The 121,896-nt window shown below is 41.7% G+C and overlaps 1 protein-coding gene across 1 annotated transcript; it reads left to right on the top strand.

The window, feature by feature from the left end:
- The first annotated feature begins 63,816 nt into the window (after nt 1-63,816).
- LOC150039000 (N-lysine methyltransferase SMYD2) lies at nt 63,817-118,368 on the top strand. Its single transcript, XM_090328111.1, has 12 exons — nt 63,817-64,171; nt 89,700-89,763; nt 99,165-99,275; nt 101,722-101,782; nt 102,518-102,642; nt 107,669-107,736; nt 111,227-111,329; nt 112,950-113,060; nt 113,529-113,649; nt 114,125-114,299; nt 116,120-116,228; nt 117,969-118,368. The coding sequence occupies exons 1-12, from the start codon at nt 63,999-64,001 to the stop codon at nt 118,047-118,049; spliced, it is 1,302 nt and encodes a 433-aa protein (XP_090184237.1). The 5' UTR covers nt 63,817-63,998; the 3' UTR covers nt 118,050-118,368.
- The last annotated feature ends 3,528 nt before the right edge of the window (nt 118,369-121,896 follow it).

Below are 121,896 nucleotides of genomic sequence, written 5' to 3' on the forward strand. Positions count from 1 at the left end.
GATTTTATTCAAACCTCTGTCATTTTGTTGTCCAATGATTTGAGATTAGGAAAACTTTATTCCAATCCGCTCCCTAAAAAAAAAACTGACAATAATTAGATCTACTGTTCATGATACATCACAGACTAGGTACCTAAAACATAAATCATACCAGTGGGTGAAAGACACAAGTAGACATTTCTTAGAAGACATACAAATGGGCCCACGGGTCTGTAAACAATGTTTCATATCATTAACCATTAGGGAAATGCAAAGAAAACTGAGATGAGGTGTCACCTTAAAACTATTACTACAGCTATGATCTAAAAGATGAAAGAAAAGAGAACATTGTACATTGTTGATGCTAATATAAATTAACATTGTGGAAACTGTATAGAAATTCATAAAAGAATTAAATATGTAATTTAAAAAGGCAAAATGCCTACATACATCGATCATATAAAATAGTCTTTATCAAAATGAACTCCAGGAAACAGAAACAAGAGGTTCCTTCTTTGTTGCTATTTTTGTTTTCTTTTCTTTTTGTCTTGTTTGTTTATTTATCTGTCTTGGGAAGGTAAGGGAGGGGCGCTGAAATGGAGAGACAAAGAGTGAACAAATGCAGCACTGATGCTCACTAGATGCTATGTTGCAAATGAACTACACAACTTGTGTGTGGTGATGGGAGGGAAAAACTGGGAGAGAAAGAGAATGAGGTGACATTGTTCAAAAAGAATGAACTCTTTTTCTGAATTATATAACTGTAAGCCCTCTGTACATCATCTTTTAATAGCAATAAAAAGGCATGAAAAAATAAATGAATTAATAAAGCTGTTCAAAAAATTACCACTTAATCTGACAATAGCTTGAAATCAGCATGTCAAAGAGACTTTTCACTCCCATGCTTCTTGTAACACTAATCACATCAGCCAATTTATGGGATCAATCCTAGTAGCTGATCAATGAGCCAATAAGAAAAATGTGGTATTTATACACAATGGAATCCTATTCAGCCTTTAAAAAGAAGTTCTGTTGCTTGCCAATAATGTGGATGGAATTGGAGAACATTATGTTAAGTGAAATAAGCCAAGCACAAGAGACAAATGCTATTTGTCCTCATTTATGTGGAAAGTAAAACAGTGGAGCTCCCAGAAATAGAGAGGAAGATGGTAGTTACCAGAAACTAGAGGGAGAAAATGGAGAGATGACATCAAGTAGTGTAAAGATTTGGGCAAAACTAGTCGAGTAAGAAACTAGAATGCCCTAGGAGTCACAGTAGAGAAGAGATACTTAAGCTCAGGCTATGCAACAGTACTCAACCACTGAAGGCCCGCCACATCCATCTTCCCTCACATCCATGCCTGTGTCAGGCTCTAAGTCTTAGGGACAATTTCAGGAAGTTCAAGGAGATTCTTCATGGAGGGAGATTCAGGGTTTTTCACATGGCGTATAGGTTCATTATGAATGAATGAAGTCGCATGCTCCATTCCCTTCAAAACCATGGACAGAGATTTGCACCCTCAGCATTACCTTTGTACAGTTATGAATCCCAGAATCACTCGCCAGGTTCACTTGCACTTTATGATCTACCCTTCCTTAATACTCCTCTGCTCCTCCCTGCATATAAGTTTCTTCTACTTAGAAAGTCCCCCAAAGTTTTCTCCTTGATACCTGGCCTGACTTTCCCAGGGGAATAATTATTATTCCTCCTCTCACTCGCTCAGTTCCCTGCCAGGACACGCCATGTTCTTTGAGGGACTGCCAATGAAACTGGTGTGAATGGCTGGGAAGAGGTGCAGGAGTGTATGAAGAAGTGTGCACATAAATGTAAATTTGTATGCTGGCCATCCCATAGCATATCTTACAGTGGATAGGACCTTATCTATCTCTTCTACTAAACTGTGAGCTCTATGAAGGCCAAAATCATTTACACTCATCTCCCACATAGCTAGCCAGGAACGGTGGCTCATGCCTGTAATCCTAGCTACTCAGGAGGCTGAGATCTGAGGATCAAGGTTCAAAGCCAGCCTGGGCACTAAAGACCTTATCTCTTATCTCCAATTAACCACTAGAAAATCAGAAGTGGCGCTGTGGCTCCAGGGGCAGGGTGGTAGCCTTGAGCTGAAGAGCTCAGGGACAGTACCCAAGCCCAGAGTTCAAGTCCCATGATTGACAAAAAAAAAAAAGGAAAGGAAAAATCTCCAGTGCCAACTAGAAAAAAATCACTCCTTAACTCCATAAAATTATTATACAAGAGATCATACTTCCCTCTGGCACTCTTCCTTATAATCAGACCCACTTTATAGATAACATCTACTTTAATGATGGAATAACTAGAAAACCAAAACACAAAAATATCATGTCCATCAAGCTTCTTCACAAGAAGGCATTTCTATGCCTCTATGTGATGCTATTGTAATCAGTCAATCAGTAGAAAATCAATTAGGCAACTTACTCCAGCCATAGAATTCCATAGTTGCAAATCCCTAATGTATACCCAAATAATAAATATCTTTGCTTCATAAAATAGCCATATAGGAATGGCCATGTGCTCCCAAATTTCTGTTAGCTCCCTGAGACATTTAATGTGAGTGCTATTTCTCATATTCTAATGTCAAAAACTTAGGCAAAATTATTAATAGGCCTCTTACATGTAAAAGTAAACTATCTGCAAAACAGATAAAAATAAAAAGAGGACATTCAACTAGGTTCAGGCAAGAAGTGCTTTATTTGGGAAATCTAAAGAGGAGTGAAAACAGGATACACACAGGAGCTAGAAGATTCATTCGTTTTAACTACAAAATAACTATTGACTCATTCAACTTCTAAGCCATCGTATCTTTGCAATATTTCTCATTGCTATGTACTCACTGAAACAGAGACACAATGGTAAGCTCTAAGTCTCACTTACCAATGTACCTTGCCCATCCCCAGACAGTCCCAAACTGTATCCTTTCCTTCAGGATGAAGATTTTATCTTTCTGATTCATTCTGGTCATTCCACTGGCCTGGGAAGTGTCAGTTCCAATGAGCAGAAGAAGAAGGACTGAGATTCTTCAATGGGCATGGAAGAAAGGGGGGACGCCAGTTAAATGCCATTCACACTCTAAATAGCCATTCGATTAGTGACCGTGGTTCCTAAGGACAGATCCCACACTGATGTGTGTGCAGACCCCTTTCGAGGTCAGTGAGCCATGCAACTTGAGTAGTGATGAGATCTGACCCCTACTGCCAAAATCTGCACCTGTTAGGCTAGGAACAATGGGTTATTCTGCAGTCAATCACTGCAACTTGCTCTTTTCCAGAGCAGTGAAAAGAATATTCCTCTTGGAACTTGTTGACCACCATGCCAAACATTTTAAGGCTATTTTTGAAGCAGCATGCACACCACAGAAAAATAATGCTATTACAAATGTCCTAGCCTAGACCTGTGAGTGCCTTACATTTGGAAAATAGTATGCATTAATCATGTCTTCCTTCCATTTCAGCAGACTGCATAAAAGGCTCCCATGAATGTCTGTGAAGAGGAGCATAAGTGAGCATGCACATACTGGAGCGGTGCCTAGGGAGTAGATACATGTACATGAGGAGTATGTTGGCTCATAATTTGAAAGGCTGGATTCCAGACTTCCTTCTTTCTCTAGCAGGGTGGCTTAGAGTTGCCCAAGTCGTGGTCTTCAATCTCAAAACATTATGGGAGCTCAGCAAGTGTATCTTCTCTGTGCTTTGCTTCTAGTTTTATCCTTCATTAGAACACTGGATTAAATAATCTCTAAAATGTCTTCTAAGTCTAAAATTTAGTCATGCTACTTCTTTTTTTGATTAAAGTATTCTCTGATTTAGTATAATCTTAAAAGATCACTCCAGGATCATCTAGTAACCATGACCAGCATATTATATCGTGGAGAAAAAAAAATGTCTATCCAATAATCACCTTTATCTCTATTTTCTCATTTTCCTAAAATTAGAATCGATTATCTACACCATTTTAATTGGCCCAAGAAAAAAATCATCGCCAATTTGTTTTCCAATGGCAACTAATCAGAATAATCCTGCAATGCTAAGTTAAAGAATGAAGATTCCACAGGATCCCTTCTTACTGTTGTTGTAGTCACATTCAGTTGTTGACAGTTCAATCAACAGTGAGACTACATTTCCCAGCCTCCTTTGCATTTGAGTTCAGTCACATGACTTGACCAATAGAATGAAGCTGACTTGTGCTCTGCCCAGTCCACATGTAATCCTTCTTCTCACATATAATACTGCCCATGTTTCCACTTAGAAAAACTTTCTTTTTTTTTTTTTTTTGCCAGTCTCGGGGCTTGAACTCTGGGCCTGGGCTCTATCCCTGAGCCTATCTGTGCTCAAGGTTAGCACTCTACCACTTGAGCCACAGAATCACTCCCTGCTTTTTCTGTTTATGTGGTACTGAGGAATCGAACCAGGGGCTTCATGCATACTAGGCAAGCACTCTACCACTAAGCCACATTCCTAGCTCCATAGTAGAACAATTTTTAAGAATTAAAGGAGGCTTGGAGTTTGGCCTACTGGTAGAGTGCTTGCCTAGCATGCATGAAGACCGGGGTTCGATTCCTCGGTACCACATACATAGAAAAAAGCCAGAAGTGGTGCTGAGGCTCAAGTGGTAGAGCTCTAGCCTTGAGAAAGTCCAAGGACAGTGCTCAGGCCCTGAGCTCAAGCCCAGGACTGGAAAAAAAAAACACAAAAAAAACACTAAGAATTAAAGGAGACACAGCCACAACATGGAAAGTTCTCATGCCTGAGCTAAAACTTTGAAAAAAGTTACATAGGAAAGCTGCCTGGAAAGGAATGTTTATGCTGAGTTGACGGTGAGCATAAAACAACGTATTATAGCTGTCCCATAGAGGCCTTGTGACACCAGAGCTAAACAGCCCTGATTAATGTCATGTGGGCAATTGCTTCAAAGCAAAGGCACCAAGTGTCCCATCAGGCACACTGCCTCAGAGTCACAGGACAGAAAGGTACACTGAGCAAGTGACTCCAATCGCATGTGTTATTGAACAAACTTAAAGACAATAAGAAGAAGAAAAGAGAGAGGGAAAGTTAGCACTCTGAAAGCCCTTACTATGAAAGTCCTGTGTTACACCAAGAGCCATGCCCTGCTCTTCTGACTCAGAAAGTTTCTCTCTTGGTGACATCGTTAAGAGCGCCAGAGTTAAGCTCAACATAGGGCCTCACCCTTTCTGTGCCCTCTCCTGACATACAGACTCATTTAAGGTTCTTCTTTGCTTCCTGCTCTTTGGGAACTACTCTGTTCTCCGAAGTCAACCCCAGAAAACATCTAGACCCAAACCTTGCTACCACAGAGGTAACGGATAAAAGGAGCAAAGAAATGCAGAAGCCTCTAAGTCATTTCCAACTCTCCTATCACAATTCTCGAATCCAGAGGACATGGCTTGCATTTCTCTTGTCAATAATTAATGTTCCACCAAATAGATGAGAGGCAGTTCTATCAGCCAAGCAACACAAGATATTTATTTTCCCCCTTGTTATTTAGTAGTGTGGAGCCCTCCAGAAACCCTTCAATCATATGCAACTATTTTCGTGAAGACAAATCAACATAAAATAAATGTTTTGCATACTGAGAAAAAAATCTTCTCCTAAATTATTCTAAGTTAGCCTAATTTGTATTCCCTTAGTAAGACCAAGATTGGTCATTGATAATAACTGACTCACCAATGCTCTAAGATCTTACCTACCAGCCTAAAGCTTACTCAAAGTGAGGTGAAATTTTCTTAAAGAAAAACTATATTTTAAAAAAATCTTGCTTCTCAAACAGAAAGACCTGGAAAAAAATCATATTAAGTGATGTAAGCCAGACCCAAAGAAACATAGGCTCCATGGTTTCCTCACTTTGTAATAATTAGTACACATCTAAGATTCACCTAGCAGAGGATCACAATAGCTCAAAAACTATGTGCATATGTCTATATAGGATAAGACTAAGAGAAATGAACTCTAGAATATGGAAACAAGAGTTTTTCTTTGTGATTGTTGCTCTCAGTGTACTATGTGAAGTTATTTCTTGTCTCTTTTTTCCCTTTATGGTTTATCACATGTGGTTGCTGTATCTGACTTTGGTACCTAGTATGCTGTATATACGTTTATTTGTTTATTTGAAATAGGGAAGCAAAGGGGAAAAACAAGATTGAGAGGGGTGGGGTGAAGGAAGGAAAACATCAGAAGGGGTATCAATGTTCAAGAAGTAATGTACCTGATGATGTAACTGTTCAAGAAGTAATGTACCTGATGGTGTAACTGTAACCCCTCATATGCTGCCCCAACAATAAAATACAATAAAAAACAAAAAAAATCTTGCTTCTGTACATTAAAAAAATACGGACCCCTGTGAACACTGCTAGGACTGTGAAAATTAAAAGCCAAGGAACTTAAACAAAATTCATTTGCGATTGACCCATCTGTAACTGAACAGGTTTTCTTTTGATCCAGTTAGGTTTGGCTTGACTTACCTTGGTTTGGTTTGTTTAAAGACTGGATTTTGCTATATAATCAGTTATGCTGACCTTAAACTTCTAATACTCCTGCCTCAGTTTTCTGAGCACTGAAATTACAAGTATGTAACACCCACTCGGCTAAAACCATCCTCGAATTGTAGGTTTATTCTAGTAGTATTTGGAATCTATGTCTACAAAGGAAAATCGTACATCAGAATGACATGATGACACAATACTTAAAAACAGAACTTCCAAATTTCCAAGCAATAAAATTACAATTACAAGCAGATGTTTTAATAACATGCTATTCACAGATAACTTAGATTCCTTCAGAAATAATCACATAACTAGATGACAGAAATGCCTTCAGGAAAAACTCATCCAGAGAGGGTGACAACTAATCTCCCACTAATTACCAGAAGTAGTCTTTGTGTTGAATTCCCTGACATTATATGAGGGTCAAATACACACACACACACACACACACACACACACACACACCTGTTATATTAAGTTAATGAGAAGAAAACACAAGGTGTGCAAGGTCCCCACATTTTCTTGCATCACTCCTTTCCAAGCACTTCTTCAAGCACAGGCAGGCCTACCCTGATGGGAAGAAAGTGTTAGGGAAAGAGGCCTGGCTTGAGTGACCAGTGCTTTGTCCTCAACTTTTCATTTTTGGCATTCCCAGTGGGTCAACTCAACTGGAACAGGATGAGCTCATATGTGGACAAAGAGCCAACAACCCCCCCGGGCCTAATACTCACTGCCCACTTCACCCAGATAAGAATAGCAGGAAACTGGGAATGAACCTGAGGCAAAGGAACTTTCATGTCTTCATCTTTTGGCTTAAATCATTTTACATCTAAATACAAACAGGACAGAAGAACCCACACTCTCCAGAACCATCAAACCCTGGGCTTGACCCAGTCAAGCAGTTGCTGGGTCATGCTGTGGGTGAACATCTGTACAAATGTGGAAACATCTGGAGAGCTGACTGACCCTACTCAGCTTCTACTTAGACGTTAGGCACCATGTCCATATGACCTCTCTCATCATCCATCATGTCCATAGCTAATTGTTTACCCCAGATCTTTTCAGTGACGCTGTCAGAGAGCCTGACACTATCCTGGTCCACATTCGGCGTGCTGTGAGGAAGGGGGGCAAGGCACAAGGGTGGCTTCACGGTTCTGATACTGGGGCTGTGCTGCGTGGCTGTCTTTTATGTACTGAAGAGCAAACTAAATACAATGAATGGTGTTTCACTTTCCTGGCACAGCCTCAATTCTACATGGAAAGGACTTACCATCGGGATAACAATGCAGCTTCAAAGGCTGCAGGGTACCTGTACCTGAATGCAGACTCAGCACCCTGTGAACTACAGGTCACACCGGGTGGCTTAGCAACTCCAAGGCCGCTCTGCCCTGGCTAAGGAAAGTTAAGTTCTTGCCCTAGAGACAATAACCTCCTCATCCATTTTTAAACAACCTCTTTCCTTGCAAATCTCTGCTAATATGCACAGCTTATCTTTATTTACCAGGCTGCACCTTTCCCTATTGAGATACCAGAAGGCCCAGGGAAGAGAAGTGGGGGGAGGAGGAGAGGGATTGCAGTGAATACTTTTCTATCTAAAAAACACAGATGTCCTTCTCCTTAATGAAGACAAACTGGTTACAGATCATTCGGTGCCAGCTTGAAAAACTCCTTAGAAGTCCATGCAGCCTTAGTGGTGAGGATCCCACTTCACTTCCCCTTGGTCTGTTTGTCCTTCCAGTCACTGAGCTAAGCATGACAGTGCAGAAGAAACTTGAAAGTGAACTAGTCTAACCCCTACCTCTGAGCTGAGTTACATGCAAGCATTCCAGATTCTGAGGTTAGACTTTAATAAGCCCTTGAAAAGTTCTTGATTCTCCATTCCCATACACAAAGAGCAAATGCTCTCCTTCCAAGCTCAGACAGGAGACTGATGACTTTCAGTGATGGGACATCAGAAATGAGGTGATGAAAACACAATCCTGTGGAATGTGGATAAAACATGAAGGTCCAGCTGTGGCAAGGAGCCTTCCTTGTTGTCCCACCGAAATTAATTTCCATCGTGTATGAGCGCAGGATGAGCTCCGTCCTCGGCTTTGATCATTTGTTTCTAGGTTTGTTTATTTCCACTCATAGCAAGCCACAAAATCCCCAGCCTTGAGGCTAAGTCTCAGTTCTTCCATCCCATTTCGTCCAAGGCAGGTTACTCAAGCTCTCACCTACAAAGGGGCACAATTAATATCTGAAATATCTGATTCAGGATCCAGAAGGGTCAAATAAGATCACTTACTCATTCATTCTCATTCATTCTTTCCTTGATAAGTTACTAAATAACATTTGATGAGACATAATGATGAACTGGACTATTTCTGATCTTTAAGAATAAAGGCAATGTGCAAAACAAGAGAGCTATCTATTCCCAGGGGGAAGCTGTTAGAAAATTCCAGATAACTGACTTTGCAGGTCACAGGAAATACGAGTTATTCTAGCAGGAAGTAAAAAGGAAGGCTCAGAACAGAGGCTGTTGCTTTTGAGCTGACTCTCCAACATTACAATAGAAGTAGCCTGCAAATAAGACAGATACAAATGGCAAGCAAATGTTATAATTAATAACTATCTATGGACTGTTCTATGTCCATATTCTCATGGCTATCTAAATTCTTGAGTAGGTTTCAAACAAATAATAGATAACATTAACCTGCTGTTTGCAGGGGGGTGGGGAAGAAGAAACCTTATCATCTTGTGTCACAAATGAAGAAATAGAGGCACATGTCTTTTACCCAAAAGGGGTATTTCTTACCCAAGACCAAGTTGGAACTAGTAGAATCAAGGTTTAAACACAGCTGACCGGAGTTCAACACTGCCTCTCAGAAAAAGAGGGGAAAATAATCAAGTGGTAATTCTGTCTCCTCAACATTTGTGGGGGAACAAATTTTGATGGTGGTGAATTTATCTGGGAAATTACAATTCATTATGAACCCTTCTGCCTAAGTGTGACACTGAACAAATTCTAAAGCATTTCCTATGGTGGCCGGTAGATGGCAGAAAGTGACAAGGAAAGGAACGCCTGTGGGGCCACCCCACCACCAGCAGCAGCAGCTAACCTAGGTCCCAACTGGCAGGACAAAATATGCTTTGCCTGCACTAGGGTTTATTTAAAATCACAAAGCTTCCTTGAAAGGCAGCCCCTGAGTAGAAATGATGGTCTTTGCTTGACATTCTTGTCACAAAGTCCCAGGAACTGAAGGAAAGATAACCTGACACCTCCTCAATGGGTTTCTCCTCTAAAGCTGTAGTTAGTCCAGCTCTGACCACAGCTACCCCCTACCCCAAGCTCACCACCAGCCTCTCTGTCTAATTATTAAAGCTTAGCGCTGCAAGGGTCTTTTCTGAAACAGAGGAACAAGTTGACCCCTGTTGAGTTAAGACAAAAGCCAGCCCCAGCATACCTCCAGGAAGCTAGGTTAAGAGAATCTGTGTGCAGGCTTTCAGTTCCTAGAGCTTCCTCTTGATTCTGGAACAGCGAAGGCTGAATGAGCCTTAGTTAAAGAGCTTAGTTTTGGATTCTTTCCCATACATGAATGTTAGTGAAAGAAACCAAAGCCATACTGGGAACTTCAAAAGAATTATAGGAAAACCTGAAAGTCCTATGATCATCTTAGATTATAAAAGATCTCACTAAGCATAAAGAAAATGCCAGGAGAAGAACATAGGATTAAACTCTATTGCATCATATCTCTAGCTTCTGAACTGCAAGAAGCATTTTAAAAATCGAGAGAGAAATTAAAACCTACAAATGTTAATACAGCATTTACTTGCAGGCTACTAGTGCATTAAACTTCCTCATCATCCTTCACATTTCTTTCTTTCTTTGAGCCTACTAGTTATATTTCTCTCTTTGAGTTGATGTACTGCAATGTTATCTCATGTGCTTCAAATCTTTCATAGGCTAAGCCTTCCCTGATCACCTGACCTGAAATAACAACGCCCCCCACCACCACCACCAATACCAGGGATTGAACCCAAGGCTTCATGGATGTAGGTAATTCTGTATCACCAAGCTACATCCCCAGTCCCTGAAATGGCAACTTATCACTCTTCATATACTTGTCTACTCTACTGTTCTCAGTATGTTGCTCCCTGCTGCCCTGATACCTCCTTACCTATTATCTATGCGTTCACTAGTGTAGAACCATTAAGGCAGAGTCCATACCTATGTTAAACACAGTATTAGTACCTAGAGCATTGCTTGGCACATAGCATGCTCTCTAAAATAGATATGGAATGAATGAATCTAGGACTTTAGTATGTGTGTGAGCGCGCATGTGTGTGTGTGTGTCAAATGATTGTTTATATTGTTAAACTAAACTATAATAAATACATGAGTATTTTGATTGGTTAAATAAATTCTGATTTTAAAAGGTCTCCATTTTCACATGTAAAAAATAGGGTGTAAATAATACTGGTTTTGTGTGCAAAAATCCTGACATTTAATACACAGGCACACTCAAATGTTTGTTGCTAGCTGCTAGTCACTAATTTGAAACCATTTTTAATGGATTAGGTCAGGAATTGTGACATATACCTCTAATCTCAGGACTCTAGGGATAGAGGCAGAAGAATCATGAGTCTGAAATGAGGCTGGACTACAATAGTAAAGCCCTGTCTCAGATTTTAAACGGGGGGGGGGGGGGGGCTTGGAATGTGGCTTGGTGACAGAATTCTTACCTCACATGCAAAAGGACCCTGGTTTAATTCCCTACACAGCAAAGAAATAAAATGAGTAAAAAGTTAGGCCAAATATGTTAAATGGAAGAGATCTACAATACATTGTTAGATTTTAGAAATCAATTTTGCAATGCAACATGAATAATATGATCTTAAAAAGAGGCACAGAGTTTGGGGAGACAGGACATGTGAAGGATGTGGTAGCTGCCTACAGAAAAGTTCACAAAGAAAGGCCTGAGGAAAAGAGAAGGACATTGCTTCTTGTTTACTTAATGTACTTCTGTACCATTTGAATGTTTTACCAAACGTATTTCTTACTGTGTTGGTCAGTTTTGTATTACTTGTGACAAATACCTGAGATAATCCACATAGGGGTTAACATTTATTTGGGCTCATAGATTTGGAGATTGGCCCAGTAGCTCTGGGCAAGGAGAGGGCGTGATAAAGGACGCTCTTCACCCCATGGAGGCCAGGAAGCAAGAAAGAGAGAAAGAAACTAAGATTCATGAGCGTTTTAGAACCATGACGAAGTTTCCACCTCTTAACGTTTCCACTACCTCTCAATAATGCCAAGCCAGAAGCCAGTTCTTTAACACATAGACCATTGTATTTTGCAGTGTGTGTGTGTGTGTGTGTGTGTGTGTAATATATGAAATGATGGAAACAAAATGAGTAACTGTTAAGTTTGGAAATATAAATGTCTTTTTAATATATGAGTATTCCCTACAGAAGTTTCATTGTACCCTTCAGGTACCAGGATGGAGACATAAAAAGCTCTAGGAACAAAATTCTGCACTTGGGTACCCAATACATAAATAAAATGAGCAATCAAGTCACTGACTACATAGAAGAGTCAAGGCTTCCCGGCCCTTTCTCAAACATTATCTACTTAAAGAGAGACCCACATTCCTCTTCAGTAACAGCTACAGGAGGACTCACAAATAAGGAAGATTGACTGAGATACAATTTCAACACAACCTTTTTAAGCAGCTTGTCAGCTCCAAGCTTAGAGGACTCTCCCTACCAAAACTTTATCCATAGCAGAAATTGGACCCATTTTTGACATCAGCTTAAATAACTTGTTATGTTAGCCTTGTCTAGTCATTTATTTCTCAGGAATTTCTTTGAAGTTTGCCATTCACTTCCCTTCTTTCTCTCCTGAGGCAAAATCCTGTGCCTTCTTTAGAGTTGATGTCCCAATCCATACATGGTGAGGGCAAAATGAGTACATAGACTATAAAGAATTTACTTAAGACCCTTAAACTGAAAGAAACTTTGTTAAGAGTTCCACCCTGTATTCCTCTGCTTTGCCTAGTGCTTAAGTGAGGTGGGGAGTGTGGAAACAAGACTAGCTGTGTCATTAAAGTTGTGCAAGGGAAATGGTGTGAAACCAAACACATGGCACTGAGATCTGGAACCAGCAGGCAGGCAGGATAAAAGTTTGGTCTGGGTTGCCCATTTTTATACCCTTTCAGAGCATCAAATATAATCATAGCAGTAACTCCCTGTAGGTTAGTCTTATTATCTTTGGTTTTAAGGAAACTATATCCTATAGAAAAATTGATTTGGGCTTAAATCCCCCCCACACACACACTTTGGGCTGAGAACATGTCATTTAGTGGTAGAGTAAGCTTGACTTGCATGTATTCCTCAGTACCACATAAACAGAAAAAGGCAGACAGAGGTGGCTCTGTGGCTCAAGTGGTAGAATGCTGGCTTGAGCAAAAGGAAATCCAAGGACAGTTACCAGGGCCCTGAGTTCAAGCCCAGGACTGGCAGAAAAGGAAGAAAGAAAAAGAAAAGAAAGAAGAAAGAAAGAAAGAAAGAAAGAAAGAAAGAAAGAAAGAAAGAAAGAAAGAAAAAAAGAAAGAAAAAAAGAATAGAAAAGAAAGACACATAGATCTCCCCACCTTCTTTTTGGGGCTCAAGGAATGAGCCAAGTCTCTGTCACCTCACTCCCCAAACATTAGGCATTTTGTGGCTAGCAAAGGTAACAAAGTGAGTAATGGGAGATCAGTCCTTGGTGGTATCCATTAGAGAATACTTTTTCAAAACAGAACCTGCTGCTCATTTTCAGAAAAGCATGACCAGCTCCCCAAATCCTTCAGAAACACTTCCACTCAGCTCCATGCAGATGTCTTACATGTAACTAATTCTAAAATTAAGTTAAAAGTTTCAGGTATGAGGGATGTTATTTCTGTTAATTTGATTGAAGATGATATTTGACTGTTTCCCCTCATTATAACCATAAAGCTTTCAAACTTCAACCTTGAGTTGAAGAGATAAACTTATCTCTAAAAAGCATTCCAAAGGTTTGCACTCAAATCTAGCAATTCTTGCACTTGACCTTCAATCCTTTGGATTTTCCCTGCAGGTTTGCACATCCTTTCCAGCCCTCTCTTCAGCCCCCATCTCTCCCAGACATCAAAATAAGCCTTAGCAGGCAGTTCTGTATAAGGGCAGGTCAAGCAGGAAAAGCTCCCATCTGCCCAGCAGGAAACCACTACCTTCCTCACAATGGAAAATCCAGCAAAGCTATGGGAGGAGATCCTGGTGATTTTATTGTGGAGGAATCCTTGGGGAGTGTTATATTAACAGAAGACAAAGTCACTCAACACACTGATCATCCATCTTGTGCCTTTGCTGAGAAATGTAAATGGTAGGATCATAAATTTAGATCCTATGGTGTAAATATCTCGAAAAGTTTGTCTCAATTCTGTCGAGTTTAATGATAATCATTGAGTACTATTTGGGCTCAGTGGTACTGCTAAAATGATCTGAAGATAAATTTGAAAGCATTTATTTGCCTTACAGGAATTAAAGGGTCTTTGACCACTGTTTCCAAGAAACATTCTTTTTCAGAACTAATCAAGGAACCCATGTATTTTTTTTTTAATTTCCCATATTGGAGGACTTGAATTTTCCATCAGAAGGACCATAAAGTGTTCAGGCTAGCAGAAGAAAAGAAAACAACACAAAGCATATCCTTTCAGAAAAAGAAGTCAGAATACCTGAGCACTCAGAGAAGACCTCAAATCTTCTACGGGTGGTGGAAAAACAAAACAAACAACAACAACAAAAACCAGAGCAGGTGCTTTTCTAAAAAGGATCAGCAATCCGTCTAACAATGCTTCAAGATGTCGATGAAAAAACCTTCCAACACAGAATTCTTGAAATTCTCCTTCTATTCACCTTTTCTCAGAAAGGTTCTATGCCAAGGCAAAGGGAGCCAATAAATCAAAATGATTTTTCTTTTTGCCAGTCGTGGATTTGAACTCAGAGCCTTGGGCACTGTCCCTTCCTCAGTCCAGTGCTCTTCCACTTGACCCACAGTGACACTTAAAAAAAGAAATAGCATGTTTTGCATTCCCTAACATTTCAATTTCAAGTTTTAGGCTAACATCTGGCTGCCCAAATAGTTATTTTTTCCTGCTAGAACTATTCTTCAACTGTTCAAAAGTCCTCTAATGCTGCTTCTTCCCTATCTGTTGTTTTGGTTTGCATTCCCTGGTCCCACAAAAATGCGCTTATCACCCCATGGAGTAAACCCTGTTTTGACATGCCACCACTGGCTTTAAGCGGGATGGGTTCAACATATTGGAAAGGACAAAAACTCCAGAGAGAAGCAGACATCTGACTGGTGCCATTTAGGATATTTTGTTTTTCTTGTATACTTTAGATTGGACTTTTCCACCTGAATCCCTCAGTTGGGGGACTTCTTGACAGAAATGTTGACACTTAAGCCAGCAAATGTAAGATGAATGCCCTTCAGAAGTGTCAGTGTAAGTGGCCTGCACCCAATGTAAAATTAAATCATCTGTTCCCTTGGTTCTTTAAGTCTAGCTATCCGTTGAATCATCTCTGTTCTTGAAATCTAGTCTAAATAGATTCATAATAGAAAGTTTGAATAATTTCACTTTCTCACTTTTCAAAATTTTGGGCCATCTCAGCTACCTACCAATTGCTCTAGTCTCTCTCCCTCCCTCCCTCCCTCCTTCCCTCCCTCCCTCCCTCTCTTCCTCCTCCTCCTCCTTCTTCTTCTTCCTCTCTCTCTCTTCTCTCTCTCTCCTCTCTCTCTCTTCTGTCTCTCTCTCTCTGTCTCTCTCTCTGTGTCTCTGTCTCCTCTCTCTCTGTCTCTCTCTCTCTCTGTCTCTCTCTCTCTCTGTCTCTCTCTCTCTCTCTCTCTCTGTCTCTCCCTCCCTCCCTCCCTCCCCCTTGTCTCTTCTCTCTCTTCTTCTGTCCTTGAACTCATGGTCTGGTCTCTTCTTGAGATTTCTTTCTTCTTCTCAAAGATAGCGTTCTACCACTTCAGCCACAGCTCCACTTCTAGCTTTTTGGTACTTAGTTGAAAATAGGAACCTTACAGACTTTCCTGCCTGGTCTGGCTTCAAATCACGAAATTCAGAACTTAGCTTCCTGAGTAGCTAGAATTGCGGGTATGAGCTTACCAGTACCCAGCTTGTCATATGATTTTTATCCCTTATTTTATTGATTGACTTGGGTAGCTTGACACATTACTGAAATGACACCAGTCCAATTACAGGATATCACCTCTTTAATGTGTTGCTGAATTTAATTTTTCAGTGTTTCATTGAGGATTGTCTTAATCTAAGTGAAGGAAATGCAATTATTATAAATTACATTATTAAATTAAGTAAATATAATCTGAAAAGATATAAAAATTATTTTGGTTTTATATTAGGACCTAAAATACTATGGTCTAAAATGTGTTCTATTTTGTAGAAAAATCCCATAGGTTGCTGAGAGGAATGTGTTTTCTGCAACTGTTGGATGGACTATTATTTACATGCTTCTTAAGTCAATTTCGTTACACTGTGTTTTAATTTTTAAGTTCCTTTGGGGTTTTGTGGTTGTTGTTTTATGGGTTTGTTTGGGATATTTTTGGTCTAGATGGTCTATTTATTGATAAAATTTGTACACTGTATCTGGGCCTATCTTTTTTTGATCACTGGTATATGCAGTATGAAACTGAGTACACTAATATTTAGTACATATATATATATAAGCCATCATTATAACATTGATAGAATCTTTATTGACTTTAGTAATATGTAACCCTTTTATTTTTCCAGATAGCTGTAGGATTCTGTTTGCTTAGAATATCACTTTCTATCCTTTCAGTCTTTGTATGTCTTTGCATCTGAGTTGTGCTTGCAGACAGCAAATAGTTGGATTCTGTTGGTGGGTTTTTTTCTATTTTATTGACCTTTAAACTGGAAAGTTAAGATTGTTTAAATTTAGAGTTCTTTTTTTTTTCCAGTTCTGGGTTTGAACTCAGGGCCTGAGCATTCTCCTTGGATTTTCTCAAGGCTAGAGCTCTACCACTTGAGCCACAGCACCACTTCTGGCTTTTTATTATGTATATGGTACCAAGGAATGGAACCTGGGTCTTTGTGCATGCTAAGCAAGCACTCTACCACTAGGCCAAATTCCCAGCCTAAATTTAGAGTTTTTGTTGGAGCATATGTACTTCATTTTACAGGTTGGTTAATAATATTTGAGTCTTTCCTAATTCCCATTTATTTATTCTTTCCTGTGTTGTCATGAAGGTGTACATTTTTCTTCCTTTCTGAATTGAGTCCTTTATTTTATTTATCTGTTTATTTAAGTCATGTTTGAGGTCACAGATTATTTTTAGAGTTAGAATTTTTAGGATTTTCAAAATTTTTAACCATTTCAATACTTTCAAATTAGCTATTGAAGTATTAGAAGCTTTTTCAGAAGTTACATTGCCCTTCTATTTCATATATTTTGTGTCTCTAGATTGTGATTTGTGCATTTCTGGGAAAATTATGGGTTTAATATTGCTCTAGAAGTTCATTGGCTATAAAGTAAACCAAGGTAATGAACCAAGTGCAATCAGCTATCCATATAAAAAAGTTTTGCATTAACAGATTCAGCTAACCATGGAATGAAAATATTCACACACATACACAAAAACAACACAATTGTGCCCATATTAAAATTGCATGCTTTTCACTTGCCATTCCATGAATGAAACAACATGACAAATGCTTACTTTCCATTTACATTGTGCTAAGTACTGTGAGTAGTCCAGAGATTAACCTATATAGAGGAATGGGGTATAGAATATACTCAAACACTTTTCAATTTTTATAAAAAAATTTTAAAGGACTTGAGCATCTATGTTTTTAGGTATGCATGAGTATCTTAGAAATAGATACAGAGTAACAACTATTGGATTTTTTTTTCTTTTTTGTTGGTTTTGAGGCTTGAACTCAGCGCCTGGGCACTGTCCTTGAGTTCTTTTGCTGAAGGCTGGCACTCTATCACTTTGGGCTACATCTCCAATTCCAATGTTCTGGTTGTTAATTGGCGATATTAATTAGCCAAGAAATTTTGTGGAGCACAGAAGAGGAACTTATAGTACCCAGATAAGCAATGACCCTGTTCTTCTACTAGTTTATGGGGATTCAGTTCAGCTTTGTTTCTTCCCTAGATTATTTCAAGATGACTAGCCCTCTCTTTCTACCTTCAGATTGTCTTGAAAATAAGGCAACTGAAAAATTATCATCAACCAACCCTCAGTTAGACATGGACCCAATATCACATCAACAACTGGCATTCCACAACTATCCACCAAGCACCCTCTTTGGGCCTTGATACCAAATCATCAGAGCTAGCAGGAGACCGTGCTGTGGGCCGTAGCAGGCAGCGTGACCTAATCCTTCAGGATTCCCCCACTTTAGTTCTTCCTGGCTTCTCACAACGAGCCAGAGGAAATGTAATCTGGAGAAAAATCCCTCTCTCTTGTTCTTCCCCTCAGTTTAAGTCTAGCCTGGATAGCACAGTATCTGCTCAGATCCTCTACTTTCTTCTCCTTCCTTCTTGACTCTCTTCCCACCCACCTCCTGGCCTTCTAAGCCTTTCTCACCTTCACCTTCATATCTCTTTCCTTCTTACCGTCCTTATTGCTTAGGAGTTTTGACAGCTGGCTCTGGGGAAGCCCTGGTGACTATAGGTTTTGGCTTATTACCCTCTGTATCTATAATCAGGATCTATGACTGTTGTTTTTATTGTGTGGCCAGCTTTTTCTTTGATGCCTAGATTAATGCTAATGTAAGGCTCTCTCTGTGATTTGCTTCCCCTTCTTGCTGCTCCATGTCTCCCACTGCAGTCTTACTCCATCCTGGCTGAGGAATTGTCTGTCAATTCATCTGTCAGCTCTAAGTCTACTTTAAAAGAAGCATGGAAGTCAGGTGCCAGTGGCTCATGACTGTAATTCTAGCAACTCAGGAGTTCTGAGATCTGAGGATGATGGTTCCAAGCCAGCCAAACAGAATTCCCCATGGGACTCTAATCTTCAATTAACTACTCAGAAACTGGAAATGGAGCTGTGGCTCAAAGTGGTAGTGTGCTATCCTTGAATGAGAGAGGTCAGGGACGATGCCTAGACTATGCTTTCAAGTCCCACAACCATGTACATGCAAACATACACATATACATATATACATACATACATACATACAGCATAGATATCTTACACAAGGGGTGCCATTCTAGTGTTGAGCCATGCAGAAGGATGTGGGAAAAGAGATGGTAGCTGACCTACTATCTAGACCCTGGAGGCTGTCTGCTTAGAATTACAGAAACTTGGTGCTACCTATTTGTCACTTGAGCTGACCATCACATTTGATATAATATTTCTCATTCAGTGGTTCTTCTAGAGTGGAATTCCTGTTATGAGAGACCTTCTTGAATACAAATTCTTTCTGGTTTTTTGTTTGTTTTTTTTAATTTGAACTAAAAAAGGAACACAGCCAATGCTATGACTAGTACCTCTTTGGAGAAGAAGCGGAGGGAGCTCCCTGTAGCCCAGGCTGGTCTCAAACAGTGACACTTATTTTGACAGTAGCAGAGGGCGACGTGGAAAAAGAAACTTCATGGTGCAAAGGCAGGGATACACCAGAACTATCTGCCCCTTCATAGATTTTTCTAGAGACAGCTGTGATGTTAAGAGGAAAAAAATACCAACCACCTGGTTTGTTCCTTTCTTCCTTTTTGAGAAGAGACTTTATCATAGGGCACAGGCTAATTTCAACTAAGAACTCGACTGCTCATCCTATCTCAGCCTCTTAAGTAGCTGTTACTGTAGTCATGTATTGCCACTATGCTTGGCTCTCTTAGACATTTTTTCTCTCTCTCTAAACAGCATTATACAATGAATGTTTACTAGGACCCTGAAGTTCTGGCCTCAGTGCAAAGAGAAACAAGTAGAAGAGGAAAATGAAGCAAATTAGTTACCAATGTTAGATAACCTCTAGGTGTTTTTTGTTGCTGTTGATGTTGTTGTTTGTCAGACATAGGGCTTGAATTCAGGGCCAGGCCACTGTCCCTGAAGGCCTTGGCTCTACCACTTTGAGCCATAGCTCTAATTCCATTCCTCTGAGGGTTAGCTGGAGATAAGAGTATCACAGACTTTCCTGCCCAGGGTAATCTGGCTGGGAGCTGAGATCCTTAGATCTCAGCCTCCTGAGTAGCTAGAATTACAGACATGAGCCACCAATGCCTGGCTTAACTTTTAGGTTTAGAATTCCAGCCATCATGAAAACCTACAAATAACTCAAACAGGCCTTGCCTTTGAAAACACATAGTGTCAGTTATAAAGAAATGCATACATCTGGGAGTAGTATTATATGTACAATGTATATATTTATGTAAGTATAGTTATATTTACATATAAGTAAATATGTACATATCTACTTATAAAATTTTTCTTGCTCATATTTATATGTTTACATGAGTAAGATAAATTTTATAAGTCCATTAATGTACCACTCATATATTAGACTATAAATTTATAAATACACAGTGGTCAGTTGATAGAAATACATATGAGTTAATAATAGCTCCATCATTGGTCTGACCCCAGTGGTCTAAAATCACTGTTTATCTCTCTTGATCCCTTCCTATTGGGCCTCATTAGCTTCAACTCAAGATAATGTTCTACTCTGCTTATTGCTTCTCCATCTCTTCCATTTCATATTTCTTCTATTCCTCATAGTCACATGTTAGCCAGGCAGTATTTATTCTTAAACTCTCCTTTCTTTTCTCCAATTATTTTCTTCACTTTGTTGTTTGATTGGCTCACTTTGTTTTATTTTCGCCATACATTTTTTTTTCTTCTACTTGGTCTTGCAAATGCTGAAACATTTCTAATTGAAACATCTCTTTCCTGCTATCTTTTTCAAGTTCAACAAAAAGTTCCTGGGCTGCTTGACTTGAATCATACTGTTCTGTCCAGTCATCAGCTCCTTTCTTGAATGCTGTCCTGTATGTGTCATTGCTATTCTTTTCCTGCTCTAGGGCCTCACCCAGTTGTTGGAATTCCCATAGCCCAACAGTCTTTAATTGCTCTAAGCAACCTGCCAGCCCTTGCAGCTGCTTGACTTAGGACTGCCTTCAAGATTTAGAGTAAGGAATGAGGGAAAATGAGATCATGCTATACTTGTTATATGCCCTTAGAAAATTCTGGGGGGTGAGCAAGCAAATCACCATTGCTGTGTTTCCAAGGATCACAAATGCAGACACATGGCTCTGTATTTGGCAGTCGTGTTTCAGTCACGATCTGAGCGATTTTGCTCACATGGTTTAAAATATTGGGTTCTTTACTAAGCATCTATTACTAGGCATATAAATTCCCTACATGCTGTGAAGAACAAATAAAACAATAACACAGGTGCAAATATAATGCTTTACTATGATGGCTGTTCTCCCTAATGCTATTTCCTTTTTATCTTTCACTAAAAGGATGAAAATGGAAGAGATTGGCATTTGGAAAAATTATGAATATGTCGAGTATGTATAGATGATGGAGTCTTCCAGAGAAATGGCTACAAACAAAACAATCCTACTATATATACTGGAAAATTGTGAATTTATCCATTTAGCACAAACTATAGACAACACGAAAAGTGGACACCTGTAAATACACATTGATGCTGATAAAGAAGGGAAACATAGAAATCTGGAGATCAGAAAGATACAAGCTGCATGTTATTACTCAAAAAAGACAAGCATTCCACAAACACATTCAACGATTTATTTGCACAAATAACTGTGTGAAGATTCAGCAACCAAGTGACCAGAAAAAAATTTAAAGAACTTTTAGAATAAGAATCCTTATAGACAGGAAAAGAAAATGGAAATAAGGGACAGGAGGTGAATACGTTGTTTCAAATTACTTTCCATGTGCCGGTCAGTATACAATTCAGTTTCCATCTTTCAAATTCTTGGCGAACTCATAGAGCGTTCAAATGAGGGACTCCATTTTGGTATCTTCTATTGAGATCCAGTTCAGGAGCTCAGCTCAAATCAATGGCTCCCCACAAGTTTTATTGACACTGGGCAAGGTATTTTATTTACCTCACTGAAGTTATGCTCTCATCTGTAAAATGGAAAAGTAATATAACTTTGCTGTAGAATTGGGGGGAGGGCGGACATCACCTACAAAATTCTGGATGCATAGTACATTTTAACAAATGAAAGGAAAGTCTCTCTATATTCTCTTTTTTTGGACTATTTGCACTGCATTTCTTTGACTTTACAGATGCATACACCTTTATTTCCAATTTTCTAATTTATTTCAAAATTAAAGGGTAGAAGAATCTCTTTCCTAAGTTATAAAATGCCAGCCCTCTGTGATTATCTTCCATGATGAGGGTTTTCCCCCTACTTTGCCAGGAATAAAAATAAAGTGAAATTAAAATTCTCATCAGTTGAGCACAAGCTCCAGCAAGACTGACAACTGTCACTAATGTCATTGTGGGGACACATTGACTATAGCAAGGACAGAGTGCCTGGTGTAACAGTGTAGGTCTAATTATAGAATTTTTAATTCACTGGCCTAGTTTGGCAGGGAAGGCCCCTAGCAAGGATCCACGAGGACAAATAAAGCTTCTACATATTAGCACTTAGCTTGACAGCCAACTAGCGCTTACTGAACACCTGCCCAGTGCTAAGTACCAAGCATTAGAAGGAATCAAAAGAAATTAAAGAGGTGGTCCCTGTCCTTGGAGAGCTTACGGTCCACAAGATCAAGTTACTTCTGCATTCTTGCTTTAAAATAGATAGATGCATATCCCGTTTGATTTTTCCGATCCAAATTTTAATTCTGGTCCCCCTAAAAAGCCTTAAATATTGGGTTATTCAGCTCCCTTTGTTTCATAGTTAGCTGTAAATTTAAATGTTAAAATTATATTATTTAAAGGAAATAAAGTGTACATGCTACTTTGAGTACAGACTAAGGATTTCCTTGTAATCACATTAACTTTCTTTGAAAGCATTTAGAAAATGGAATCAGATGTGGTCCAAGTCACACAGCTTCAAGTTCACTCACCACAAAGGAAGAGTATAGTTGCTCTTACTTTTTCCCTAGTTTTCAAGAACTTTGCCCCCAGGTCTCTATCACTTCTCTTGGAAGAAGGGACACAATCATTCTTTAATCCTTCTGTTTCCATACATCCAATTGCAAATAACTATCTGCTCTCAACAACATGTAACTACTGATTTTCTTCCCTTCTTCCTCCACCAATGTCAGAACTTTACAGACACATTTTTCTTTCTGCATAAAGTTGCCATCATAGATGGTTTCATAAACTAAATCCCCCGCACTTTATTTATACAATTTACACAAAGTAAATATGGAGACAGGGCCATGAGGCAAGTAATTGAGGCTAAGTTAGGTCCTAAGGATGGGACCTTGAATCAAAAGGATTCATTTCCATAGGGAAGAGAAAAAAAAGTTCATGTGAAGACACACAAAAGAAACAAAAATCTGCAAGCCAAGCCAGGAGTGTGGCCTAGCAGTAGAGTGCTTGCCTAGCATGCACAACACACTGCATTCGATTCCTCAGTACCATATACATAGAAAAGCCAGAAGTGGTGCTATGGTTCAAGTGGTAGAGCACTAGCCTTGAGCAAAATAAGCTTAGGGACTGTGCCCAGGCCTGGTTAGAAAGAAGGAAGGAAGGGAGGAAAAGAAGGAGGGAAGGAGTAAGAGAGGAAGGGAAGAAAGGAGGAAGGAAAGAAAGGAGGAAGGAAGGAAGGAAGGAAGGAAGGAAGGAAGGAAGGAAGGAAGGAAGGAAGGAATCTACAAGCCTAAAACCAACCTTGCTGGCACTTTAATTTTTGGACTTTCAGGCTTCAGGACTGGAGAAAATAACAGTCTGTTATATTTTGTTATGGCTGCCTTAACAGACAGCTACTGAGACCTCCAGAGAGCTAAACTCCCACTGATATTGAGGATAAAAACATTAATATGCATGCTGTTGGAAGCCATGAAACTATGCATTTTCAGCAAAGTAGACTGTGAGTAAAATCATATGCATTAGCAAAAAAGAGCAGGGCCTTGAAATTTTGTGAAGAAAGAAAGAAATACTACCGGATTTATCTATCATCTACTCTTGAAATTATTCATGTGACAAGCAAGAAAGCCCATCTTGTACTCCATGATTAAAAATTATATCAGCTCCTTTTTATTTTATTTTATTGTTGGGATAATGTACAGAGGGGTTACAGTTACATTCGTCAGCTACTTCTCACACATTGATATCCCTTCTCATGATTTTGTCCCCGTTTCCCCCCCACACTCTTCTTTTTTGTTGTTGTTGTTCAAACTTCCTGTTGTGGTTTTAGTCAGAATGTAAAATCTTGGGAATAATAAATTTTGTTTTTCCAAGTGTTCATTTCATCTGAGGTCAATTAGTCAGAGTCACAAAGTTATAAATCCATCATCATGGAAGCTTTTGGTCTCAGAACACTACCATGCTGAACCCTGAGATAAAATCCTTGTGCCAGAAATCCTATTATTTAGAAGTGTAATAAAAATAACAATTGACAATGACATCAGAACTGTGAGAACCTTATGCTCCTTTGACTAGGAGAAGATGTTAACTTCCGCTCATCACTGGCTGAAATGGCAATTCCTGAGTCTGTAAAATATCTGGTTGGCTCCAAAGTAAATAATCATTGGTTCTCTGGGGAAAGTTCTTCCTTTCTTCCTTTCTTTCTTTTGCCCTTCCTTTCTTTTCTTTCTTTCTTTCTTTCTTTCTTTCTTCCTTCCTTCCTTCCTTCCTTCCTTCCTTCCATTTTCTTTCCTTCTTTCTTTTCTTTCTTTCTTTCTTTCTTTCTTTCTTTCTTTCTTTCTTCCTTCCTTCCTTCCTTCCTTCCTTTCTTTCTTTCTTTCTTTCTTTCTTTCTTTCTTTCTTTCTTTCTTTCTTTCTTTCTTTTACTCCATCTCTTCAGAAAGGTCATTGGCCTGGACACACTAACCCCATTTGGAGGTAGTGTGGAAATATTCAGTGAGTCGCACAGAGACAGGATGTGTTTTTCACACTTGTGGGTGAGTGGATGCTACTTGGAGTCTGGTGATTCCTTTCGTCGACACATTTTTTTCTAACCCTTGGCCTTTGGCTCACTGCAAAGCACTAAAGAGAGTCCTGGCAGGAGGGGTGGTGCGGTTAAGTAAAAGAAGTTGGCAGGAGAACAGCACAGATAAAACTGAAGAGATGAGGCTAGAGGAAACATCTGGAGCAAGGTCAGCGCTAGGCTCCTTGTCTGCAGTACTCCATTATGCCTCCTCTTTATTGTCCATCTAGCACCTGCTTTTTCCTGCTTTTGCAGATTTCTCAAAAAACAAGTAGGATTAGGATACATATTGCCATTTTGCTCTTAAGATGTCACAAGATGTCAAGTCTCTCCTAGACGTAGAGCTCACTTGGGTAAAAGTTTTTCTTAGATCTTCTAAATATCCCTAAACTTGAAGAGCAAATGGTATGAAAATGGTTAATCTCTTCCTGAGTTACTCATAACTAATCACAGTTCTACATGAAAACTCTGTTGTTTTGTTCTTTGGCTTTGATCAGGCAGGTTGCTCTTTATTTTTAAGCAACAGTACATTTATCTGGAATGGTTAGAGAAAGGAATGGTCATGTTGATTTTATTTCAGTAAAGTCCCTTTGCATGGTATCTAGCCTATCAACACAATTCCCCTGTGTACTACATATGTACAGTGTTGTACCGTGGACTCGAGGACTAATTCATCTTGCTTCACTCAAGTAACATCTTATATCTTCCTCCACTTAGACACTGGCAGTTCCTCAGAATCAATTCAGTTCTTTCAGATACTCCTATAGTTGAAGCATACAGTGTTTAACCATCTGTGACTGCCTTGAGTCCATCTATATTACTTAGAACAAGGAGCATTGGAATCTATTGGATCCTGCAACGTTTTATAATACTGAAGACAGCTCTGTTCACATTTGTCTGGGGGCATTCCTGTGTCATACAGCACAGCAGGGCTCTGAGGGAAAGTGGAACAGTTCTGTAGTAGAAAGTCTACTTGATACCCCAGAGATATTACTTTTGGAAAACAAGTTTCAATTGTCTTTTGCCTTGTCCTGTTTTACTTTCTCAGAATGAAGTCATTTATGGCTTTTACTTCACCCCTTCAAAGTCAGTTATAGATCTCTGTGGATATTTCAATCTTACCATGTGCAAATGTTAGTAAACAAACCCTGATAACTTCTAAAATAAAAAGCAGAAATGCAGAGGTGTTTTTTTTTTTCTTTTTGCTGGTCCTGGGACTTGAACTCAGGACCTGGGCACTGTCCCTGAGCCTCGTTTTGCTCAAGATAAGAGATGGGTCTCATCTACTTTCCTGCTTTGGATGGCTTTGAACTTTCATACTCAGATCTCATCTTCCTGAGTAGCTAGAATTACAGACATAAGCTACCAATGCTCAGTAGGTTTTTTATTTCAAGCATCTCATATGTAATTACATGTATAGACAAAATAAAATTTATACCTGTCTCCTTTACCAATATTTTCAGAATACTTTCTTACAGAGTATACCCTACTCCACAACAACTTTGCTATTCATAAACTACTGAATCAAGTTAGGCTCCAGAGAATTCTCAGCTCCCCAATTTCATAACAATAACAGTATACAAAAGAGACCTAAAGCTAACATGCCATCAACTTACATTTAAAAATTTGGTTTGGGTATCAGAAACACGAATATCAGATTTGTTGTAGTAACATTTGATTGGTATTTTCCCTTCTGAGAAATGCTGTTTTTATAGAGTACAACACTGTAAAAGTAAATTTTTAATTGAAAATTAAAGCATGTCAATAAAATATTAATATTACTCAATAATCGACCAAAATACTTACATATTATAAAATTATTATATAACTTGCTATTTTTTCCTTTCTTTGTCAATTTCTTCATTTAAGAAACTGACATCTCGAGGGCCGGGAGTTTGGCCTAGTGGTTAAAGTGCTTGCCTAGCATGCACGAAGACCCGGGTTCGATTCCTCGGTACCACATATATAGAAAAAAGCTGGAAGTGGTGCTGAGGCTCAAGTGGCAGAGCTCTAGCCTTGAGAAAGTCCAAGGACAGTGCTCAGGCCCTGAGCTCAAGCCCAGGACTGGCAAAAAAAAAAAAAAAGAAAGAAACTGACATCTCAAAAAAGAAAACAGTTTACTTAGAAAGGGGAGACTTGTGGAGACAGAACGAACTAGAAAGGCAGATGACATGGCACCCTCTGGACACAGGTAATTTTTGTTTTTCCACCTAATTATGTCAGTGGTCAGTGAACAAGCAGTTCTCATTTGGTTCTCATTTGGGCATACAACCCATATTAAGAACAGCAGCTACCAGGCCAAGAGGGAGTTCCATGGAAAAGAGTTTGCTTAGTATGTTCAAGGTTGTAGGTCCACTAACACTGAAAAACAGAAAGAACCACTACCTTTTGAACCGTCATCTGTAAAGGATGGAGATGCCAGCAAACATCTAGACCTAGAAGCCGATAACAGATTAAAGCCTGTCTGTGCTTGGAGCTACGGGCATAATCAAGAGCACATGGAATCGCCCTCTGCAAAGGGAAGGGCTGCACTGCAAGGTTTATGAAGATCCTTGCAGTTACATTCCTGTATCCTCAAATGTAAGCATTCATTTCTCCCTGCAGAAGTAACAGAATACCCAAGGTATTCATCACATTTATTTCCACAAAATTGAGTATGTTTTATGAACTTGAGCTACAAGTAACATCAACTACCAGAAGCAAATTATTGGTCTTTATATTTCCTAAGTAAGATGTAGGTTTTAATATGTGCCAGATAATTTATCCATTTTCTTGAGTATTTCTGATTTATTATGGGAACATAATCTCATCCTAGATTGATTTCTCTAAGGGATTAGTCAACATTCATTTTAATACCTTTTAAATCTTTGGGTTCATAAAATCTTACATCTCTCAATTTAAATCAAATCTTGATTTCCTGGAAATCCTCATTAATGTCAATCCCTGGAATCCTTAAAGAGTAGCTGGCAACTTGTGGAACTATTTGAAGCAGATTAATTCCTGCAGATGACAGCTTTTCTACACAAAGAGCAAAGTATTTTTAGTTTTGTTTACTCACAGATTTTAATGAAAAAAACATTCAGACCCAAGCCAAGCATTTAAGTTAGGCATCTGCCAAATATTTATTGAGGCTTTCTGCTTTATGATATTATAATATTAGGAGGCTAATTTATTCTTTTCAGTGAATCTCTTGAATCTAAATGGGGTTAATCATTGTTTTTGTTCTCCCTACATTATTATTTAGAGATTACCTTTCTACTAATTCATAAATGCTCTATTCACTCCAGCTATCCAAAAATGTAAGGATGAATAAAATATTAAAATGTATGTATACTATATACGATATGTTGACTTTTCAATCAGTTGTATTATTAGCTTAAAAATAGCAACAACAGGCAGAGAGCTTGGCCTAGCGGTAAGAGTGCTTGCCTAGCATGTATGAAGACTTGGGTTTGATTCCTCGGTACCATATACGTTTTTAAAAAAGCTGGAAATGGTGTTATGGCTTAAGTGGTAGAGCTCTAGCCTTGAGAAAGTCCAAGAACAGTGGTCAGACCCTGAGTTCAAGCCCCAGGACTGGCAAAAAAATAAAAGTTAAAAAATAACAACAACAACAACATTGTTTTGCATTTATTATGTTTCTCTCACTCTCCTTCTATCCTCTGCATGTTGATAAAATTATAATTGAATCTTTTCTGTTATTCTGAATAACAGAGTATCAGAGTTCAAGATTTTTGGATAGATGGGGAACCTCACTCCATTATAACTCTTGATTAAAGCTCACCATGAGAAAGGAGGTGTGGTACTTTCCAAGTGCAGAAAAGAAGACTTTCCAAATGCTATCTCCTAAGCCTAGGAAATGTCTAGAGTATACAGGTCATCAATCAGTATTTGTTGAATTAATTAGTTCCCTAATACATTGCTCTATTAACATAAAATATGTGTTTTCCTTTGTTGGAGCACAACAAAAGAAAGTCTGAAAAACTTGCCTAATCTTTGTATAGTTATAGATGGTTTCATATTCCTATCATTGAGTATATCATGAATTACAACTCATATTGTTTCATGGTTCTGAGTTTCTTCTCCAAAAATACTCTTTATACACAGAGACCTGCAGTTTCTCTCACCCATCATGGTGCCTCTCCCTATTTCATTACCCAATGTTGTTCCCAAAAGCTCTGTCTACTTGCCTGCAGTCTGCAGTCCTCACGTGACTTCTCAGTTCATCAAAGGCTCTGGAGCATGACAGAGAATTTGGTTTCATTACTGTCCAACGGCCTGAGATTTTTCTTGCATAAATTAGGCTAAAATTTTTTCAGCCCTCCTTTCTTCTTTAAAGATGACTTGAATGAAGACAAATGGATTGCACTAAGTACTAATAGTTCATGCCTATAATCTCAGCTACTTAGGATTCTTGGATTTGAGGGTCACAGTTCAAGGCTAGCCTGAGCAGGAAAGTCCATGAGCTCTTACTTCCAATTAGCCACTAAAAAGCCAGAAGTGAAGCTATGGCTCAAGTGTTAGAGCACCAGTCCCGAGAAAAAAGGGTAAAGAACAGCGCCCAGACTCTGCATCCAAACCCCAGGACTGGAAAACACAAACAAAAAACAACTAATTGGGTCATCTCTTTCAGCAAACCTCTGTACATTTCCAGGTTCCTTTGCAACACACACACACACACACACACACACACACACACACACACACACACACACACACCATGATTGCTTAAGGAAAAGTCTAATCAAAGACTTCTGACAATATCCTTCAAATCCTTATCTTTCTCTGGGTAACACGGTTGCCTGACTTTGTTATAGGAATGTAAAAACTTTTAAATTCAAAGTATTTCTTACTATATTCCTTAAGAAGAGAAAAACTCACAGAGAAATGTTATTGTAGATTTTTTTTTTTGCCAGTCCTGGGCTTGGGCTCAGGGCCTGAGCACTGTCCTTGGACTTTCTCAAGGTTAGAGCTCTACCTCTTGAGCCTCAGCAACACTTCTGGCTTTTGTCTATGTATGTGGTACCGAGGAATTGAACCTGGGTCTTCATGCATGCTAGGCAAGCACTCTACCACTAGGCCAAACCTCCAGCCCCATGTAGCTCTTTTAAAGTCCTTACTAATAGGTATTTCTATCCCAATTGGATCTAATGGGTCTTATTTTTAATCTTGCCTTAAATATGCCACAAATGCCCAGAAACTATCCTAACATGACTGTAGATTTGCTTCTTTTAAAAGCATTGGAAGTCACTTTTGCCAGGACAAGAAAGTATCTGTATAAACTCATACCAGTAGGATGGAGTTAGAGCTAAATTCTAAACTGTCATCAGCTATTTGAATAACTAAGCATAAATCCTGTGACAATGCTCGCTACATGCTCAGCTACACTCTACAGTTTCTCTGCAGTATTTTTTTTCTTCTACCTTTTTTGTCTAGTTATGTGCTAAAAACTTTTAATTTTTAAAAAGTTTTATTATTTTGTCATTAAGTGGTTGGACAATGGGGTTGCAATTCAACATGCCTGTTTGAGTACAATGCATCTTAATCCACTATCACGCTTTTCACCATTCTACCCCATCTGAACCAACCCCAGTTCTTTGTACTTCAACTTTGACCCTCTCTTTTCTGACCTATCCGTGTGAGTCTCACAAGAAACATGAAATGAGGAGCATATTATTTTGGGGGAAAAAACATGGAAGATAGTGAGATGAGTGGTTCACACACACTGTCTAAGTAGGAGCTGTTACAATCATTATAGCTTTTGATTCCAGACAGTGCATTAAAATTGTATTGTAAGCACAAGCAACATTTTCTCTCTTTTTCCTTGCTTATTTTCTGACCATCTCAGAGATGTATTATCTTTACTTCTGGTAGACAAAGACCTGCAAAACTCTCTCTGCATTTAGCTATCTGCAAGGAGTTAAACATAAACATATAAAAATGTTTAATGCCTAATAGTGGAAAGGACTTCAGAGCTCATCTAATTCATGGTTCTGTCAGAATCACAACTAGAAATTCTGACTACATAGGGTCCAGAAGAACCAGGTCTGTGTCTCCTTAAAGACCCTAGATTTGTTCTGCTATGCAGCCATCATGGGCAAATCTAGTCCAAACATCTTAATTTTGTACATGAGACACTGGATAGCACAGAGACTAAGTAAATTATTAAAGGCTCACTTAAATCTCTTCTGGAAAAAAATACATACTTTAAATTATTAAACAAACTCAAATCATGCGTCTGTTGTGGACACTGCTAACTATTAGGCAATAACAATGTGAAGAAAGCTACGACATAGCCCTCGCCCTTCACCTTACCCAGTCAAGACAAATAACTATCTAATTACTCAATGACAGCACTTCCAAGCTATAAATGGTCGTGCAGATATTGTGTACGAGTATCACTTCTCTACATGGAAGCCTCTAATTCTGTGTAAAGATCAAATGCTTCTGTACTGGCTTTTCTTTTCAGGAAATAGCAGTGAATCTTTTCCTATAGTAGAAGACACTAGTGATCCCACATTGCCAATTTGGGAAGTCAAATGAGTAATCCCTTCTATGAATCAGTGGAGCTAACCAACCCGAAACCACCCTGCTCTCATCTCCTTGGCCTAAATATATATTCTTGCCAACATCAATGTGAGAGAAGACAGATTAAGAGATGGTAGACTTCAACTTTTCTAGATTGTTCTACTGTCCCTGTGCAGATGTAAGATTGACAATAAATATTTTGTATATATTAAACTTTAGAATATTCATTTTATTTCCAGCACGTCAAAGATTTGTGTTCAATGCCGCCCTCTCCTAGACCCCTTTCTACCAAGCCCTGCTGCTGGTGACTTAGAGCTCTCTTCAGGCCATGTAGTGGAAAACTATGCCTCTTTGGATGTTGTGCTGGACAGGGTCTGAATTCCTTTTCCATCCTTACAGCTGGTGCTGGTGCGTTGATTTCGTGATAGAGTGTTCTAGAAGATTAGCAAGACCATTCATTTTCCATTAACTGCATACAAACACTATGCTGGGGCTTTCTGATACCTCAGGCAATTCTATTTTCTTAATTTGCTTTTCACTCTTCTCTTTTCATGTGCCATTTGGCACAGTGTCTCTGTTCCATAAGAAGATAAGCTTGAGTGGGTTTTTTTCCCCTTCATTTGTATCCAAATTCTCTTTATTCCCATCTGGGGCAGAATTTTACTAATAAATGCTTAAACAGCAACTCCACTGTTATAAGTGGCTTTTCACTGCCAGAACAAACACCAGTTACATAAGCAGGGCCTTTATTGGCTTGGAAAAAAAAAGTCATTTTATTGTTAAGAATGAATAATAGAAGAGAAATTCCTTGCAGACAAAGCTATAATGCTCAGCAAAATAAAGCTAAGGATATTCTATTTTAGGGTGCATCACTAAGATTTTGAGAAAGGCATAATAATCATTCTTTTCCACAAATTATTCACTCCTATTTTCTGGCGAGATGGAAGCTATGGATGGGTTATTCATCTCAGCAAGAATGACCTCTGATGTACTTATTTTTATGAAGGAACACAAATATACATATCAGCTTGTATCCCCAACAGAGAATTACTTATAGACTTAACAATGTTCAGCTATCCTACAATTAGTCTTACATCTTTATTTTTGCCTGTAAGTAGCCCGAATCAAAGGTGAGTGAATTCCCCCCAAAGCTAGAAGGTGGCAGAAACTCTGATCTCATGACAAGGCACCCTTTCATGGCAAATGAATCATGCATTTCCTCTTGGAGGCTACTCTGAAGGGAGATGAGTCTTCTCAGGGACAATACCACCACTTTCTCAGAGCCAAAGTCTTATCTCAGATTCCCCTTCAAACGCTATGTACCATGCATCTGTGGACATCTTTCAAGTTCTTTTCCTGTTTATTGCCTTACTGTGGGGAAATGGTTCGATGAACAAAGGCCAAGCAATGTGCACTACACTAATAAACTGTCAAGCCAATGTCTTTCAAATGTTATTGTGAATCATCTTTTCCTCCTTCCTTCCCATGGTTCAGTCATCTTGCTGGCTCCAAACGTTCACCTTTTGTCTCCAGCCTCAGCTGCCTTTAGTTTACTGCCCAGGCCTGCAGTTGTCTTTGTTACTTTATCCGCTTCACGGTGTCTCCTTTTCCTAAAGTATCTGGCACCCACTTTTTCCACAACATGGTTCCTTTGTTCCAGGGGAGGAAAAATAATAATAATTTTGAGAGACAGCAGTGACACAGTTCCAAAAGCCACGAGGTGACATCCTCTCTCTCACCTGATCATTATTCATATCTGGGTTTTAATTGCTTCTTTTCAAAAAATAATTTCTCAAGCACCACACACCTCCCTTCCTCTCTGACAGGAAGGACCATTTTATTTCTCATTTCAAAACGCTTTCCTAGTGATCTCAATTCTTCAGATACTCCAGAGGTACCTTGTTACCTGTTGGTTTTTCTCATGTTGGTTGATCCATTGGCCTTACTGTCGTTTATTACTTTTTCAGTCCTTCCTCCCCTCCCCATTCTCTCTTTCCCAACTTAGGCCAGAACTTACAACCTGCTGTCTTTTCTTATCTTCACTGTCATTATCTTCAGACCCCAGTCTTCCCAAAATGGGTTTTATTTTATTTTTTTTATTTCCCCCAATGCCGTGCTCTTTAAAGAAACAAAGAGGAGAAACGATGTGATCGGTCTCACTGTCGGAGCGTCTGAGGCTTTGTTTGAGCCAGAGCTTCACATCCAAAGCTAAACCTTGACTTAACACACAAACTCAATTGACGAGAGGAGTACCCAGGTTCAAGCCCATCAATTGGCCGAGGACACAATCAGAGCGTTATTGGCAGGTATCTTCTTATCTCCCTGGTGCACTGGGGGGAGAAAAAAAAAAAACTCAATTCATTAAAATAATAAAAAAGAAAGATCTTGGTCCCTCATGTGAGCGGCATGTGATTTTCCATGAACGCTCAGCTCAGAAGGCATCTGCCTATTATACATTCCATTTATAAATCAAACACCGCTGGTCCTGCGGCTGCACGCTGACATGTCAGCGAGGTGTGGGTCAGCCGCACACACTTCCACGTGAACAGCAGATGAAGGCAAAGAGACAGGGGAATCGGCTCTTTTTGTGCCCCCCTTTTCCACCAGTAATAGGCAGCTCGAACGTTAAAATTGGGCTGAGACTCCATAACCAAAGTCCCATGAACCATAGAAGCAAAAGGACTTGAGATAAAAGGCAGGGATTGTCTGTTCTCTTGAATCCTTCACCTTTCTTTCTCTCTCCTTCATCATGCTCATTGGAAAGGAAATAGATGCGTGTATGTGTGAATTAAAGAATATATCTAGGCAAAGATGGAGGGAGGGGGGATAATGGGGCCCACGAGAGACTTTGGTTTCTGCAGTCTGGGAAAGTGGTTTGGACCTGGGCGTCGAAGGCTTTGTCCATATCCAGAAGAGAAAACAGAATGAGGATGTTCAGATTGCCCATCAGGAGTCAGGGAGAGCCCTGCTGAGTGGCTCTACCATGAAAACCACAGGTTCCAGGCCTACCCTGCCACCTCTTAAAGGCATATTGACCCTTCCCTTGGCACAGTGACCTTGCATAATCTTGTAGCCTTCCATCCTTGTAAAAAACAGGCAACTCACCAAGACCCACTGGACAGAAGATTTCGACAAGAAAATTAATTTCCTTCAGATCAAGGTATGTCAAAACATATCAGTCTTTATTCTTTGGGCCTCTTCCCATCATCTATAAATGCTTTGGTCTTTTGTCATGAATAGGAGAAAAGAGAAATGAAGGGAGGGTAGAAAGAGGAGAATGCTACACTTCACTTGCATTTCCTTTGGACTCTTAGCTACTGCCTCAGATGAAAGCCAGAGAGGAAGATGAATTGGAAAGATCTAGAAGAATAAAAGCCAATGAGCAATGTGCGCTTCTGAAATTAAATATTTGCAGAAAATGGTCACATACTATAAGGCTTGGTCTTAGGTATAAGAGGAGAGGCACCAAAAGAGAAAAACGAGTATTGAAAAGTGACCATGTAATTGTTTGCCTTTTTTTCATATATCATATCCTAAGAGTTACAGATTTCCCTCCTCCCCAAACTTTGACAAATTTATAACAAATAATTCATTAAACCTTCTAAAAAGTAAAGTAGTGGAGAGGATTAAATTAATATGTAGGCAAATATTTCCTTGAAACAATGGAATCTTGTTAAAACAAATAGGCCATTGCATAGTGAGCCAGCAGAATTTATTCCCAACAGATCTTTCCAAAAGGTAAGACATAAGATAGTCTGGAAGTCAGAGTTTAGGACATATGGTTGTGTCCAAAATGTTTCATTGAAGGATTTGGGTATCATATAGAATATAACCCTTTCAATCATTGCTTGATGTTTGAGTTAGAATTTGATGTAGCCTTAAGAAATAAAATAGATTATATTCACAATGAGTAAAATATCAAGGAGGTAAGATCCAAGCACAAGAATCTGGAAAAAAAATTAAATCTTTAGATAATTCTACTCTATCAGAGATTGAAAATCATAGAAATAGTGACTGGGTCCATGTACAATGTAAATGTTTTACATAATAAACAATGTGAAATAATTTAAACAAATAATTGATGTTCCCTGTTTCATTTTAGGGGACAAATGTACTAGTGCTGTTGTTCTGTGTGTCAGGCACTGGACAGAGGCACAGAACTTAGAAAGGAAAAGCTAATCATCCTCACCTAGTATGGCAATAATCCCTCAGCTGTACAAAAGCCACAAATGCATTATTATGCATTATTATACCTGTCCTGAATTATTAACAAAACAGGCAACAGACCAACAACAGTATAGCCCACTTTGGTGTGGCATACTGTCCTTATTAAAGACAATACTTATTGTGGTTTTCATTAAATGCAATCAATAAATGGAGGCTATTTTTCTCCAATAGAGCATAGTTACATTTCTACTGATCATTTTTATGTTAGTCTGACATTGTTTATTAGAATGGTTTTCAATTCCTTAATTAACTGAGTGTAGATGACTTCTGTTTTTTAGGTGTTCATCTGGTTTTGCAAAGTCAGCCTCTGCCTTGGCTCGCAACACCCTAAGATGCAGAAAACAAGCAGTGAAAGCTGCAGTGGCAGAAAATCCAACGGATTAATATTTAAAGTAGTTAATTTGCTTAGAAGCAATATTTAAAGAATCTATGCTCCATTTGCTCACAAATGTGCTATAACCAATTAAAGAAGCATCTATCTCCAGAATGTTCTGTTTTACCTGTTACCAGCATAAAATATAGCATCAATCATGCTTCACTTCAAAAAACTTGTGTGTATTTTTCACCCAGATAATCTGCTTGCCCTGTAACTTAAATCTAGGTTGTGTTACTCTAAGTTATGTGTCGACCGATGGCAATTATGACACTTAGATCTTTGCTGAAAAGCCAGCACTAGTTCATGTTGTGACTTAATTATTTTGAAAGCATTCAGATAAATGTATGTACTTGGAGCCATCCACTGCTGTAACCAACATTTCTTGTCCACCAATCAGTAGCATAGTCAGGTGGCCAGGCTGGGATAAGAATTGAGTCTGTTGTTTCTTGTTTTAAATCGCATTGCCCTTGTTTTTATGAATTAACAAGATTCGGACAAATTAAAAATTAGGAGATAGTCTTAGCTAAAATAATCAGTCCACTAACTTACAATCCACCCATGACATGGCAGAAGGAAGGAAGAGATCCACAAGATAATAAGCTGCAAAAGGCAGGGATTTGTCTACACAGCAAATCAAGGAGGAAGTTGGAGCTGGTTAAATTCTCAGGCATTCACCATTACTGATTTGCAGAGATGAAATCATCCTACCTGAAAGTTTCTCCATGAAGTAATACACTTACAAAAAGCTTTGCATTTCTCCTTCTTTTTGTTAGTAAGATGGTATTGGCACAAAAATTCACTTTCAGTAGTAACAGCGCAGGAGAAAGCTTTCTGAGTTCAGAGTGCCTCTGTGACAGTAATAAAAGCTATAGTTATGTAGTACAGTTTCCTGTAGTGTCTCAGCCATTCGAAAGTTATTGTTGAAACCTTTTTGAAATTTCAAATTAAACTTCATAAACCTCCCGAACATTTATCAGGAAAAGAAAATTGTGTTTGCAATTCTTGGGTTGCCACTGACTTATTTTTAGTTTTATGTGTTTCAAACTTATGTACTCATTGCCCAAAATTTCACAGTCCCAAGGCTTATTTTTAAAATAATACTAAAGAGGCTTCAGGCCCTAGAACTTATTTCCAGAGGTAACTTTTCTTGATTCTATTAGCTGCTTAATTCATGTCAATATTTTTCTCAGTAACATGTTTACTTGTAGAAGATGAGTTTGCTTTGTTTTGAGGTTGCAGTTTGGTTTTTGTTTGATTTGTCCCCCTATCCTGGAACTTGAACTCAGAGCCTGGGCATGGCCTCTGAGCATTTTTGCTCAAGGCTAGCATTCTACCACTTGAGCCAAAGAACCACTTCTGGCTTTTTGCTGGTTAATTAAAATTAAGACTCTCACCGACTCTCTTGGCCACGCTGACTTCAAACCACAATTCTCAGACCTCAGCCTCCCAAGTAGCTAAGATCACAGACATGAGCCACCAGTGCCCAGAGAGAACACGTTTTAACTTTACACATCAACACCTGCTTTTTGAATGTAAATATGTAAGGCTTTGGCCTTAAACATATATGTGTATATATAGGTATATGTAGTGTACATGTATATTTCCCCATTCTCCTATTTTCTAATATTGTTACCTCTTTACATTTTTAAGCTCATTTGTGTTGTATTATCCATTCTTTGCTCCTCCTAGATATAGATAGGCAGCTTTATTTAGTGGGTTTTTACTTACTCTCTCTCTCTCTCTCTCACACACACACACACACACACACACACACACACACACACACGCACGCACTTTCCTATCACTATAAACTAACATATTTTTTCATTGCTGTTATCCAGACTCTACATCGCACATATACAAGTGTCCTCAGTAGGGTTTGTCCATGTTTGGCATTGCCTATGTTTGATTTAACCATCTCACAAAACATATTTAAGAACAACTGGCATTTAAAAACAAAGTTTGTGGGCCAGGAGTTTGGCCTAGTGGTAGAGTGCTTGCCTAGCATGCATGAAGACCCCGGTTCAACTCCTTGGTACACATACACAGAAAAAAGCCGGAAGTGGTGCTGAGGCTCCAGTGGTAGAGCTCTAGCCTTGAGAAAGTCCCAGGACAGGGCTCAGGCTCTGAGCTCAAGTCCAGGACTGGCAATAAAAAAAAGTTTGTGTCAGCTGGGCACACTTCATCCACAGCTAATGAGCCTGTAGGCAAGATTCCCTCTTGCAGCAAATGCCACTGAAGACAGAAGAATACACTTAGCCCCTCTGATAGGTGGGAGACCTTTCAAAACAACAAGAGACTCATGTACCTGATTCACACAGAACTGAAATCATTATGCAGTCGATTACAGAGATTTTTCTTTTCTCAAGGCACATAAAATATTAGTGCATCTTGTTATTGATTGTATCCTAAAGTCAGCAAAGCATAGAATTTAATATACTGTAATTGTATTTACTCTTTGGAACAACATTTAGTTTTCTTAGAGTTCTATTCTCGTTGTTGCTGTTTTTATTTGTGTTGTGTTCTAAATGATTATCATAAACCTACCAATTGTTCTCTAAGTGTGCGAATCTCTTTTCATAGAATAGACAAGGTCAGGGCTGCCCCAGTTTTCAGGGCTCATGCAATCCATGCTCGGCAGGCACACGACACAGCTGATATCTTGCCCCTTGGTTTATTTCCTTATCTTGTTACACTACATCCTCTCAATAGTTTGGGAGATGAAAGTGAAATCTTATAGATAAGAGAATATCTTTAAATAATAGTTTTTGTGGGATATACAATTCCATGTTGGAAAATATCTGTCCACAGAATTTTTAAGACACATTATTCCATTGTTTGCCTTCAGTATTGCTATAGACAACTCAGATGCCATCCTGACTGGATATGCCAGTGACTGCATTTCCACCCTTTAGTCCCCTCTCTTGGGCAGCTTTATGTTTATGATCTTAGTTTTTTATCCTCTCCGGCATTATGAAATTCTACAATGATAGCTTAAAGTACGTATCTAATTCCATCCATTGTGTTCATTTCTTTGGTGGGTTCACCTAACCACTAGTGGTTTATTTGTCCAATTATTTCTGCCTGTTCTTTTGGTCTATTTTAGCATTGGAATTGTTACTATAGAGGAATTCTTGTAGATGATTTTATATTCTTTTTCAGCTGGGTATCAGTGGCTCACTCCTGTAAACCTAACTACTCAGGAGGCTGAGATCTGAGGATTGCAGTTCAAAGCCAGCCCACACAGAAAAGTCCTCGTGAGACTCTTATCTCCAATTAGCTACTAAAGAGAGAGAGAGAGAAAGAGAGAGAGAGAGAGAGAGAGAGAGAGAGAGAGAGAGAGAGAAAGAGAGAGAGAGAGAGAGAGAAATGGTATTTATGGCCCAAATGATAGAATGCTAGCCTTAAGCAAAGGAGCTGAGACAGAGCCTAGCCCCTGAGTTTAAGCACCATAACTGACCCCCCTAAAAAGTCCTGTTTTCTCTCTTTGTCAAATTGCTTCATTGTAAACTTCCAATATTATATCTCCCTCTTTTACCTTTTCTCTTACACTATCATATTTTTATTTCAAGAATTCTTTTTTACTTTCAGATATTCTTACAGCATGTTATTGTTTCCTAGATATGATTAACTTTTTAAGAAATATTTCTGAGGCTATTCATTTTTCCTCACAGTTTTTTTTTGTATATATAGTCTCTATTTTCTCCCAACTACTCTTTCTATTGTTTGGGAGAACTAGAGAGCTATCTGACATGATAGGGATGGAATGAGACTTTCCTCCAAGGTGATTAATCTTGGCCTTTTCCTTACTAGACCCTTGGTTGTCAGGACTTTTAGGTGTCCACGCTTTTTTTTTCCAGTCCTGGGGCTTGAACTCAGGGCCTGAACACTGTCCTTGGGCTTTCTCAAGGCTAGAGCTCTCCCACTTGAGCCACAGCACCACTTCTGCATTTTTCTGTTTATGTGACATTGAGGAATCAAACCCAGGAAGGGCTTCTTGCATGCTATACAAGCACTCTATCATTAAGCTACATTCGCAGCCCCTCTCACTGACTTTTTATCCAGTCTGGATCATGGCCTAGAACCATGATCCTCTTAATCTCTGACTCCCAAGTAGCTGAAATAACAGGCATGTGCCATAGGACCCAGCTATTGATTGAGATAAGATCTTTCTAACATTTTCCTGGACTATAATCTCAGTCTCTACCTCTACCTTGTTAAGATTACAGGCATAAACGACCATACCCAAATCAAATGATTCTTTCACAGTCACCATGTCCTGCCTCTTCCCAAGACTTTTCTGGCTCAGAGATTCAAATCAGATCATCTCTTTGTTGTTATTGTTTTTTGTTTGTTTGTTTCAGTTTTCATGATCTGGTGCTCATCCTTCGCCTTCACAGCCAATGTTCTACTGCTAGTGTCCTTTTTCATGTACCTTCTGTTCCATGTCCTCTCCAGTATCAGGAGATGGTGACCATTCCCTATAAATGCAACAGGCATCCACTGTCCGCATTGACTAATCGTTAAGGAAAAGGTGAATTTTTCCATTGTCCAAGTCAACTGAACTGTAATTCAGATTTTCTCTTGAGTAGGAAGTATTAGTTTTCTGTCACTATCAAATAAACAGAGGAAATGAAAAAGAGAAAAGCTCAAGGCTGAGTCTCAACAGTAAATTCCAGTGGAGCATGAGCTGAGTTTGAATCTGCTGAGTGATTTGAGAGCTCATGGAGCAGGCATGATCATCAGAGTCCCAGCAGACACACCACGGAACCCCTGCTCTTCCCACGGCCACCCACACTCTCCCATGCACATCTCCAAAGATGTCAGCAATTAGGGAAATGCTTTGACTTTGTTCTAGGGAATCAGGTGACTGAAGCCATCAGGCTGTCAACACATAGCATATGACTGGCCTCAAGAATTGGTGCTGAGCACAGATCACTTGCCTGATAATTGAAGGACATTCCTTCTTCTTGAATATTTGCAGGGGAGCAAATAGTTCAGCTACTCTTGGCAGCCCCTGCTATGCTTGCAAGGGAAGCCAGATTTGGGTTGAAGACAATGACTTAGATGGTAAACAAGAGAAGCAGGAAAAGAGCAAGCAAAAACAATTAGGTTCATCACAAACCCAGATGCCTAGTTTAGCTCTGTTTCCTAATGCGAATCAAAAACAAGAGTTCTTTTTTTTTCTCTCTTTTTTGTTTCCTGTCCCAGGGCTGGAACTCAGGGCCTGAGCACCTTCGGCTTTCTCAAGCTAGAGCTCCTCCACTTGAGCCACAGCACCACTTCTGGCTTTTTCTATGTATGTGGTACCAAGGAATCAAACCCAAGTTTTCATGCATGCTAGGCAAGCACTCTACCACTAGGCCAAACTCCCAGCCAAAAACAAGGGTTCTTAGTAGAACAAGGGTTAAAATGATTCTGACATTATAATCCAAATATAAGCAATGAAATGCATTTACCATGGTGGTTTATTTGCACTTGAATGAGCGCCTCATTAGTAGTTTTTGGTTTGTCATTTTTGCTTGTCTGCTTACAGAAGGTCTTTCTATATAAACCAGCTAGCTTCAAATTCATCAACTTACTGAAAAGTACCAGGATTATAGGCATGTGCCACCACACCTGTCTTCACTGATCTTTTGTTGTTGTTAGACAAAGCAACAATTTCTTGCCTAGGGAAAGAATTTGCTCCTTTTTCAGCACTTGATTAATAAGGACCTCACTTGAGCACACATTTGAAAAGCCATTTTGCCATCACCAAAATGAGACCTATCAAGTTCTAAGCTTTAAAACCAGAAGGCAGAACTTTCATATTTCAACAACGCTGAATTTAATCCAGAAAGTAAACACAGATGAGAATTCCTTGTAGAGAATCACATCAAAGCATTTTTGAATGTTATTGTCCCAAAGATTAATATATTATTGATTAAATAATACTGGGGTAAAGCAACTCAAAATATAGCTGTCTTCAAACTGAATAATGCAGATGCTTGTAGAAAATCAAACCAGATAACTGGGGGAAGTTAATGTATTTTGCAAATGTAATCACTGGGTGATCTACTGCAATTTAGATAATTGTCAGTTTTCCCTTTTATTTGGGGCAATGTAATAATTTCCTAAGCAAAACGAGAAGTACAGAGTATGAACACTTACAACAAAAAAAATGTCAAGGGAATGACTTATCTTGACTAGGCTTATTTATGGCTTTAGAAACCATTTATATGGCTCTGAGAACCACTTTAAATATCTAGCCCTGACTTGCTCTAAACACAGGACTTCTGTATCCAACTGCCTTCATTTTTTTCTCATTTCTTTAAATTACAGTATATTAGTTATAAAAAAAGAAATCCATTATACCGCCTCCATATACATATATAATATACCTCAGTAGAGCCCCTTTTTTTATCCTCCCCCTCATTCCTTGATGACAATCTTTGCTGGATGACTAAAAGAGAGCCCAGGTCAGCCTGGTCAAAACTCAATTGCTAATCTTTTCTCTTAAAATCTTCTCTAGCTAATCTCCTTGTCTCAGTGGTGATAACTCAGCTTCTGCCACGCTTGAGAACATAAACCTGGATGTGTTTCTCTCAGATACCACATGTACGTTATCAGCATTATCTCGTTGACTCTTCCACCATCTAAATATATCCAGACTGTAATCATGTCTCTCCAATACCAATTCTAGCCAGAGCAGACTCAGTCCCTTCTTGCTTGGATTGCTGCCTCAGCCTCCTAACAGATAGCCGTCCCCATATTAGTCCCACTACTAGATTTGCTGCTTTAAATAGTTAGTCCAGTCCTGTTACTCTTCTGCTCAAAAATCTTTCGGTGCAGATTTTAAACAAAAATCTCAGCCAGATGTTAGTGGCTTAGTCTATGATACTAGCTACTCAAGAAGCTGAAGATCTGAGGATCAGGGTCCAAAGCCAGCCTGGAAAGACATGCACAGCTATCCAGGAAAAAACTAGAAGTGGAGGTGTGGTTCAAGAGGCAGAGTGCCAGCCTTGAGGGGAAGAAAAAAAGGTCAAGCAAGAGTACAAGGCCCTGAATTTAAGCCCTAGTATGGACTCAAAATATTAAAAACAAAGTGTCTCGTAATGACTTCTATGAGCACATCTGTACCTCTTTCCTGATTTCACATCTCTCACTCTGTCCCTTGAGCTGTCTGTGGTCTTCACTGTACTCTGGGCTAGACCTTAGGTCCTCTATGCATACTGCTCTTTCACTTTCCCTGCAGGTTCCCTGAAGACATGTGGGACTGAAACCTACCCTCGGGGTTTTGTTTAAAATTTCAATCTCTTTGTTTTGCAACTACTTTAGCTTTACTGCTCCCTTTTTCTACTTTTCCTGGGAAATGGTCACTTTCAAATCCTTTCCTGTTCACTACCTGCTTATGCTACCAGAAGTAAAAGGACCAGGATTCAGGGATCTTGATTCCCCCCCCCCCCCACTGGTATATCTTAGCATCCGTCTCAGTATCTAGAACATATAGTCAACACTTACTTACTAAATAAGTAGGGAAGACAGATTCCTATATATGATTTCTCAATTAATGACAAAAGTGGATTAACTAGTCCACTAGTCCGCTGTAATCCTAGCTACTCAGGAGACTGAGATCTGAGGATCAAGGTTCAAAGCCAGTCTGGGCACAAAAGGACCTGAGACTCTATCTCCAATTAACCTCTAGAAAATGGGAAGTGGGGCTTGGCTCAAGGGTAGGGTGGTAGCCTTGAACTGAAGAGTTCAGACCCAGGGGTAGGGCAGTAGCCTTGAGCTGAAGACAGTGCACAGGCCAAGTTCAAGACCCATGATCCACAAAAAAAAAAAAAAAAAAAAGTGGAGTAACTCCAAGGCTAAATTAGATTTCTTTGCTTGTTTTATAAGGCTTTGTAATTTGCATCATTTATCCACTGAATGGAGAGCTGAAAACTTTCTAAATGTATACTGATCTATATGGAGCTTAGTACTAATTTAACAACATTAATGAATAAGCTTTAATATCTAAATAAGCAGGAAATATATATCTCACTGCACATCTCAGGAGCACCTGTCCACAGATTTCACAGCTTCCTATGGATTGCTACCTCAATACACTTCTCCCACCTGTTCAGATTTTAGGAGGGAGTTTTTCTTCTAAAAATGTCAAACCTAGAGAAAAAAAATAAGATTCAAAAATACCCCTTACCTATTTTCTCTACTTTAACTTTTTTATGTATTTCCCCTTTTTTCCTCACTAATATTTTTATTTTTCTTTCCTTGGACTTTTTATTAGTGATTTTTCTGGGACATGGCATTTTTACTCCCTAAGCATTTTGTTGAATATTAATTGAGAACAAGAACATAATCCTATCTAACCACAAGGAAAAGGCTTATACTCAAGAAATTTAATATTAACTAATTATCTAATCGGCAGTTCCCATTCAAATCTCCCAAATTCCCCATAGTGTTGTTTATACCCTTTTTTTTTTTTTTTTTGCCAGTCCTGAGCTTCAGCTCAGGGCCTGAACACTGTCTTTGGACTTTCTCAAGGTTAGAGCTCTACCACTTGAGCCTCAGCACCACTACCAGCTTTTTTCTATGCATGTGGTAGCAAGGAAATGAACCCAGGTCTTCATGCATGGTAGGCAAACACTCTACCACTAGGCCAAACTCCCGGCCAGACCCTTAATTTTTTTTTTATAACCAGTCATGCAGTCATGGACAGTGAATTTTTCTTTCTTCTTCTTTTTTTTTTTTTTGTTGTTGTTGGTTGTGGGGCTTGAACTCTAGGCTGGGGCACTGTCCCTGAGCTCTTCCACTCAAGGCTACTGCCCTACTGCTTGAACCACAGCACCACTTCTGATTTTCCAGTGGTTAACTGGAGATAAGAATCTCATCAACAAGATGAGGGGCGGGGTAGGGGGAAGGAAATGGATCCAAGACATGAGAAAGGGTATCAATCTATGTGAAATAATGCACCTTCTATCTGGAGAATATAATATAACACTTCTATTAATTACAATAAAAAATATGAAAAAAAGACATTCCTAGCTGATGGACACTAAAAAAAAACAAAAAAAGAATCTCATTGACTTTAGTGCCTGGGACCTAGTCCTCAGATCTCAGCCTCCTGAGTAGCTAGGATTACAGGCGTGAGCCATCCCATCTGGCAGACACTGAATTTTTCTTAGTTGCTACATCTACAGAATAGTTCTCCTTTTCTCCATCCTCCTCTTCTTTTTTTTTCACCCTCCTCCACTGCTTTCTCTTTATCATAACATTGGCATTTTTAAATTTGGGGTTTTTTGTGTGTCATCCTTGTTCAAGGACCATGTTAATCTCTCTCACTGCAATTTTCATATGTGTGCTGCATAACATGGACATTTTTAAAGGGTCTATGGACCATGTTTTCCCATTACCAAACTAAAACTGATATTTAAGCAAAACTTATACCTAAAAAGTTGACTTCTGATATATGCCTTAATAGCTATAAAAGAAGTGGTACCACAAATTGCTTACAAACCCGGTCCATGCAGCCTGAATTTCATGGGTTCAAAACCAGTCCCACTACTCATGAGCTATGAGAAGAACTTAACAGAACCTTGCCTGTGATCCACTATTTATACGTGGAGATGACCATGCCTCCCACCTAACAGAGCTGTTGTGGAAATTACGTAAGTTCAGATATATGACACACTTAGAATTGTAACTAGCATGCAGCAAAGACTTTGTAAGTGTTGGCTCTATTTCTAGTTGGCAAAACAACCTTCACACTTTGATTCATTGGCTGAGATTGAGTTCAAGAAACACAGGGCAGATGCCTGATATATTTTCTGAGGATGCAGTAACTATTCTTGGGAAATGTTCAATGATTTGAAGACTTTTATGGCTTGGGGAGTTGATGAGCTGTCTTGACCTGACAGGCCTCTAGAGGGCAGCAGAAGCACCGCAACTGTCGTGACTCCATAAACCATAAACACCATAGGAGGTCAGCTTGACTCAATAGACTAAATTGGTGTGTGATTGTTTACTTCAGGACATGAGACAAATAGGCATGAGTAATAACAGCATGCACTTATCTTTTTGGTAATAAAGCTAATCTTACATTTAGCTGTTCCTGAGCACTAAATATATCACACTAATGTGTTCACCTCATTCAATCCATGGTAACACGAGGCTTTCCCATTAAGCTCCAGCAATTTAATTCTTAGCAAGCAGCTGAATATTGAGTGTGTTGAATGATGTGATTGTTGTCAATTCCAGTCACCCCTGGGCAGAGAGGGTCATCATTTCAGTACAGAAAAAAGCATGACTGCCTGGCTTCAGCTGTCTACTTTTGAAAGTTTCCAAACAACTATAATTTTATACCAACTTTTTCTTTTCTTTTCTCTCCTTTTTTCTTTTCTTCTCTTTTTGTCAGTCGTGAGGCCTGAACTCTGGACCTGGGCACTGTCCCTGAGCTCTTCATCTCAAGAATATGGTTCTACCCCTTGAGCCACAGGACCACTTGTGGTTTTCTAGAGGTTAATTGGAGATAAGAATCTCAAGGTCTTCAGTGACCCAGGTGGCTCTGAGCCCCGATCCTCAGCTCACAGCCTCCCAGCCTCCCGTGTACCTAGGGTTACAGGCATAAGCCACCACACCTGGCTAATTTCATACCAACTTCAAAACCATTTTTTCAAATGTTTCTTATAACACGAGAACTCAGAGTTTCCCTCACAGTTCAGTTATTAACAATGACTGAGGAGAAAAAAAAAATGCTTTAAAAAATAGCGAAGCAAGCCCAGAGTTTGGCCTAGTGGTAGAGTGCTTGCCTAGCATGCACAAAGGCCCAGGTTCGATTCCTCGATATCACATACATAGAAAAAAGCAGGAAGTGGTGCTGAGGCTCAAGTGGTAGAGTTCTAGCCTTGAGAAAGTCCAAGGACAGTGCTCAGGCCCTGAGCTCAAGCCCAGGACTGGCAAAAAAAAAAAAAAAATGGCAAAGCAAACCAAGAGCTGGTGGTTCCCACCTATAATCCCTGTTACTCAGGCAGCTAAGAGCTAAAGATGGCAGTTCAAAGTCAGCCTGTTAGATTCATCTCTGATTAGTCACAAAAGGGCTGTAAGTACAGTTGTAGCTCAAGTGGTAGAGTAAGCATCAAGTGAAAAATCTAAGGGACAGCACTCAGGTATTCTCTCGTTCTCTCTCTCTCTCTCTCTCTCTCTCTCTCTCTCTCTCTCTCTCTCTCTCTCTCTCTCTCTCTCTCCCTCCCTCCCTCCCTCTCTCTCTCTCTCTCCTTTGCACACACACAAATTACAAAGCATTTAGAATTAACCCATAACCAATAATTTTATACCCATAAGACCCAGCGAGTTTTCCATGCTCAGAGATGAGTGGTATAGAGCATGGATGAGAACACAGACCCCCAAAAGAAAAGGACAAAGGGACTCAGACTCATCCCCAAGCTCCACAACTAACCAGCTGTATATCTTCGACAAGTTATTTAATGTCTCTGCACCTGTTTTCTATAAAATGGAAACCATAACATTATTAGTAGGTAGAGATTTAGGAGAATTTAAATTAATATACATAAAACGGGCCGGGAGTTTGGCCTAGTGGTAGAGTTCTTCCCTAGCATACAGGAAGACCCGGGTTTGATTCCTTGGTACCACATGCATAGGAAAAACCCAGAAGTGGTGCTGAGGCTCAAGTGGTCGAGCTCTAGCCTTGAGAAAATCTAAGGACAGTGCTCAGGCCCTGAGCTCAAGCCCAGGACTGGCAAAAAAAAAATTATATATATATATATATATGTGTATGTGTGTGTGTGTGTGTGTGTATGTGTACATAAAACTCTTCCAACAGTCCCTTGCACTTAGTAAGACCTATGAAAATGTTGATTCTCATGACCGAGGGTCTGAAAAAGAATGTCTTTTATAAACATTTAAGCTTTCCTTTCCTCATTCTCCCTTTCCTGATAATCACTATGCCCAGCAAGGTTTAGGGTTCATTGAACTCACAAAGCAAATGCAAATCAGGACCATATCTCTTCTTCACAAAAACACACCTACACTTCCTAAGCTTTCTCCTGGAGTATTTTTCTTGGGTTTAGCTCTGCTCCTCTCTCTGGCTTCCTTTTCTCTGAGCCAGCAAAGTTCTGTATGATTTTCTTGATCTTTACTTAGGCCTTTCTCTCTTGTTCATTTGTATTCTGATAGAGCCATTCTAAGAATCCAGAGGGTTCTATTCAATAGACACTCAGCACCATATATGAGCTCTTATGGAGTGGGAAGAGGTAGACAAGTATAATACACCATTTATTTATTTATATTATTTATTTTATTTGCATTATGGGAAATTGATTCTGAGGCCTTGAAACATGCTAGATAAGCACTCTACTACTTGAGCCCAGCACACAGTCATTTTGCTCTTAGTTTAGTTTTCAGATAGCATCTTGCTCATTTGCCTTGGCACAGCTTCGGAAGATGATCTGCTTATTTCCACCTCTTGAGTAGCTAGAAATTATAAGCACAAGTCATCCCAAATATCTGCCATTTTTAAAGCAGAGAGAGAGAGAGAGAGAGAGAGAGAGAGAGAGAGAGAGAGAGAGAGAGAGAGAGAGAGAGAGAGAGAGGGAGAGAATAATTCCTTTGATAACTCTGAAGGAGGGGAGAAATAAAAGTTTCAAAAAACCTAATATAAGCCAGGGGCCAGAGGCTCATGCCTTTATCCTAGTTACTCAGGAGGTTAAGATCTGGGGGCCAGCCTGGGCACAAAAGTTCATGAGACTCTTATCTCCAATTAACCACCAGAAAACTGCAAATAGAACTGTGGCTCAGATGGTACAGCACTAGCCTTGAGCTGAAGAGCCCAGAGACAGCACCCATATCCAGAATCCAAGCCCCACAACCAACAAAACAAACAAGCAACAAAAAAACCTAATATAATGTCAAACCAAAACTAAATAAATGAGGATTAAGGGGAGAAACAAGGAAAGGAAGAAAGGCAACGCAGCAAGTGCAGTCATTATTTTTATTGTACATTACTCTTTTTAAAAATGAACTATCTACATCTCTGGCCATAAAAGAAATACAAATCAAAACAACTTTTGAGATTCTACCTCACTCCAGTTAGAATGCCATTATCAAGAAATCTAATAACAACTGATGCTGGCGGGGTTGTGGCCAGGAGAGATCGCTACTACACTGTTGGTGGGAGTGCAAACTCATTCACCACTCTGGAAAGCAGTATGGCAGTTCCTCAAAAGACTAAACATAGAGCTCCCCTATGACCCAGCAATTCTACTACTTGGCATTTACCCAAACGTCCAGAAACAAGGACATACTAAAGCCACTAGCACAATGATGTTCATTGCAGCACTAGTTACCATAGCAAAGATATGGAACCAACCCAGATGCCTCTCAGTAGATGACTGGATCAGGAAGATGTGGTGCTTACACACAATGGAATTCTATGCTGCCATCAGAAAGAATGACATCACCCCATTTGTAAGAAAATGGAAAGACTTGGAAAAAATCATATTAAGTGAAGTAAGCCAGACCCAAAGGAACATAGACTCACTGTTTTCCCTCATTTGTAATAATTAGTACACACAGGACTCTCCTAGCAGAGGATTACAATAGCTCAAAACCTAGATACATAAGGTCATATAGGATAAGACTAAATGAAAGAATCTCCAGGATATGGAATCAAGAGCTTTATCTTCTATGGTTGTTCTTCTTAATGTACATGTTGTCTCTCTTCTCCTTTGTTGCCCTTTGGTTAATCTCATATTGTTACTGTACCTGACTTTGTTACCTGGCATATTATATATTTGTTTATTTATTTATTTGAAATAGGAAAGGGAAGGAGGAAAAACAAGATGTTTGGGAGGGGGTTGGAGAGGAAAAGGGGGAAAACATGAGAAGGGGTATCAATGTGCAAGATATAATGCACCTACTATCTGACAAATGTAACTGAAAACCCTCTATATATTACCTAAACAATAAAAAATAAAAACATGAGCTATGCAACTTGAGGGAGGGGATGGGAGGGGGGAAATGGCAGAGAAAATGAAGAGGTGACATTGACCAAGAAGCATTATACTCATTACCTGACTTAGAACTGAAACCCCTTCAAACAACTACTGAATAATGATAATGAAATAAAGAAGAAGATGGTGTGTATAGAAGAGTCAAGTTGGTATCTTAAACTTGCATACCTTATAATATGTGATAATAATAGACTTCTATTATCTTATAATATGGGACATGAGGCCTGGAGATGATAATACTTACCTGTTTCAGACAACATAGGTATTCCTGATCCATTCCCCTTGTGTGTTCTTGTCACTCTCCTCTCAGAGGACACACACACACCTTCCTGCCACCCTAAAGGAATCAATCACTGGCTGAGCAGTGGATGGAAGTCACACCCCTTTTGCATACTCTATAAGACCGTGTCACCTGAAGGGCTTTGTCTGCGGTAGATCATTCACATCTTCTTCCCTTTCCTAGTCCTCCTTTGTTTATTTCCATCTTTGGTTTCTCCTGGGACCATCACATGGATCTACCCCACACATGTGAAGCTCATCTCAGTGTCTGTTTCTGAGGACCAGTGCCTTAAATCCTAACTCTCATAGAATTTAGAAAGGATGGAGTATGGTAGAGAGCATGAATCAGTGGGTAGTATACAGTTAGTCTTGCTTCAGCATTATTTTGGCTGGAGGATGGACCTACTGCATCAAGAGCAACCACGGTGGCTATGATAGGGATTTCAGACAAACATAAATTAAAAATATACAAACTCTTGAGGAATGTTGAAGGAGTGGAATAATCCACATAATTGCTTCCAGTCGTATGGCTGGCTGGACCTTTGCCCTTAATTACAAGGGAATAATGCTTCCGACTGAGTTGTAATATAAAGAGGCTTCTACTCTGTGCCCGGTGAGACCCACCACAGGCATTCAATTTAGCTAACAAGTATGGATACTAAGAAGATGTGAATGGTGAATGTTCTCTTTCCTATGTGCTTTTTTTTTTTTTAATAAGTGAAACTCTTTGGTTCGTCCTTTAACCTGGTTTCATAGAGTAGTTTCAAGGTGGCTTGTTTGAAGGTAAGCAGCAGGAGTCTTAAGAACTTAATTTTAAGAAATTCAAAGAGCAAAGAATGCACTTTGTTCTTTGAGTTTCTTAAATCTATATTTCATAGCCTTTCATAATAATTTGTCTTTTATGGATAAAATATACACAACTCATTGAGGCCAAAAAAAAGGCATCTGAAGTGACCTTGGGTGGGCAGTTTTTCTGTTTTTAAACAGCATGTATAGGGTATATTATTAAGATTTCTCTATGGCAGGATTTCTGGTACCTAGAAAGGCTCAGAAAGAACTTGTCATTTCTTTATTTTTCAGTTCAAAAATAAGGGCAAAGAAACTTACTCATACAATTTCTTTTTTTTTTCCTCCCTAAGGTTTTCATTTACCAGCTCCTAAAGAGAGAGAGAGAGAGAAAAGAAAAAGAAAGAAAATTGATACAGGCAAAAATCCCAATGTGATTTAAAAAAAAAAAAAGAGAGAAGTAAAGTAATAGTGGCTGGTGGGGGGAACTTGTAAGTGAATTATTATGATCGTAGGTCCTAAAAAATTTATTCTTTTCTGGTTCTCTCATCTGACCCCACTGCAGCCTGGCTTTTGTCCACTTCCCAGTGCTTGAGCCATTAATGATCTCCTCCAGGCCAAATGCACTGTTCTCTCTCCCCGTCCAAACTCTCTTTAATCTATTTGTTGCCTTTGTTCGACTCCACCACTGTCTTCCTCCTCCTCTATAAGCCTCTCTTCTTCTAATTTTGTCTGATCCTTTACTATTGCTTTTCTTTTCAATGTCATCATATTTTTTTAAAAATTAAAAAAACTGAAAATGATAATCAGAAAAGAGGGGGGGAAATAAGAGCCTAATTCAAATGTCATCGTTTTATTGCATTTTTCTTCTATTCCCCCTGCTGGTTTTTATGCAATCTGAATAGGATTTTTGTGTTCTTTTTCTACCAAATACTTTCTTTTAATTATTTCCCAGGTTGCTATATAGGCTTTATAATCTCTCTCCATAATTCCTTGTAATCATTGCCACTGTCTCTATCAGGGTCCCCTTCTCACTCTGTTCTTTTCCCGCCCTTGGATTCCCACCTCTACATCTCCCACAAAAAGCCACTGAGCCAAAAGCCTTGTCCCACATTCTCCTTTCCTAACCCCTTCTGTCTCTTCTGTTCTAATGATATGAATCTCATTTGAGCAAAATAAACTTTCTTTTGTTCCCATCAAAATACTCAAAGCCAGATATAGAACCTCTGAAGCTAACTTGGCAATTTATAACAAAGGTGTAATTTCTGAAATATCTAAGACATATCTTTCCTCTAAACAAACCCCCCAATTTTTTTTTTTTAGAGTTCCTAATGATGTGTCTGGTAAGAACCAATACTTAATGAATAGCTTTCAATAAATAGAAAATGGAATTCCAGTTTCCAAATTTTCTTCAGATTAGACAAGTGAATACTAGTAGCGAGTCTATTAAAAACAGGAGAGAGGACTAGGGATGCTAGAAATACAGACCAAGTGGTAAAGCACCCCCTGTACAACACAAACAAAGAACAAACAAAAACACTCTTTAATTAAGCAAAGCTAAAATATTTTTTTCCTGGAAGAATTTTCAGAGCCATTAAAATATTAATTCTGGAATAATTGTTAAGCATTCAGCAAAGATTTGCTTATTGTGTGTGGCATTAAGTTATACTACCTGCATGATTTCCCAAGACCAAAGAGGTTTATTTTTGAGGGCTATTTAAATAGATATTTAGAAGATTATTTCTTGCAGCATTCTTTAGAATGGTTAAAAGCTCCAGACATTCCTAGTATCTAGAAGTTGATCATTAACTATTGCACAATAAAAGATCATACAGCCATTACATTATATGATATTAATGTTAAAAGATGTCATCCAATATATATCTGAAATATCAGATTAAAGGACAGAATAAACTTTTGTATGCTAGCTCTCTAAATAGGCAATCCTATAAAGTATTAATGAATATATAAAAGATGACATGGATACATCCCCTAAAGTTAACAGCAATTATCTTTTGTTGATAGACTTTATATTATTATTTATTCTTATTTTTATAATGACTCCCTTAACTAGTTAGAAAAGGAGGTTTTTCATTTAAATAAATAAGTATAAGCAATAATCAGTGGAAATATACAGCACAGGTGGACATTGAGATAAAATTAAGGATTACAACCTAACCTTTTAGAAAGCTTTTCTGAGCTAAGCATTTTAAACACACAATTATTTTTAAATATTAGAATCTATTTAACTTCTTTGCACTGGAACTCTTAAATATGACCTGGCTATCTAGAGAATAGCTTGCATTTCCCAGAACTTCAGGGAGAGGAGATCATTTGAGACTAAGGCTGGTTTTGCCCATGTCTGACTGTGAATAGGATATGTAATGACTCTGAGTTCAGTTTCCTCAAATCTACAATGAAAATGGTGTGTACCATCCTTTTATCCCAAGTTTGATGATTTCATCCAAGATGTCTCAGAAAGTTAAATTAACCACCAAAAAGCCAGAAGTGGAGCTGTGGCTCAAGTGATACAGTGCTAACCTTGAGCACAAAAGCTCAAGGACAGCACCCAGGCCTGGAGTTCAAGTTCTAGGATCACCAGAGGGAAAAACAGAGGAGCTGGTGCCAGTGGCTCACATCTATAATCCTAGCTACTCAGTAGGGTGAGATCTGAGGATCTCAGTTCGAAACCTGACCAGGCATGAAAGTCTGTGAGACTCTTATCTTCTGTTAACCACCAGAAAACCAGAAGTAGCACTGTGGCTCAAAATAGTAAAGTTTTGAGTCAAAGAGATCAGGGACAGGCCCAGGCCCAGAGCTCAAGGTCAATCAGCAAGAGCAACAACAACAACAACAATAACATATAATAATAATAATAATAATAATAATAATAATAATAAAAGGAATGAAATGCAGGGGGTGATATGTGATCAATTATAATTACTTTTTAATCTTCCTCATGAGTTGTAAATATGCAAATAAATACATACACTGTATCTAGTATCTAAATTTCATGTAATACATCAAACTATCATTTTGTATATGCTTTTCCCAGTGATTCTAATAGTGTATTAACTGATTCAAAACTATAACTAAAGCTTTAGCCTGACAAAATTATTCATTTCAATGTTAAAATAGAAAAAAACAGAAGTTGGTAATATGCAACTATGAAATAGTTAAATATGCGATACTATGTTATGAAGAATATCACAATGTGCTGCCATTAAAAAGCTACAGAAAAAGTATTAAATGTCAGCAGAAGGTATTTACAAGCTATTTTTATTGGAAAAGGTAGGTTACAAAATGACATGTAAAATATAAGACCAATTTTTACACCACCCATTTTGTTCTAAAATATCTATATGTATAAAGGAAGATTTCAAAGACTCTACAACAGGAACTTCTCCTGGCAACCACTGGGTCAATATGTGTTTTCTAAATTGTATTAAATGCATAGCAATAACAATCAGTGACCTTTTACGTTTTCTCCATAGTTTGTTTTCATTGTACTCTGAGTAACATAAATCATGTGTGCTTTAAGGAAAAGTACTTAATTAAGCTACATAAATAAATGTTTATTTAATATGATAGTGTAAACTCGATCTCTTATTTATTTATTTATTTATATATTTTTTGCCAGTCCTGGGCTTGAGCTCAGGGCCTGAGCACTGTCCTTGGACTTTCTCAAGGCTAGAGCTCTACCACTTGAGCCTCAGCACCACTTCCGGCTTTTTTCTATGTATGTGGTACCAAGGAATCGAACCCGGGTCTTCATGCATGCTAGGCAAGCACTTTAACCACTAGGCCAAACTCCTAGCCCTCGATCTCTTTTTTAAAAATAATGAGGTATTAATGGAAATAAATAAAATTGAAGTGACTTTAAAGAAATGATATGTCTGAATTCAGTGTCTGAATCTATATTTCTTTCCTCTTTTGTAAATATATTTATTGTAATTAATAGAAGGGTTACATTATATTCACCAAATAGAAGGTGCATTACTTCACAAACATTGCTACCCTTTCTCATGTTTTTGTCCTTCTTTCCCTCCCCCCACCCCCTTCTTTTTTTTTTTTTTCTTAATTTTTGCCAGTCTTGGGGCCTGAACTCAGGGCTTTGGTTTTGTCCCTAAGCTTTTTTTTTTTTTTTTTTCCCCTCAAGACTAGTGCTCCACCACTTGAGCCACAGCTCCACTTCCAAGTTTTTTGTGGTTAGTTGGAGAGAACACTCTCAGGGACTTTCCTGCCCAGGCTGGCTTTGAATGGTGATCCTTAGGTCTCCTGAGTAGCTAGAATCCTAGAATTACAAGCAGGAACCAGTAGCACCTGGCAGCTTTATATTTCCCCCAGAAGTCTGGTATATAAGTGGTATCAATACACACTAACATCTTATGGAGCCCTGAAATAAATCAAGCTGTTATGAATTCTGAACATCTTGCATAAGCTGATTTGAACACTCAACAATCTCTCTTAGGGGATAATTCAGAGTAGACTCTGTAATGTGAGCATAATGCCATTCCTATCATTTATGCATCTAAAATCTGAAGACTAGTATAATGTTTTTCAAAAGGTGGTGATACCTATAAAGGAGGGACGATGTTTATGTTGCCTAGAATATTGAAAGGAATATTAGCTAAATTGCCATCCTTTAAAAAAATTCTAAAGTTGAATGTCTTGATCTCAGGCATTTTTTAAGCCCTAGAAGATCAGTTTAGCTTTATGAATGCAAGTCTAAAATACTTTGACCATGTTTGTGCTGGAGACTAATGAAAGCCAGCAGGCTCTGGTGCCATTGTCTTAAGTGGCACACAGGAAAATGGCCCCTGTAAGAAAACATTCAAGACAAAGCACCACCAGACGTGTTTAGTCAAATTCCCAGAAAGTTGCTATCACAATTCAGATTTAAGAAAGTAAATTTGCTTTGATAGTATTTAGGTGGGATAAATGCAGTTTTTTTTAATGTCAAATTAAATAATAAAACTAAAATGACTGTAAGGACTTTCATCTTTTGGGTTCTGAAACTATTCATTCATGTCTTTATCATCCCACTTGTTGTCATATTTACAAAACATCTCTAGTATTGTGTTTTCTTTTAAATCTCCCAATAAGCCAAGACCCCATACAAAGCCTCGGGAAAGATGTGCTGGCCGCACAGTCATTTGTCACCTGGGAGGATCTCGTCTTCTTGTCCCACAAATGCTTCTAGTCTGACTTCCTCTTTCGGAAGGCTCAGCATGAGAAGCAATCTGCTAGGAACCTTATGCAAGGGGAGCAGAAAAGGAAGTCACTAGATTTGAAAATAATCATAGCCATGCCCAGACATTCTGTTCATGGTCTGGCTGTCAGTTCATTCCTAAGTTATAAATATCATTTCAGTGATGTTGGAAGTTACCTAGCCCTACTTGGATCAGTTTTCCTCTATTTTCATCTTCTCATATGGCTCAATACTCTCCACCTTGTGTTATCCATTCACTCAGTAAATATCACAGAGCTTTTCCCTTGTGCCTAGCACACTACCAAGCAGTGACTAAGGGCATAGCACCGGCATTCTTGAGCTTGGAAAGCTTCCTCGCCACTTTCTAACCAATGTCCTTTTCTAGAATCTAACTTCCTAGCGACTTTAATTCTAGGTCCTCAACAGTACTCAAGAGAACATTGTACATGGTTCTATCAATCAATGCTTGAATAATGAACTGATTCACTTTGGTTCATTTTTTTGACCTTGAATGCTACATTTCCATTTGTCCCCTACTTAATTTTCCCTCATTCTTAATGTTCTTATTTCAATTTACAAAATACCGAATAAAAGAAATGTAGCTTGCAGGAAAGGAAATGTAACAACAGATGCAAGGGGGAAAAAAAAAAGTAAGTTTCATTTGCTACATTCAAAGTGCTACGTCTCCAAAGTATAAAACATTAAAATAAATATCTGATTAAGGAAATTATTCCGATCAAATGTTCATTTGATTTCTGTACACCTTCCATTCAAATAACAGGCTTGTGAAAATGTCATATTTATCTTAATGGTTTGCCAAATTAACACTTATTAGGAATTAAACAAATAAGTCAAAGATAGTTAAGTTTTGAAACCGTTCTTTATTAAGATGACAGTGTTAGACTAGGTTCAGTTTTTGTGTGAATGGATGACCCCTTTCTGTGTTCAGAGTCTTTCTTGCAGCTATTTACTTTTTTCTCTTGTATTTTTCTTCCCTTATATAAGAGAAATAAACTTGACTATTATATATTCAAATTCTAGGCAATGATTCTAGAAGTAGAATGAAACAAGTAGAATAAGGCTTTGAGTTTTCACATATCACACTTTATCTCTTCATTTTATGGAAATTTCCTGCTCCTTAATAAAATCAGTGTGATTTTTCTGAAGGGTCATAGGTATGACAATTTAGCTTTCAAGGTCAAACTCTGTAACCAGGCCCCCTCTTCTAGCCACTAGATGACACTACCTCCCTAAAAATAAGAAAGTTGTTTGCTGTGCTTTATAGGGAAAAAATACTCAAGATATTTGAGCTTTGCTACATTTGGTATTTTTCTGTTTTTAATGGATTTTTTTAAAGTAATGATACTTCTCACAGGAAAAAAATTCTAAAGTTTTCAAGTCTCATTCAGGTTCAAACATGTCAGTAATGGAGCCAGTTCTTCAGCTTTTGTTGTTGTATTTTTATTCAATTATCAGTTTCTGGTTTGAACTGTTATGACCAGAATTGTGAGGACAAATCAGCTTAAGCTTTATTATTTATTTATTCATTTATTTACATTTATTTCCTTTCTGAAATACAAGAGGGAATTGGTCTACTTGTCCAGATAATTTACATGTGTACTACTTTTCTTTTCTTTTTTTTTACTCCTGTACCTGATATAGTTTTTCCTGGGGTAACTGTGACTGGGGGAAAAAGCTGCAATGCAGTGGAGATGCTGGTGTTGGGCTATGAATTATGCATGAGAGTGATCTGGTGCTTGCTGTAGCTCAGCCTGGAAGTAAAAGCTCAGGTCCACACCTTCCTGACCAGTAAGACAACAAAGCAGACCACACAGTGCCTTTAACCCTTCCGATTCACAGGCATTTTAAGCAGGCCCTTAGAATCCTGTGATCAGGAAATACAACCACAATCCTTGATCTAAAGGAACACCAAAAACCCTCTCATCTATGCATGTGCTGGTACTAGGGCTTGAACTCTGGGTCTAGGCACTGTCCTTTAGCTTTCTTACTCAGGGAAAGTGTTCTACCTTTTGAGCCATAGCTTCACTTCCAGCTTCTTGATGGTAACTGGAAGTAAGAACTTCATGGACTTTCCTCCACTGGCTAGCTTCAAACTAGAATTCTTAGATCTCAGCCTCTGGACTAGCTAGTATTACGGGCATGAGGTACTGGCAGTGGGCTCGCATCTCTCTTATAATTGTTGACAACAACCTTGGAATAAAGATTCTGATCGAAAGAGATGCTCATCTCTTTTTAAGGGCTTCCCACATTTGCCTATCTAGAATTGTTCATTTTTTCTTTGGATATGGCATAAAAGTCTGCGCTTGTTCACATTTCAGTGTCACCTACTCTTAAAACCAATGTCCTCAACCTATGAAAACTTCATTAGCTCTTTCATTCCTGCAGCTACTCAACAAAAATTGCAGACTCTTCTAACACGGAATATAGTGGCTATCAAACTATTCACTGAGAAGATTACGAATCTAGCCAACTGTATGCACATGTGTGTATGAAAGTGGGTGAATACATGCCAACATGCCACAGGTAAGACTTATCTTAGAAAGTAGTGATTGCTATGGGAACAAAAATTGGAGAAAGTTTCTCAGAAAAGCTACAACTCAAGCTAAGTAAGAGAAGTTGAGTTTTAAAGAACAGCATGGCCGTAATGTAATAAACAATCAGAGGCAATTGGAATGTCTTAAATACAAAGGGTGCTTATTAACGCAACTACTCGAAGACAATGTGTTTGATGTCTATAGACTGGGTTTGGGACCCATAGAATAAGGAGAGATGGTTCAGGAAGTTCACCCATAAATTCACCTGCTTAAGAAAAATGCATCACAAAGATAGCTACACTAAAGCAACAAGCACAATCATGATTCATTGAACCATATTCATTTACCATAGCCAAGATATGGAATCCACCCAGCCGCCCCTCAGTGGATGAATGGATCAAGAAAATGTGGCATATATACACAATGGAATTCCATGTTTCCACCAGAAAGAATGACCTGGAAATAGAAAGACCTGGAAAAATTACATTAAGTGAAGTAAGCCAGACAAAAAGAAACAGGTTGCATGGTTTCCCTTATTTTTTTGTAACTAGAATATGCCTATAAATCCACAGTAAATACTTAGGATGGTAAAAGACAAAAACAATTACACTTGAACATGATAAATTATGCAGCATTCTAGACATTCACACAAGGAGACCAAAGGAGTATATTCTTAGGAGAAGATCACAAAGGCTCAATAGCTATGTGTGTGTGATCATATAAAACACTGTTTCTCAAAATGAACTTCATATGTAAGTTTATCTGTTTGGGGGCAGGCAAGGGGAAGTATAAAAATGCTGGTAAACAAATGCAGTACTGATATTCACTAGACACTTTGTTGAAAATGAACTATACAACTTGTTGGGGGAGGGGGATCAAGGAGGGAATAACTGGGGGAAAAATGAGGGAAGAGGTGAGACTGTTCAAAAAGAAACATACTCGCTACCTGATTTATGTAACACTAATCCCTATGTACATCACCTTTATAGTAGCAATAAGAAGACGACATGGTGATGTTTTCCATTATCTGTCATTTTCCTTGAGTGATAAAATATCTCCCCAATCAACTTCTTACTCTCTTGCTTTCTGGTGGCTACTCATGCTACTAATATCATGAAGGGGTTGGTAGGGGTGGAAATGCCTGGTTCTTGGTCATCAGTCCACATCTGTTCCCGAGTGCTGCTGTGGCTGCTATAACAAAAGGCCTCAGTTGTTGCTCACGACTCTGTAGTCTGGAAAGTCCAAGATTGACAAGGACCCATATCTTAATCACAGCACCTCTGGCTGTGTCCTCCTATGGTGGGAGATTCCAAAGAAACTCCTTTAATTACTTCATGCAGGCACTAACCCTGCATCACTTTTACAAAACCCCATCTCTTAATTCTGCCACCTTGGGTGGCAGGATTGGAATCTGTTAGGGAACACAATTCTTTCGAATCATGCAGGGGGTTCACTCTTCTTTAGGTTTCTCCGTGCAATGGGAAGTATCGTCCTGCTTCCCATAGGAGACTTTTGAAAGGCTTTAGTCATTTCCCCCTCACTTCTGTTTCTGGATTTCTGGAATCCATGTGAGACTAGGACACATACCTGTGTTCTGAATCTCCTCACATGGATGGGAGTTTAGTTGGGTAGTCCACTTTTTCACAGCTCAGTCTAGAAGGGGACTATGGCTCATAACCTTTTCTTAGAAAAATACCCTTATTTCCCCCTTGTTGTCCCTTCTAGTCCCTTCTTACTCTAGTCCTGGATAATCTTTACTAAGCAGAAGGAATCCTTTCTCCTGCATTATATGACTTAATTATGATGGAGCTCTGAGTCCCTAACACCTTAGATATCTGCAATCCTAAAAACTGATATTCTACAGTGTCATTTCTCCTGAGTTGGTGCCTGGCTGAAAGGCAGATCTTGGTGACAGTTGGAATATCTGAGCCTCTACTGAAGTCTCCAACACTGACCCAACCAAGCTTCGGAGGAGGCTTGAACTATTCCAGATAAGGAGCCTACGCAGGGGACAAGAGGGAGATATGGCAAGAAATACTACAAAGGAAGAAATAGCTAAGAGTTGAGAGCTGGAGGTAGAGAGGAAGTAAACTTGAGTGGGTCATGAGATTGAGATTGACAGATTGGAAGGAGGTGATGGTCAGTTGTCCTATTACTCATATTCCCCTTCTCTTTTCCATCTATCCACCCCAGTCACAATGTCTTATTAATGAAAAGTTCTTCTAGTTCCAATTCCTCCTCTCTATCAGCCAATTTCTCCTCTCTATCACCAGTCACCACCCTTTCAAGGCCAGTAGCCTCTCCACCTTTCTCCTCTCCCATCCCCCTTCTAAATTCTTAGCTATTCAAGTCACAAAAATGTTCCTTCTAAGCAGGTATCTGATTGATTATGCCAGTTAAAATGGTCTAAACACCCACAGACCCCACACAATGCAATCTAATCCCTAAGTACAAGGCTCTATCTTAAGACCTACTCCCTACTCCTTCCTAGTAACCCTTTGGACAAAGACTTCCACAGCTTAAGGCCAAGCAGGGAAGCAGCATGGTATGGTGGTCCAGGGCCTCCACACACGGCATACATCCTGGAATTACTTGGACAAGTAATGTGGGGGGGGGGGAGGGAGAGGAGCGTTGCTGGAGATTGAACCCAGTCTTGAATGTACTAGGCGAACACTTTACCACTGAGCTACATACCCAACCTAGGACAAGTCCTTTTAACTTTTGGTCATCATCTATAAAATGCCAACGGAAGGATTCAATAATACTGTATTCTAAGAGTATTTCTGGTACAGGGTCCCAGTTCTACAAACATTTAATAAAAATAGTCTCCTGGACTGCCAAATCCTCTGCTACCCCAGCAAACTTGTACCATTAGTCTCTTTTTCTTGGTATATTGTCTTTTCCTTCTAGAAGGAGTTAAAAATGCCAGGGTTTCAACTGTACTTTGTTGACTCAGTATTGAAATTATACCGCTGGATACTTTGTGTTACTTCCCCATGGCTCCTCTGACAAATGGCTCAAAGGGAGATGGCTTAGAACCTCACACATGTATCTTCTCAAGGTTTTGAAGTCTGAACTCAGGATCACTGGGCTGAAAACCAGATCTCAGCAGGGCAGTATGCTCTGCAGAGGCTCCAAAGGAAAATCCATGCCTCTTCCAGCTTCTGCTGGAGGCTAGCATTCTTTGGCTTATCATATCAATCCAATCTCTGCCCCTCTGGGTGGGTGGGTCACCTTGCCACCTTCTGTCTCTTCCATCAGGGCCCTTGGGACTGCACTGAGGACATTCAGGATCCTCTCATTACTTCCAGCCTTAAGCCATTCCTTCCAATCACCTGAGGTAATGTTTACTGGGGTAAGGACCTAATGTTCTTCAATGCTGTTATTCAGCTACTTAATAACAAGGGTGCTGATGTTTACCTGCCCCCCCCCCAGACACTAAGTACTCAGTAAATGGAGCCCCTCCACACATGGTCTATGCATGGCTTACGCTCCTCCTACTCTTTCTTTCTTTGTGAGAGCTTGATTTCCCCTGGCTAGAGCTATTTCTTCCATGTGTTAATCTTCAGTTGGAAAGATATCTGATTCGGGAATTCTCCTAGGTCAGAGAAATTAAGCAAAGGGAACAATCTTCACTATTTCTCCTGCATTTCACCGAGGCAGAGTAACCATTAAAAAAAAATGCCTTTCTTTTCAGGTCATGGGGTAGAAGCGTGTGGCAAAGGACCGATGTCCCCTGGCAGTGTGAAGCCTCTTTCAGGGAATGTGAGAATGCAGAGTGGCCGAGTGACAAGAACGAGCTGCCTGAAGACAGCTGTCATCGGTCTGCCCTGGCTGGGCGGTTGCCATTCCTTTGGCTGGTTATTTTAAACACAGTTTTCAACGTAACTCAAGCTCCGAAATTCATGTCTGTTGCTTCACTGACCGTTTCCCCATCTTGAGTCACCTAAGTTCAACACTGGGATCTTTCTGAAATGAGACTGTTGTACCGGGCACAACCACCTGAAGTCTGTCACAGCCACAGCTCACCTGAGAAAGACAGCTCTGCGGAAATTGTCCTGAAAAAGAAAGGGAGGGTATGGGGGGGGGGAAGGAACCTATGGGCAACACAAGTCAACAAGTAGATGGCTTTGTACAACAAATCCTTCAAACACCAAGTTTTGTACTGTAGTATCAATCAGAACTGTGGACTTCCCTGTCGGTCTTTTTCATCTTTTGTGTTGGGGAGACCTCTAGCTTCCCCCAGAAATCAGAATGTTGAAAACAAAACCGTCGGTTAAGAATCCATCAGTACATCCACAACTATACATACATAAAGTTGTAGCATTTGAGAAAGCTCTCGGACCCATCATGGCAAATGGGAATAAGTACCAGCCACCAAGAGCATCCTGGCTCTGGAGACATCATCTCATGAGAATCACATTGTTACCCTCTGTGGCAGAGATGATCTCTCCAGGACCTGGGAAAGCTGGGTTAATGGCCAGCCAGATGTCATGGATAACTAAGGCTCTTATTCAACTAGCGATGCTTAGCTTTGCTCCTTACCTCTAATTCTCGCCTCTAGACCCTTGGCAGATGTTTAAGATAAACGTTCCAGTCTTCCCTAGCTTGTTAAGGCCACACCATCGGTTTCTCTTAATAAACCCTCCCGGGGGGCCCGGGTTTCTCTTAAGCCCACGGCAAGGAGAGAGCAGCAGGTGGGCTGGCTCGCCCGCCAGGCACTGTTGTCACAACTTTCTGGAGTTTGGCTCCTCTCTGTGACTCAGGACCCAAGTGACTTTCCTGGGCTCACACTCAGGGGCTGAAAACCACGGCGGGGCCCAGCGCCGCGTGGGGACGGCGGGCAGGGCCCTGACCCCCCCACCCCACCCCAGCCCCCCCCACCCCGGGCCCCGGCCAAGGTCCTCCCCGCGTCCCGCTCGGCCGCAGCACGGCGTCCCCGGGCCCACCGGGGGGGCCGGGCGCCGACTGCGCTCCCGCGACGAGGGCTCACACAGCCCGGCGCGGGAGGCCGGAGGGCCCCCTCTGTCCACGGACGACGGTCCAGCCCAGCCTCGGCCCGGGGGACTGCGGGGCCCGGGGCTGCGGCTCTGCGTGGCGGCCCCGCCGGAAGGGGCGGGAAGCGGGGAGGGGCGGGGAGGGTGCGGCCGGGGTGGGGTCCTGGGCGGGATCCCGCGCCCGGGAAGGGGTGGGGGGGACGGGAGGGAGGGCGCCCCCCCTCCGGGGCGCGCGGCCCGGCGCGGCCGTCCCTTCCGGGGCGCGGGCGCTTCCCACCCCGCCCCCCGCGGCTCGGGGTGACGCGTCTCCAATAACAGCTCGCGGGGCGCCGCGCTCGGGCACAACGGCGCCGCGCGCCCCTCCGCCCCGGTCGCAGCCGCCATGCGGGCCGAGGGCCACGGCGGCCTGGAGCGCTTCTGCAGCCCGGGCAAAGGCCGGGGGCTGCGGGCGCTGCGGCCCTTCCAGGTGGGCGACTTGCTCTTCTCCTGCCCGGCCTACGCCTACGTGCTCACGGTCAACGAGCGGGGCAACCACTGCGAGCTCTGCTTCGCCAGGTAGGCGGCGGGCGGCGGGCGGCGGGCGGCCGCGGCCGGGGAAGTGCGCGAGCCGCGCGGGGTCCTAGCGCCGCCGGCGGGGCGGCCGGAGGGTCGGGGTCGTGGGGAGGGGCGCTCGGGCCGCGCTGCTCTCCGCACCCCCTGCCGCCCGACGGGGCCACGTGCGCCTGCGGAAAGCAGCCGGGTTCCCCGTCGCACACCCCGTCCCGCGCCTCTGCAGAGTTGCAGGCTCACAAATGTGCCAGCCCCCTCCCCCCACACCCTCATGCCGGTTTCTGCCCTCCCACGTGGGCTGGGCGCCCAGCCTGTGCCGGGCCTGGACAGCGCTGCCCACTGGGAGCACTGGCTGCGGGGACCCGGATTCCACGGTCAGTCCGGTTTCCGCCCCCTCCCTCCGCCTCCCCTCCCCCCCAGCCTCTGCCTTAGTGGCCTTTTTCTCCCCAAAGGAACGGTAGTGAAGTCAGTGAGTGGACTCCCCCCGCCGCCCCTTCCTCCCCTCTGAACTAGGTATTGGGAAAGAAGCCAGTGGGGTACCCTCGATTTGGAGGGGTCTTCAGGGTGGGAGACCTGTCCCACTTTGAGCATTAGGAAAACGTGGTCGTTGGGGAGAGGCGGCAAAAGTGAGACGAAATTCAGTTGTAAACTGTTGTATTCACTTCGTATGAGTATTTACCTGTATCCATCCATCCATCCTTCTAGCCTTCTACCTGCCTACCTGTGTCCATGTTATTACCTATGACATATGTGTGTGTCCTCCTATGTGTATCACACCAAGTCTTATGACAGCATCAGAACCGAAAGGCACATTCAAAAATAGCCAAGCTTGCATCCCTTCATTTTGCTCATGAAATAACTAAAACCCAGAGAGTTGCGTGTAGGTTTACATGCACATCAGCAAATTAGGGGGGAAGCCTAATGCCAGTGCCTGCCATCTCCCAGCTGGGCAGTGATGGAGTTAAGTTTGGTGCAGGCCCTCCAACCACCCTCTGAGGAAGGGCCCTGCTTCATGGTCTTTGAACCTGTTTCTTCCTCACCTTTGAAATGGAGATGTCTGGCCAAGATTAAGTAACCTGAGTTCCTGCTGGTCACTCTTGAGAATGGATCTCAAGTCCCTCACACACCTCAGCACTGGATGTCCCCGGACCTGAGTGCCACCTTCTGCAGTAAGACAGCAAAGGAGGGGACAAAGGCTGCATATGATAGTAATCTTGTCCGGACTCCCTGCCAGAACAGTCTTCCGTTTGTGGGGGGAAGGGGGGAGGGAACCTGGAAAGAAACTAGACACAGAATCATGCCGTGGGCAGCGGAAGGGCTGTATGTGATGTGGTTCTTTGAATTGGTGAGCCAAGAGCTAAAGGGTCATGGCACCACTTTGCGACGTTTGAGTGAAGTGAGCATTGGGTTTTCCCAAAGTTAAAAAGGCTGCTGAGACTGGTCCCTTGATCTTGCGAGCCTCACTGTGGCTGGGAGTCTGCATCAGCGTGGGTGTCTGCAGTGGCAGGAGCAAAGCAGGTCACCCAGCACGGGGAGGAGCCTCTGTCAGGGACCCTGGTGATTCCTGGAAAGCTCTGTGCTTGTGAGACAAGAGGGCGCATACGAGGTGCATAGTAGGTACTCAGGAGACGGTTGCCCATCTCTTTTTCCACTGAATTAAAAATCAAACCTTTGGGTGCAGGAAGGAGAAGAACTGAGAGCTGCTTCTATTTGGTACCCACACTTGCACACCAACCTTTATTAGTGTACAGTCAGTGCTGCCGTATGTGACTGATATTTGCTGCCCATTTTTCTCTGCCATTTTTCAGATTGAAATCCATTAGTGTCACTAAGTTCCTGTAGGCCTCTTTCTAGAGCTCTCCCATGCACATTCCACCATATTTTGCTTAGCTTAGGTTCAGTCGACATTCAAATTTCATTTTCTTTCCCCATAATGTCCTTTGAAATCAACTAAAGTAACACCCGAGGAAAAATATTTCTGAGACCCATGCACACTGAAATAACTGTCTTATTTCATTGCTATTATAACTGATTCATCCAGAATTAGTGGCTAAATCATTCTAATAGATTTAGCACAAGCTCTTTTTGACACATATATGACTCTACGAGCCCTCAAAGGCTACGAGTAGAATTCTACAAATAAGGTTGCTTACAGTCAGCATCTACTATCTGGTCCTGTAGACTATCCTTATCCTTTCTTGTACCTGAAATGCAATATGAACAACATTGCTTCAAATAAATGAGCCATCTAAGATCTTCCATGTCATATTAATTGCATCAGAATTTAACTCATTTTGCTGGGGGAAAAAAATCATGTCTTCAGGAACATGTGTATTCTGTACATGGAAAAACAATGGGATACCCAGAGCTGGTGGCTCACGCGTGTAATCCTAGCTACTCAGGAGGCTCAGATCTGAGGATCGAAGTTCAAAGCCAGCCCATGCAGACTCTTATCTCCAATTAACCACCAGAAAATGGAAGTGAAGCTGTGGCTGAAAGTAATAGAGCGCTAGCCTTGAGCAAAGAACTCAGGATCAGCACCCAGGCCCAGATTTCAAGTTCCATGACTGAAAAGAAAAGAAAAGCTATTACAGAAGCAAATTCTCACAGCTAGGTAATTTCCAAGGTATGTTTCTGGGAGTGAAAAATTTGTATCACACTTTCTTGGTTTGGGGGTTTATGTGAGCTGCTAGAAGGCAGTCCTAAACAAATAAATGATTTCTTTTGAGGGCTATCCGTTTTGGAGAGCTGTCCCTCTCAGAAACATTTTATACACTCACACACATGAGTGAATGTGCACTTTAGTTATTGAGAAGTAAAGGCATTTCAAACTGAGAATTGGTAGTATTTTAACACTCAATGTTATGAGCCTCAGAAAGGGAGAATGGCTATTTTTCAGTATTCATTCTGGTTCCTGAGATGCCGCCTCTAGCTTAAGAAAACCAGTCCTGTTCCTGGAGGGTTTTTCTGAGCATGGGTGAAATTAGAAAGGCTCATTTGGAACAGGGCTGTTAGAACCCAGTTTCTGTGAATTTCTATTTTTGTGTGATTCTCTTAAAGACATTTTAAAAACTCAAATGTTTATGTGAGCAAAAACACATGATTCGGATGTGCTAAGTAGTTATGAAAACTCTTTCCCTAATGTCCCCAGATTAATCCTCTTCCATTATTTGTCTTGTCTTTTCTCTTGTTTTACTAAGCTGGTGAAATAATCTTTAGTGGATGTTCATCAGTGGTTAAGGGCCATGAAATCCTGATGATGTTCATAAACTCCTCTGAATTGGCCCTGTCTTGGTGTCTGAGGCTGGGCACTGGAAGGAGGAGCTGTCCTAGAGTTCCTGCCAATCTCTATTCTGAAAACCTTATCTGGGAGTTGCCTCAGGAGGAAAAATGAATTCAGATGCTCCCAAGTTGCTTTTCGCTCTAAATGAACAGTTGGACACATATACCAAGGAGGGGGTCCCCTTTTCTGTTTAAATCCATTTATTTTTAATGGGTGGTAAGATTAAAACAGTAGATTTCCTCATAAAAGTCATACCAAAGAGTATTAGTCAGTTGTCTTCACTAATATTTAAGGAAATAATGTGTTGCCACTTTTAAGAGTTCATGTGTTTCATTTATTTAGATAGAGGCAGCAAAGCCTATTGGGCCTATTGACTAAGTGTGGATTCTGGCTCCATCCTTCTGGGATGGTTGTTTTTAGGCAGTTATTAAGCTCTCTGACCTTCCAGGTTCCTTTATCTGTCAGTTGTGTGTGTACTACCAAGCTAAAGTAGAACGACATCTCATAGTGAGCAAATGTCAAAATCATTCTGGTTTTGTCTGATAGTCTTTGCTGACTAAATATGTCAGACATCACTGGATCATGTGATAAAATATTGCAATTTCAGGGACATATTTATAATGCGGAGGCTGGGAAGGGGGATAGTGGGAAGAATACACAGGAAGTTGTTGATCACTCTGGTCACCATTGTTTGTATCCTAAGACAAAGGTGAAATGAAGAGTTCTCCATTTTGAGTCCCCCAGAAGGATAATTGGGTTTTAGGGTCCATTGTCAGTGTTTTGAATTCTGAATGCCAACGCTACAACACACGTACATAGATAAAGCTTCTGTTATATAGATTGATGTGTATCTATGACATACAAACCCTCAGCTTAATATTAATTATGTTCTAAATCTATGTACTAGTGATTGTATGTAGAGAAACTTGAATACTTGTTTGTTAAACATGATATTTGAAATATGATGTAAAAATCAATGTTAATAAAGTCTTTAAAAAAAAATCTTCTTCAGCCTTGTGCTGTTGGCTTACACCTGTAATCCTAGCTACTCAGAAGGCTGAGACTTGGAGGATCATGGTTCAAAGCCAGTTCAGGAAGAAGAAAAATCTGTGAGACATCTCCAAAATAACCAGCAAAAAACTGGGCTGGAAGTGTGAATGAAGTGGTAGAGCACAAGCCTAGCGAGCGTCATCTTTTTAAATTCGAGGTTAAACAAACATTTGTAAAGAAAAATGCAAGAAGGTAAAATTTCCCATACAGCAGGGATGTCTTGATTGCACTCTCTTCCTGTTCAGCATGGTGTTTCTAGTTAGGATCTGCCCTTTAAGACTTGAATAGACCAGGAACCAAGGAGGTGTATTTCTCATATGAAGGGAACAGAATTTGTTCGTTTTTGGAGCTCAGTGACCAAAGCACACATTTGGAAAAGATTTCAGACAGAAGAGAACAGCAGCTCAAGTGGGAGAAGTTAATATCACCAGCTAACACCTTTTCTTCCCCAAAGCAGAAGCATGAAATCCTCCTGAAGAAAAACAAAATCTGACCATGACATCCATCCATAGTGACTTTCCTTTGAATCATACTACTGTGGCAGCTCATAGCTCATTTCCGTGCAAGTTCTTATTTTGCTCTAAGAACGGTGGGTGGTGTAGACAGCAAAGTGAGACCTTCCTTTCTGTGCTCTTTGGCCTGAACTACTGTGGGGTTCACTGGAGACTTAATCTCTGACAGCTCCTTGAGCTGATGCACTTTTGCTTCTTTTTCTTGCCAGGTAATTAACTTTATATTATTTTCTAAAACTTAAAATTCAATTGTTTCAACTATTTTCTGTCCATATATTAGGCAGATATGAATATGTTAGAGTTTGTGTAAAAGCCATATATATATATATATATATGTATACTTTTTATTTTATTATTGCCAGTCTTGGGACTTGGACTCGGGGCCTGAGCACTGTCCTTGGGTTTTCCTCAAGGCTGGTGTTCTACCACATGAGCCACCGTACCAATTCTGGCTTTTTTCTATGTATGTGGTATAGAGGAATCGAACCCTGGTCTTTGTGCATGCTAGGCAAGCACTCTATCACTAGACCAAACTCCCGGTCCCCTATATATTCTTTTTACCTACTAATTACACAATGATTTTTTTTTTTTGGCCAGTCATGGAGTTTGAACTCAGGGCCTGGATACTGTCCCTGAGCTGCTTTTTGCTCAAGGCTAGCACTGTACCATTTGAGCCACAGCACCACTTCCAGCTTTTTCTGTGTATGGGGTACTGGGGAATCAAACCTGTCATGCATGTTAGGCAAGCATTGTACCATTAAGCCACATTCCCAGCCCATAAAATATTGTTTAAAAATTTGCCACCTTTAATCCTTTTGTAGGTTTATAATAGTTTAAAACATGTTGAGAGTAAACCATTGCATATCGTATCAGTGGGGTTTTTTGTTTGTTTGTTTTTGTCAGTTGTGGGGCTTGAACTCAGGCTCTGGGGAGCTGTCCTGGAGCTTTTTGGTCAAGCCTGGCACTCTACCACTTTGATCCACAGTGCCACTTCTGGTTTTCTGGTGGTTATTTCTAGATATCACTCTCATAAACTTCAGTGTCTGGCCTGGCTTCTAACTGCCGTTCTCAGATCTCAGTCTCCTGAGTAGCTAGGATTACAGGTATCAGCCACTGGCTTCTAGCTCAGAAACACTCTTTATAAACAGGTATAAACACTGATATCACCTGGTGCCTGTGGCTCACGCCTGTAATCCTAGCCACCCAGCAGGTGAGATCTGAGGATCAGAGGTCAAAATTAGCCCTGGCAGGAAAGTTCTTGAAATTCTTATCTCCAAGTAACCATCAAAAAGTTGGAAGTGGAGCTGTAGCTCAATTGGTCGAGTGCCATATTTGAGCAGAAAAGGCCAAGTAAGAGTGTACAGCCCTAAATTCAAACCCCAGAACCTCTTCCAAGCATAAATTTCATCATAACTGCCAAATCAATGGGTCTCGTGGGGACAGTAATCTTGTAGGGCAAGCAGGTTGTATGCTTAGTGTCAGAAGATTCTTTCAAAATTCTTTTTTGTTGTTGGTCATAGGGCTTGAACTCTAGGCCTGGGCGCTGCCCCTGAGCTCTTCAGCTCAAGGATACCACCCTGCCCCTTTGAGCCACAGCACCACTTCCGGTTTTCTAGTAGTTAATTGGAGTCTCACTGACTTTAGTACCTGGGCTGGCTTTGAACCATGATCCTTAGATCTCAGCCTCTTGAGTAACTAGGATTATAGGCGTGAGCCACTGCACCGACTTTTTTTTTTTTCTTTAATGTTTAAAATGTGTTGGAAAAAAAATCCAGCCTCAGTGCTTTGATGTTGGCAGGAGTCAGTTCTCCAGGAAGACTCAGAATTGATGTGTAATAAGACAGCAAAGTTGTCTATTTTCAAGTTTTAAATAGTGAGAACAGTATAAAAGATGTTTCTATTCTAGTTTTGTGTTTTAGATTTGCTTGGGTTTAAATTTAGCTCCCTTTTCCTGTTAATAAGGGGAAAATGAGAGAAATAATTACAGTTTCACAGCACTTTCTTTCTGCTTCACCAAAGGGGCAGTCAGTAATTACAAACATCCTTTTTGAAAAATACATGATCATAAACAAATATATCTGGATTTGAACATTCTAGTTCAAGATCTTCTTTCATAGGTATGAGCAAGGCCAGTCAGATTTTTTTTTTTTTAAACCAGTCCTGGTGCATGAACTCAGAGCACTGTCTTTGGGATTTCTCAAGGACAGAGCCACAGCACCACTTCAATTTTTTTTTTCTTTGTATGTGATATAAGTGGTACTGAGGAATTGAACCTGGGTCTTTGTGCATGCTAGGCAAGCACTGTACCACTAGGCCAAACTCCCAGTCCCCAGTCAGATTTTTTTTTTTTTAATCCTATGTCTTCTTTCAGACTGCCCTTCCTCTGTGTGTTTGTCTACATATATTCAATGAAGTATGTGGGGTGTGTGTGTGTGTGTTGAGTAAGCATCACCAGAACTGATCAGACATAGAACAAGACATCCTACTTGTACTTTACCTTGTTCAGACTGCCTCTTGTCTGGTCTTCTGGCTGCCCAGTGGTTTTCTTATGGCCAGAGGCCTGCCCTGGGCTGATGAGAAGCTTGGAATGGAGGTTTCTTTCCTTTTTCAGGAACTGCACCCCCTACCCACACATCTCTAACCCTCACATCTTTGGATTTTTCGAAAACCTGCAGTAGTTTTGGGTGCAGTTCTCTGGCGGGGAAATCTGACTGAAGTACCTGCCTTTTCAGGCCTGAACCCATGACCTTGGCCTCATTAGCGCTTCCACCAGTCACAGAGCCACACACCTCACTTTGTATAACTTCTGCTGACTCTGTTCCTGCCACCCTCCATGGCCTCCTTTTCAATTGCAAAGGCGTTCACAGGGACACAATAGAACAGAAGGCAATCAGATCTCTTCAAGACTGCTCTGAAGGACAGGAATATGCAATTCAGGAGGAAAATAATACAAAAAAAAGTCTTGAAGGTTCAAGAAGCAACTTATCTTTCTAAGGCATGCATGTGCTAAGAATCCAGCTGCGTCCCTTGCACTCTTCCATCAGACATTTAAAAATAATGTAGAACTTGCCAATTTATTAGCATCAAATCTGATGATTCTTTGGTGTGAAGTTTAACCTTTCAGATGACTAAATAGAAATTTGTCATTACCTTATTCAAATAGATTGGGTTAAAGAGCAGGTGATTTTTTTTTTTTTTGCAATTGTTAAATTTCTCTTTTTTTTTTTTATTGTCGGAATAATGTATAGAGGGGTTACAATTACATTGGCCAGGTAGTAGGTGCATTACTTCTCACACATTGATACCCCTTCTCATGTTTTTGTCCTCATTTCCCTCCCTCTACCCCTCCCAATCATCTTGTTTCCCCCTTCCCTTTCCTATGTTATATACAATATACCAAGTAACAAAGTCAGCAACAGTAACAATATGAGATTAACCATAAGGGCAAAAAAGAGAAGAGAAGTAACATAGTACATTAAGAACAGCAGGTGCTTATTTTTGGCAAGTATATAGACCCTTGAGGCCAACGTGAATGTTCACCATAGTAAATATGATGCTGTTGTGTCAGTCGGGACACTGATGCAGACGACGGTAGCTCCCCAGGCACAGGAATCACCATGCAGGAGGGGAGACAAGGATGCTTGCTTGAAAAGTGAGTTTCATAGTCAGGCTTGCAGACTCTGAAGGATTTTATATCTTAGCATTTTATAGAAGTTACAGGAAAATCTTGAACAAAGTAAACTGTTCTTAGGAAGAAATTAAAGGCTCTTTTAAGGATATGGGGGCTGGCTCATGTTTTGGTGATACTTCTTTTGATGATGACTGTACAGTAATCACTTGTCCTTCCATCACATGAAAAATCTCTTACTAGTCAGCTCCATTGGTCTGCAACTTTCTGATAGTTCCTGTTCACAATGACACAACCTTTCACACCCAGAAAGAAGAGGCATGCGATTATGAGCCTGGACCAGCAGTAATCTCCATGAGAAAAAGAACCCTTGTTTTCTTTCTTTCTTTTTGTAACTTACTCAAAAATTTAAGCCAGGCACTGGTGGCTCATACCTGTAATCTAGCTACTCAGAAGTTTGAGATATGAGCATTGTGTTTGGAAGCCAGCCCAGGCAGTAAAGTCCTTGAGACTCTTATCCCCAAAAGGCCAGAAGTAGAACTGTGGCATGAGCAATAAAGCTAAGCAAGAGTGTGAGGTGCTGAGTTCATGCACATGTATGTGTGTGCCTGCATGTGCATGTGTGCTCATGTGCGTGCATGCGGGCGTGCACATGTGCACACACACACACACATGCACTTTCTCTCCACCCTAAAGCATCTACTGGGTTATAAACCCCTCGGAAGTATTAGGAAGGAACACAGTTCCATTACTTTATTCATCAATATTTTATGTATCCTTGTTTTCTTCCCTGAACTTGGTTAGGGTGTAGCCAGTGTTTTATGGAAGAAATTGAATATTTCATTCATGGAACACTAGTAATCCTTGTGTGTCATGAAGAGCAATCTGCTAATCAGAATGTTGAACCACAGCACCTGGGTGATGATGTTCACACTCCAAGTGTGCTCCGATCAGATAATTCTTAGGATTAACTGGTAACTTTTCTTCTGTAATCTAGAGGTTTAGGCTTAAGGCCAATGCCCAGGGTTCTGTGTGCCAACTCTAGCCATTCTCAATATACCAAGTAGCAATGCTAAGCAGAGAAGGACCTTTATTATGTAGCACAGCTACGCCATAGGAAGAGATAAATAGTTCAGCCCATTGTTGGGGTACAAATACAAGCTTTAGGTTGAAATAAAGGAAGGGTTGTGTGGCGGGGGGAGGAGAGTGTAAAAGGCATTTATAATAATTGAACAGCACTGTTTATGAGTGTGATCCAACCATCAGAGATGTAGACCAGTTGATCTGTCATATCGAGATTCTGGTCACTGTTACAAAGTCACAGGTGGCTTGGGGTCAGTTCCAATTCTTGTCACAAGATGTTATCCATCAGTCCTGCCCTACCTAAGTGGCTGTGTCATAGCTGTTCAGGGCAAAGAACATAGTTAGAAAAGGAAAGACTTAGAAAAAATCATATTAAGTGAAGTAAGCCAGACTCAAAGGAACTTAGGCTCAATGGTTTCCCTCATTTGTCATAATCAGTAGAAACCTTGGGCTCGACTAGCAGAGATTTGCAATAGAGCAAAACCTTGATACATAAGGCCATATAGTATGAAGCTAATTGAAAGGGCCTCCAGGGTATTGAAACAAAAGCCATATAACGAATGATTTTTGTCCTTAATGTACTATGTAATCTCTTATCTCCTTTACTGTCCCTTGGGTATCTCATTGTTACAGTATCTCACTTTGTTATCTGATATATTGAATTTATTTGTATTTGGTTATTTGAAATTTGATAGGGAAGGAGGGAAAACCAAGATGGGGGGGGTGGATTGCGGGTGGGGGGGAGGGTAATGGGTACCAAGACATGTGAAAGGGTATCAATGTATGTGAATTAATGCACCTTCTATCTGGCAAATATCATGTAACCCTTTTATTAATTACAATAAAAAATATTAAAAAAAAGAAAATACAGGCAGAGATGCCAGACTTTTTATGCTGCTTCTAGTTATTTTTCAGGTATGAATAAAGAGTCAGTGCTTTTAAAACAACAGCAGCTTCTTTTTTTGCTGGTCCTGTGGCTTGAACTCAAGGCCTGGGCACTGTCTCTGAGCTTTTGCTCAAGGCTAGTGCTGTACCACTTGGGCCACAGCCCCACTTCTGTCTTTTTCTGAGTAGTTTTTTTTGTTTTTTGTTTTTTGTTTTTAAAGATAAAGAGCCTTTCAGGCATTTCCACACGAGCTGGCTTTAAGCCACCATCATCAGATAGCCTTCTGAATAACTGGGATTACAAGTGTGAGCCCCCAGCATCTGACTCAAAACAGCTTCTATGAGGTGCACTACCTTGTATTAAATAGCAGGTGCTGTGGGTAGACACGTTGTGGGATGCCATGAAATGTGGCCTACCCATGCTTGTTGAGTAAACATTTCCAAATACCTTTTTTCTTTTCTTTTTTTTTTTTTTAAGAGATATAAAAAGAAAGAAAGAAAGAAAGAACTAACGAACAAACGGGGCCAGGAGTTTGGCCTAGTGGTTGATTACTTGACTAGCATGCATGAAGACCCAGGTTCGATTCCTTTGTACCACATACATAGAAAAGGCCAGAAGTGGTGCTGAGGCTCAAGTGGTAGAGCTCTAGCCTTGAGAAAGCCCAAGAACAGTGCTTAGGCCCTGAGCTCAAGCCCAGGACTGGCCAAAAAAAAAAAGATCTAAGGATCAAGGCTCAAAGCCAGCCTGGGCAGGAAACTTGTGAGATTCTTATCTTCTGTTAATCATCAAAAAACCAGAAGTAGAACTGTGGCTCAAAATGTTAGAGCGTTATCTTGAGCAAAAAGAGCTCAGGGACAGTGTCCAGGCTTAGAGTTCAAGCTCCATGACCGACCAAAAAACCCCAAAAACCTACCACCACAACAACTTCAGGATTTATTCAACTGAGAACATTTAGATTAACAAAGGAAGCACCTAGAAACCCTCTCCTAAGTTGCTTCAGTATTTAGTTGATTTTAGGACATGTTCAGACCTTCTAAGACACCAGCTATTGAGTAAACTTGCTGTCACCTTACCTCTATCTCATTTACCTCCTCAGAAGCTAGTACAGCGCTTTGCATGTAGAAAATAATACTAGAAATTGACATTATAGGTTTACATATGTCCTTACTGACCTAGGGGCAAGTGTAAAACTGTTCTTTACTTAGTATAGATGGACTTGGTAAGGGTTGAAAGAAAAATTTCTGTTAAATCTGTACAAACCGTTTCTGGTAAGTTTGAATTTTCCAACTTTACAACAACAAATTAGTGATGTCTGTATTTCTTTTGCCTTTTTTTGTTATATTTTTGTTTTAGTTGGTTTGAAGTCAGGCCTTGCTGCATAGTCCTACCTTCCCTGGCTGGGGGCTGGGATTGCCAGTCTACACCTCCACTGTCAGGAACAGTTCAGAATTTCTTGTTTAGATACAGAAAAGTGAAACAAAGGCTACAGAGTGTCAACTTTTTTTTTTAATTAAAGAATTTATTAACATTGATTTTTACATCATATTTCAAATGTCATGTTTAACAAGTGTTCAAGAAGGGAGTCTCTGTATACAGTCACTGGCACATAGATTTTAGAGCATAATTAAAATTAAGTTGAGGGTTTATATGTCATAGATATATATTAACATATGTAATAAAACATTATGTCTATAGAGTATATAGCCCATCATAGATTTTTATGTCTATGTAGTTATGTTTATATCTCCAAGACCACATCCATAATCTTGGGTACCCAAATATTGAGTCATTGCTATTGTACTGTTTGGATCTAATGTCCACATATTAAGGATACCATGCACCTTTTGTTCCTTTGGTCTTGACGTATCTCACTCAACATGATTTGCTCTAATTTCATACATTTCTCATCGAATGCCATTATTTTATCTTGTCTGTTGGCTGTGTAAAATTCCATTGTATATATATATACCACATTTTTTTTGTATCCATTCATCTGCAGTAGGGCATCTGGGTTTGTTTCCATCACTTAGCTATTGTGAATAGTGCAGAGATGAACATGGCTGAGCAGGTGTCCTTATTATATCCTGGGTTATGATACAGAGTGTCAACTTTTAAAGTTCTTCTCTAAAGGATTTCAAAGGTCTCTTTTCTTGCGAGGTTTACAGCAGAATCTCTCTGGGGCCAGAGTTAGTACTCAGATTGGGCTGTCAAGAACTCTTTGCATTCGGGGAGCTCACATTTAACACAGTTATAAAGGTATTTCTACCACATTCTGTTTTCACTTTGTGGGACAGTTTTCATCAAAAAGTAACCTTGGCAGTGTTCTGAATTTTAAAGTGGTTAAATTAACGTTATGGGGGAGGGGAGTTCTCATTTTCTTATGTTTGGTCACATGACTACCAGTTAGAGCTACAGCAATTATAAGTAAAGCTAAAAATGTTGTTGATTATTTCAAAATACTCAGGGTGACATGATTGCGGTAGTCCTAATACAGTAGCGATGTTACTTATTATCAGAAAAGGTTATAAAAATTCTGAGTGAGAAACACAGGCCTTAGTTGTTTCTTTCTTTTTGACTGCTCCATCACCAGTGGGTACTACAGCGTATTTGTAAAAGTAACAAAGAAGTGATATTCTAATCTTGCATAAACGTAAAGACATGTATTGGGCTGCTTGGAAGGTGGAGGTGGAATACAGATGGGCAAGAGGATTGAGGTCTGAGATGGCTGGGCCAAAGCATGAGACCCTGTGTGAAAAACAACAAAAAGTAAGAGGATTGGGGGCCATTGTTCAAGTAGTAGAACTCTTACCTAGGAAGTTTGAGGCCCTGAGTTCAATCTCTTCCCGTCCCTTAAAAAAAAAAAAAAAAAAGTGAAAGTTAAGACATTTCTAGAAGAAAGCATGAAAATTTAGAAGTGCATCCTTTCATCTGTGAGTAAGGCTTAACTGTTTGTGATTGGACAGGGCCTTTTACAATGACATTTGGATGTAGTTATCATCCCACAGCTGAAAAGAGTAATGTTCACGGCTCCTATGCTTAAATATGTCTGTCTACAAGCTTTGTGAATTCTTTTCTTTTAAAGACATGGATAAATTTCAACTCAGCTGGACCCTGCATTAAAACAAATCCTAAAACAATGTCATTCTTGTCTTTCACGGCCAGTCCATGAAGCTTTGTAAATCATGCTTTAATTCCAAGAATTGAGAAAACCTATTAATTGCTATCTTACTGCCCTAAATATTTCCTGCCTCCCCTCCTAGAGGACGCGGGCTCTAACTTTTAACAAGCCTCAGAACAAAGCTGAAGCCCAGGCGCAGGTTCAGCACAGCTCTGGGAAAGAAACCCCCTGCTGCTCGTGGGTCCTGTCTTCCTGCATGCCGTGGATTAAAGTGGTATGGAGAGCATCTTTCACTGTTACACAAAAACCCATCGCCTGAGCATTATCCTTGTCCTCTGACCAGGGTTATAATAGGGTTCTGCCACAATTCCTCCCATTTTTATTTCTTGCTAGTGTGACCACCCTCGCTGGGTGAGAGGCTAACTTTGTATCTGATTGTCTTATTTCAGCCTATGGGGAAGTGAGATTACTGCTGGGCTTCCCCCCTCCCCCCTTTGCTCCTTTTCATTTGGCTGGGGCTGCCTGCGTTGGGAAGAGCATGCTTGTCACTTCTTCTGTCAACTGTGAGGTAAAAGTAATTGTTATTGCAAGCTCCCTGCACGCCAGGATCATTTTCTTTCATGGCAAAACCCACTAAGCGTTCATTTCAGTAGCAGAAAGTTAGGGAGCTTATAGAATCAAATCCTTTTTATCTACACCAACAGCACCTGTGGCAGCACATTAAGTAGCAGGACTTGTTAATTACCCTTCTAACTTGTTGATCTTCATGCCTTCTGATTTTTAAAAGTCGAAGAAGTTAATCACCGCCTGTATTTCCTCCTGGAGAAAATGACAGGTGTGTGTCATTTACATCCTGTTCTAGTCACTAATAATCAAGTACATGCATTTTTTTGAATAACATTTCCTTTTCCCTTTGTGGATAGGTCCATTTATTAAGTTCAAAGAGCCCCTCTATTCACAGCAGGATAGAGATTTGCCCATAAATCCTCCAACCTGAGTCTGAGTGGCATTGTACTGAAAGTGTCTCAGTCATTCACATTATTTTTAGTTATTTTTAAAAAGCACAAGTTTCATTAAAAAGGCAATAGTAGTACACAGCAATTAGTTGATGTTTGTGGTGTTTTAAGCAGCAGATTCAACACTTTGCATCTCCTATTTAACTTGCATGGCAAACTTAGGGGGTGTGAACTGTGTTTTTATTTTGCAATGAGAGAAACTGAGGTTCAGAAACAATGAGTAATGTGCCATCATCGCTTTGTACATCAAGCACCAAAGGCAAAAGCAAAAAACAAACACACAAAAAAGCAGATTTGAAGTTAGGAGGTGAGAAAGAATAACCTGTCCTGTTCTTCCTAAATGGTGAAGTAAGAATTGGGGGGGGGGGCGGGAGTTTGGCCTAGTGGTTAAAGTGCTTGCCTAGCATGCATGAAGACCCGGTACCACATACATAGAAAAAAGCCAGAAGTGGTGCTGAGGCTCAAGTGGTAGAGCTCTAGCCTTGAGAAAGTCCAAGGACAGTGCTCAGGCCCTGAGCTCAAGCCCAGGACTGGCAAAAAAAAAAAAAAAAAAAAAAAAATTAGGAAGAGGGGAATGAAAGCTGAGGATTTCTTTCTTACAACTTGGACCTAGCTTCCAGAATCCTAGTCTGGGTACTTTACTGTAGCTTTACTGTAGAATTTCCCAAGATTAGCCACACAGCACTGATTACCCCCGTCCCCCTCCGCCGTGGATGCCATTCATTCTAAAGAGTTATACCAAAACCAGTCTGTCTTACCTACTGCTTTAACACAATCCAGGAAATGCTGTACACATAAGCCTCTCAATCCAGATGCATTACCAGAGGTCCATGGCTCTGCATTCTTGAAGCATTCTGCGGAGCGCCTAGGCTGGCACAGGCCTATCACCAGGAAATTGATGGGCTGCACCCCAGATGGCCAAAATTGAGGACTCCCATGAACACTGAAGATTGATTCACTCTTAACTTGCTTTGAGTTTCATGCCTTTTAAGTTCAGCATATTCGAGGGGACCTTTGCTTTCATTTGGCACCTTCTTTCCACTCCTGGATAGTCCTGGTCAGGTTGCACTGCAAATGAAAGTTTCACTGTTTGTCTTCTTTAGCATGAAATTTATTCTGAATCACTTATCTGGTGCTATGGTGAACATAGCCCCTCTGAACCTTCTCCTCTTTCTCCTTCTCTCTTTCCCTCTCTTCTTCCTTCCCAACCACGTACCCCCCCTATACAGTGCAACTACTTGCTCAGCAAATTGTGGGTTGAGTCTCAGTCATGAGACTTGTGAAGAGCTCATGTCTCTCCCCAGCTATGGAAAGAACTGAGCACCTGTCCAGATAATTCAGATACGGCTCACTGCCCCACCCTATTCTACCTCATCCAGATCAAAGTAGATGAACATTAGGGTTTTTTGTTGTTGTTGTTGTTGTTGTTTTGGTCAGGGTATTTTTGTATTATTGGGGTTACAGTTTACATTCATCAAGTTGTAGGTGCATTACTTCTCGAACACTGATATCCCTTCTCATGTTTTCCTCCCCCTACCCCTTCCCAATCATCTTGTTTTCCTCCCTTCCCTTCCCTTTTTCAAATAAACACACACACACACACACACACACACACACACACACACACACACACACACACACACACACACACACACACACACACACACACACACACACACACACACACACACACACACACACACACACACACACACACACACACACACACCAGGTCACAAAGTCAGATATAGTTACCACATGAGGTTAACCATAAGGGGAAAAAAACAGAAAAGAAATAACTGCACATAGTACATCAAGAACAACAATCACAAAGATAAACCTGTTGTTTCCATAACCTAGAGTTCATTTTGTATAGTCTCATTTTATATGACCATATGCACATAGCTTTTGAGCTATTGTGATACTCAGCTAGGAGAGTTGTGGATGTGTACTAAATATTCCAAATGAGGGAAACCATGGAGCCTATGTTCCTTTGGGTCTGGTTTATTTCACTTAATACGATTTTTTCCAAGTCTTTCTATTTCCTTACGAATGGGGTGATGTCATTCTTCCTGGTGGAAGCATAGAACTCCATTGTGTATAAGTACCACATCTTCTTGATCTAATCATCTACTGAGGGGCATCTAGGTTGGCTCCATATCTTCGCTATGGTAAATAGTGCTGCAGTGAACATTGTTATGTTAGTAAGTTTAGTATGCCCTTGTTTCTGGACATAGGGGTAAATGCCAAGGCATTGGATTGCTGGGTCATAGGGAACAAGTTTATACTCCCTCCTGGCCACAATCCCACCAGCATCAGTTGCTATTAGATTTCTTGATTATGGCCATTCTAACTGGAATGAGGTGGAATCTCAAAGTTGTTTTAATTTGCATTTCTTTTATGACCAGAGATGTGGAACATTTCTTCATGTGTCTATAGGCCATTCTTATTTCCTGTTCAGAGACATCTCTTTTTTAAGTTTTTAGCCCACCTTTAAATTGATGGTTGTTTCTCTGAAGATTTGTTTTTGAGAGATCTGATTTTTTGAGTTGTAGGTATATTTTAGATATGAGGCCCTTGTCTGTTGTGTGGTTAGTAAAGATCTTCTCCCACTCTGTGGGCTTTCAACTAAATTTGCTAGCTATGTCCTTTGCCATACAGAAGCACTGCAGTTTTGAGTTAGGTGAAACTTTGGCAAAGTAGCAGGGTATACAATTAACGCTCAAAAATCAATGACTTTCCTGTATACCAACAATGAGAAGAGTGAGGCAGAAATCAGGAAAGCAACTCCTTTTGCAGTAGCCTCAAAGAAAATAAAATACTTAGGAATTAACTAAGGTTGTAAAGGACCTTTATGATGAAAACTTTAAAAACCTGAAAAAGGAAATTAAAGCAGAACTGAGGAAGTAGAAAAACTTCTGTGCTTTTAGATTGAAAGAATTAACATCGTGAAAATGGCAATCCTGCCAAGGGCTCTCTACAAATTCAATGCAATTCCCATTAATATCCCAATGTCATTCTTTAATGAAATAGAGGGAGCAATCCAAAAATTCATATGGAATAATAAAAGATGCTGTATAACAATAACAATCCTTAGCAGAAAAAAAACAGTGCTAGACGAATATCAATAGCAAACTTTAGACTATTACAGAGCCATAGTAATCAAAACAGCTTGGTACTGGCACAAGGACAGGTCTGAGGACTAATGGAATAAAACTGAAGACCCAGAAATCAACCCACAGGCCTGTAGCCACCTAATCTTTGATAAGGGAGCAAAAAAAAAAAAATAGGATGGAAGAAAGCTTCTTCAACAAATGGTGCAGGCAGAATTGGTTAAACACCTGTAGAAAACTAAATTTGGATCCTTCTATGTCACCCTGCACCAGAATTAATTCCAAATGGATCAAAGACTTTGAGGTAAAAGCAGATACCCTGAAAACTTTACAAGAAGAAATAGGTGATACACTAGGATTCCTTGGCACAGGTCAAAACTTTCTTAATAAAGACCCCCCAGATACACAATGAATTAAAGAAAGTCTGAACTAATGTTATTTGTTATCAGTTATTTGTGGCTAACAAAGCTCTTAATTTTTCTGCTTCTCCACTCTGAAAAGATAGGTAGGCCCAGGCTTGCAGTGGATTAAGGAAATTCCCATGCAAGCAGAAAGTTGACTCCACTTATAGCAAAATCTGCCCTGGAGCCAAGAGAAGCCTCACAGTTCTTCATTCTATCCCCAGGATCCTGACCTGCTCACTTCCTCTGTGTGAGGAACAGCCGAAGATAGCATAGTTTTGGTTTTTCTGCAGTCTGTTTCAACTGAAATGGATCCCCGTGTTATAGTTAGTTGAGACTCATAAACTCTTTGTAGAAGGTCATTTTGAAATGACTCTGTATCCCATTAATTAACACTGTGTATGTGTGTGCGCATGTGTGTGCGCGTGCGTGCGTGCGCGTGCACGTGAGACTCTCCTGGAGGTTTTGTGTGTGTGTGTGTGTTGATCATGAGGCTTGAACTCTGGGCCTGGGCGCTGTCCCTGATCTCTTCAGCTCAAGGCTATTGCCCTACCCTTGAGCCACAGCCCCACTTCGAATTTTCTAGTGGTTAATTAGAAATAAGAATCTCAAGGACTTTAGTGCCTGGGCTGGCTTTGAACCGTGATCCTCAGATCTCAGCCTCATGGGTAGCTAGGATTACAGGCGTGAGCCACCGCACCTGGCAAAACACATTCTTTTAAAAAATATTTTTCTTGATATTGTAAGGTGATGTATAGAGAGGTAAAAGTTGCATAAGTCATGTAATAATGATATTTCTTTTGGAACAGTGTCACCTCTTCCCTTATTTTCTCCCAGTTTTTTCCTACTGAACCCCTGTCTCCAAGAAGCTGTACAGTACAGTTTCAACACAAGGCCTAATGAATATCAGTACTGCATTTGTTCGCCTTCTTCCCCACCATTTCTGTGCTCCCCCTTACCCTCCCCTAAACAGATAAACTTACATACAAGATAAAAGGTACAGAAATTTAAAAAAAAAAAGACAAAGGAGAAAACAAACAAAAAGTAAAATACCAAAACCCTTTTTCTAGTTCTTTGACTTCATTTTGATAAACATCATTGGATACAATCATATGCAAGTACCTATTGAGTCTTGGTGATCCAATCTTCCTGTGTCTCACTGTGCCAATGTGTAGATTCCTGTAAAATTTATCATGTCCAATTGTAATTTTTTTTTGCAGTCCTGGGGTTTGAACTCAGGGCCTGGGCACTGTCCTTGGACACTTTTGCTCAAGGCTAATGCTCTGCTACTTGAGCTACAGCACCTCTTCCAGCTTTTTCTGTATGTGTGGTACCAGGGAATGGAACTTAGGGCTTCATGCATGCTGGACAAGCATTCTACCACTAGGCCATGTTCCTGGCTCAATTGTAATTTTTTTTTATCTTTTACCATTCAGTGTGTTTACTTGTAGATGTATAGGCACAATCTAGTTACAACAGATGAGGGAAATCATGCAACCTATGTTTCTTTTGGTCTGGCTTATTTCACTTAATGTGATTTTTTTCCCAAGTCTTTCCATTTCCTTATGAATGGTGCAATGTCTTCTTTCTGATGGAAGCATATACTGTTGTGTATGTATACACCGCATTTTCATGATCCATTTGTTCACTGAGATGTGTCAGGGTTGATTCCATATCTTGTCTATGAAAACATTTTTTTTTTTGTCATGGGCCTGAGTGCTGTTCCTGAGCTCTTCAGTCAAGGCTACCTCCCTACCCCTTGAGCCACAGTGCCACTTCTGATTTCCTGGTGGTTTATTGGAGATAAGAGCCTCACGTCCTTTATTACTCAGCCTGGCTTTGAACAATGATCCTCAGATCTCAGCCTCCTGAGTAGCTAGGATTACGGGCATGAGCCACCACACTTGGCTGAAAACCTTTATTTTTTTTTTATAACTGTATTTTTTTTGTCTTTTCTTTTTTGGCACTGGGGATCGAACCCAGGAGTTGTACTTGCTAGGCAAGCGCTTTGCCATTGAGCTACATCCCAGCCCGTGAAAACCATTATTCTTAACATAGGGATTTTTTGAGAGAAATTTACTAGCAAAAATGTATCGGTGAGAATGGTGGTATTGTTTTACAGTTTTGCAAATCTAGTTAATGTGTGTATTTAGAGATTGCAGTTGTATTCTGGGAGATGCTTCTAAATGTAGTCTGTGGTGCCATGTTGTTTTGTTTGAAGGATGAGGCAAAGATCCAGCTTGGGTAATCGAAAAGGGAATCCAAAATGTATAATTGGAAAGGAAATGGCATTTTGATAGCCTTTCTGATTAAATGTGTTTATTCTTTGATTTAACATTGAAAGTCACTAAGTGATATTCTCTTAAAGGTTTGTTGTAAAGCTGGGCACTGGTGACTCACGCCTGTAATCCTAGCTACTCAGGAGGCTGAGATGTGAGGATTGAGGTTCAAAGCCAGCCCTGGCACAAAAGTCCATGAGACTCTTATCTCCAGTTAACCACCAGAAAACTAGAAGTGGTGCTGTGGCTCAAGTGGTAGAGTGCTAGCCTTGAGCTGACAGCTCAGGGACAACGTCCAGGCCCAGTTCAAGCCCCATGATCCACCAAAAAAAAAAAGGTTAATTGTAATGTGCAATCTGGAGTCATTCAGAGAACTTTGTACTCCATTATACCAAAATGTATTCTTTTAACTTGCACTTTGACTTACTGGAGATTAAACTCAGGCCCTCACACATGGTAGGCAAGTGCTCTATCATTTTAGCTATATCCTGGTCCTTGGCTTTTCTAGTATTCTCACTGATGCTTTTAACTATGATTCACTTTTCAGATATCATAATTGGTCATTTGGAAAATATCGCATCATTCAGTAATACAGATCTTCCCGAAGTTGACTCAATTCATCAAACTGTATTTAAAAAATCACGCTGTCTGATAGCACTGCCAGTGTCATCAAAAAAATGTTAAGTGCTTAGAAGCTGTCAGATGTCTATTCAGGGTGACAGATATTTTCCAAATTTTAAATTTTTGCTGGAAAGCTCTGACTTTTACCATTCGCAGCCAAGAGCAGTTTCCTGGAAGTGACAGGCTCCCTTCCTTCTTTTTAATGGCTTTGTTGCCAAATGTTCATGTAAGAATAACAACAGCTTGTCTCAAGCCTTTCTTTTAAGAAAAAAAAGAGGACATTCCCAGGGGTGAGGGGGGAAAGTGGCTAGTTTGGTTTTCAGTGCCAGCGGTCACAGAAGTGCCTTTCCCAGGGGACTACCACTGTGCCAGTGTTGGGAATGCAGGTGTCTTCCCATTTCATTGCTTAATATCAAACTAGAGACAATAGAGTAATGAACAATAGCAGGGACTTTCTGAGACACTGATGTCTTCCTGATGCACAGAAATGGCACTGAAGGACCAGAGTCTCAGCACAGTTGGTACTGCTGCTTTCAGGAACCCTCGCTTCTTCTACCTCCCTTACACTTCCTCAGTGTCCAGTGTTGAGATAATTCGAAGAAAGCAGACAGTGCCGAGTTATTATTCTGAAAATTGTTTTGACCTCACCAGCTCCCAGAAGGAGTCTCTGAAACCCCAGCTATCTGCAGATCCTCCATTTGAGAACCACCATGAGAGAGTAGAAAGCAGATACCATATTGCCAACACTGGAGTTCGTCTTTGTTGTTTGTGGCCGGTGGACTTGGTGACTAGCTGGCTCTAATAGGTGGTGGGGCCTTGGGGAGATGGATTATTTTCAATAAAATCCCAGTAGAGCTCTTGCTTCGTTCCTTTTTTTTTTTTTCCCTCTTTCCCTCCATGAGATGTTTGATTAAGGCTCGAGTTCAGAGTGACTTTACAAGAAGGTTTTTATAACCCTTACTTTCTTTCTATGTTGTTAAATTATAGATATAGCCATATAGTGCTGATGCTAGAGCTTGAACTCAGGGCCATAGTGCTGTCCCTTAGCTTTTAGCTCCACTTGACTTTCTGCCACTGGAGCCACACCTCCACTTCTAGCTTTTTGGTGATTAATTGGGGATAAGAGTCTCACAGACTTCCCTGCCTGGGCTCCCTTCCAACCATGATCCTTAGCTATCAATTTCCTGGGTAACTAAAATTACAGGTGTGAGCTACTGCACCCAGCTATTTTTATTTTGCTTATTTGTTTATCTAGGGCTTGAACTCAGGGCCTGGGTACTATCCCAGAGCTCTTTTTTTCAAGACTAGTACTCTTAACACTTTGAGCCACAACCCCACTTGCAATTTTCTGGTGGTTAACTAGAGGTAAAAGTCTCACAAATTTTTCTGTCTGGACTGGCTTTAGACTTTGATTCTCAGATCTCAGCCTCCTGAGTAGCTAGGGTTGCAGGTGTCAACCACTGACACTCAGCCTTCTACTTTGAATGTGTTAATGTCACAATCTTTTCCATATAGGGTCTTCGCCGTGTGGGTCTTCTCCGTGTCTCTGGAGGCTCATCAGTGGTCAGAGGCTGACGCAGGCAGCTCATGTGGCTTTGAATGACTCTAGTCAAATCTCAAAGAGATCGCTAACCTAATTTCCCTACAAAAACACCAGTCACTGAATGAAATGACTATTTCACATGGACAGTACTGATCTATGAAGTAGCATCTCCCCATCATTATCCGTTCCCTCGCTCATTTCTTCTGGTCTTTTTCTAGCTAGCCTCTTGGCACTTCTTCCCAGTACCTGTCACTTGGCCTGTGCTGACATGTCACTTCTTGGTTGTTGTTGAGTGGGCACCTCTGACCCTTGCTTTCTGGGAAGGATACGTTAGTGGGCCCCTGCCACACAGCTACCATGGGTCTTGTTTTCTTCATATTCCCAAACACAAAGTGTGGCCTGGGTCCCCTGGAGGACCATCCAGGCTGGAGCATTCTAAATTAGTGCGCTCCTTTGTGGGGACTGGGAATATTTATTTATACCACAACCCCATGGGTTTTTTCTTCCCACACCCTCTTCACTCTGCTTCTTGGGAACCCCGGGGGCTGTTGTGAGGGCTGCCAGGCTGTGTGCGTGGTGCCAGAGCAGCGTTTTGGGATCACTCTGGATTCGTGGGAGGAATGTAGTGACTACCGCCTGCTGACAAGAAGCGGGGGAGGATTCTGCAGTGGGAAGTTGTGACATGTCTGTGTTATACAATCTCAGCCTCTCTCCCAGCAAGCCCGGGTCGGGCTGCTAAGGAAGTGGAAGCCTCCCCCCTCCCTTACAGCTGGAAGAATGCCCCTCGAGAGATCAGCCTGGGGGGGGGGGGGTTAGACAGTTTATACAGATCACGCTCTGACTTCAAAGAGGTGGCCCTCCACTACTTCACAGGAAAGTTCAGAGCTGGGTGATGTGTAGCTTGAGTCAGTGGCTTCACAGTTTTCAAGAGCACTGGCTTGTGTCTCGCACAACACACACTAGTACCAAACACATAGAAAGCCATGCTCTCCTGTTTGTTTGTTTGTTTGTTTGTTTCTTTGTGGGGTGTGTGTGTGAGAGGGGACCTGAAGCAAGAAAATAATATAACAATCACTAAGCCAACATGACTAAACTATGCAAAGCTGGCTAGACACTCACTTGTACTCACAGAAGATATATATATATAATATATATGTACATATATATAATATGTACATATATATTATATATATATATCTACATACACCAGATCGAATAAGAAATATTGGATTCCAGAACATATCACAGCCTACTGGGTCACATTATTTTAATTTTTATTCGTATGTGTGTAGCAGTGCAGGGGGTGGTGTGTGTTACTGAGGGCTTGAGGGCTTGGGCTCTGCCCCTTAGCTTTTTTTTTTTTTTTTAAAGAATTTATTAATGTTAATTTTTACATCATATTTTAAATGACAAGTTTAACATACAAGTGTTCAAGGAGGGACTCTCTATTTACAATCACTGAGACTTAGTATTTAGAACTTAATCACAATTAAGCTAAGGGTTTGTATGTCATAGAAACATTAATTTATGAAATAAAACATTATGTCTATAGAGTCATAGGTTTTTATGTCTATATAGTTATGTTTTTATTTCCATTACCATGTCCATAGCTTTGGGTATGCAGTTATTGAGTCCTCGCTCTTGTACTCTTTGGATTTAATAGCCACATATTAAGGATACCATGCGCCTTTTGATCCTTAGGTCTTGACTTGTCTCACTCAACATGATTTGCTCTAGATTCATCCACTTCCCTACGAATGCCATTATTTTATCTTGGCTATGTAGAATTCCATTGTGTATATATACCACATTTTCTGTATCCATTCATCTGCAGTAGGGCATCTGGATTGTTTCCATAGCCTGGCTATTGTGAATAGTGCAGAGATGAACATAGCTGAGCAGGTGTCCTTATCATATCTTGGGTCATGATGTTCAGGATAGATGCCCAGAAGTGGTATGGCGGGATCGTAGGGAAGGTCTGCCCCTTAGCTTTTTTACTCAAGGCTGAGTGCTCTATCACTGGAGCCACAGCTCTGTTTCTGGATTTTTGCTGGTTAATTGGGTATAAGAACCTTGTAGACTATCTTGCCTGGGCTGACTTTGAACTTTAGTTCTTCAGATCTTATCCTCCTGAGTCACTAAGATTACAGGCAGGAGCCACTGGCACCCAGCTAGGGTTGAGTTATTATTATTATTATTATTATTATTATTATTATTGTTATTTTTGCCAGTGGTGGGGCTTGAACTCTGGGCCTGGGCACTGTCCCTGAGTTCTTCAGCTCAAGGCCCCTGCCCTACCTTTTGAGCCACAGCCCTACTTCCAGTTTTCTAGAGCTTAATTGGAGATAAGAGTCTCATGGACTTTAGTGGCCGCCAAGCTGGCTTTGAACTGCTATCTTCTGATCTCAGCCTCCTGAATAGCTAGGATTACAGGTGTGAGCCACTGCACCTGGCTGGGTTGCTTTATTTTTAAGTTGAGATTTCTGAACAACCTTTGAATGGTATGGCCCCCTGCATTTTCTTTCTCATATGGTGTTCTCACCTGGGCACGTATTCTTTCAGGTCCTCCTTCACGGGCTTAGACCAACAACATGGCATGTTAAGAGATGAGACAAGACGTAGAAAGAGATGAGATAAGATGTAGAAAGATGTGGCTTTTTCCAAACTAATGAATAGTGATACAGGTGACATTAGCAGCCATGGAGTCTCAAGGTCAGAGTCATGAGCCAGAGCCCATGTGCTTGCACTCTGGACAGTGCCCTTCATTCATGCTGGGGGTTCTTGGTAAGCATGGGGTGCATGTTTCTCTAACTAGCTCACCCTTCTTTAAGGGATTAATCTGGTTTAATTGTCCTTGGGGAAGATGCCATTTATGCAGAGAGTAAGGTATGGAGAATCTTGGCTCTGCACCTTGTCAGGCATCTTCTGTCACTGTATGATCTAATGTACTGTCTTGCATCTCTGTACCTCTCACCACTACCGTACCCTTTCTGTTTTTAAGGAAAGAAGGATTGTCGAAGTGTGGAAGATGCAAGCAGGCATTTTACTGCAATGCGGACTGTCAGGTAGGTCCTGGGCCAGCTGGTAGGGAGGGCCTGTCTGTCCTTCAAAATGGGAACCCTGGTGGCCTCTCATTCTTGTCAGTGAATGCCAGTGTTTCCCTGCAGGGCCCCCCCCCCCGCCGGGGGGACATACCCTGTGTGTGTACATGCTGCCCCAGGATGAACAGGCGACAGCCAGTGACAGGCATTCACAGTTTTGGCAACAGATGAGACCAGAAATGAAGTGCAGGGAAAGAGGGAAAGAATGTCACTAAGGTTGACTATCTCCCCTACAATGCCAGCAAGAGATGGACAGAACAGATAAGACAAACAGAAACCATGAAAACACTTTTAAGAGTTTTAAATGTTGCCATGGGTATGAAAGTATAGAAATCTCTAGAGTGGTAACTACCATTGGGCTGTTTTAGACCAGTGTAGTTAGAGCTACATCCAGGTGAGCTTCTGGCACAATGTTTTCAAGGTCAGCAGGTAGTGGCAGTGACCTTGAATGAACCAGAGTTTCACAAGCATGAGAGTTGAGGGTTGAGGGCTCAGGAAGCAGGCTGGGCATGATGGGTAAATCTCACCTGAACCCTCTATGTAAGAATGGGAGAAGGGGACAGATTAGAGGAACTGTAAGTCGGCTTTAGAGGGACAAAAAATGGTGTAATGGTGTTTCCCAGGCCAATTATAAAACCCTAGTCATACAACTTGATTATGTTTCACATAAAATGCACTACATTATCTGTTTAGTTCATAAACTTATAGTCTTTCATATTTATATGCACGTACATTTAAAATTTTTCTTTGGCCTCCATACTGCCCCTGGCTATTTTCTTTTTTAAAACATCTGTTACCAGCAGGGTACTGGTGTCTCATGCCTATAATCCTAGCTACTCAGGAGGCTGAGATCTGAAGATTATGGTTCGAGCCCAGCCTAGGCAGTGAAGTCTGTGAGATTTTTATCTCTAGTTAACCACCAGAAAATTGGAAGTGGCACTGTGGCTCGAAGTGGTAGAATGCTAACCTTGAGTGAAAAAAGCTCAAGGATAGCACTCAGGCCCCATGACCAACCAAAAGAAAGAAAGACCTCCAAAACACCTATTACTGCACTGTTGGAAATACAGGCAGCTCTGGGTCACAGGGAAGCTTTTCTCTGTGTCCTCTCTATATGATTGGCATACCAGTGTTGTGCATCCTGAAACTGTCCAGTCCCACTGCCCACTCTGCCTCTGATAACCCTGTCACCTTGCTGTGTTCCTGGCCTCTGAGAGCTCTACTTAGCACTGGGAGCAGTACTTAGCAGTGAGAGGATTGCTAAGCCCTGTGTCTCGCCTGACAGCAGAGCTCTAGTGACAGCAGAGTCCTTGCCAGATAGAGCAAGGCACACATGGAGGCATTGCCTTGGGGAGTTCAGTCTCCCTTGACTCGAGACCGTGTCTTGTCTGTGTCTTCCAGCGCAGGCTTTTGAGGTGCTCAGCTTGGCCACACAAATGGGGCTTGTGAGGAGTTCTGGGAGAGTATGCCTTCTTTGGAAGCAGAGAGGTCTTTGCCCTGGTGGGTTGTGGAGAGAGTGGTCTGGGCTCAGATGGCCAGGGTATTGTAAAGACCAGCAGGCCGGGGGAAGGACTCTGTATGACTTTTTAATTGTAAGTAAAAACACTTCTATAAATTAACTCTTTCCCTGATGGCTCTTTAGAGATGCAAGCACAGTAAACCAGATAGGTTCATATGGTAGATCCTCCAGTACCGAGAGGCCATAATCAAGGAGCAGGTCCCAGAGTGACTCCTTACCAAGTCTGTAACTTTGGCAGATCACAATTCAGTTTCTTCAAATAAAAACTGAGGATAGTAATGTCAGTCTTGATGAGTGATAGGGCAGAATTGAAAATTCTATACGAACTGAACAGATGTGAGGAGTTATAAATATCAGTGCCAGAGCCCAAAGTAAAGTGGAATTTTACAAATTCAGGCTGGGCAGAAGCTTAGCTTTCTACAAAGAATAAAAGCAATGGTATACTTTTGATTTTAAGGAGCTTGTTTTCTGGGCCTAAGAGAAAGGCTGGCTTCTAAGAACTCAAGGGCACTAACGGTATACGTTAAGTGAGTTAGGCTTCTTGTAAAATGAATCTGAACTCCTCTGAGAGCCTGTTCCTTAATGCAGAACCTTCTTGGGGGTAGAAGGGGGGAGGTCCATATAACCAATTCCTCACAAGCTGCATGTGCCAGACGCCTGTTGGTTACTTTACAGTGGGCATTTTTGACCGTTGGCACGGTCTGACCCTGAAGACACAGGGCACGAGTGCTCGTGCTGTAATAAAACATTTGCTTGAGTGAGGATCCTTGTCCCGGAGACAGACTTGGGGAGATAGTAATGCTTAGAGCTGGAAGGCCAAGATTGCCTCCTGACAGAGAGTTCTCACCCCTGATCTCACCTGGTTCCAGGGCTGTGGATCCTGCATTGGTTTTCCTCTGCTCTGAGCATCTAGCAACCCATTCCCCTCTAGGTGGCAATTGATGACACAGCTCTTGTTTCTAGAGGTGGTAGGTTTCAGTTTTCTTTCATCTCCTCTTGCTGAGGGAGGAAGAGGCTAAGATCTGTTTAGGTTTTTCAGTCTTTTATACTAAAGAACTAAACCAGTGTAGGGTCGTGTATTGTAATGAAGTAGTAGTCTGGGCATAGGGATTACTACAAAGTATCCAGAAATGGAGGGCAGTTCAAGGGCTTTAGGCAGTAAGTGGATTTTTACAAATTCAGGCTGGACGGAAGCTTAGCTTTTTACGAAGAATAAAGGAAACAGTGTATTTTTTATTTTAAGAAGCTTATTTTCTGGGCATACAAAAAAAAACTGATTCCTAAGAACCCAGGGTTAATAATAATATACATTGGGTGAGCTGGGCTTACTGTAAAAGGAGTCTAAACTTCTCTGAGTAACTGAAAACCAATTTATTACTATAGAGACTTCCTTATTCAAGGTGCTGCATGGAGAATAGATGCTTTCATGAGCTTAGGGCGGAGGCTCTGCTGAAGGATAAAGTGTGGCCCAAACAAGAGCAGTGCTGAGGAAGGTTACAGAGAGATTTCCCACCGAAGAAAGCCTGGTACTACTGCTCACTGCCTGGGTCTCATTGCCTGGGCCTCAAAGGAAGGGCCGCCCCCCCTCCCCCCCGGTCCCCCACGTGTATTCTGCAGGTGGTGGGATTCGCACTCAGACCGTCTGGTCAATCCTATCAGTAGATACGAATATAGTGTAAGAAGTGGTTTGGTGTCTTACCTAAGATGAACAAAGGCAGAATTGGGGTGATCCTTGACACACTGTGGGAGAAGCCCTGTCCCACTGGACAGCAGTGTGCTTGTGAGTCCTGGAGGTCCCCTGGGAAAGGAGTCACCGGGGAGATGTGTCAGAGAACGAAAAAGGGCTTTTAGGAGTGTGAACAGGAAGGGCCATATCCACACTATTGTCTTGGTCCAAAACTTCCCTGGAAGTATGTCCCCACCTCCCCTATCTTTAGTGTGTTAGGATTGTACTTTATTTGGTATAGTTGGTCTGTCTTGTTCTATTTTCTTCCCTCTTAGTTCACTTGGCTCAGTGGGATGATGCCAGAGGAAAGATTTTAATTGATGATGCATGAAAAGGTGATAGGAGGAAATATAAAAGGCAAAGAAACTCCTTTATAGTTGGGCTTGTTATTTCACAAGCTGTGTGTTTTAATGAACTATATTTATTTTTATAAATATGCCCAGAAAACCAAATCTTCTATTCACTCAGACTTCTTTAAATCATACCCTGACATAGTCAAGGAGAACAGTTTTAGAAGTAAGTTTGTCTGCAGAATAATCATCATTGTGTGGTCAAACTGTCAGGTAGATAGTTAGTTCTTGGCCTGAAATCCAGAGGAAAAAACTACATTGTAGAAGTGACAGGTTTTAGGTACACTTTTGAAAGTAGAGAGTCATGATAGAGTTGTTGTTTTGTGTGTGTGTCTGTGTGTGTTTTTAAAGCATATATGGAGAGCATGTAGTGAAAGATGTGTCAAAGTTTTAGACATTTGTTACGTGTTTTATAGAACTGAAGTGTCAGAAATGTTGAATCAATGCTTGCAGTATCTTGTTGTGTTCTGAGTAACTAGTGAATGGGAATGAACCAAAGTCCTTGGTTCTTTTCTGGTTGAGCTCACTGTGGCATCTTCACCCAATCAGGTGAAGCATACTAAACCTGGGCTGCTCATTTGTCTGATTGCTCAACATCACCTAGGAAGAAGTAAGTGTGAATGACAGGGTATATCCATTACTTCTTTGTTATGAATAGAAAGCAAAGCTCTTTGTGCCACGGTTCTGTGGTTCAACACAGGGCCCTCCTCCTGCAGGATTGTCAGTGTCTACCTCACTCTTTTTCCCATTTCTCCTGTTAGAGGTGACAGATGTGCAAAGCAAAAGTCCTGTGGCATTCTCTTGCAATTGCACATTTTAAGAAATTGCATATTCATGTTTGCCAGTGGTAGGCTATGAACTTTGGAAGCTCCATCAGGACAGGAGAAACACCAGTGCTAGAATTAGAAAAGGTCATTTCATAATGAGTCTTACCACCTCATCCAAGAAGACAATAGCCTCTACTCAACAGAAAAAAAATGGGGAGCCATAAAATTTCTTTCTTTCCACAGTTAGAAGTGCTAGTGCATCAGGGAAACAATTTCATAGCTATTTATGCATCTTGAATATTTTTTTCTATCATTCATAGGACATGAACTGGGACAGCCTGAACACTGTCTCTGAGCTCTTCAGCTCAAGGCTACCACCCTACATAAGCCACAGCCCCACTTCCCATTTTCTAGTGATTAATTGAAGATAAGAGTCTCACATTCTTTAGTGCCCTGGCTGGCTTTGAACCTGATCCTCAGATTTCAGCCTCCTGAGTAGTTAGGATTATAGGTGTGAGCCACCGTGCCCAACATCTTGAAATATTTTTATTCACACACAAAAATCAGAGTCATGCAGAGCACTATGGTGGCTAAAAGTGAGTCAGATGTTTAAAAAGAGAGCCATCAGTTCAAAAAAAAAAACCTATGTGTTAATTTAAACAGATTGTTTATGTTTATCACACCAATAATCTGTGCTCATTATAGTAAAGTCAGAAAGAACAGTGTAAAGGAAAAGCATAATGGTATGTGTCTGTCTGAGTCTTCCTGTACATGTATATGTATGTTATTTTTCTAAAACAGAGATCCTATTATGCATATCATTTTATAAGAATTGCTTGAATTTCGAAGAAAAGCACCAGCTTTAGAAAAATTTAAAAGTCATAAAGAAAACAAAGGAGGTAGGGAACAAACATAAAATCCAATGCATAATATCCTATAAAATTTAGAAAGTTGAGGAAGAATTAGGAGGGGAGGGATAGGGAGAATGTTGAAAAGAGGTGACATTGATCAAAATGCATTATATTCATCAACTGCTTTGTTGAGTGGCAACTTCTTTGTATAACTACTTAAAGATAATAAAAATATGTTTTAAAAGATGATGTGTTTGGGCTGGGAGTTTGGCCTAGTGGTAGAGTGCTTGCCTGGCATGCACGAAGACCCAGGTTTGATTCCTTGGTATCACATACTTAGAAAAAGCCAGAAGTGGTGCTGAGGCTCAAGTGATAGAGTTCTAACCTTGAGAAAAATCCAAGGACAGCCCTCAAGCCCTGAGCTTAAGCCCAGGACTGGCCAAAAAAAAAAAAAAAAAAAAAGATGATGTGTTTAAATAAACAATCATTTAAGCCAGGGACCGCTAGCTCAGGCCTGTAATCCTAGCTACTCCAGGAGGCTGAGTTCTGAGGATCACAGTTCAAAGCCAGCTCAGGAAAGGAAAGTCTGTGAGACTTCAAATAACCATCAGAAAACTGGAAGTGGCACTGTGGCTCAAGTAGATAGAATACTAGCCTTGAGCTGAAGAGCTCAGGGACAGAATCCAGGCCCAGACTTCAAGTCCCCCAAAACAAGCAAACAAGGCATAATTTATACATTACTCAGTTAAAAAAGAGTCGCAAAGTCTCTGTATAGTGAAAGTACCCCCACCCCCAAAAAATCCAAACTGTTAATTAGCAAGATGGGTTCTTATTCATCTGCTGTGCCTGTGTTTTGTTTTCATTTTATTAAAATTGCCTACTATGGGTGTTCATAATTTCTTCTAAGCAAATTTGGGCACATTGAATTATCTTCTCTGGGACCCGTGGACTGTCACTGTGATAGAAGAGACAGTATCAAAATATGCTCACACAGGAACTTGGGGACAAGTGGCTCAGTGGTAGAACATTTGGTTAGCATAAGCCATCGGTGTTTGGTGTTTAGTTTTCTTTTTTAAACTTGCCTCATATTTCTACCAAATGTTCCCCTCTTTATTTTCTAATAATAGAGCTAAGTGCATGGTGATATATCCCTTTCCTTCTTCTCATCATCCATGTATTATTTTCATCACAGATGAAAATGAGATATTACTATTAAATCTCCCTTGGTGTAACTTACACAATTCTATATCACCTGGAATTTTTCCAGCACTCTGGTTTAATTGCTGTGTGGGGGCTGTATCTAATTATAGCTGCTCTTACTTTTAACCTTGTGTTCTTCACATGGCCATAATCTCTTTAATGTGAGACTTTAGCCTTCATTCAGCTTTCATTCCTGCCTTTTGGCTCAGTGGTGGCACTTGTTGAATGACTGTGTGAACCAGTAAATGAAAAATTACCAAAGCTTATTGATCCCGCTCTACATACCTGGCAGTGTTTTAAGTGCTTTTTGAGGTTCACATGACCCTTTGTGTTAGCATGATTGCCTGGTTCTCCTAATTTGCAAGTCCTGCAGTTGTTGGTAGTCTTCAGGCTTTGTGCGTGAGCATCATGGTCAGAAGGTGTGAAATCATAGACTCAGAACTCTGGACCTGTTAAGTAACTTAGGGATCATGTTATTTACAGCTAAGGAAGACAGGTGCAGAGGGATTAAGAGGCTGGAGGGGGGGGCGTGTCGTAGTGTGTCCTGGCTGGATAAGAATGCCCGTTTCCCCATCTGTTGATCTTCTGGTCTTCAGAGCATTCGCTGAAGTGGGAGTTCCTTCCCTTCCATGACATTTGCACAGTAAATGTCAGTGTTACATATTATGTTCACGTTGACTTATGGTGCATTTATGGATTAGTAGATAATATTAGTAGATGTTATTATTTAACTTCCAGCGCCCAGGCACTTTGAGAGTTCATAGTTGTTGGAAAATATCAAAGCACCACCAGTAGCTTAAAGAAAACCTGTAGCTTAAAGACCATTGGAGGACAGAGATGTGCCTTCAGCTGGACTTCACGTAGGGTTGCTGGGGTTGGTTGTAGTGGGAACTTGCTTGCCATTGTTCTTAGCCCCTCTGTCTGGCCCCATAGGGCCTGGCCCTTTCAGTGCCCCAAGCCTCTTTGTGTTGCAGCTGGGAAGGAAGCCACTTACCTTTGGGAGCTGGACCAGCCTGTTCCCGCCTTGATACTTCCTCTCGTTTTCAGCTTTGGCTAAAAACAGATCCTCTGCTCCCTTGGGCATAGCTTGTCATTTCTTTCTCTCCCTGCTCTCAGTTATATTTGGCGTGTTGTTATTTAATTCTGTGATATATCTTGGCATAGAACTTGAGCCACAGGGGGTTGTGCCAAGCACGGCACTAAATCATTAGTGATACTGTGTGCCGTCCCTTCTTGTGATGGGAGTGGAGGAAGCAGAGCAGGGAGACGACGTCATTCTCTCAACAACTCTGCTAATGGCCCAGTAAATGTCAGGCCATGGTATAAGTGCCCTGGAGTTACAGCCATGAACACACAGATTGAGTTTTGCCCCTTTTGTTGGCGTGTGAGTGTGTGGGGGGTAGGGAGGCAGGCATAGATACTAAACCAGAAATCTGATGCATGCATCACCTATCATGGAGAGACGTACTAAGAAGCAGCAGAGAGCAAGAAAGGGGGACATGTTGTGGAAGAGTGTTTGGGGCAGGGTAGTCATGGCTGGTGGCTTGAGGATGACACTAGAGAGCAGGAAGAGGGAAAGGGCCACAGGGAAGGAAGATTCCAACAGATCGGAAGTCGTTTAAGGACAAAAGGTCTTGCAGCAAGTGAAGGTCATGTGTTCTGGGAACAGCAAAGGCACTGCCATGGCCAGAGAGCAGGGGAGAGCTCAGAGCTCAGAGGAAGATCCAGGACTGGGGGAGTTGGGGGGAGCTCCTGTTACCTGTGGCTTCACACATGGCCTTTAGGATGTGACCTTTTTTTTTTCTCCTCCGAGTTCTAGGACTGGACCACTCTCGTGAGCCATGTGTGGGGAGTTCTGCAGTGGCCGTTATCTTGGCCATAATCAGGGTAGCTGTGGGCAGGATCAGCAGAGAGCTGGACTTGGTGTGTCCAGGGTGACTCTTGAGTGTCTAGCCTGAGCATCTGTAAGAAGGGCCTTGCATTTTTGAGCAGGTCAAAGCTGAGAGCAAGACCATCTCCAGGTACACTGTGCATAGGAGAGTGTCTGGAGGGGTCTATATCGTTCCCTCAATCCTTCATCTCTGTAAATGTCCACTGGCTTCTCTGTCCCTCCAGCCTTCCATTTATCTCTTGAATCCATTCAGCAGCTCTCACCTCATCTGATATTGTAAAAATCAAAGTTTGCAATGGCTTCTGTGACCCCCGATCAGTTTTCAGTCAGATTACAGGATGCCTTGGAATCGTCCTTTGCTTCCTCATGCTCAGAGCGCTCTCTTCTTTTGTCTTAACATACCCTGTGTCCCTCCTTCGCCTCCACATCCCAGCAATGACAGCACACTCTACCTATCCAGGGGAGGAAAGCTCCAAGACACATGGCAGAAAGAAATAGGGCTGAGGAGGCGGGGGGGGGGGGGGGGTTGTAATCAAATGAATCTGAGCAGTCCATATTTCTATATTCTCCATAGTTGCCTTTATCAGGCACTTTGAGAGCCCTTGACAAAGCCCTCATTGTGTTTGCTCTTTTCTTTTCCTTTTTTTTTTTAATCACTTGGAAAAGGGGACAAGCCACCTATCAGTTATTTGCCCTGATGTGAGAGCAGAGCCAAAGTGGGACTGTATGGAGAGCAGAGCTCGATCCCGTGCCACCTTCTGACAGCTTGCACACATACTGGGAAGGTATGCGTGTTGTGTGGAATAATGAGCGTCTGCAGAAAGACATGTGGTGCGTGCTGTAAAAACACAAAGCACATTTTCTCATCTCAACCACCATGTCCAGGCCCGAGTGAAGGTTACACAATCCTGTCTCTCTTTAAAGATGTTTTTCTGAGTGTCTGAGCGTTTTCCAAAAGAAAACATACTTTCCTTGACTTTGAATGAGGGGCCTTACTAGATCTTCGCTTCCTGTACTTCTACTGTGTGTTTGTATTTGATAATTTTTTTTTAAAATCTTCCCAGAAAGAAGATTGGCCCATGCACAAGCTGGAGTGCTCATCAATGGTAGTTTTTGGGGAAAACTGGAACCCCTCGGAGACTGTAAGACTAACAGCAAGGATTCTGGCCAAACAGGTGAGGAAGTGGAAGTGTTCAGTTGGCAAGGTCAAAGTCAAGGCCATTTTATTTTCTTTAAATGTCAGAACAATGAATAACTGAATTTGAATGTTCACTTCATGGTAAATGTTCTTGAATTCCATTTCCTGTCACAACCCTGTGGAAGGGGTGGGATAGCACTGCATACAGAAACTGGTTTTGTTTTGTCTTCCCTAGTATATGGCTTACCTCAAATAGACATAGGCATGGCTATTGTTAAATGTAATGCTTTTTAAAAAATTAGTTTACATAAAAAAGATGACTGTAACTTCACAGCATGAAAAACTTGATCCAAAATCATTTTTTTAAAGAGCTTCCTAGAGGGCTAGGTTGGTCTGAGAAGCTTTGAGATTTTTATCTTCTTTCTTCCCAACATCCACTTTGTCACCATTTCCGTGTGGTGTATCTCCTCTCTGTCTCCTCACTTCTTTGCTGTGCAGGGACAGGCAAAGCAGAGTCAACCAGGGTGATAGCAAATGCTAAGAGAAGAGAGTGAGAAGTAGAAACAGAGGCAGGGGGCTGGGGAAGAGACTAGGGGAGAGAAGATAGAAAATAAAGGTAGCCCAGGTGGACAGGTTATCTGTTATCAGTGCTCTTCTGTAAAAACAAAACAAAGCAAAATAGCTGTTTTTATTTCCATGTGCTTGGTTCGTTCTTCATAGTTGGTTGCATGAGAAGGGGAGTCTCGATCTCTGAGAATATGAAAACACTCAGGAGCCATCGAAGTGGGCTGTGTGATGCTCTGAAAGCATCTGTCCACAGAGGTTTCGTGTGGTAGACATTGGTGGCAAGCCTCTGCTTTAAATACCTTCCTGTCATCCATTTCTGTCTTCCCCACACCTCCCAGCACCTACCTGCTCAAATTGGTCTGTTTTCTCAAACCTGAGGGTGATATAGTGATTTACCATGTGCCTGCCCCCAGACCAAATTAGGATGTTGGGTATGTAAACAGGAGTAGAACATTCTCGAATTCTGAGGTCGTCCTCCGTCTGTGTTCAGCCTGGGTCAGGTGCTGCTATAAAAAAAAAAATTATATACACATACATACACACACACACACACACACACACACACACACACACACACACACACATGAATCCAAGTCCAATCTTCAACTCAGTGTAATCAGAGCCTTTTAAGAGTTATGGTAGAGTGACACTAAAAGATCAAAATCATTTTCCCCTGCAGGGGTTAACTTTTGGATCCTTAATAAAAAGTTATTTTTGAGGTCACGCAGAGCAGTTAGTGGGGAGGGAAAAGGAATGGTATGATTGGATGAGGTATCAGGGTAAGTAGCCATTGAAGGTATTAAATTGTACACCTTTGAAAACTTCTAGCTCTTCATTTTCCCCAACTTACTGGTGTTATTGGTAGAATTCTTAACAGGAATTCAGAAGAAGCTGGTGAGCTTTCTGAATGAAATGCTTCCCTGGGCAAGAAAACTTATTAATCTTCTGTCCCATGAATGGAAGATTTCTGCCTTACAAAAGAGTGATTGAAAGATTTTTGACCCCAGGAGGGGTAGTCTGAATGCTATGATGAGTTTACACTCGTTTCATTCAACTTTTATTATAATTACTATACTACTAAATAGTCTATTAAATGAAAAGTTACCTAGCCATCTTTTCATCTCTATAGGACTTGGTGATTAAAAAAACCAGACCATTTGTATTCCAGTAGCTTGCAAAGGATTAGGAGAGACCGGCTACCAAACTACCAAGGGGAAGCTTAACATGTTAACTAGGGAGGTGAGAACACCCTGCGAGACCACCTGTATCCCCAAATTGAATAGCCAGATTACAAAGAAGAGGCCTTGGGCCAGCTCCGAGCTCTGTGTTTGAACTCTTGTCAACACCAAGTTTATTCATGTTCTCAAAGCCTAGCAGGTTTACTATTGTTAGCTCCTCTTGGGGTGTCTAGAACAAAGCCAGCAACACGTTTAAAGTGAATCTGGGCTCACAGACACAACCAAAAGTGTTCTTTTTGAAACACGGAATTTGAGATCATTTTAGCCTATGCTTAAAGGAAGTGTAAAATGGATGGGGGGTTGGATTTTGTTCCTTTTTTAGAAGGAGAAATAATAAATAGGATGGTTTGTCTGTAGATTTGATCCTTTTAAGTGAGGACCCTAAAAAAAAAAAAGTTGTTTTCTGGCCTGTTCTTTCCCATAATAAGCATTTCTGAGCCTACTGTGTGCCTAGTATTCTCAGGGTATCAGAAATGCGGTGGACACTTTGAAAAACCTTTTCAAAGAGCTCTGTGCTTGGAATGTTGGGCAATCTCAGAGCCCAGGGTGGTAGACTCCTTAGGTAGCTTTCTTCCTTGAAAACTATTGCCTTCTTCATGTGGACGTGAAAGCAAAAGCACTTCCTTTTAGACCAGTTGTTAACATCTCTGTCTTTGTGATTTCTTCCCCAATTACTAGAAAATCCACCCAGAAAGAACACCTTCGGAGAAACTGTTAGCTGTGAAGGAGTTTGAATCACGTAAGTCTCTGTTACCAGCAGGGCAGTTATTTTAGTCACAAATTTAAGGTAGATTAGGCAAGGTGAAGGAAAGGAAAGGATCTTTTATTCTTAGAGTAGGAATGGTGTTATTTTGACTTGTATGCTATTTTGAAAAATACTTTTTTTGGGAGGGCCAATCTGTTTCATGAAAAATACTCCCCCCTCCCCCTTGAGTTGACAGGTTTATTAGGAACTGATTAAGAGCTGGTAGGCCCTCACAAGATGAATTACTGCATCCTGAGTCCTCTCTGCTGGCTCCCTTGCATGTTGAATATTTTTGGATCTTTGCTGAATTGCAGTCTTGGAAACAGCTGATGTCCCTACTGAAAGACATTAAATCAGGCGTGTCAAGCCACTTGATCATGACACACATCCCAAGACCAAGCAGAGGTGTGCATGGGTGGGGGGAGGTTTGACTAGACTGTGACTGGATAGCAATCACTACCTCTTATTCCTGACCTCACAGCTAGTGACCATGTGACATTGCATACTCATGGTGCCTTCCAGTTGTTGGAGGGAGGGAAGGAGGGAGGAGGGAAAGAGTATGCTATTCTTTCTCCAATTTCTGTTAGGTCAACCAGGTGAGAGGGAAAACGTGTTCTGTGGAACACCACATGTTGGATTTCCCCACCCGCTTCTCCATGCCATTGAAAATGGATGTAGATGGCAATCGAGTGTTTTCTACAGGGTGAATAATAGATCTTTTATCTATAGATTTGGATAAGCTGGACAATGAGAAGAAAGATTTGATTCAGAGTGACATTGCCGCCCTTCATCAATTCTACTCCAAGCACCTGGAATTCCCTAGCCACAGCAGCCTTATAGTGCTCTTTGCGCAGGTAAGAATGCCAGTTGGTGTCAGATAATGCCTTAGCCTTTCTCTCTCCAAGCCCCTCCCCTCAGCATGTCCTCAGTAAAAGACATAGGATGACATCTACATGATAACAAACCTTGCTAGGTGACCTGGGCAGGTAAGGGTCCTCTCTGAGCTGGCCCTCACAGAGGGTTGGTGGGGAGGGCATTCGTTTGCCTCACAGTTTTCATGGAAACAAAGGCACTGCCAGTGCCCCGGTTCTCAGACACCCATGTGCTTAGCTCTTTGCAAAGAAATAATCGGATGAAATTCTCAGGTTGAATTTCACTTTTCCTCTCTGAAATCTTGCCGCACTGATAGAAACTTCCCTCCTCTGATTTTCTTCTCTTAAATAAGTCTGCGCTGATACAGCAGGGAATTTGCAGGTACCCTGAGAGAGACTCTCTGTCTCATGCCTGAAAAGCACAGAGAAGGCTCCCTGATGGGCCTAGGCCCTGAAGTTTTTCCTAATGGCTGTTCAGGAATCTTAAAGAGCCAAGTTTTTTGAAAACAAAAACAAAAACCAAAACACACTCGGAAGTGATGAGTAACGGGCCATATAACGGGCCAAGGAAAGGTTAAGCGTGGGCACAGTTAGCACAAGCATGCTGTGGTCAGGACTCAGTGGGAAGCATGGTCTGTTAACCTCCAGGGGCTCCCTTCTGCGGCCCCACTTGATACCTCAGATCTCTTTTCATCAAGCAGTCAAGCATTTTCCTCTCCAGACTCGGCATCTCAGAGAGAGAAGGACTGGCGTGCTGATGCATGGGTACAGATAGCTGTGTTTTCTCTAGCTCTCTAGAACATAGAGTCCCCAGAGGTATTAAAAAGCCAGGGGCTGCTTACATTTTCTGTTGTAAAATCGAAGACAACCTGTATCACCAATGTATCCTCGAACCCTGTCCTTCCATTTCTTGTAGTCAATCCCAAGGAAATAATCAGGTTTTTATGTAAATTATCTATTATAAGGTTCTTTTAAACATCCAAAGGAAGGGAAGGAAGGTGTAAGAAGGAATTTGCCTAGATTAATTTTGTCATTGCTATATGGTGAAATACAAAGCCTTTATATAATTTAATTTCAGTGGCTGCTTGTGGTGGGGGTGGGGAGGAATGTTAGCAGGAAAAAAAAGTGTGTAATAGGAAAAGTGTACATTCATATTACAGGTTCCTTAGAAGTTCACAGGTGGTTGTTTTCCCGATTGTGGAAAAATTTTGCTTTTCCACTGGGTAATTTCATGGATTTTCCACAAAGGAATATATCTAACTTAAAAAAAATTACTGCTGGGTACCATTAACTCACATCTATAACTCGTGTTACTGGGGAAGCAGAGATGTGACAGATCTCAGTCCAAAGCCAGCTGAGCAGAAAAATCTACTAGGCTTTGTTTAAAAAAATAACCAACAGGCAGGGGATGTGACTTAGTGGTAGAGTGCTTGCCTAGCATGCATGAAGCCTTGGCTTCGATTCCTCGGTATCACATAGACAGAGCTGGAAGTGGTGCTGTGGCTTGAGTGGTAGAGTAAACCAAAAACCGAAGCTCAGAGACAGCACCTAGGCCCTGACTTCAAGTCCCAGGACTAGTAACAATAATAATAACAACAACAACCAGCAAAAAGCTTAGCTTGAAGCATAGTTCACATGGAAAAATACCAACCAAGCTAGAAAACTGAGCCAAGTGTAAGGCTGAGCTCAAATCCCAGTGCAGTCACACACACACACACACCCACCTACATACGCACAAAACACTAAAACCAAATGAAGAAGAAGAAAAAGGTAAAGAAGCTTTTCCTTTCTTCTTTCTTCTGCTCACTTCAATCCCTAAGGGAACCACTGTTAACAGTTCAGTTCATGAATTCTTTCATAGACTTTATGTTGATATATTTCCAACTATGTGACTGTCCTGATTAGAAAATAATTGGTATTCTTTGTAAAAGGAATAATGGTTTGAATTTTTTTTTTTTTTTTTTTTTTGTGGGTCATGGGGCTTGAACTCTAGGCCTGGGTGCCATCCCTGAACTCTTTAGCTTAAGGCTACCGCCCTACCTCTTGAGCCCCAGTGCCACTTCCTGTTTTCCAGTGGTTAACTGGAGATAAGAGTCTCACATTCTTTAGTGCCTGGCTGGCTTTGAACCTCAGTCCTCAGAGCCCAGCCTCCTGAGTAGCTTTCTAGCTTCAGGCGTGAGCCACCATGCCCGCCTTAGTTTGAAATTCTGAAAGTAGAAGTGGTGGAAGCCTTCATTGTCCTGGATTTCCACTATGTTTTCTTGAGCATGCCTGAGTGGGTAGTTTGAATGGTAGTAGAGGAAATCTGAAGAATTGACTTCTTTTAAAGTATTTTAAAAGATGTGGATACACACACACACACACACACACACACACACACACACACACACACACACACCCCCCCCCCCCCCCCCCCCCCCCCCCCCTGAAGTTAAAAGGTGGCATTCCATAGCTCCAAAGAAGACTCAAGCCCAAAGGACCAGTCAGCCTTCCCCATGCCACCCAGCTTTGCATCTCCTTCTGAGCTTCTCCTCCGTCCGGTGCAGAGGAAGCTGTCGTGAGCTCACCTGCAGCCCCGCAGCAGCTGGCAGCCATGCTGACTGCTCTGTTCAACAGCATCGAGGTGTGTTTTAATCATCAGAACATATGCAGAGTTGGGAAATGTATTTTTGGTGTGCAGCCTACATCTAGTCTAAATGCTAATTATGAGGATAGCTTTAGCAAGGCACGCACGCCTGATTTGACTTGAAAAAAGAGGACAGTAGCCCATGCATCTTCCTTAACGTGCAAGTTCCCTTTTCTTCCCTGGGGATAGCTTTGAAGGGAGGGAAAGCTGGCAGGAAAATTGCTATGTAATTTGGCTTAAACACCATCGCTGCCTCCCCGGAAGGAGCAGTAATGATACTTAGGAAGAAACACACTCCCGCTTCTGCAATAAGGGAACATGGCAAAGGTACAGAGGGACCAGTGGTCAGAGAACTGCTAGGCCAGAAGGTCCTGGGGTCACTGTCTGCTCCAGTCAGGTGTTCTGCAGTGGAGGGGAAGTGTGTGCCTAGATCTGTCCTAATTCTTGCTAAATGCTTTCATTTGTTATTTTTGCCCACGGTTATTGTCTTTTATGGGTACAAGACACTGCCAAGCATGTCAGCAACTGGGGGCAGATGATGCCTTGGCCAGTTAAGTGTTGACTTAGTTCACACGTGAATAGATTTGTTGAATAAAAAAAACTTCTAATTTACTCCTGTCTTACAGGGGTTAGTGATTATTGATATGTATCAGTGACAGAATTGGTCAGGACACTTAACACAAGAAAATAAGGTGCTAAGTCTTAGGATTGCACTAGCTTTTGGGGTAATTGTATTGATCTATCATACCTTCCCATCTCCAATCTCTTTCTCACTGTTTCCCTCTCTTTCTCTCCCCTTTCCCTCTCTTTTTTTCTCTCCCTCTTTCCCCCCCATATTTTTATCCTCCTCCTTCTGCATGTAAAACATACCACAGCCTTACTTCAATCTATACCCAGGATTCCCAAGACTTGGCCAGTGGCTCTTTAATTTTATGTAGAATTACATTAGAGACATATAGCAGATCTAAGCACTCTTAGAAGAAGCCTGGTACAATGTGAAGTCAGGCTTTGTTGTTAGAATGTCTAATCTGAATTCTGAGCCTTCTCTGCCTTCATTTCTCCATCTGTAAAATGGGTTGTTATCATAATGCTAGACAGAAACTGTGTGTAGATGAAACCTCTCCCAGTACCATTCCTGGCTGTAATAATGCTCAGTGGTTCTCATTTTGCAGACATCTGTTGGCTGAGGTGTCTGTCGCAGTGCTGTATCTCTTGGTGTGGGAGGGAAGAAGGTAGTCACTCAGCCTTGTGGCGTGAGCCAGAGTCTTCATCTGTGAGACTAAGATTTGAGTCTGAGACTAAGCTTTCTTTCCTGTCTTCTAGAACATGAAGAATCTGAGTCATGAACGAACAAAGAACACCTAGAGGAAACCATCTCAGAGGGCATAGATTTTGGCATAGTGGTTTTTTTATGCTCTAATTTTAGCCTCTCAATAAATGTAAAAAAAGAAGGAGTTTCTAAAACGCAGGAACTAATGTGTTTGGTCCTCCTTTTCAGCACACCATTCCCAAAAGTTAGACCCCCAGGGCAGTGAGAGTTGCTATATTTTTTGAGGGGGGAGGGAATGGTAGTTCTGGAGTTTGAACTCAAGACTTGTTATTTACTATCCGTCAGCTACTTGAGCTAGACGTCCAGCTGCCCTTCGTATTTTTAATTTCTTTCAAAGGTGAGAGTAGCCAATCATTCATTAGGCTGAGCCATAAAAAGCAAAGCCTCAGTCCCTTGGCTTCAGGCCCTCAGACCCTCTGTTTCTTAAGGGGAGAGGCAGCCATTAAATAGGTGAATGAGGGCTGTTGTATTTGCCCAGGGTAGGAACGTTGGATTAAGGGTGGTTGTTGTTGTTGTTGTTGTTGTTGTTGTTGTTCTTCTTCTTCTTCTTCTTCTTCTTCTTCTTCTTCTTCTTCTTCTTCTTCTTCTTCTTCTTCTTCTTCCTCTTCCTCTTCCTCTTCCTCTTCCTCTTTTTTTTAAAGGCAGGGAAATCTGGGGCAATGGGCCCAGATCAGACACAGAAAAGGCCATAGCATTATTGGAGTTAGACTCCCAGAGTCCATATCCCAAGTAGCCTGACACCCATGCAGGTGCAGAGATGTCAGGCGGGGGACACGTGGGGCCCTCCCCGCCTGTGGTGAATTCACCCTTGGGTAGGAGGGCCACAGGAAGAGGGACTTCCGCCCTTAGAGTTGCATGTTTTATTTACACCTAGGAATCCAAAATCAGTTGTGCCGGAACAAAAGATACTAGGGCCACACACAGGGTTTTGAAACTGGGGAAGGGAAGTGGAGCACGTTCCTCGTTCAGTCAGTGTGGAGTCACAGTGCACGCTCTTCCTCTGGAGGGAAGTTCTCACTGACCTCTTCTGCCCTCTGCCTTTTTCATTACAGGTTAACTGCAATGGCTTCACCATTGAAGACGAAGAACTTTCTCATTTAGGATCAGCGATATTTCCTGAGTAGGTTGAGTTTGACTTCCATTTCTTTCCTTTGTACTTTTAATAGCAATTCGATCTCTTTTCTAATTTTTACATAACCCACCCATGTGGCAGACATGAAGCTCCAAGTAAATTAAGATAGCTTTTTAATCTGCTCGATTTCAAAAGATTTCCCCTCCACTTAAGGATCCAAAGGCAGTAGTTAAGAGAACAGTTGCTGTTGAGTCCTGCTAAGCAGAGAGCTGTTATTAAGGGATATTTGATGGTGTGCAGAGGCACAGCCACTGCCCTGCTGAGAGATGTGCTTTCTGCCTGTCGCTGCTTCTGGAAATCTTTGGGTTTCTTCTGCTCAAACCGAGACCTTAATTGCTAACCAAGAATTACCCATGGGCCTGGTAGAGAGTAGCTAGGCATCTTGTCAACTCTCCCTTTTGAATACTGCTGGTTCAAAAAAAACATTTCAGTAAAAAACTTAATTGTTCTTTGAAAATTTTCCTCAAATAATTCACTACTTTAGCTTGGTCTCCTTTGAAATTTTTGTTTTTCTTTTTTTCTTTTTTTCGGCTTGAACTCTGGACCTGGGTGCTGTCCCTGAGCTCTTCAGCTCAAGGCTACCACCCTACCCTTTGTGCCACTTCCGGTTTTCTAGAGGTTAATTGGGGATGAGTCTCATGGACATTAGTGCCGGGTTGGCCCTGAACCTCCATCTTCAGATCTCAGCCTGCTGAGTAGTTAGAATTGCAGGTGTGAGCCTCCACACCTGGCTGAAACTGTGATTAGCTCCTGGACAAATAGAGATCTTGGTCACTATTTTGTAGGTCGCCAGGTGAGGCCTTGCCCTTGTCTTCCTGCTGGAATAAGGGGAGAGTTTATAGAATGATTCCTACACCCCAAGGAAGTCCACACAGTAGATGAGTTCCATGAGCAGGAAGGGTGCTGGGTACACACTACAGTATGTACTGTACTGTAGGGGACACAGATGTCACACAAGCACAACTCTTACACACACACAAGCATTCACACACATTCACTGCAGCGATATCCCTCCTCCTCTCTTATGTGTTCTGAGCTGCCAGCTCCGTGTACCCAGCTCATTGGTGTCTCTTGAGCAGCTGCCACAGGCTGAGTTGGGCCAGAGTAACCAGAAGCCGTAGTCTTTTCCCTGAGGCCAAAGTGTTGTCACCTTGCCATTTGAGTTCCTCTAACAAGGACAGAGGTGCATCTTGGGAAAGTCTTTTAGACTTTTGCCATGAGGGTTCTGGTGACAAGAGCGCAGCTCTATAATTTTGGTAGTAAAACTGAGCTCTCAGTGTTGGAACACTTCTCTCCTGAGAGAGGCAGTGTTGGAGGTGTCATGCTGTCCTGCAGGGTCAAGGGAGTGGCAAGTTGTTTTAGGATCTGCCTTAGTGCATGCCCCCACTTTTTTTTTTTTTCTTTTTCCAGTCAGAGCTTGAACTCAGGGCCTGAGCACTGTCATTTGGTATTTCTCAAGGCTAGAGCTCTACCACTTGAGCCTCAGCACCGCTTCTGGCTTTTTTTCTATATATGTGGCACCACGAAATTGAACCCAGGGCTTCATTCATGTTAGGCAAGCACTCTACCACTAGGCCAACCTCCCAGCCAGCCCCCACTTTCTTACAGAGAGTCCCCAGGAGTTTATGGAGAAGTTGATTCTAGAACTCTACATGGACTGTAACGCGCACCTTTCCCTTGTCTTTGGTTTTAGCTCTTGTCCTGGGGCCTGGGCCTCACTGCACTGCCAGTACTGCTGGGGTATGTGTGCAAGGAGGGTTGTCTCTCTCCAAGGATGAGACTGGAAACTGGCTCCCTGTTAACCCCAGGCACAAGCAAGGCCCACCACGTGCTTCACTCTGACCTCTAGCAAGCAGGAGGAGAGGAAGCCACTGGCTGGGACTTACCACTCCCAGGGAAAACTTCTTCATTCTCACTCCAATCCCCCCCCCCCCCCCCCGCATCCTTAGGGCAAGCACACAAAGCATTCTGGTCTCTAAAGGGTCCAGGCAGGTGGCAGTGCCCATCCAAACAGCACTACTTACGTCTACCTGGTACCCACAGGAGAGAATGAGCCCCAGTTTCTGGGCAGTTTTAATTGGGGAAAAAATCCCCTTGGGCTGAAATCATATCGGCATTGTGATTTCAAAGGCAGTATTTTCAGAGATCAAGCACTCTTTTCCCTGTAGTTTAGAAATTTCTGTTCTCAGAACTTTGACCTTGATATAATCAGAAAGCTCAAAGCACGTCGCATAGGCGAATCTCTCTCTCTCCTCTCTCTCTCTCTCCTTCTCGTTGTCCCTGAAAAGCAGACAGTGAGCAGCAGGAGCAATAATGTCCCAATTTTCCAGATGAGGAAATTGAGGTGCAGAGACTCAAACAGGCTTCTCCAGGGCCCTCTGGGGATCACAAGCGCTCCGTCACTCAGCAGCTGGCATTTCTCCACATCTGAAGAAAGCACATGAGGGAGGGACAAGCCGCTTAGAGAACCCACTTGCGAGCCGCAAGCCATTTGTCTTGTCACCTGTGCAGTGGAGTGGCAGTTAGCCATGGGGGGTGGGATTTGAGTCCTGCATGTACTAGGAAGAAATATTTGTGGAGTGTGTTGTTTTTGTTATCATGTGGTTTTGCTTTTAGCCTAGGTGTTGTTTTGAACTATGGATTTCGCTTTTTATTCTGATTAAAGGCGTTAGGTATTATAAATGCATTGCATTGCAGAACAATTTGTCAGCACAGTCTAAGCTTTCTATTATAAGTACGTATTTTTTAAAGTCTTAAAAAGCCAGGCGCTGGTAGCTCATACCTGTAATCCTAGCTACACAGGAGATGAAAGTCCTTGAGACACTGTATCTTCAGTAAATTACTCAGAAAATGCCAGAAGTGGGGCTATGGCTCAAGCTGTAGAGTGTTAACCTTGAGCAAAAGAAACTCCAGGACAGTATCCAGGCCCCAGATTTCAAGCCCCAGGACCACCACATAAAAGATTTTAAAAAGTCTTAGGAAAATTCAATTCCTCCAGCTCAACTAGAAATGAAGAACTTCCATCCCACAGACTAGATAAAAACCACAACAGGGTCTGAGTTTATGGTTTAGTAGTAGAGTGCTTGCCTAGCATGCATGAAGCCCTGGGTTCAATTCCTCAGTACCACATATGAAAGAAAAGCCAGAAAAGGTACTGTGGCTCAAGTAGTAAAGTGCTAGCCTTGAGCAAAAAACCAGAAGCTCCAGGACCATGCCAGGCCGTGAGTTCAAGCCCCAAGACTAGCAAAACAACAACAACAACAACAAAAAAAAACCCCAAAAGCAAAGCCAGACAGTGTCTTTTGGTACATGGCTGAACAAACATGAATGTTTCTTCTATGCTTATTGTTGACTCCCTTCAGCCCTTCTACCTATGGGTAATTTTATGTAGCCCACAAATAATATTATAAATATCCACATGGTCCTTGCGAAAGAAAAAGCTTTCCATTCCTGATAGGTCTTGTCTTCTGGTTGATAGTGTGGCACTGATGAATCATAGCTGTTGCCCCAATGTCATTGTGACCTACAAGGGGACCCTGGCAGAAGTAAGAGCTGTGCAGGAGATCCACCCAGGAGAAGAGGTGAGTGTGCTGTGCACGGCTATCATCAAAGGTCGTACAATGCCTAGGACTCTGAGTTCAAGCCCCATGACCACCACTAACAACACAAAAAAGTCTGCAGGGAGACCATTGCAGCACAAGTGAGTGTGTTTATGTGGCCATCCTCAGGCCTTCTGGGGATGAGTGCTCAGAACTGGGAAGCCCAGGCTGGGGCTTCTGTTGGGTGCTAGCCTTTTCCTTATTTAGTCAAGAAGGAACAAGCAAGGGGGGCATTCAAGTTACATCATCATTAGCCCAAGATTTAAAGAGACACCACAAGAAAGGAGGCAGCGAAAATGACCAGATTGAACATTTTCAGTCTCTTTAGATTCTGCAAATCCTTGTTTTCAAACAACTGACTTTCAAATCCTTGCCTGTCTGGCCCACTGCCTCAGAGAAAGGTCCAGAGTATTGTCTGAAAAAGAATAAGCAATCCACAGTAGCTGAAGAGTCACTCTCACAGTGGTGTCTGAATTTCACATCCTATGACTTCCGCCTCTGTGCTTGCAGTTTCCTTTTGAGGAATGTGATGCGAGTGGTCAGAGGTATGTATGTCTCAATAGGGAAACAGAGGCAGCCACTGGGCAAAAGGCCCCACCAGCCTTTTCCCTTCACTTAGGCATATGGAGACAGGCAGGCATTCCGTTGCCGCAGGGACACTCTGTTCTTAAGCAAATCCCTCGCAGGGCCTGGGCATACTTAGGGACAGTAGTCATGTACTTTGGGTTCAATTTCATGTTACTTGCAATGCTATTTTAAGGTACATGTCTAGTTATTTTGCATTTTACAAGTATCTGTGGGTGTGGCAAGGGATGAATGCTGGACGGTATTAACTAGCCCACCGCTAAAGCAAGACAGCTTTCCTGACCTTTCTTAAATGTCTCCTGATGAAGGTGTCCTATTTGGAAGCAGTCTATCTAGGTTCCACTGAGCCAGATTACCCTGCTGCCTGCTTGGGAAAACAATTAGGGGAATATACATACGGCTCAGGATCCCGACTCCTAACAGGCTTAGTTTGAGCCCTGAGTCTGGAGTGGCCTTTGTCGCCATCTTCTGGAACCGCCTGCTTGTTGCACAGTGTCCATCAGTAATTTCAGAGAAATCCCAGCTAACGCTTGCCACATGGGAGACAATGGCAGCTGCTGTTACTGCCTGCTCTCACAGGCCTCCAATGTGGTGACCTTGTTTTGGGGAAGTCAGGATTTTGGAGGTGACTTGGCCTGCAAAAAGGAAGGCACTATCCCTCTGGGCTGTCAGAATGAGCTATGGCATACCCCGTCCTGCCCTGTGGGTTGAGGAGACTTTGACCTTCATTGCAGCCCCAAGCGCTGGACTTTGGTTCCTGCCTGATGGGGCCAGAGGTCACCGGCACACTGGATGGCTTCGTGAAATGCGTCTGTTCAGGCAGATGCGTGTCTGATTCTGCAGGCTGAGCAGCCACTGCTGTCCCCATGAGGAGATGACGGATGTCTGCATGCTGACCTCCTAGTGTGCGCCGGACCCCGTGACCAAAGGCCAGGAAGACATGGCATAGGCCCTGGCCACACAGTGGTCATCAGTGTTTCCTTCAGCAGACTGAGGCTTTGCCTTCTTGGACCCTAGGTGTTTACCAGCTATATTGACCTCCTGTACCCTACAGAAGACAGAAATGACCGGTTAAGAGACTCCTACTTCTTTACCTGCGAGTGCCAGGAGTGCACCACCAAAGACAAGGTCAGTTCACGGAGGGGCCCCTGGCGTGGGCTGCAGTCTGCTCCAGGATGCTGCTGTACATGAGTGCTCCTGGGTCACCGAGTCCGTGTCCTCCTCCAGTCCTCCATGCAAAGCCAGCCAAAGAGAATCCTGGTAGATCCATCTCTGCTCAGATCTGCACATCCCCCCACCCCACTATATAAATAAGAGAAGATTCTGCCAACTTCCTGTTTCTTAAAGAAATGCATGACTGCCCAAGTGGGGCATAGTGATGCAGGCCTGTAATTCCAGCTGCTCGGGAGGCGCAGACATGAGGGTCACAAGTTTGCACAACCTTATCTCAAAAATAAAATTTCTGGGGGTGAAGTGAGAAGGAAGGGAGAGAGGGAGGAAGGAAGGAAGGAGGTGAGGGAGCGAACTATTAAAGGGAGAATTTTCTCCAGCATCTGGCTGGCGAGGGCACTTCACATCTGTGCACTCTTCCTTCAGGACAAGGCCAAGGTGGAAGTGCGGAAACTCAATGATCCCCCAAAGGCAGAAACCATCCGAGACATGGTCAGATACGCACGCAACGTCATTGAGGAATTCCGGAGGGCCAAGCACTACAAGTATATCCTTTCCACCTTTATAGTCCAGAGATTTTCCCACCTGATGAGGCAGCAGGAAGATGGGAAGGGGGAGCTGGAGGCAGGTGGGGGTGAAGAGTCTGCATAGCAAAGGAGAAATGTCTCCTGGGAAATGTGTGCAGATGAGTTGAGCACCCACTTGTGGTTGGTGCCTTTTGTTCTGAATTCTCCGTGGCCGACTGCTTGGTTTGGGAGCTTTGTGTGGTGGAAGACAGAGAAAGAGTTCCTTGGAAGCCCTCATTTAGTGAATATTCTACTTTCAGCCAGACCCTGCTTGTGGTAACTGGCTCCAGTTCTTCCGCTCTGTGCAGCAGGGGAGGGCTAATTTGTTTCTGTAAGAAAAGGGCCATTCCATTTCCTCTTCTGTAATGTACTTTGCTGGGAAAATAGGCGGAGCTGTGACTGTGTACCTGGCACCCCTCTTGGGCCCTGCCAGTCACTTCCTTGACACCACAGCACCCCCTAGCGAGCTGCTGGAGATCTGCGAGCTCAGCCAGGAGAAGATGAGCTCTGTGTTTGAGGACAGCAACGTGTACATGCTGCACATGATGTACCAGGCCATGGGTGTGTGCTTGTACATGCAGGACTGGGAAGGGGCCCTGAGATATGGACAGAAAATCATCAAGCCCTACAGGTGATTGTTCTGGGTGTTCTGCACCTCCTGGAGCCTAGGGTAGAGCCCAGGGTAGGGATGGGGGTTGGAATGTGCACCAGTGGCTTTCCTGCCCTCCTGTCCCATGTTGGCACTTGCCAACAAGAGCTGCAGCGCCTCGGGGACCCCATGCACAACTGTAAGAGTAGGAGCCGCCCTGCTGGCCCAGGCCAGTTTCCTCCTGGCCAGCCCAGGATGGAGACTGAGGTTACTGAGGCAAGGCCCATCGAAGGCCTGTACCTACTTATTTCCCACCAGTATTGAAAGGCTGCTGGTTTGCTTCCTTTCCTATCCACTGCTTTCAGGTTAAATGGCACTTAAGAAGCAGTAAGTGGGGGGTGAGCAGTGATGGAAACTCAGGGTTTTGAGCGTCCCTCCCCCCCCCACTTACTGATTCGGATCTGTGGGCTGGTGTGGTATTTAAATCCTCTCCTGGGGTTTGAGTAAATCAAGATAGATTTTAATTTGTAGTAATAATGCCTTGGCCAAAGGGAAATGCCTTGCCGTGGATGTTATTAAGCCTTAATGTGGGTGATAAAGAAGAGTGACTGCTGCCTTCCGTGGTCTCCACCCTGGGATGGGGCAGTTCTCATCCCTGGAGCTCTCCTAAAGGCCTGGGCTTTATGAATGCATGGTGTCTGCCTCACAACGTGAATTAAAACTCGGGGAACTAGACTAAGCAATTGCTCTGTAACATCAACATCCCATAAGTTTCTGATGGGCCTGAGAAGCTCACACTTTACGCCTAGGGACAGTGAAGTTTGTAGTAGGTCTGAATTTCTGCTTCGAGCTCTTCCATGTTACCCCGCTGTATCCTGAGGAGCCAGCAGGGGGAGCCCAAGGGGAAGCCAGCTCTTGGGAACAGAATTTGGGTAAATGGGAAACAAGCTCAGCCTTCTCTCAGAGGTCTAGGAATGGGCCATGCTCTGGTCTCACACATTCCTCTCACTGTGAGATATAGAGGAAAACACAGTCAGGCAGTGACTCAGCGGCTGTTTGTTCAGCAGGGACTGACTGTGTCAAACTCTTCCGTAGTGAGCCAGGTGTGGCCTTCTGGAGGCCGCTGGTGCCTGGGCTTCCTCCAGGAAGTCAGCTAGAACAGATCTCCTGGACTGATTTTCAGGACAGGCAGAGTGGAGCAGACTAGCTGTAACCAACATCTCTCCCCCCCGGTGTGTGTATACACACACACACACACACACACACACACACACACACACACACACACACACACGTGAACTGGATCCTGCTTCAAGAGAAATGGCTCTTGGTTAAGAAGACTCCATGAATCATGGCAGAGAAAGAAATCCTCCAAGATTCCCAGCCCCTCTAGAAGACATAGGCTTCAGAGAGCTTACATTTTTACTGAATCCAATTTGTATCATAGGTGTTACAGAAAGTGCTCTTTGTGCGTCTGCGAGCACTGACTTTCTGATGGGAGGAGATGAGCCTCCTTGCTGCCCTCGGAGAAGGGGCATTTCTTTTAAAAGATGTTTTCCTAGAAAAATCTGAACTGGCAGTATATATAAAATATTACTATATTTTTTTATAAAATAGAATTTCTCTAGCAGTTTTGATGTGGTTTCCTCCAGAAGATAGAAACGACAAACACAAACTACACACACAGACTAGAAACATGGGTGAGCTCTCCGCAGGTGAGGCGCACTGACCCGGCCTCACTCTGCCTGCGACCTGCGAGGGTCACTTTGAAGAGCGTGGTCAGGAGCCCTCACCTGCAGAGCAGGGGGCGGGAGGCTGGGGAAGCCTGTGACAGGGCCGCCTCCTCTCTCTCCTTCTTCCAGTAAGCACTATCCCGTGTACTCCCTCAACGTGGCCTCCATGTGGCTGAAGCTGGGCAGGCTGTACATGGGCCTAGAGAAAAAGGCTGCCGGAGAGAAAGCCCTAAAGAAGGTACTGCTGGGATTGCAGGCTGGGAGGCGGCAGGAGCTTCAAGGCTCCTCACCAAGTGTGCTTCTGTCTAGGCTGGCCGGGGACTGAAGAAGCAGAGGGTGGCTAGCCCTGGCATACAGGAGGACATTCGGCAGGGAGGGGTGGGATTAGGTGGGGAGCCTGCATCTGGGCTGGCCCATCCCTTGGCGGGGGAGGGAGAAGGGGTGCCGACCTTCCACCGCTGACTCCCTTCCTCTGTGATTGCCATGGAAATGGAAGGAGGCGAGGCAGCTGGCTGGGCCAGGAGACCATGATGGTAGCTTTTCCATTTACACCTTAGATTTAGAATTATCCTGCCCAATCATAGTGGAATCAGAGAGTTGGGAATGTGGATTGTGGTTCAGTGTTAGGACTGGTGTGTTGGCAGTTTCTAGAGTGAATTTAACACAGTAATGAGATAGACTTCCATGGTGAAGAAAGTGGGTAGAGGAAGGAGAGAGACCTTTCTGGGTTGCATGCCCCCATCACCCTCCCAACCCTTCATTCATGCTGAGACCCAGAACCCAGGCAGCATTTATCCTTGATATTGGACAGCTGCCCTGTGGGCCAGGGGATGAGGCCCAAACCCTGGCACTACACAACTTAGAACTATCCTCCAGTACTGGTTCTTGTTTTTACCTAGGAGTTAATGACCCTAATTTAAGGGTCAGTCTATTGATTTACTCCCACGAGAGACTGATGACAGATTTTAGGGCTACAGGATGGGCTAAAGCCCAATCCGCCACATTCCCCAATGTCATACTGAGCTATGCATGAGAATGGGATACGGCTCTACCAATGTCCCAACTTGAAGGGTCAGGGTGTAGTCAGGACAGAAATGGATTTGTCACCTACAATAACGCGTTCATTGTCTTAGTGAGATGGAGAGAAATGTAGGCAGCTAAGTCACAGTTGGAAAGCTTGAGTTTGTCTAGAAACATCTAGAAGAGTGGGGAAACCAGGTACAGGTGGCTCACGCCTGTAATCCTAGCTACTCGGAGGCTGAGATCTGAGGATCATGTTTCAAAGTCATCCGGGGCATCAAAGTCTGTGAGACTTTTTTTTTTGGTCAGTCATGGGACTTGAATTCTGGGCCTGGGCGCTGTCCTTGAGCTCTTCAGCTCAAGGCTACAGCCCCACCTCTGGAGCCACAGTGCCACTTCTCGTTTTCTGGTGATTAATTGGAGACAAGAGTCTCAAGGACTTTTTAGTGCCTGGTCTGGCTTTGAACTACAATCCTCAGATCTCAGCCTCCTGAGTAGCTAGGATTACAGGTGGGAGCCAAGGTCCCCGGCCCATGAAATCCTTGTCTCCAATTAACCAAACCAGAAGTGGTGCTGTGGCTCAACATGGTAGGGTGGTAGCCTTGAGCTGAAGAGGTCAGGGAAAGTGCCCACGCCCAGAGTTCAAACCCCATGACTGACCCCTCCCCCCCAAAAAAAGTGGGGAAAAGATAGTTACAAAGTCATTTTCTTTATATTGGGTCCACTACCCGGATATGATATGTTTGCGGAAAGTGGTGGTCTGCAGTAGAGCCTGGATGATAGCTGGTTACCAGATGGATTATGTTTCCTTGTTTGTCAAAAGCCAGACTAGGGATGAACAAGGCTGTTGAAGGGTGTACTGTGTCCTGTGTGGTGAAGGGGGCGGGGTCAGGCTGGAGAGGGCGGAGTCAGGATGGACATGACAGGGAGGCTCACTGCCATTGTCTCTCCACCTCAGGCTATTGCAATCATGGAAGTAGCTCACGGCAAAGATCATCCATACATTTCTGAGATCAAGCAGGAAATCGAAAGCCACTGAAACTATGCAATATGCCTGCTTTCACAGGACTGGAGGGCTTCAAGTTCTATGCACACTCCAGCATTTCTACAGACTCACTGGAATGAAATACTTCTTGCACCTCAGCCTTGCACACTTTGAGGTTGATCTTAATCTTCAACCTTAACATTAAGTTATTTTAAATGCTTTATGTTATTTTTTTAAGAGGTAATGGCATGGTCTTATATGATTTGGGCAGATCAAGTTTTAAAATGCAATTATTTTCCCCTCATGCCTATTGTCATTACAAAACTATCTGAACAAACTTGAATGATGTAAGAAAATAAAAGACATACAGTTACTTAAGGTCTGTGTTTTCTTCTGTCTGGGGTGCGAATTCTTGTCTTTTCTGTGGCGACCATCTCACTGTAGAGCTCCGGCTGGCCTCCCTCCCAACTTGTCTTTTCCGATGCTGGGATTACAATCATGTGCTACCATACCTGGCTTTGGGAGGAAGATTTCTATGTGGTGGTGGGATCCAGCTGTGGGTAGAAGTTACACCTGGCCTCCATCATGCAGTGAGCCCCAGGCCTCTCAAGAGGAGAGCGTCAGGAGGAAGAAAGTGGTGGAGAGCAGCCAGCCGACCTGGCAAGAGGACATGTCCATTTGCGGTCTCCCTCTGGCTTTCCATGCCTCTCCCCCAACTGCTGGCAAGACGACTTTCCATCTCTCATTCCACTGATTGTTCTGTGCAGTGCTCTCCTTTTTTGGAAAGACTCCAGAGTAAGCTTGAGGAGGGGGAAAAAAAAAACCTCCTTACCAACCCAGTGTTATGAGCAAACACTGATCTCTATCCACAGAGCCAGTGGAACTCCAGCTCCTTGCAACCCCAGATCCCAGACGGCAGCAAGCTGGGGAAGTGCTTTGGCCACCACAGTGCTGTGTGGAGGACCCAGCGCTGCTGAGTTCAGGGCTGTTTCCTTAGGAAAGAAAGAGCCTTGTACGCCAAGGAGAAGTGCTGCCCAGTTAGGTAGTAAGCAGAGCCTGGTGTCATAATCTGATACTCTTCCCTCTCGTTCCCCTCCCTAATTTAGCAGGTAGAATGCATTCTCTGGTCTAGTCCAGGCCAATATACCATTTATTGAGCACTTTATGGAAAACACTGTATACTTCTCCAGTGCACAGAAAAGACTAATACTCAGCCAGGGAGCTGAATGTTTTAACAATGCATATTGAGACCAAGACATGAGAAAGGGTATCAATGTATGTGAAGTAATGTACCTTCTATCTGGTGAATATAATGTAACCCTTCTATTAATTACAATAAAAAATGTATGGAAAGAGTGCATATTGACAGTTCTGTGGCCATACCTCAGGTGAGCTTACAGTCATTACCCATCTTTAGAGGTTTTACAAAATTTATAAAGCAGTGACTTCATTACAATGTATACTGAAATGAAAGACAGCACTCTTCCTCACCAGCTGGTGATGAAACCACTGTAAACAGTTGGATGAGATTCTAGTTTTTTCCATGCCTGTTCTACAAAAGCACCATGGAGGTGGCCTTCCTGCTGTGATATAGCCACGTGGACATGTTTTCATGTCCACAGTTATTTTCCTTATTCCTTTTAGAGGCAGAATACTGCATTCAATTCATAGGTCACAGTTTACTCACATGTCTCCCCTTAATGGACATGTTTGTATCCAGGTTGGTGATAAAATACCACAATGTATCTTTAAACACATAATGCTGATGGGTGCTGTTGTCATGGAGGGGTGGGGGTGGGGTTGTAAGATTCCTAAAAAAATTTCAGAATCAAACTGAATTTTAACCATTTTTGAATAGCTATATTTCCTTTAAAGAAGTTGATGTTTATTTTTCTTCTTGGCATTTTAGCCTCACTGGATCTCTTTTCATCCATCTCTATATGTAAAATAACCAGTTCCCTGTGTACAAGGCTGAGCACTTTTACTTAGAAATGACTGTTTCTATGAATTCACGGCTCAGGTGTTGTTGGGGTGGGGCTGGGTCTTACCAGCCACTTCCCCCACTCCTTGGGTATCATGTGTCCCACCTCTGACCCAGTCTTCATGTGTCCAGCCGTGGGTCTGAGGTCTTGCCCCATGAGCCCTCCCTCGTTGCTTCAGCTAGTCGCCATGGCAGACCCCCCATTTCTGTTTGACCATTGTTTCCATCTCTATCATTGATCATTTTTCGTAAGGTGAGAAAATAGAGAAGCCACATTTTTTTTTCTTTTTTCCCCCCAGTCCTGGGGCTTGAACTCAGGGCCTGGGCACTGTCCTTGAGCTTATTCAAAGCTAGTGCTCTACCACTTGAGCCATAGCACCACTTCCAGCTTTTTCTGTGTACATGGTAACCAAGGACTCAAACTCAGGGCTTCATGCATGCTAGGCAAGCACTCTACCACTAGGCCAAACTCCTAGCCCCAGAAGACACATTTTGAAGGATCAAAGGAGTCTTTATCAAAAGGCCGGCAGACACCTGTCTCAAAAACCAGCAGCCAGCAGACACTTAACACTGTTAGCAAATAGCCACGAAAGCCAGAGGGGGGCGGGGGGAAGACTTAAAAACAATACCAGCAAAAGCAATTCAATTCAGAGCTGGATTGAGAGGGATGCCATGGTGACCAGAGAAGACAGGAGACAGACACACAAACATGGAGAGACACGGCATGGTACCTGAGCTGGTCTGGGGCACTAGACTGACAGGTTTAGTAACCTATTAGCCAAGGGTGCCCCTACCTCCCAGGATTCAGACACGCCCAGCACCCTCCCCCACCATGAAGACAAAATGCAGGACCCAATGGCTCTGTTTTACATTTAGTGGCTCTCAGAACTCCAGGAAGGAATTGGAGTTGACACTAGCAGTTTAGAGGAAGAGGGGAGGTCTGGAAGTGCCTTGAGCACAGGAGCTCGGGGCTGCATTAGAGCTGTGTGTACCACCTTCCCATCACACCTGTCAAGCCCGGGTCAGATGTTCTTCCAACCCCACTGTTTGGGAATGTGAGAGGTTAATTACATAAACATGATGGATTCCTCACTGGCACTTGGCAGTTAAAAATCCAGCTCCAGCTCCAGAAGTTGGGGTGTGGCGGGTAAAAGTTCTAAGTGCCTAATGCAGGTTTGGTTTTTTGGTGAGGAGCTTCCATCCTAAAGGTCTTAGGGGCCTGCCAGGAGTGGCTTCGTTAAAACAAAAGAAGCAGGGTAGCTCAGTGGTGAGGTGCTTACTTATAACGAAGGAAATTCCAAAGGATCTAAGAGCTGTGTGCCAGGGGGCCAAAGATGAAATATCTCTTCTAGGATACCACAGTGACCATTGCCTTGTCCTGTTTTCCCCAATTTATTAGTTCAGTATGTAGGGAGGAATATGTGTGGTCTTTATTGAAAATGTTTGGGTTTTTTTGTTTTGTTTTGTTTTGTTTTGCCAGTCCTGGGCTTGAGCTCAGAGCCTGAGCACTGTCCTTGGACTTTTTCAAGGCTACAGCTCTACCACTTGAGCCTCAGCACTACTTCCGGCTTTTTTCTATGTATGTGGTACAGAGGAATCAAACCTGGGTCTTCGTGTATGCTAGGCAAGCACTCTACCACTAGGCTAAGCTCCCAGCCTGAAAATGATTTTTTTTTTAATCCTGATTATTCTTATCATAAGCCTTGTGCAAAGGCAGATGTTTTTTTCATCTTTTGATGAACTAAACCTTTAAAAATCAGACTTTGATATAGCTGCAATTGTTTAATAATAAGGTGTCAAATTGCTCTCTTTGAACATCTTGTAATCACTGCTCCCTTGTATTCAAATCATTTATTGAATAATTCCTTTTTCCCTGCTGACTCTGAATGGCAACACTGACTTTCCCCAGGGTTTTGCCCT

Source organism: Megascapheus bottae, unplaced genomic scaffold (assembly GCF_031878675.1).
Source record: "Megascapheus bottae isolate mThoBot1 unplaced genomic scaffold, mThoBot2.hap1 H_1, whole genome shotgun sequence".
Lineage (NCBI taxonomy): Eukaryota > Metazoa > Chordata > Mammalia > Rodentia > Geomyidae > Megascapheus > Megascapheus bottae.

Coding starts and splice junctions, on each gene's coding strand:
- LOC150039000 (XM_090328111.1), top strand. CDS start 63,999: ATGCGGGCCGAGGGCCACGGCGGCCTGGAGCGCTTCTGCAGCCCGGGC. Junction 111,330..112,949: donor AGATCCACCCAGGAGAAGAG/GTGAGTGTGCTG, acceptor CTTGGACCCTAG/GTGTTTACCAGCTATATTGA. Junction 116,229..117,968: donor GAGAGAAAGCCCTAAAGAAG/GTACTGCTGGGA, acceptor TCTCCACCTCAG/GCTATTGCAATCATGGAAGT.